Source organism: Vanessa cardui, chromosome 15 (assembly GCF_905220365.1).
Source record: "Vanessa cardui chromosome 15, ilVanCard2.1, whole genome shotgun sequence".
Classification (NCBI taxonomy): Eukaryota; Metazoa; Arthropoda; class Insecta; order Lepidoptera; family Nymphalidae; genus Vanessa; species Vanessa cardui.
In genome coordinates this window covers 157,030-301,208 of record NC_061137.1, presented here as the reverse complement: position 1 = coordinate 301,208, position 144,179 = coordinate 157,030, and the positions used below count along the sequence as shown (strand labels likewise).

General features: G+C 34.1%; 4 protein-coding genes across 7 annotated transcripts; 2 read left to right on the top strand and 2 right to left on the bottom strand.

Annotated features, from left to right (window-relative positions):
* Window positions 1-44: 44 nt before the first annotated feature.
* LOC124535724 lies at window positions 45-5,104 on the bottom strand. Its single transcript, XM_047112037.1, has 3 exons — window positions 4,869-5,104; window positions 1,779-1,931; window positions 45-538 (listed from the first exon to the last, which is right to left on the bottom strand). Exons 1-3 carry the CDS (start codon window positions 4,944-4,946, stop codon window positions 314-316), a joined length of 456 nt encoding a protein of 151 aa, XP_046967993.1. The 5' UTR covers window positions 4,947-5,104; the 3' UTR covers window positions 45-313.
* Window positions 5,105-8,401: 3,297 nt separating this feature from the next.
* On the top strand, window positions 8,402-13,915 carry LOC124535642. Its single transcript, XM_047111916.1, has 4 exons — window positions 8,402-8,684; window positions 11,844-12,011; window positions 12,414-12,573; window positions 13,473-13,915. The coding sequence occupies exons 1-4, from the start codon at window positions 8,604-8,606 to the stop codon at window positions 13,598-13,600; spliced, it is 537 nt and encodes a 178-aa protein (XP_046967872.1). The 5' UTR covers window positions 8,402-8,603; the 3' UTR covers window positions 13,601-13,915.
* Window positions 13,916-17,585: 3,670 nt separating this feature from the next.
* LOC124535658 lies at window positions 17,586-27,059 on the top strand. 2 transcript variants are annotated; one of them, XM_047111944.1, is made up of 5 exons: window positions 17,586-18,118; window positions 22,697-22,802; window positions 24,054-24,239; window positions 25,110-25,260; window positions 26,873-27,058. In XM_047111944.1, the coding sequence occupies exons 2-5, from the start codon at window positions 22,722-22,724 to the stop codon at window positions 26,980-26,982; spliced, it is 528 nt and encodes a 175-aa protein (XP_046967900.1). In that variant the 5' UTR covers window positions 17,586-18,118; window positions 22,697-22,721; the 3' UTR covers window positions 26,983-27,058. The 2 variants fall into 2 exon arrangements, with proteins under 2 accessions (XP_046967900.1, XP_046967899.1); XM_047111943.1 differs by lacking the exon at window positions 17,586-18,118 and adding an exon at window positions 22,224-22,345 and having other exon boundaries at window positions 26,873-27,059.
* A 7,660-nt stretch (window positions 27,060-34,719) lies between these two features.
* Window positions 34,720-133,223, bottom strand: LOC124535814 (visual system homeobox 2-like). 3 transcript variants are annotated; one of them, XM_047112174.1, is made up of 10 exons: window positions 132,400-133,221; window positions 103,504-103,557; window positions 93,201-93,221; window positions 87,206-87,296; window positions 86,686-86,812; window positions 49,669-49,843; window positions 43,145-43,180; window positions 36,791-36,921; window positions 35,269-35,448; window positions 34,720-34,976 (listed from the first exon to the last, which is right to left on the bottom strand). In XM_047112174.1, the coding sequence occupies exons 1-10, from the start codon at window positions 132,698-132,700 to the stop codon at window positions 34,863-34,865; spliced, it is 1,230 nt and encodes a 409-aa protein (XP_046968130.1). In that variant the 5' UTR covers window positions 132,701-133,221; the 3' UTR covers window positions 34,720-34,862. The 3 variants fall into 3 exon arrangements, with proteins under 3 accessions (XP_046968130.1, XP_046968131.1, XP_046968132.1); XM_047112175.1 differs by lacking the exon at window positions 93,201-93,221 and having other exon boundaries at window positions 132,400-133,223; XM_047112176.1 differs by lacking the exon at window positions 43,145-43,180 and having other exon boundaries at window positions 132,400-133,220.
* Window positions 133,224-144,179: the final 10,956 nt, after the last annotated feature.

Below are 144,179 nucleotides of genomic sequence, written 5' to 3'. Positions count from 1 at the left end.
TATAAACACAAATTAAGCACATGAATATTCATTGGTGCTTGCTTGGTAATGCACGCGTTCTAACTTCTGGGCCATCTCGGCTCAATTTACCTAATCGCTAAGTATCTAATAATACGAAGATTATTTCAGTGAAAGTCTATGCAGATTCTTTAAGCCCAATTTTATCGCGTAAATAAATGTTTAGAATATAAATTATAATATGATTACATAAAATAGTATGAAGTAATATATGAGAATAATTTATGTAATTTAGAATTTTAGGAATGTATTTACATGCATTACAAGAAACGTTCACTTTATTTCGTAAACCAGTTTATAAGCTGTTTTTAAACGGCGTTCTGTTAAGACAAATGTTCCGAGTCAACTCACGTGCATAGACACAGTATACAGAGGACATTGTGCTGACTTCGCTTGTCGTCTCCTGGTCTCGTGTGTAGTTCAGAACTATCAGTATCGTTCCGAAGATTGATAGAGCGAGCAGTGATATGCAGAAGACCCAGCTCGTTATCAACCACGGCAGGATTAACCGCGGCTTTTTCTGAAATATAAAATAGAGTCAAAACTCGCTAATCCTGCGCTTTTGCTCGAGCTAAATTTATTAAACGACATGTAGCACCCAAACGTCAAGCCCCTTTTACCTACTCGAGAGGTAAATAAAAATATCCTAGCTTATGTCCTTTACCAGGACTCATAATGTCTCCACCCCCAATTTCGGGTGTGCACTTATTTCATTTATCAGATATCCCTATATATGTATGTATCTCTGATATATAACTATCAGACTGATATAAGGGATGACCAAATTAAGTAAAATATTGATTGAATAATATGAAAAAAACATCGTTTTTGGTTAAGATATTTATACAAAAACAAGCTTCACATATAAATAGCAATTTCTAAATGGGTTGCACTTAATTAAATCTAGTACTAAAGACATATGTATATGAGTGTCGATATACTCATAGATAAAAAAAAAACACGAATGCTTTCCACATATAGACTTTCCACATACACTATCGGAGTTTATTTACTTTGCCGATCATAATATCTACTCTACTTTTCATGAGTCTTTTAACTTCCATGTCTATGTTCCATGACCAAATAACAAACTCGCCGGCTTATCAGCTAATAACGCGAACAGCTTGTACGCGTCGTTACTTTCTGATGTTATCACTCAACGGCTTATAACAATACAGCTACAATTAAACCGGTCAGCTAATTAGAATTGATTTTGAGTAATGTATTCATTGAAAACTTTAATAGGAACTTGGACCCCTCTGTCGATAGACGATCCATAACATCAGTGGTCATATAATTTTTTATTTATTTGTGTGTAATTTTACCGATCCTTAAATTTAAAACGTTTGTTAAATGAATCAAATTGAAATAAACAAAATATTTTGAAGCAGGATAAATTTATATAATTTAATTATATGTAATTGACATAACTTTATATTTCAATTTTTGGAAGAGAGTAATTACTGAGCTTCTTGCTGGTTTCTGAATGTTAGGTACATTCAGAAATTCAATCGAGAGGCGATTGAATTTAGGTACATTCAGAATCAATGGTTGCTTTTTGAGGATTTAAAATAGCTTCTAAAGGCCTACTCGAACAAAGTATATTCTGATTTCAAAGTATTATCTGTTACTTATATACCCTACTTCACTCGGGACTAACGTGGTTGGCAAAGTCACGCTTTTAACTTGTAGTAAAACACTTTTGAAGTCCATGGTTAATTAATTATTGAAAAATAATGGTTACAAATTAGATAACTTACCCCAAAAACTCCATAAATTAAAAGGCTTCCAATAATTATTTCAAACATGGCAACATTTGCCACGATTGCATACACAATCTTTCTTGTTTCAGCCACGTAGGAGGGCAGCATGGCCGCTGTGCCGTACAACATCGCGATGACTACTGAAAATACCTAGAATAAAATATCCCTTATTATTAAATGATTTAATTTATAATTATCCTACAAGTCCGCTGGTTTATGCAACGGTAAGATAATTAAATAAGATTTAAAATACGGAGAGGGAAAACTACATAGAAATGACAAGACGCAACAAAATCTGTATAGAATTCACCCCACATTCTATAATTACAACTTTTGAGTTTATACAGTACTACATATAATAATAATATCATGGAGTTAGGTTCATGCTGATGGGTTAATACCTCTTGTTCCTTTGGGGAAGAGGTTTATTGGAGATGATTATCTAACAATGCAAAACTCAAAATGTTTTCCTTCAGCAATAAATTATAAACTCAAATTAAGCACATTAAAATTAATCGGTGCTTGCCTGGGTTTGAACACGAAATTTTCCATCACGTTTCTCGTGTTTCAGGAAGTCGGCGTTAGTTTCCCTTTTTAACCCCCGACGCAAAAAGAGGGGTGTTATAAGTTTGACGTGTCTGTCTGTCTGTCTGTCTGTCTGTCTGTGGCATCATAGCTCCCGAACGAATGAACCGATTTCAATTTAGTTTTTTTTGTATTATAGGTGTTTTACAGGCGAGTGTTCTTAGATATGTTTGATGAAAATCAGTTTAGCCGTTTAAAAGTTATGGGGGGTTAAAGTGGGGAAGAAAAACCGAATGTCTGCAAATATGCTCAAGTGGGGTATCAAATGAAAAGTTATCACTTGTACATCACAAAAAATAACAACTTTTATAAGTTTAACTTGTCTGTCTGCCTGTGTGTGTGCGTCTGCGGCATCATAGTTCATTTTTTTAAATCTTTTGATTATTATATTTTATTCAATTTTACCTATCCGTCATACACGCGTTACCGAAGTATGTTAAGTATGACGATAATTCACGGTAACGATATGACTTCCACGAATTGGTTAATTTAATATCAAATGATTCACACAAATTACACAAATATCAAACAAATAATTTTAAATATCATGGTGATATTTAAGGTATATATAAATATACTATCGCTTAATATATATTGATATTCGACACTATGAAAGTACACGACTTAAACAAAATAATTATTTTTTTCCCTTATAGAAAGTTATTATCTATCCATAAAAAGTGTCTTAAATAGTCTGCTATTTGTAATGTTATCTATTTTATGTTTCTAGTGTTTGTAATTACACTGCTGCAGCTATGCACTTCATCATAATTAATTAATTCTAATAACTGATTGCGTTATGTTATCCTTTAATTAATTTATACTAGGACTCAAATCTAATAGTAATGTGGGTAAAAGATTAGCCAACTAAATTATGTAATTGTTTTTATTGGATTACATTCGTATGTCACTAATTCTCTTAGAAGGTGGTAGAGATATCCCAGATATCTATTGAGATTTTCTTGAACGAAGAAACATTAAGTACTTTGGAAAAGACGAAATATGCGGATTTATATGTTAAGTACTAGTGATGCCTGTCACTCACTACCAAGACGATAAACTGGTTGCCCGTCTAGACATCGAACGGGTAAAATTGATTAAAATTTATTTACCATTAATTTTAGTCCGCCTATAAAGTTGGTATCTAATAATACTCTTTCAGCGAATATTTACGTTATAAACTAAATCTACAAAAAGTTCGTATTTTAAACTACGTAGGTTTGACTATGGCAACCCACAGCCTGGCAGATTAATCTGTTGAGTTTAAACTTACAAACAAATGTAATATAATACGTGCAGATAGGTTCGAAGGCCCAAAAAATGTGCATTATAAATACAAATTCAACGATTTAAGTGACTAATAAGCTAATTAAAATAACACTGATATAATACGATAATATTAATCGATGCTATTAATTGTGCATCGATATACTCGAATACTTGATTAAAATCATTCAATGTATAATTGTATATTCTATGTATATTCAATGTATTCTTTTATAAGCGAATTCAAATGTATGCAAGCATTCCAGCTATGTTATGTTTTGCTATGTTTTATGTTTATGTTCCTTGTAACTGAAAAAACTAAATTTATTTCACTGAAAATCCTATATTCCCATACCATTACACTTATATCCACCTGCCTTATCCCTATATCTTTAAATAAATGTTAGGTTAATGGCAATTTCTTTAGGATCGGTGGCTTAATCGTTATGAAATTGATAACACGCAGAAAGAACTACTTTCGTGTTAAGTAGGTGAATATGACTTATTGTTTAGTCCTCACATTATTACACAACGTTATAAAATACAAAAAAATATCTACAAGCGATAATGTTTTATGTTTAATTTAATTGTGGAATCTTAAGCTTCAATTTAATAATAATAAAAAAATTGCAACGTAGAAGTATATATTTTTTTATATTGCTTTTAAAAATTCTAAAGTAACTCAGCGGACAAAAGGTGACATGTCTTAAAATGGTCCCACTGTTGGGTTTAAGACTTATCCGAATCTCATTCGACACGTGCAGATTTTCGGATGCTTCCTCCACGCTGAGCCTGAGATTGGTTATTAATAATAGATTAAGCACATGTATATTCAAAGGTTTACTTACCTTATACTAAAAATAACCATACAACAACAACAACAGCCTGTAAATTTCCAACTGCTGGGCTAAGAGGAAACCCTTTGAGGAAAAGATTTGGAGCATGTTCCATCACGCTGTTCCAATGTAGGTTGGTGGATTCACATGTGGAAGAATTTCGTTGCAATTACACACATGCAGGTTTCCTCACGATATTTTCCTTCACCGCTGAGTACGAGATTAATTAAAAACACAAATTAAGCACGTGTATATTCATTTCTTGCCTGGGCTTGAACTCGTAATTATCAGTTAAGATGTAAGCATTCTAACAACCACTGGGCAATCTCGGCTCTTAATAACCCTTCATAGTTTATTAAATATTATACTTATTTTATAATATATCTAGAAGTGTACTTACTAAATTAATAATTGAGATAATCTTCGCACCAACATCTAACTTGACACAACAGCAGCATCTTGTTAATAGAATACACATGTTTAAATTAATAATAATATAAATAATTAATTAATTAATTATAAGAATTGCTAATAAAAAAATAAAATTATTAATTACGTTTCGACTTTTTTTAATAATGTAACATTTAATCAAACAATTAATGTGTGTTGACAGTAATTGTTTGATTGTTACTAATATCATTTCAGTAATTGCTTTTGTTATCAGGTTTAAGACACGATAATCAATATCTACTAGATGATAAAATACCTTCTACAAGGAATACTCAGGTATTGGTTTAATGATTTATAACATTCATTTGTGCCAGTAGTATGACAATAGTCATGAGTTATATAACGATCAGATTATATCGTTAACTACAGGTTTCGTAGCAATTTCTAATTATAATATTATAAATAAAAAAATATATATCTCACATGTTTTCAAAAGAAGTAGTTTTTTAGTATAAGCCTTATATTATCTTTTAACGGCATAATGTATTAATACCTTGTTGTGCAATACATTAAAAAGGTTTGAGTTTACCTACTTTTTGGTGCGAAGTTTAGGGTTCGGCTTTGGGAGCCACAGTTAATATTAATTTAAAGTAATTAACATTACTGTTGGTTGTTATTTTTTATTACTAATTGAGATAGTTATGATTATCCTTTTCAAAAGGTCATTTTATATTTATGCTAATTTCATAATTATTTTCTTGAATGCACTCCAAGAGCTAAATTAAAATATTCAACATAAAAACATTACTATAATATATGTACTGGATGAAGACATTGAAACGAGCCGTTGAAACTAATCGAAAACCTGACTATTTCTTATAGGGCTAGTATCCATGGGTGGATGAAGCATTTACCATCTCGTGATCATGATCTCATAGGTGTAAAACCTTTTTTTATACTTTTGTTGTTTTTATTTACGAAGATAAGTAAATGTCTTATTACTGTAATAATTTTCAGTCACGTCGTTACTCGGAATACAGCGATTTATTTATTTATGATCCTTGAGATATCATAGCATTATTGCGTTGAAGAAATATTTGTACCGGGAATTTTTCTGCTCAATATAGTATCTGCTAAGCTGATAATACAATTTTTTTTTCCAGTTTTATATCAGTTTTAGATAAAATATTACATGGTGTTTAATTCATGTTTTATTGTCTTTTTAAATCAATTTAATTGCTATAACTTTGAAAATGTATATTAAGAATCTTCTTTTGAAAATACACGATTATTAGTTTTATATATCTGTTGAAATAGTCTGTAAAAAAACAGTCAAAAAGATCACTTATTCACCTTTTTGAATTATTAATTGTATCACACTTAACTTTATTATAGCATTTTATAGCAGAAAATTTTTAATCACAAAATAGACACATAGGTACCTATCTATTTTTGTTGTCAAACGATTATGTATCTTGACTTGTTTTTGTTTTCTAGTGAGTGAGTACACCTATTTCACAAACTCGTGCACTGTTATGTCCTGCTTAGCTTAGCTGCCGCGGTCAAAATCGGTCAGCAGGACATCATACATACTCTATATTATAATCATTCGTAAAATAAAGGTCAATGACAAAAATACTCTGAACAGCGCTCGACCAAAAGTGGATAGCTTATCGTCAAGATCTATAATCACACGAATCAATCATCAAATCTTAATCATTGACCCTCAATTGCGATTAAACTACTTACGATTTATTTTTGTGATATTGTTTATATTATTATTGATTTATATTAGTCGAATTTAACCTTTTTATAAATATTATTTTGAAGCTTCGACTTTTTATAAAAGTCCTTCAATGTTTTATATTTTGAAGAACTCCTGTATAAAAAATAATAAAATTATATCTTTGAACAAAATTGCTAAACAGATTAAATCAGGCGTTATGAGAATTAACTAGCTGTTGCCCGCAGCTTCACTCGCCTTTTAGGGGTTGGTTGTCAAGTGTTAGGTAAAAAAGTAGCCTATTTCCATCCTTGGAGTTCAAGTTTTGCTTCATAACAAATTTCATCAGATTCGGTTCATTGGTTTGGTCGTGAAATAGCGACAGACAAACAGACAGACAGAGTTACTTTCACAATTATGATATTAAGGATAGATAATCTTCAGCGATTGAGCTCAAAAAAACAATTTGTATTTAGAATATAAATATTCGAACAAGTGACATTCTTGGAATCGCTGTAAAAAATGTGGCGTATAATAAGAACAAAAGCCATTAAGCAATTTTGCTTGTCCAATTTTTTTTATTTTTATTATGGTCATATTGATATTATGTAATTAAAGCTGTGACAATATAACCTAAAAAGATATTTTTGGTTAAAGTAAAGTTAATTAAAAAGCATTGCATTATATATTACTGAAACGATCCCAGTAAGATAAGTAAAGATACGAGGCGACTGATTAGTGAACATAACTGATTAATTATCATTTACCATTTCTATTGCTTGCTGTGCCAAGAAAAAATATAATGCAATGAATTACGTAGGGCTGCCGTTGAGGATGCAGAATGAAACCGAACGAATTTAACTTATACGTTTATTTAAGTAATTCAATTTAACAATTAATTATTTCTAATTTATAATACGTGACAGTCTGTTCGATGTCAGAACAGAAAGTGAAGTTCTGTAGTCTGAATTACATATTTATAACGAAATCGGTAAATCACTGAATGGTCCCCACGGTATGGTGATTCTTGGTAGCGCTCGATGTTCGGGAGGTCTTGCGAAACAAAGCAGCGACGCTGGCAACAGGTGGTAGCTTCAAGGAATGCATGGTGTGATTATTTCTCACGGTGTGGTAATTCTTGGTAGCGCTCGATGTTCGGGAGGTCTTGCGATTATTTCTTAACAAATGCAATAATATAATACGCGTCTAACAAATTCTCCCCTGTTTTTGAAGTTATTTGTAAAAACTCATTCCCTTGGCGATAGAGCATTAATAATATAAATGATTAATATTTCTTACCGAACTAATGACTAAGAGCAGTGGTATCCGCAGACCATCAAGTGACTTACATCCTAGTCCATCCACCCACATACATGACCAGGGCCGGATTTAGGGAAGGGCAACCGGGGCAACTGCCCTAGGGCCTCCACATAAGTGGGGGCCACAAAAGTTTTCAGTGAGTTACCGAGATATAGTCAAATTATAATAATCTTACTACTTAATATTTAAAAACCGTAAAATAAATTTACCGATACCAGCTAATCCAATAATCCATGATATAATTATTAGGATCTCCACGCTCCTGTTGGTCTTGGGCCTCCACTGCTTTGTGGCCCCAGGGCCTCCAGACCTTTAACTCAACTCCGACTCTGTACATGAATAAAAAAAGCAAAACATACTCAAGATTTCGTCTTTAAATGTAACTAGAACGATATATTTGTTTTGTTCATTGATATCACTTTTTCTTTACTCATTGTACCCACAAGGTCGTTGAATAATATTTTACGCGTTCCTTATCAAAAGATTACTCAGATCAAACCTGACCGTTTTGATAACACAATGGGTTCTGTTGTTGAGTTTGTACGCTCTCGTAGCGCTATCGAGCGAAATCATTGCCAATAAATAATAATAACATCAGTGATAGCGCGGTCTCTGATGTGTTAAGACGTTTTGTGATGAATTTATTTATTCGTGCGGAAACGTTTACTTTAATATAGTCTTTATTACAATTACATAAGAGCCATGGGTGTGCCGATGATGAAAAGCTGTTGCTACTGTGTTAGTTTACACACGGGCACCTTGATCATAGGTTATGTTTACACGGTGAGTCTGTAATTAAATCTTTATCGATTCTTAGTTTTAAATGTCGTCTAATAATTACATGCGTTTTCATTATTTTTTTATCCATACACCTTGTCTTCAAGCGTTTTGATATATTTGCTTATTGTAGTTTTATACCAGTAAACTCAAAATTGCCGCGCATGCTTGTAAACTGTCAGAAACTTTTAGGGATCAAAATAGATCACAATGTAAATAGAAATGTAAATACTCTCAGTAAAGCGTTGCTGGGTACACTTATTTAGATTATGCAGAGAGAAATATAATAACCAACCCATTTGACATTTAAGAAATATGTTAGTTTACCATTTGCAACTTTTATTTGAGTAAAAATAAGAAGGTACCCCTAATAATATACATTCAAATATAACTCTGCCTGTTACATCTTCACGTGTAAACTGTCGCACTGATTTGGATGAATTTGTTATTGAAATATGGAATGGCCTCTATGGTGTGGACTATGGAGATACAGAAAGCCTACAGGCTACTTTTTATTTCCACTCCTTGAGGGGGTAAAATTTGAGCTGACACTTTGTATGCTATAGATTAATTTGGGCCGCATGCCCAGCTTCTTGTTTATATTTTTTTCGTTTGTGTATTCTGTCAACATGCTTATCACAAATAATTTCTAAATAATTAGTTCCAAATGGACGAAATGGATAATTGTTTCTAACTCGTATTTAATACGATATCGCTACAAAGTAACTATTCTGTAGTTTGCTAGTAAATATATTGTTATCGCTTGTTTGTATTTATAAGAATAGCTAATACTTAAAAGTATAACATAGGAACTGTTTTAATAAGAATTACCAAAAATTAGGTCTAGGTACATGGTATAATTACTGGGTTTTTATGTTATGCAGTTTATTTTATTGGCAAAAGTTATCAATTAAATAACATAATTACAAGTGAGTATTATTATTTATACATTGTAACAATATAAATGACGATGGTTTTCGAATAAAAACTGACATAATGGTCGAGACAATCCAAGTAGTAGTAGTTTAGGGCCTCTAACTTTACTAAAGATGACATTTATTATAGCATTGTTGTAACATAATGATAAACATACAAATGCAACACATCTTAGTAAGTACATTGTAACTGCTGTTTTCAAATATTTTTTAATAATATATGTATTTAACCGAATCCTATATTTCAAACAAAAAACGAAACAACTTAATTACTATGAGCCAAAAAACGGAGTCTTAAAAATGTCTTTGGAAAATATTTGGACGTGTTGTATTGTACTGATGTTAAAAGTATAAAGTATATATTTAAATTAATTGATGTCTCATCATAAACACACCGTGTACGTATACACAGTAAATGACATAACCTTCATTGTATTTGTTTTTATATGACATACTTTACTAATATTATGGTAAAGCTGACATCACATCCGAAGCACCGGAGAGCTACTACCACAGGTACTACTACAAGTAGCAAGAAAACCACTTTACTAATATGTATTATAAATGTGAAATTAACTCTGACTGTCTATCTGTCAGTCTGACGCTCTTTCATGACCAAAACAATGAACCGAATTAGGTGAAATTTGTTATGAAGCAAACATAAACTCCATGGAAGGACATAGGCTATTTTTTTGCCTAACATAACCCCTAAAACGTGAGCGAACTCACGGGCAATAGCTTGTGTAAATATAAATTGCAAGTCCTCTTATTTTCTGTTTCTCGATATTTAAAATATATTGCTTAAGCTTTGAGTTACTCTAAGAGATTGATAACTGAGACATACGAGAATTTATATATTATGACAATTCGTATTATCTCTAATATACGAATTAATTTTAATATTGCATGCACTTGAAATGTTTCAGTGTGCTCTGTGACGACACAGCCTTGAATTTGCGTTTGTTTATCTGACGATAGCGTCGCTTACGCAGCGTTGACGAAGAAACTAAAATTGACTTTATTATGAGATCGAGTTACATTACAAACGTAGCTGCATATTACCGGTATTAATATTGTTGGTAAAGTCTCCGTTTTTCGAGCTGGATTGGCTTCTAAATCAGGCCTTTGAAATATTATATGTTATCGAATCAATACAACTACTATACAATGATGTAACAACATTTTTCAATGAATAAATTACGTCGGACTTCCCGAAAACAACACTCATGAATCTGAAATCTTAAAAACTTTTCAAGTGTTTGAGTCACATCTCTCCTGTATTTTAAACGAATCTGCTTAGATAAACTATTTTTTAAAGTACCAGCTAAAGATGCCGTATCGCATTTCGTGCAACATAGTATGACGTAACTGGATCATTGCGTTCGTAGAATAGGATAACGGTTAAAAAGGCAACGCTAATAATTTGATTTGATTATACCTCTTTCTTTAAATGAATATTAAAGGCATATAATAATATATAAGTACGACACAACTTAGATGTGGCATCGGCAAAATTCGTAAAACAGATCTCATTCGAATTAAGTACGCTATCCCAAATTATTTATCAATGTTTACTTCTTACGTAAATATAATCTTACACAAACGTAATAACTTGTAATATCAAATGTTCTTCAATTTGACACGTCGATTTACATACACTTGCTTTTTCGGGTTGAACTGACGCGAGGATCTATAGCGACGAATAGCGTCGAAAGGCGCGATAGGGAGCTATTTCTAATGGTTGTGTAAATCGTCAGTAACCAGTTTTATTCAATTGGCCGATGATACATTTGAGTTTTGTCGTACTATACTTACATAAAATTTAACAAATTACAAAAATGTCAAATTGAAGTTTAGCGATGGGTCTGAGAGGCAAGAGTAGAAAACAATTCATTGCTAAATTTTGAATAAAATAATTCAACAAGTGTCTGTAATGGAAAAAACCTGTATGGATCCGGATCTGTACTACTGAAAGGTCGTACCATATGGATATTTACTTGGGTTCTTGTCTATTTTTGTTTTATATAAAACATCATCTCCCTTTCAGTTAAAAGTATTTGTGATATTGTATTCATTCCTAATGATACTCCATTACTTTTTAAAGTTATATGAAAAAAACCTAATTATGACGATGTAAACAACGCATTACCACTTTTGACTCGATTCACTAAATCGTATTTATGTTCTTGTAGCGTTAATATAATTATGACTGTAATCTTTGCTTCGCCAGGTTTGGTCACTACTAGAGTTGGCAGGCTACTGTCTTCTAGTCACCCTCGCGCCCATCGGTAAAAATGGTACGGTGTCCGGTCACAAGTACATACTGTACATCACCGCGGCGGTTGTCAGTGGGGTCACGCTTCTATGCTCAATACTTCTAATCGTGGCTGCTTATAAGGTAATGATTTCAATAAATAAATTACTCCACTCCACTTGATGGTAGTAATATTTTATTATGTCTGTTTGGTTATTCTTTCGAAATAACATTTCTGAATTAGTTGATGTAATTTTTTGGGGCGGAACTGATGAATTATTAAAAAATGCAGAAAAGATTATATGTATCCAAACCTCATTGAAGATAACAGATTCGGTTTCAGGACTTTAGTTAATACTCTTTGATTTTCATACAATTTGATAATTACTACGAAGGTTCTTGTCAATTATTATCGACTCTAATAAGCATTCAATTTAATTTATTTTGTAACATAAATTAATAACGCTTATATTTTTCAACACTGTTGTATTCTAACTTATCATGTTAAAGAAATGTAAAATAAACGAATTATATTCGTATTTCCAGAAACTCGCCTCTCTGACGTTGCCCTGGACGATCGTGACTGGTATCTTGACTGCGGCGTTCTTCGTGATGTGCCTCACGGGGATCAGTCTCATCCTTCAGGACACGGGAGACATGCTCGAAGTGGAAATTGTATTCATCGTCGTACATCTTACTAGAGCATGTTAGTATTGATTTATAAAGTAGTAAGCAATACTCTGTGGTAGGGTTTTTACGAGTCTGCCTGGGTAGGTACAGCCCCCTTAGTACTTACTCTACCGTAATTTTTTGCTCAATACTCAGTATTTTTGTGATCCGATTTGAAGTATTTTTAAGTGTAATAAAAGTGTTACACACAGGGTAATACTTTGAGAAGATTTTAAACTATATCGTTTGGTAGATATATGCAACGAAGCATCCACTCATTAAATAGTTATAATGTGCCTGTATAAATTACACATTGTTTATACCATCAATTCTTGATATAAAAATATACAGAATCACCTATAAGTTATTATAAGGATTTTTTGAGTCTTGTGCCAATTCTATAAATTACATCATGCCTTGATTAAGAGGCATATCCTAGGCATAGCCTTAATCTCACTGAGGGCATCACTTATCTAGAATTTAGTATTCAATATTAAACTTGATACGAGGCAGTTATAGAATCGGTATAAATAGGTATAGATTTTTGTTTGTTCTTCTACCCATAGCTATGTAAATGTGAGTAAGCGATTTTATCATTGACCGATAAAACAATCTGAAATGAGAACGGGTTGCTTTAGCCGATAACAATGAAACAAAGGAGACTAAGAAATAATCGCTTACGATCAGATGATCCATGTTAACCCAAAATATACACAGAAGGAACATTACAATTTAGGTCTCATTCTAACAGTTTTATACAACGTTAGGGAAATTAATTAAGTTATAAGAACATAAAGAAAAGCGAGCTAGTAGGATTGGCCGTTGGGTGTTGCTCTCAGCCAGTAGGAGGGGTAGAGGGGTTGGGGGGGTTTCATCTTCCTCGAAGAAAAAGAAATAAAATGAAATTAAATATTTTCTTCTAATTTTCTTTTTCAGGTATATCAGTATATTGCATAGTAGTGGTCCACAGTCGCCACAAGCAGATAATGTACGAGGACGACAACGAACGGTTCCACCACTCGGCTATCTACCAACCCATCTGGATGAGAGACCAGGCGTTATGAAACTCCTCATAAGAGACTGGACGTGATAGCTCATGGAATTAAGATTTCATTACTCAAACCAAGTAATAATAAACAAAAGAAGTTTAATATATGAACACAAAAAATGATCGTTGAGAGTTTTTAATTAAAATAATTATTTTAAATAGTAAATAAGGATCATTTATTGGTACACAACGGGTTATTACAGTTGGTGTAAGCTGATGTAGTTTGAGAGACTAAGATAAGTTCCAAAAACAGCTTCGTTGATCCAAATCACAATAGGCTATTTGACAGGTTTTTAAAATTCATTTTATATTATTTAGTAGAAGTTAAGGAACCCAGTAAAAGTTGTTTTTTTTTTATTTCTAGTTTAGGTATGTTTACTGAAATATATCATATTAAAAATTCCATATTTAAATAGCGCGCAAAAACGCTACTTGGACAATATGGCGCTGCAAAGGTGTCGGTGATGTCCCTTTCTTGTATTTTAAGCTGTGGTACATATAGTAGAAAAGCAGGTTAACAAGAAAGTGACTTCATCATAAGCCCGGCCAATCAGGAGCGTTTTGTGTCACGTGACAAGCGTTTGAAAAAATGTATTTTTATTTATGGATTTTTGAATAAATTAAGTGTTATTTTCAACTTTCGTTTGTAAATAACCATTTTTAAACTTATAATATACACTGATTACAATAATTCACAATTTATTTTTCGCATTGTCAAATGGTCTATTTTGGTAAATCCGTGATAACTTTGTTTGTAAAATTTGTTTGTTGTTATTATCGACCAATGATTTCGCCTCATCCATTATGCCAAATGTTTATTTGATTTTAGATACATACATGCATCACACTTATAATTTGAACATTTTAAATTGAATAAATATCCCGACACAAATATATAAATATTCATTATTTTAAATTATATAGCTTTATTTTGATTCATTCCATAATTAAATTATTTTAACTGTGATCAAATATATTTTATAAGTTGTTATTCCAAGGCAGATTAAAGTATGGATTTTTTTAAACTGAATTCATTACGTTCATTGGTTTTTAAATTATATTTACTTATTTTAAATGATCAAAGTTCACGAAGTAAATTTATAGGATGAAGTTAGCGGATGTAAAATCTGCAGGATAAACATTACTGAATTGTCATGCTCTTAATATTTTGTTTTAATTCATATCATCTGCAATCTAGAGAAGGAAAATGTGGTGTAGAAATATGCATGTGTCAAATGAAATGGAAGCAGATTGCATATCCAATTTAGGTAGTGTGGTGAAATAAACTCAAGAGATATCTAAGGCCACAAGATATTTTTCAAAAAGTCCGCTCCCATCAGTTAGTAATTTTGACACATGAAAATTAATATTGGCTTTCATTTTATAAATGAAAGTCGATGTATGATATTTAAATATTATCCATAATAAGCTTATACGTAGCAAGGTAAGCGTGAATGTATTTCTTAAATTAAAAAAATGCGAGTTTTGTTTTCTTAGATGTTATTTATCGCTTCAAAGAAAATGTGGCAAATTGGTAACCAGAGTAGGTTACTGCTAAATCTAAAATTTTATGAATGTTTCGGAAAGTTTTCCGGCTCCGGAAAATCTCATCCAAGCATGAATACGTATTTGTAATATGAAATAAGTAAAATAAATAAGTTTCTTTTTCTTTAACTTTATTATTGTTTCGTTGTAATTTTCTGTTCCTAATTTAATCTTGTCATTTACAAGTAAGTATTTATGTACCTACTTTTTTGTAAATATAATTTTATATAACAAAATCTCTTTTATTCCTACCCAAACGGGTTAGCATAATCCCGACCACTAAGTGATCGTTTAAAATTACAATAATATTTGTGACAATGGAGAATGTTCACTAATTTTGATTATTAGTACTCTATATTGTCTGTCAAGAATAAAAAATAATAGTGAAAGAATTAATTCAATACCTAAATTAGTTTCCGAGTTATGAGTAAAACAAGTTATAACGTATGACGCGGGCTGACGGTGTGACGTCATTGTACAACACGCTCAGTCTGGCTCACTCAAGCCGCTCGCGATTGCGTGCCCGCACCTTCGAAATTCTGCTTAAATACTTTTAAAAATGTCCAATCCAGCAATAGGAAATCATGTGTCGATAAAGGCAAAGTTTCCCTTTGCCGTTTCGTAAATTCAAATCGTTTATAAAAAATACATTGGTAAAAAAGGCATATTATTCGATACAAGATTTTGTAGATGATAAAAAAGCTTGGAATTAATACCTGTTGACTTCTAGGCAGGATACATTACATACATACTGGTTGTATTTAACTAGTATGGTTGTATTTTTTAAATGTTGAAAAAGAGTAACTAGTGAGATTCTTGCCGGTCCTTATCGGTAGAATCTACTTTCCGAACCGGCGGTAGCTTCACTTAATTGTTAAATGACGATTCAAAAGTGCCTGTAAATGCCCTCTATAATTTTAATAAATATAAACTATTTTTTTTCCCAAAATTCGTGTTTATTTTTTTTTATCGAAATCTCGATAACGATCTTCGATACATGAAAAATATATAGGGCCTTAATTGTAAATCGTACAAAAAGCAAAAAAAGTATTCCATAAAAATTTTCGTATCTCTATTCCCTATAGAGATACGAAAATTTTTATGATAAAAAATCGTGACTTGATACTAAGAGGTGCGCTACCCGCGCTACGCGTTGTGAAATGACGTCATAGCACTCACGCTTCTGTTAGCAGGACTCGATATTTTTCAAAACTTTGAATGCCTATAAAATCAAAACTACTAGGTATTTTTGACTAAAACAAAAACTAGTGTATTTGTATCCATACAGGCTTAACTGAGATTCAAGTGATTTGGCATACCTAGTAACATTCTCCATAGGAGGCATAAATCAGCTGACTTTTTAGCCCGACACTTTGAAAACCTATAATATGTGTATAACCTACATATGAATCATATAGAAAGTTTTATCAGTGTGATTGTAATTTTGACAGCGTTCGCCACAAAAGCGCGAAGAGGTCAATTTTCCAAAAATATATGTAACGCATTTAAAGTCAAAAATCTTTGTACAAAATAGAAGTGATTACACTTTCTTAGTGATAGTCAAAAATCTACCAACGGTTCGGAATTTAACACCTCAGACCTGAGAAGAACCTCAGCGAAAGAAACTCAGCGGGATCTATTCTTTTTCCATATCATGTTACATACACAATATATATTTATAAAAATAATTCAAACATGTTTTTGTTATTTGAAACAGCCTGGAGGCGATTATCTCATTCCCAAGGTGTGCAGTCAACTAGAAATTCACAACAACAACAACAGCCTGTAAATTCCCACTGCTGGGCTAAAGGCCTCCTCCTCCCTTTGAGGAGAAGGTTTGGAACATATTCCAACACGCTGTTCCAATGCGGGTTGGTGGAATACACATGTGGCAGAATTTCTATGAAATTTGTCACATGCAGGTTTCCTCACGATGTTTTTCTTCACCGCTGAGGACGGCATGAAGCGGTGCTTGCCTGGGTTTGAACTCGCAATCATCGATTAAGATGCACGCGTTTTTACCACTGGGCCATATCGACTCTAGAAATTCATTAGTGTAAAATTAAAGTATCTATGTTCGGTCTATAGCCGTACTATCTAAAATAACATCTTTAAAAAGCGGAAGTACACTACTTCGCGATATAACGTTTGCCAAAAACATTCAACTCGTTCTCTTTTTCTCTGTAATAAATAAATGTAATGTGTAACACCAACCAACTTGAATTTAGCCATGGAGCTAGATCTAATTTAAAAAGTTAAATACCATAGTTGACTTAAATATGTTTTATCAACACTACATTTAACAGTAGATAAATCATCTATATCTGTACTAAAGAAAACTTTAAAATGTAGGTACGTTTTAAGTTTTCAAAATATCATTCCAAATTAACTTATATTTGAAAAAAAATACACCTTGTTTTAGGACGTAAATACATAATTATTTAATAAATAATCTTGATTGGAATTTAATCATAACAAATTATAGAGTTCTAAGAAACGGTTTATCGTTCATGTCAAGGAAATCATTCACAAGGAAACGTTCTGTCTGCTCTCCAGTTTTACCCAAAGACAAAAATTATTGCTTAGTCCAACTATCACGTGTAAAAACCATTCTGCGCGAACCCGAACGCATTTGCCGAATGACGTCATGACAATCTGAAGTATGACGTCATATGAATATTGCGTTCCTTTTCTTTCTGCGTTAATTCATATGTTGTTTCTCTCTAAACAATTTTATCTCAATAACAACAATTTTGAAATCTACATTTAGAATTTAGGTTTTAGTTTAGCAAAGTCAAGCGGGGTGGCGACTATCATTGTTGCAGTAATTATCAATTAGTCTCGTTGTTATGATATATTGGTATTACGTTAAGTATTAAGAACCGGTCTGGGCTAAATAAAAATACGGTGCCTTATTGTATTGTAAAATTAGAGCAATCATTAAAGTAGGTAGTGTTGTGTTTGGTGCCCATCAATTTTATTTAAAAAGGTAAATATTATACACGTATATAACCATTATATTGTCTATTTAAATTATCTATTTGTGCAGTGTCGCGATTTGGTACACGTTACGACGAAATTTGTGTCTGCAAACTTGGGACTGCGTGCTTAGAATACTTAATTAAATGCATAGTTTTAAGTAAAACCTCATATTTATAAATAAATTATTTTCAATTGTTTATACTTGAATAGGTAAAAAATTCTCGATTTGTACAAAGTAGCACATAATTTATGAAGTATGCAATTTCTTACGAGGCTGGTTATAAATATATTAAAAATAAAATAAATTAAATTCATTATTATATGGAATGTGACAAAATGAAAAAAGCATTATTTAGACTAACTATTGATACATATACAATGATTAAACTGTAGAAATAATAAATACTATTCATATTTGAATTATTAAATAATCATTATGAATATTTAAAATAACTTCAATATAATGATATTAAAAAATATATGAGGTTATGTTTATATATTAAAGAAATAATTAGCATATGCATAATATGCATAGAATGTAAAAAAAAAAACAAAAGATGTTTGACTATTATATATTCATATTTTTAAGCCAAACTGTTTGTGTAAAAATACTAATTAATTATTCTATTGTTTGAAAGGTTTTTAACTACTTAAAATACAAGCAGGATAGACTAAAGCAGTTATAGAAATTAACCAATGTGATAGACAAAATAAAAAGCATGTAAAATTAAAAAAAATATCCAATGTAAGTAAAACTACAGTAACTTCTACACAGCCCTATAACTAAAACAATTTAAACAAAACTAGGTAAGTAGAAGTCATTTAAAAGTTTATTTTTTGTTTCATAACAATTATTTCATATGTATGATTCAATAAGTCAGTAAATCAATGTTTTACATTCATTTGACAAGAAAAAGAATAAACACAAAAATTACTGTATCTGGTTTGAAATGTTAGTGACCTAGTGTAACAGCACGGAGGTTGTTAGTGTCAGTCCATTGGACCGAGGTGACAACTTACTTTTCAGTGGCCTCTTCAAAATGATTTTTCCTAATATATTTATTAATTATCTTGTATCTACAAAGCCAAAGGTTAAATATCACACACATGTTACACATTATATATATATTAAAGGTAAATAAAGATTTTATTCTTTTAAAAACCATAAAAACACAATTTTACATACTTTTACAGACTTAGTGAATCATACATAATAATAAATAATCATATAAAAATATACTTTAACCAAGTAGGTTTTTATAAACAGTGTTATGTATCATAAATATACAGAATTGATTGAAAAGTAAAGGTATATCAATGTTGTTATGTACCAACTGTTTTGATGATTGCCAAATGCAACATGTGTTCTATATAACTGTTGTGAATTTACATATAATATTTTTATATAGTATTTTTTAGATTTAATCATATAGCTTCCAATGCTTGTCAAAATATGTTGTACGGGACTAAATACTCATATAAACACACACTTATGCATTCATACACAGGGCCGGATTTAGGGAAGGGCAACCCGGGCAATTGACCTAGGGCCTCCACATAAGTGGGGGCCACAAAAGTTTTCAGTGAGTTAACAAACACCGAGATATAATCAAATTATAATAATCTTACTACTTAATATTTAAAAAGTTACCGATACCAATCAAGAAATACTTACTGATTGAAATTAATAAAACCTTAAGCTAATCCATTAATCCATGATATTATTATTAGGATCTCCACGCTCCTGTTGGTCTAGGGCCTCCACTGCTTTGTGGCCCCAGGGCCTCCAGACCTTTAAATCTGACTCTGTTCATACAAATATGTGAATGCTGACACTCCTTTAATAACAAGGAGAGACTGTATGAGAAGATCTATTTGTCTAGTCTTATATGACAAGGGGCTGTTGTTTTGAGCTTGATATGTTTTTTTGTTAGAAGTGAAATATATGTACATAATATTATCAGTGGAAAGTCTCACTTGATATTACTGAATAAATTTCTCTATAAATACTGACAATACAAGGTTCTTGATATCTTAAGTCAAAGCTATGACATTGACGTTAATTTAAATATTTAATTAATGTGTTAACTCATTTTGTTGAGTAAAGCATATTAAAACACAATCAAGAAAGAACATTTATATTTGAAGTAGTTAGCTACTCAAGTGCATTACAGATATGATTGTAGGCATCTAATATTAATAAAATTTAAAGCAATATAAAATATAAATAAAATGAAATGTGGAGATTATAAAATAGTTTAAAAAAACGATGACATATTTTAATGTTTAATATATTTTTTTGAGTATACAAACTGCATTAAGATTGAACATTTCTTGTCAGCAAGTGTAACCCAAATTAATAACTTTATGGTGATATCCATGAGAGAGGGGATTATTATTTTTATCTACACCGTAGATGCTGCATCTCTGCTATATAAATAAGGTTAATTATTGGCATAGTTCAGTAATTTTAATCATACCTCCAAATTTATAGTCATTTATTTATTATATGAGAATAATTATAATTTTGTTCCATACATTTGTAACAAATGGTTCCTATATCTATATACGGTGATGATCACTTACTATTGGGGATATCCCCAATAGTATATAAGCATATGCTTTGCCTAGCTATTATATAAAATATAATAAAAGAAATATTTTCTAAGGCAGAGAAACTTGAGAAAGTTTATGTTATTTATTCTTTTTTTTAAGATATAAGTAGGCCGGCAAATAGGACACCTGATGGTGAGTGGTCACTACTGCACATAGACTGATGCCAAAGTGGCAACCTTGGAAACTAAGATGTTATTAGTTACACTGGCTCACTCACCCTTCAAACTGAAACAAAACAACACTGAGTACTGCTGCTGTGCACAAAGGAAAAAAAAAATTTTTTCAAAGTGGAGCTAAGTTAGGAATCTATTAATTATCTTATTTAAATCTTAGTCTTTATCAAGGAACCCTTGAAGTTCCATTATCAACAATAATTATTTGTATCAACTAGTGTTACTAATAATAGATCGAATGATTATATTATTTAATTTAGCAATTGTACTGTAATTATATAATCAGATATGTCTTATTATATAAGGACATATGAAAATATATTTCTAGTGCATGCAATAAACATGTACCTTGCAAGTGTAATTATAATTAATAAGGATAAGTGTTGAGTGTCCTTGAGGAGTCCACTGTCTTTGAAGATACAATACGTACTGTGTTGTGGTACAAGTTACAAGCAACGAAGTGATCTTTCAATTAATCTCCTATTATTGATAAAATCAATACAAGCATTCTTCTCCGTTGGTCTTAGCGTAATGTTATACTACAGCTGCTTTTTCAATGAATGAGCCATAGGAACTGATAAATCAATATTAGAGCGTTTAAATATTCCAACAAATTCTTAAGACTTTTAATATACTGTGTATAGATTAAAGAAAATAAGCTATCTATTGATAAAATGAACTAAAGTAAAAAGTAAAATAGTTCGGACCCTGGCATTAAAAAATGAAGAGATTTGTTTAAGACCTTGGGAAAGGCTTATGTCCAGCAATGGACTGTGCTGACCGAGCAGATACGTGGAATGTTTTGGGGTATAGTTTCAGTTACGGGTATTAGATTAGGTAGAAATTGCAATTAAAATAATTACAAAATATCAATTCGACCTTATTTGTAGGCTATTTATATGAGACAATGAGACAACATCACATACATTACTCTAATCCCAATGTAAGTAGCTGAAGCACTTGTGAAATGGAAATCAGAAGTAACGACGGTACCACAAACACCCAGACCCAAGACAACATAGAAAACTAATGGTAATCTACATCGACTCGGCCAGGAATTGAACCCGGGACCTCAGAGTGGCGTACCCATGAAAATCGGTGTACACACCACTCGACCATGGAGGTCGTCAAATATAGTATTATTTATTAAAACAAATCGCTTTAGTGCAAAAAAATCATATTTTTTTTATCGTTTTCGGTTACGGATAGATTTTAATTTCGCATATCCGTTAGTTTCGGTTATGATAACGGAGCTCGGTAACATCCCTGGTAGATAGAATGTATCACATCGCTATAAGTTCACAATTTAGACATATTACTATTTATATCGCGTAGGTCGTTTGTGCGAAAAAAACTGGGCCTTTATTGTTGCTCCTGACTGGGCTAACTAGAGTATGATACCGTTTATTATCGATCGTGTCCAGGATGAAGGCAGTCGTGGATCAGTAAGTTCTATTCTAGATATACTTTCCTTTTTTTTAATGTTTTTCTCAACCAGCAGTTATTACCGATATTGTTTAATAAAATGATATGAGGAAGGATTACTTGACATATTCAAAGACATATGAAATCTGTTCCAAATTTTATTAGAATCAGTCTAATTGTTTCAGTTGAATTTAGACGGTATTTTTGAGGATGGGCTTATTTAGGGAGGATAGACAAGGAATAAAAAGTGCACTCGTGTTTGCACAAGCACTGCACTTTTTATTTCCACGTGCAAATGACTAGCCCCTGTTAAGGATGGCTGCCGTGATATTATCATCATTAGTAAGATTCTACTTATTTTATATTTACAGAGAGCTTAAAAGCGAGGGTGCGAGGATGGGTCTTCCACACATCACATCGTTCTGTTGGTGCCTTGGACTCGAATCCGGCACAAAGGTCATCGGATACATACACTTGGTAAGTTTTACTGTCTAATTGCCCCGGTGTCCTAGATTCATAACCAGAGTCAGGTCTGTAAATTCTTTTTTTTTTTGTTTATCGCACAAAAACTCAGTAGTAGCGCAGTGAGTAGTACTTAAAATTGATCTTGATGGTCTAATTCAATTAGGACTTAATTTATTTAAGTTTTATGTTCGACGGACTAATTAATTATTCTCAAATAGCATCTTTCACACCGTTCTAGTATTATGTATGTAGGTATTTACCTTCATCTCGCTTTTTTTCTATTTAAAGCTAAGTATACGTTGAAGAAAGAAAAATGAAAGTCAAAAGAGAACAAAGAATAGAATAGACGCTTCCTCTAAAATAGAAACTTGTAAAATCATACAAAAAACTAAATAACAATATACAGTGGAACTAGATCTGCTGCTGACAGCATAAATTATTCAGCTGGTTACTCTCGAGTTAGATGTTAATTGTTTTATTTTTTACGTGTCATTTGTTCGTACCCATCTTGAGCAGGTTTCTTTAGACGCAAGTGGGTTATTATGGCAATCTCGTTTGACGATTTAAAAGTCAATAAATTTATTTTAAAATTATGACTTTTTTAGTACTAAATATACTACAGATTTTTTCTTTTTTTTTTGTGTATCTATATTGTCCATGTATTATATATCAAAACATTCCTATCGAATCACTCTATCTATTAAAAAAACGCATCAAAATCCGTTGTGAAATTTGAAGTATAGCCCTATGTACATAGGGACACACAGCGGTGAGCGACTTTGTTACCAACGATTCGAAATGAGGATTATACCTAGAAAAATCGATGACAAGTAGTTAATTTTTTTTAAATCATGTTTTCAGTGTAATAATTAATTATTCGTTGATTTAGTTTAATTATAACAGTAACTATGTTTTTATTTTTGTTCTTAGTATCAATAATTGCGCTTTCTTTTTTTTCAAATGTCTCTGAAGGTGTTTCGTTATGGTAATAGTTCCTATTTCTGATATTAGACTAACGGGTATAGACAAAGTAAGACTATACACAGTTTGAAACCAGTTTGAACTGAACAGCTGACTACCGAATATAGCGACTTCAATTATAAAAAGTTAAGAAATGTAAATGAAAGATGTTCTTAGGATACGTCCATGTTTCTTCACTGCCAAGTATGGTATGAAATAGCAACGACCATATTAAAGTTTGACTTTGGTTAAGATTGATGTTTTCAATCTTAGCTCCTCAAATATGTAGTTACCGACTTCCAGATCGCGTCGTTCTCTCTGATGATTCTCTGCTCGCTGTATGCGGAGAGCCTGCGCGCTCTGACCGGCACCATCGACGACGCCGGCGACCACATCTACACCACTTGGTACAAGATATCCGTGGGCGTGGCGGTGTTCACCGTCGTCCATGTGTTGCTGGCTGCCACCCTGCTCTTTGCTGTCTTTACGGTAACACTGAAGTCTTTTAATTTTTTTGTCAGATATAGTCCTCAAAAGATATTAATGTTTTTCAGATAAAAGATGCTTCTTAGAAAAACAAAAGTCAAAGAGTTTTTGTCTCTGTGTATGATAGCTGTTTAATATTATAAATGTGAATGTAACTGTCTGTCTTATCGCTCTTTGACGACCAAACCGTTGAACCGAATTCGATGCATTTTGGTGTGAAGCAATCTTGAACTCCAAGAAAGGTTATGCACTACTTTTCTTGGTTAACATGTGACAACTATACGACCTCCGTGGTCGAGTGGCGTGTACACCGGTTTTCATGGGTACCCCACTCCGAGGTCCCGGGTTCGATTCCCGGCCGAGTCGATGTAGATTATCATTAATTTTCTATGTTGTCTTGGGTCTGGGTGTTTGTGGTACCGTCGTTACTTCTGATTTCCATACCACAAGTGCTTCAGCTACATACATTGGGATCAGAGTAATGTATGTGATGTTTTTTTTTTTTTTTTTATGGTTGGCGGACGAGCATATGGGCCACCTGATGGTAAGTGGTCACCATCACCCATAGACAATGACGCTGTGAGAAATATTAACTATTCCTTACATCGTCACTGCGCCACTAACCTTGGGAACTAAGATGTTATGTCCCTTGTGCCTGCAGTTACACTGGCTCACTCACCCTTCAAACCGGAACACAACAATACTGAGTACTGTTATTTGGCGGTAGAATAACTGATGAGTGGGTGGTACCTACCCAGACGGGCTCGCACAAAGCCCTACCACCACCAATGTTGTCTCATATTTATATTTATTTATTTATTTAACTATACGCGAGCGAAGTCGTGGGCGATCACTAGTGGGATACGTTTCCAGCGTCACACGGCGGCGCTGCGCGGCTGGGTGTGGGTCATGTCGGCGCTATTCGTGGTCTCACTGCTCTACGTCGTGGTGTCGATGACCTTCGGGTTCTCCGCAAGCGGTTCGCACATATTCCTGTCTTTCCTCGAGGGAGTCGTGTTCTTTGGTGAGTTACGTCATTAATTTACTTATAATTATTTGTTCGGGAGTCATGATGAGTGGTTGCTGTTTGGGTTTATGTTCGGGGATATGTAAATATGTGTATTTGTACTTAAATATGTTTTACGCACGAAGACTTCAAGTACTTAGTAGTTGTTTTTCCTTAGAATTATCTTGTTCCCTTTTTTATGTAAAATAATTCACTCATGACGACTCGGCACTCCACATTCAAATTAAAAGATCGCAATGTTTTGCTATCTCTACTCTCAGTCGCCTCACGCACAAAGTCAAAATAAACTTTATTCAGGTAGGCTTTTACGAGCACTTTTGAATCGTCATTTAACAGTTGAGTGAAGCTACCACCGGTTCGGAAAGTAGATTCTACCGAGAAGAACCGGCAGGAAACTCAGTAGCTACACTTTTTCAACATTTAAAAGTTACAATCACATTACACACACACAATCTCGCACGCACGCGCCTGCGCGGTTTACCCGCGATTAGATCTCTACAATATTCAAATTCTGATCGTTACAATTGATAAAACAAATTAATCAGAATTTGACAGACGTTCTTATTAATAACCGCTGAAGCAGGAGCGAGCGACTGCGTCAGTAATCTGTTATCACCATCGGTCCGCACGGCACTGTTATATCTAATCTAAGGTGTCAAATCTCGGTGCGAATAAAGACACTATCACGCTCGCCCATCTTTCAGAAACAATGTTTTTTTTTGTTTTTATGGAATAGGTTGGCGGACGAGCATATGGGCCACCTGATGGGAAGTAGTCACCATCACCCATAGACAATGACGTTGTAAGAAATCTTAACTATTCCTTACATCGTCAATGCGCCACCAGCCTTGGGAACTAAGATGTTACGTCCCTTGTGCCTGTAGTTACACTGGCTCACTCACCCTTCAAACCGGAACACAACAATATTGAGTACTGTTATTTGGCGGTAGAATAACAGGTGAGTGGGTGGTACCTACCCAGACGGGCTTGCACAAATCCCTACCGCTAAGAAATAAGACCAGAAGTTTTTTTTTGCATTAAAAATTATTACAACCCACAAAAAAAAAGAAAATAATTTCCAAAACGAGCTAACAAAAATCCTAACGAATAGACTGACGTTGCCGAGATGTTGACCCGTTGGCACTCGAGCAGACTAGCGAGCGCGGGTGTGGGCGCTGCTTTATCTGTTCTCTGCTTATACGATTTCCCCACTCGTCTATCTAATGCTCTACCACCAAATGGTTTCGACATTTGTCAGCTCTTATTTTATTTGTTTAAAAAACGCAATAACGCGGTTTCACCGTCTCATGAAGTGAGGTATGTGGAACTTATCGGTAACCGGAATATTTACTGTAAAAAACCAGCAGTACCGTTTCCATCTCTTTGCCCGGGCCCCGGACTTGAGGGTTTCCCGAGGGACGAGGGTACAAAGTCCCTCGTCGCTGTCACAACACGACGAAGGCTTCCTCCTTCTTGTCTCCAGTGTCCTTCAGTGGGGACCTTATATTGCAGCACTCCTATGATGACGTTGACAGCTCTACCACAGACTATAAACCACTTTCATATGTGTTTTTGCTACGTGTTTTATTTATTTCTTTATATTTTCCAGGTCTTCTTGCCTACTGCATTCTGTGCGTGAACAGCTACTACCTGATGCTGAAGAGCGCCGAGGATATGGAAGGGCCACAAAAATCTGAGTCCTACCACAATCGCGATTAATCGGACTAACCGGCAAATAATCTGATTTCATAATTATCTTACAGCGTAAAACACTCGCGTATAAAAACAACTCGTTTTTAAAGGATATTTTTTACAACAGGTCGTAAAAAATCTGTTCACTCAACATAACTACGCAGATAAGAATCGTAAAGAGAGACAAATGTTTCGGATAATCTGAAAATTTTATTTAATAGTTTACTATATAAGAGTAGTATTTACAAACAAGTAAGTCCCATTTGAGATGTTCAAGGTCAAATGAAATGCTAACTGCAGCGGTAAGAGCCATAGACTTAACTAGAGATGCCAGATGAAATAAAATTTATGATAATGTCATAAGACTAATATATATGTGTACTGCTCTAATGAGTCCGATACATACATAATAAAGAGGCAGCTCTGTCCGTAAGGCGACAGAGGTCGTCACTAGGTTTTTAGGGGGGGGGGGGGCGAATAGGTTCTATACCTCACTCGACTCACGCACAAAGCATCTATTTTATAACAATATTAATTAATATATTTATATACTTACTCGTAGTGGATGTTCGCCTCAAACTTATGAATGTCGTAAGGTCTTATATATATGGTCTGAACAGACGCTATATTGCATTTTAAAATAGGACTAGGATTTCAGCAGCTACTCGTATTAACAGACTATATATTTGTATATGTGATTGTTATATATTATGATGGATATGTGTGGGTGTGTTAATTTATATTGTTGATTCTATTTATAATATTACAGGAAAAGATTTATTGAATCTGTATTCGTCCGTATGCCCTTTGCTTTGTTCCTGTTGTATATTTTAAGTGATGATGTATAAAATATGTTATATGTATGTTAGTGAACGCCTCGATTGCATTTTTTTTTATATAATATTTATAAATAATTATATTTCGAATATCTGTGTTAATTCTCTAAAAACTCAAGGTACAGTCAGAGTAAAAAAGCCTTTGTCAGTTATCAAATCAATTCCTTTATCAAGTCTTAAGATCTTAGTAACTTTTGAATCTAAACATCAAATCATTGCGTCGCAATGTCATTCTCAATCGGTAAAGCAGATTATCGCTCGCACTGAGCACACGAAAATAGACCTTAAGGTGACGAACCTCTTCTTATTCTGACTGTACATTTCTCTCGAGTAACGACTACGACTACTGTATCAATACGTTTTTGTTGGTCAATTATGAACCGATTTCGAAATAATATATTTTTGTTGGTGAGGGTTGAGTATACTTTCCATTTATGTTTGAAAAAAAAAACGGTTAAAGGTTGTTTTTTTAAATTTTATATGGTAATATTGGTATAGTCAGAGGGTTGAATTTAAACAAACTTGTTTTTAAATTATACTTATTTTAATCGATGTGAGTTATTGCAGTGATGGGAAACATAGATAATATCTTTTAAATATTTTACGATTGTGAACGAAAAGCGAAAAGCGGAACCTCTTACAAAATAATTACATCAGCAATCCTTTCCAATATTCTCTACAATTTTATGTTCTCAAATACTATTATTACCCGTAAGTTAATATGGCTGTTGTAACAAATCGCAAAAATATGGTAAATATATTATCGAGAGTATGAATGGATAGGAAATCGGCCCGTGGACTTACTCGTGACAGACGGACGTACTTATATGTTTAATATATATAACGTGCTTGCTATAGTGCCTGGCTTGCAGCTTAACGATATATTATGATTATAATAGTGTATCTTAAATTATAACTTTAACGCGCTTCAAATTATATATTAATTAGTGACTAGTTCCACTGCCAAGATTGACAAAGTTGGTAAATACCCCCCAAGAGTACCATTGTCATGGTAAAAATGTACTTTTATATCGCTCATGGCAACCCATTTGGGTGGAAGTCACGTAAATCTACTCATAAAACATTACAAGCGATATATTCTACCATCGTTGGGTATAATGACGATGTAATTAGTTCATATATATTAGTATTCCTGCTCAGGTGAACCCAAGGGTATCTGTTTTGGTATATCTTTTAAATATAACCCTCGTGCCTATAGCAAAACACAAGAATGACGAAAATTTCTATTTGGTGGTAGAATTGTTGGTAATCGGCGGCACTCACTAATGTTGAAAGTTAATGATTTATCTTTAAATAATATTGAAATAACTTCAACAATTAAAAAAAGTACCGCCGTTGTTGTTTTATGTGAATTAGATATATTGACGTTTTGGGCTATATTTTTATATGTGTTATAACGTGCGTAATGTATGCGCTTGGATATTATTTTATTAAGTTGATTCTGTTCGTACAAAATAAAACAGTCGAAAGTACAACTCAGCAAAGGCTTGAAGTACAAATGCGCTTTATTGTACATAACATAAAAAACAAAACAGACTCACGCTTATATTTAGATCAATGAGATAAAAATGCAGATACGTACTCTTTATTAACGATTGATTACAGTATATGTATACATTTTTAAGTTATATCTTATGTGAAATGAGAGTATTTTAAATGTTTTATATACACAGAATATTTTTTTTATATACATTTAATTTTGTAGAAAATTTTTCGATTAAAATATTTATGCAGAATAATATTAATCGTAACTATAGAGACCAACTCTCGTCATCGTAGCAGAGAAATCGGAGGAAATCATATTTATAAAGTTGGCAAAATTGTTGGAAACCTATTTTAGTAATACCATACCGTAAACACTTTTGTACGTACATAATATATTAAATTAGTAAATTAAAATAACGTCTATCGTGCGTCACAAACTTTTTTAAGCATCTTCAGTCTCGAAGGCACCGCTCTACGATACATTATAATTGGGTAAAGACAGCAAAAAAATATATAAATTAGAATATTTTTTTAAAATTATTTTCATTTTAAAAAAGTATAACAGATCTATTATAAATATAAATTATATTATTTCTGAATATAAATTAATGTCTCTTCGAAATAGGCGGGATATTCTCGATCAATGTTTTTTGCATAAAATTATACACAACAAGGTTAAGTGCTGCGACCATTTACATCGAATATCTCTTACTGTTCCTCGCAAACATCCCCGAAGTTACATAACAAAAATATTCCATACTCCTATCACGAAAACTCGTCTTGGAAAAATGGCTCCGATAGTGCGCATATGTGCTCGACATAATGAATTGACAAAAGTTATACATGGCATTGACATCTTTCATGATAGCTTCATTGCTTTTAAAAAAAAGCTCATGGATTACTTTTTATTAGCTAAATAGTGCGTTACATTCCTGTTATTTTTTTTTCTTTTTTTTTCTGTTATATTATTTAGTTATAGTTATTACGTTTATAAACGACGATAGCATAGGTCATTTTTTTTTTTAATTGTATAATATGTTTTATTTTCAACTTTAAACAAATATGTTGACACGATACACTATGAATGTTATGTACACTTGTAATCGATGTACATATCAGAAGTTGTTTTTCTTTTTTTGGATGTTGTGTAAGCCATCAATTAATATGTATATTGTTAGTGTACTTATTAAATAAATAAATAAATTATAGTTTCGACTCAATAGATAAGTGCAACATAAATACCTGACGTCGTATAAGTGAAACTATATAAACAAGTGAGACTAACGAATCAATTAATGTAAAAATGTCAGCGCCATCTGGTAGAGACTTACACTAACATGGATAGAATAAACAACGCAATGAAAACATTAATATATTTAAATAAAACTATTGTATAAAATATATTATATAGAATAATCAGTCTACCCGTGACCACGAACGCTGTAAAGTGCTCGAAACGTCGGGATGTCCAAAATAATTAATATACGCGATTAAAATCCGTTAAAACTAGTTTTATTTAAATGTGTAATAATCGCGAAAATTTAAGACAACAACATTAATATATGTGCCAACTTTCCTGATGTTCCGACAAGTGTCGAAGTCTACTAATCTCAACAGATACACCAAGCGGTTATATATCTATATATCTGCTAGTATGTAAGTAAGATTTGTTGTGGTGTGCGTGCAGTCGCTCAGTGTCGTGTTCAATGTTGTTTGTGATACATTTTGATGCTTTTACACTAAAACTATATTTTCAAAACAGCTTCACTATGTGACAATAATATGTATACAATTTATACCTACGACTATATTGAAAATTTTGCCTTATATACATATATGTGCTTTATTGGTCAATGATATTATGTTTTTAATGTTTAAAAAAAATGCCAAAAATATTTTGATACATTTTTATGATTAATTTTAAGGATTTCTTATGCTTGATGTATTGTAGTCATCCCATTATCTTGAATCTATAGACGTATGTTTTTAAATTAAATGTGCTTAAAGTAACAATTTTATGGTAAATGTTTTTTATAATAAAGATCGCTTATTTCTTTAAAAATAAGCATAAGTAAATATTTTTTCCTTATACACTATAAAGTATAGTTTAGCTGTACATTGTTATCTGAGTACCCGCCGAATATAAACATAATAAAACAATGTTTTATTAGATAAGCGATACCTCATATTAAAGTAAAAAGTTTTTTTAATGAACATGGTTATTTTTATTATAACAGATTAAATACAGGATATTTTCGAGACTGGCTCGTGAACAAGACCTTCGTAGATAATGTCGAAATATCGAGAAAAAAATAAAAAAACATGGTAAATATCCCATTTCTAATAACTGTAATAATAAACTAAAAAAGTACGTTTTCAAAATTTGTCATTAATTGTAAACCACTATGTTATATGTAGATTCAGTAATATTTACAGAATAGTGTAGTAAATAGATAAAGACATATATATAAAGTTATTTTTAAATATAATGTATTTGTTATGCCTTTGCCTTACACCAAGATAAACGGATGAAACAAAAGTAGTGCCAATATGGCGCCAAAACTGACATGTATTTCGGCAACCATGATGAATAGTGTCATAGTAGAATAGTTTTAAGAATATGTGTTAATTATACATTGCATTGTGATTGTATTTTCGCGGACGTTTGAGCAAAAATGTGCTATTTACATGTTCTCGTTAAAAAACTTGTTTTATTTATATTTCCTTTCATTTACAGACATTAATCACGAAATAATTTACTCAAAAATGAGTATCGATAGTTCTGCTATTGTTATTCTTGCCATTCCACGCTGTCATGATTTGTAAAGAAACTTTTTTTCATATACGATATAAGTAAAGTAATATAAGGCTTTGAAGTAATTAAACTATACTTCATTCCAACCATAAGAGGAGAAAAATCAAATAAACAACATTTGACAGCAAATTGACACAATGGGATATAAAAGTTAATTTAATACATAAAAATAATACACAAGACGTTTTATAAATAAAAATATATGGTGAATAAACTTTAAGTAGTGATGTTATTAGCAATACGTACAATAATACGTATATCTAGTTTTGTTTATCTTTTTTCCTACTTCCATGGGAATAGGCCATACAATTGTATAACAATTACTTATTTTTTTGAACTGTTAACACACAAAGAATGCTTGGTGATGAATGAAATTATTAATATATCCACCATTCATTATCTACATGTGGTGAAAAGTGATCATGACTGCGTTCTTCTATTAGATATTAAAAAAATCTAAGTCGAGTTATGTTATCTTTCATTACTAAGAACATATATATACTTGACTTAAATGATAATATTGATGAATTAACATAATTAAAGTACACCAGCGAGGAACGTTAGACTTCTCTATTGATGGATATGCCACTTGATGTCTCATTTAAAAGAACAGATAACCAAGTTGATACACGTGAATCATATGTGTGAGGGATTTATTTCGGTCTAGCAGCACTACTTTCATGCTGTGCTTAATTCTTGTTGTACTTGGCAAATAAAAAAATCGTGAGGAAACCTGCACGTCAAAGTTTGCCTCATGTGTATGCACCATATAGTAATATATCTTTTAAATATCAAGCAGGCAGTGCGACAAAAGGTATTGAACGCTTCTCGCGGCTTGCCTAGCATATTTTAAGCTCAGGTAGCTTAGGTAATTACATACTAGAGTGCTGATTGCTGATGCTCTTTGAGCACCCACGGAGTCGACGCCCCTGGTAGATGTGCGCCCGAATGATCCCCAGGGTTTCAGTGATGGTCAACGTAAGCGAAAACGCTGGGTATTAAAACACTGGGATAATTTTACACAGTTTGTTTATTCATCGAAATAATCTTATGTATTACGATGCTTCACATTACTTAATATCATTCGTTTCAATTTAATAAATATATTACAATACTATAGATACTGTAAGTACAAGTGAATAAGTTGGTCTTATATCGGAAGCTACGTCATAAACAATAATATGGAGGAATTTACAACGTTATTAAGTACGTTTATTACAAAATTAATGTAAGAGTATCAACGATACTGACGAAATTAAATTCAAACGTGACCTATTGGGTCATTTATTATTATATTGTATACAACAATTTTATAGGCTTTTTTATATATAAAAACGCAGTTTAAAATTTAGCAGCAAATGATTTTAATGACGGCAATTCTGCTTTTCTGTGTCGTTGCTATAATATTTTGTCAGGAGCAATAGTTTATTCAAAATAAGACAAGAAAATAATATATTTTTCATTATTTAAGTATGAATATTTATTTGAACTTTACTATTTAAAATAAGTACCTACTCATTTAACACCTACAACAAAAGAACGTTGTTTAAGTACACTGAATCCCGCAGATTATCTGTAATTTAATATTTTTTGCGTATTTAAGTTAATCAGTTTATTGAACCGAAATATTTCGAATTAAATTACCGATAATATTATACATATATAATTTAATCCGAACTAAGGCAAGAAACTCGTCAAAGGTTGTTATAATTTCGTTGAATAAATTCGTTACTTTATATAATTCAATTAAATACAATTGAGAATCTACTTAAAATCTATATGTCACAAACATAATTATTATACGTAGCATTTACATATTTAGGTCAATTTATAATTGTTCGTTGAAATTTCCAATGAGGCAAACAGTTAGACACAAACAATCAAAAGTCTAGAACATTCGTCAATAATATGCATCTCACTCACACTTACAGACTTACAAAAATGCGAGTGGAACGCAAGCTATTTAGAAACAGCGACAGATAAAAAACGCCTTGTTTATTAAAAAAAAAAACGAATCGGAATGATTTAATCTGATAATTCAATTTAATATAAAAATATGATAAACAAATTTTAAATTATACAGTAAATAATAGCTAAAATATACAATAGATATTTTTTTAACTCGTTTGAAAATAAGTACAATTTTTTCCTTAAAAGTAATAGGCAAAGACTTAAAGTTTTTTTATATTATACATTACAATAATTCGTATTTCGTCGATCGTTAAGTAAACAGTTATAATAAGTGAATTTAGATTCGCTCTTTGAACCGTTAAGACACAATTAATTTTACAGATATTCAACATTTACAATAAATTATTTAGTACCAATTCGATATTATCTACTTCGATTTAAAAGTCTTCGCTTAATTCCTTAAGATTACCAACTAACAGGCTCCTATTAGTACTTTAGATGATTCACAGCTAGTGCCGGGCGAACTTTATACAACGCTAACACAACGGCTAATCGGATAAATACTTAACTAGGGGTATTGCACGAAAAACGGGGGATTTAGTTAAATACGTCTAGATCTACAATGTACATAATTACACTTAAGTACGAACAGTTCCGCGCCGAGAGGCGATCACTGAGCCACCAATCACAGCGCAGCGTCCAACCAGAGACCTCGCACTCGCGCGACTTTCGTCGCGTTCACCGAAATCACCGACAAATGAATTGTTCCAATTTGGTTGTTCCGGGTCGTCGTCGAGCTCGGCCTACGCGAAGGGGTCGCGGCGCGCGGGCGTCGGCGGTCAGTAGAGGCGCGCGGCGTCGAGCGGCGGCGGCTCGGTGCCCACGTCGATGTCGGCGGGGCCCTCGTCCTCCGTCACGCTCGGCGCGCCGCTCGCTCGCTGCAGGCCGCGCACCTGCAAGCGCATACACGTCTGTTTACACGATGCCACAGAGATAACAATCCATTGAAAGTAATGTGGAGGTGTAAAATTTAGGCAAGCCACACTGGGAAGTTCACTTCTCTTGTATAAATTATCATCGGACTCTAAGCCATCGAGTCGGAATAGCTTTCAAGCTCTGCTGATTAATTAACCCTTCGCTAAGAAATGGGACATGCTTAATTTAAGGTTTATTGTAAATGACGATTTCCTATTTTTAATTTTCAATATAATTTCTAATAAAATTATTCTAGTCATTCGTGTATACCTGAAGGAGTAGATTGTTGGAGAGTAGTCTTGCTTGGTGCTCCTGCGCCTTAGCTCGGAGGCAGGCGATGCTGTTGTTGCGGAACGCCTCGGGGTCCTCGTAGAGCTCGCGGCCGTCGGGCGACGCGCGCCCCTTCGCCGACGAGGATGCTGTCGTGCTGCTGCCGGGTGAACTCTGCGCCTGGAACGAACGGAATATGTTTAAACCATCTATTGAATACAAATACTGCTCAACTAGGGCAGCCAGTGTAATTTAAAACGTAAAGAAGATGACATCTGAGATCCTACGGTCAGCCAGGTGTAAGGACTGGTGGACTGGAAATTCCTTGCATTGACACAATCTCTGAGCGAAGTAGGCTTACCTTCAGGTTGTGTTTTCGCTAATCTGCCTTCATTAAATTCAAAACTATCCAAGTAATATTTAAGTAGACGATCCTTAAGTTGCGATCACTAATGAGTGACGCATTATAATGTATTGCATTCTAACGAGACACATTTATCATTGCATATTAATCGCACGCATACTCCGCGCGGGAATGTATGCGCGGACACGCGCGCCTTTCTCCTTCAGGTTTTATTACAAATCTATTACCATAATATGACTATCGGAGCGATAAGTGTTCTACATTCAATTCATGTTTTGTATAATAATCGATAATATTTGTGTGAAAATTTCAAATAATTACTTTAATTCTTTTAGTATTATTAATGTTATTTGTACGGAAATGCTTTTAAAATAATTGTTATCAAAAAAACGTATTACTTATGTACCAATATATTACTTTTGTTCAGTAAAACCATCTACATAGTTAAAAACGTGACAAACGCGTTAGGTTGACGTTTGGGTTTTGTAACTCGAATAACTATTTGCAATTGAAGATACGACACGCATTGACATATTTATCTATGATGAATACTCGGCGGTACTTAATCATTGCATTGTGTTCCGAATCGCTTCTCGCGGAGTTTCAATCGATGCGACGATTACAAGTAGCTTACAATCGGCTTCCTTACACGCTCACTTTGTTAATTACATACGACTGAAGTTAATATAAAGACCTCTAAATTGCTTGAAGATGTGCATACATTAGCAGGTTACAGATTCACATTTCATATTAAGATAAATCATTATAATTGGTACGTGTCCGAGCTGGTGGTATTACTTGATTATTCAAAAAATCAAAAATCAAAATCAAAATAAACTTTATTCAAGTAGGCTTTTATAAGCACTTTTGAATCGTCATTTTACAATTAAGTGAAGCTACCACCGGTTCGGAAAGTAGATTCTACCGAGAAGAACCGGCAAGAAACTCAGAAGTTACTCTTTTTTAACATTTAGAAAATACAACGTCATGTTAATTAAATACAATTATTTCAATTAATGTATCCTGCTTGGAAGTCAACAGGTAGGTTAGGAATGTGTGCAAAATTAATGTTCTCGATTTTGTATAAAAAATCTACAACAGTGTCATTCGATCTGGTCATGTACTACACATATAAAATGTCATGATAGGGGCCGTTACCTGGTTGTCGTGCACGTCGTGTCGGTGTGGCGAGGCGGAGGGCGCGCGCTCCGCCTCCGCCTCGGAGCCTTCGCGCTCCGACCCCGACTCCTTTAGGTGCTGCGCCGCCTCCAACGACTTGCGGTGCATGCCTTAAACAATCAGACGAATGAACTTTATTACACGTTATTCACATAAAAACTACATTACATGACATGTTATAATTATGTTACATAATCGGTTGCAAAGAAATTTTTAATGGTCAAAAATAAATTAAAGAAGTCTGTATAAAAGCAGATTAAAATCATTTTACGTCTCCTTAAACTAGAACTGTCACTGTTATAGAACAATGAGCCTCTCAGATTTCGAGGTGCATAATTATGAATTGATGTTATTATTGATATAATCGGCTTCAAAGTATCTAGTGACCCAGTCTCGTGTCATACCTATCTTCAAAAGAGGTAGATTTTGCGTCAACAATGTCTTAATTTCGAACTTAACGATCTAACGTTTCATAGTACTAAAATCTAACTTAACGTCAAGAAGTATTAAAATATAAATTGCTGTTAAAACATCAAGGAGCAGACAATAGAGAATATAATAATTAGGCACTTGGTAGTCTTCTTCATTTTAGGTGTGATTATATAAAAACGTTACAATTCGTTTCTAAAATTTCGATTGTGAGCGAAGTCCACACAAACAAGTGACAGTCGCCGCACCGTAATGAAGCGCACAGAGGCCGCCTCCATTGTATCGGTAATGAGAATAGATGGAAACAATAACGGCTATATTTTATGAACACATATTTTTCGACCCCTTTGCTTTGAACGATAGAAATTTCATTTTTATAAAAGAAAATGCACTTAAACATTACGATCTTGATCACTTGGAAAACTGATCAATTTTAATTAATTTACTGAGAGGTTACTAAAAACCAGCGATAATTTAAACGCTAACATGACATGGGAATTAAATGATCGTAGATAGATCGTTCGAGAGATAATTACAGGTACTAAAAATCGACAAATAAGCAACAAATTTATGGAAAAAATTGGGATTTTTTCAGGCCTGAGGTATTTCTTTCCAATGTTTTTTTGATTAAACAAAGTCTGCAATCAATGTGCAAGTGTTGTCGTAGTCTTATATGTAAGTTATGTAAGTCGTATACCGGTGGTCATATATTTGTGATCAGTCTCGTTAAAGTTCAAATATGCGTTGAACCCTTTGCCCCCAAGAACGCAGAGGAATAAAGTTTTATCAGCGAGCTCGTCAGCCGTGCCTTAATATCGTTTGACGGGATTTTACGAGATTTTTATAGCGTTGTCGCTCTCCTAGCTGAATGCCTAATCAGGATACGTGTTTATAGCTCAGGGATTAGACGGCGCCTCGGCTGCTTTGCATACAGCGACCTATTACGTGTTTTTGTTTATTAAATTATGCTCAACGAGATATTCCGAATACTATCTTGTGTAATGAAAGCTTGACCGAGAAATCGACATGGAGACGGGAGAGTATTGTTGAAAAGCTCTAGAGAGGGTCGACGCGGCGACGGTGACAGCTATCATGACAACATATTATTAACAAAAACAGTATCGAATATATTATTATATAAAGGCAGTTTAATTTTTTTTTTTTGGTATTATTTTATTCGAAATTTCCAATAAAACATTTTTTCAAAAATAGAGAAACTTGTAAAGTAATGTCAGCATTTACATTCATCATCATTCGTTAATCGTTAACCGCTTGACAAGAAGCCTTCACTGTGAACGATTTTCGGCTCTTTTTCCGTTACTGCCATAAGTTAGTTTAAGTACATATAATTCAGAGGATACATATTATCCATAAGTTGGACCGCTTAAAATAATTTAATAACTACTATATATTTGACTGTGGTCGGTTATTCTTAGAAGAATGTACATTTATAGCTGATCGTAAAATTGAATTAAATTTAATGTTATTAAATAACTATTCAATTGCATTAGTATATTTATTTTTATATTAATGTTCATAGTGAATGATATGTAAAGAAACCAAAAATATTGCGACTATTATTATAAGTAGATCAATCACAGGGACACCAGCGCTTGCTGTGAGTAGCCCCGCAGTGGGCTCCGGTGCGAGTGGAGCGAGGCGGTCATCAGGGTCCTAATCGCCGGGAGGTGGGCATTACGCTCCAACTTTCACCATTACGCGCCGCTGATAATAAATCTCCTTGATTTACTTGCGGTTAGCGCGCACTCATCAGGCGAGATGTTTCACAACCATTTGTTTAGAAAAACCTATTTTAGATGTTCGTTATTTAAATTTCTTGAAAATATTATATTGCTATTAATCGAACCCTCGCATAACATTTGTATGCCCAAAACTTAATAATATAATAAGATGCTTTATTCATAAAAATATTTACAGATAAAAATGAGTTGACTGATTCTTTTGATAAGCAAAAGCCTGTACCACAACGAACCAGTGAAATAAAGTTAAACAGAACACAACTATTACCGAGTTAAAAGACAAAAGAAAAAGAACATTATCTGTAATTAAAATTTAAATATGTGTAGGTATATATTGGTATTTATTATTATTACGCGTATCATTTTTGTTTAAAGAAGTTGACTAGAAGTTGCTGTATATACTTGGAATCATAGACACTCCTTTTATGACAATCCAACTTTTCAGGGGAACTTCGTACCACTAACTAAATTTAATTTATAATTTTAGTAACGTAATAAAATGAGTAAGAACGAAAAGGTGATTAAGTTCAATAGTTAATTAGTAATTGGGTATTGCAACGAGTCATATTAATTGTGTGTTTCATATTTTGGGTAGTTGCCGAATATCACGACGCGTTACATCATAAAACAAGCGCATTTCCAAGTTTTCACGACCGATCAGGATTGGAACTTCATCTATTGTCGGAACGCTAAATCTGCATTTGGTCATTTATTACATTTATATTTGGCGTGCGCTCCAAACCACTAGGATTTGAACAGTCTGGCAGCAGTATGATGTTTATGAAATAGTTGCTGCAGATTTTAAAGAATTGTTCATGCTTTGACGCCAATCCATTTATTACTTCGAATTGTCCATACACTATATTCGTAAGAATTTATTCGGTGTATTTTCAAGAGGTTGTAATGTTCAAATTCGATATAAAATCTTTAAAGTCAAACATGAAATCAGTATTACTGATTTAGGATCATATTTTCGTAGTTCTAGCGTGTTTTATTTATCTTGCTTAGAAACAAATACAGAGACTTAACAAAACCAAAACAAATGGGCTGAATCTCTTTCCTCATGTGTGGGAGAAGCAGTAGTCAGACTAAAGCGAACTCTTTTCGTCCGATTTCTCGTTTTCCTTCAGTGGATTAATAATGTTCCGAAACCTAATTGCGTTATGGCTTTATTGGGAAAGATTAAATTTTCTGGATCGCGACATTGTTAACATAATACTCGCACAATAAGATTTATAAATAATACTCAGAAAAAAAAGGAAATCACACTAAAACTATTCAATTTAACAGACTTTTGTGAAAAATAATCTATATTCTTGTTTATATTTCTATTTTTTTTTAAATCCTCCAGTGAAACTGTGTAAACATTTAATTGTGTTATTTTTCCACAAACTTTCGTTGTATTTATTTTCTATCCTGTCTTTTATGTCACAGATTTTCAGAGGGATGGGAAGAATTCGGATATTCGAGGTAAACTACAAAATCACATATCATTTAAATCAGTCCCACCCTGTGATGTGATTAAACTCCATCTTATTTTATTCAAATATAACAATATTAATGTATGTATTCCGATTGCCATTTTACTTTAATATAACTTAGATATTTATGCGCATAATAAAACACTTTCGCGCGGATTACCCTGTAACTGTACCGTGTTTAATTTATTTCCTGCGGCGTGTCAATCAAAACGGCTTTGGATTACAACGCTCTTGTTTCCACTCTACAACTATGTTTTCCGTTACTGTTTCGTTGCTCTGATGGTGAGTTTGTAAAGGTACTCCATGTTCCTGAATTATGTTTATATCTTGACTCAGACCGTTAAAATAGTTAATGATATTTTAGTTCAATAAATTAACAGCAGCCTCTACCCCTAAGCGATTTCCGTTCGCATCGGATAGCCGTTCCTTCGGACTATAAGAGTGCAACTATGTTTGTGTAGTTATATATTTACTATTCACTATCATAGTAATTGGTTGTGGCCAAAAATTGATCATATTGTCCTCAAAACTTTATCACATCGGTTTGTTTTATCTCAACCTCGTTTAGCAGCGGTAGTTATAAATTTTGTTAAATATTTCGAATTTAAATTATTTAGGATTAAATTATTAATGATTTTTTTATTGAATACCGTTAAATCGTTATCATTTATTGGCTATTTTTCACTGTATTTTAAGAGATAAAGCCGATTACACTTAATCCACCAAAAAAGACGATTTGAGTTGTGCATGACACTTCGTTCAAAACTACTTTAAATTTTATTGCAGGTACGAGCTTTTAGATGCAATTCTAATGTCGCTAGCTTTGAAAAACTTATTAGTTTAAACGACGCATAATATAAATATTGTCTTATTAACAGCATCGCTTACACGAGCTACGAGCGTAGCAAATTTCGTAGCATGAATGTTATTTCAACAAAATGCTTAAACGCAATTCTAATATTTTCTTATGTTTTTGATATTTCATAACGCTTTAAAGAACAGTTTTTCGAGTTCAGATTTTAGTGATCTCAAAAAATATTTTATGATTAGATTCCAACAGGTTTCATGGTTTCAGACATTCGCTTCTCTACTTAAGTACTAATGGAAAATTTACTATCGTAACGTAAATTATTATTTATATAATTATTCAAATATTACGCTGAATAGTTATTTTAATCTTTAATGTTGTATGATTTTTTGTTAATATTGAAGATTTTATTTTTGTATCTATGAAAAATTAAAAATATATATTTTTTTCTGTACTTTAGTTTCTCTGTCATAACGAGTCTGCGTGTCATCACTTCGCGAAACTAAAGCACTAAGACAATTTACCTACTCGAAGTTAAAGCAAGACAGTAATTTTATGCGGTGCCTTCAAACGCCTATCCTTTTAGAGAGAGTGGTGTTTGGAGAAATCTTGAGGACAGGATTCGATTGAGTTTCCACTACTGAGAGCACTCCATAGAACTTTTCATTCCAGTAATGGTTATGCTGCTTCCATACCTGCTAACTTATACTATTTTTATTCATAAAATTTTATTTTCGAAAGCAAGTGAATGAAAGTAGGATATTATTTTAGAGAGTACTGATTTATGAATGTCTAAAAAATTGTTCGCTCAAAATTTATTCTAAATATTTTTGTATCAACAAATAGTCTTATATACTAATATCGATTTTTTATAACGTTTATAAAGAATTAAATTAATATAAATAAGTAAATAATAACTTTTAACCAATCAACTAATAAAGAATATGCGAAAATAAGTTTTGAGTTATAATGTCTCGCGGTCAAAAACTAACGACCTCACCGTGTCGTTCTAAAACTAATGATTAGCTGTAATTTTTATTTTACAAAATTAAATAAAAAATTTGTAAGACACAATCAAATTCGTGAGAACAATCGTCGTGGAGTGTTTTATTCGCGCTAGCTCGCCTCGTGTGCCTGTAGCCTAAGAGTGCTGGTGTCATTTAGTAAGATAAAAGAGTGATGTACAAAGCAAGTGTATAATAGGCAGATAATTCAGTAAGGCGCACTTCGCGTGCATTACAATCCATTTGCCGGCTCTAGCACTTTGATGTCTGCGCGAACAGCCACTCTTGCTATACTAAGTCACAAAGTGAATAGGATGATAGAATTTCATCAGTATTGTTTTCTGATATATTTTTAATTTCACTTTTTTTAATTGTTCGATAGTTGTCGCGCGGACGACTCGTCGTGTGTTATCGTTGAGCGCGGTATGCGTTTGGCTTTAGGGGGACGTGTGTAGCTCACTTTTAATAAAAAACTAAATTCACTCCAATTTTTAAAGATGGATTCTATTGAGGCGGCTTTGTAATTAATTTACGTATTTTTTCAGCATTACTTTCAGCTTGCTATAACAGACACATGTATATATCGATTGGTTTAAATATGAGTTACTTATTCAAATATAAATAATAATCAAACGATTGTTTATATTTTTATATTGCTTAATTAAATTCAATTTGTCCACGACTGTGTGGTACCACCCACTTATCTTTTATTCTACCACCCAACATAAATACTAATTGCCGTGTTCCGATGTGAAGATTGAACAAGTGCAATTATGGTCGGTGGCGCATAGTTCGGTGCTGAATTAATATTTCTTACAGACCGGAGGCTATGAGCAAAAGAGACCACTTACCATCAGGTAGCCGATTAGCGCGTCTGCCATTCAGTTCTAAATACAAAAAATAAATAAATAATTAACTAACTTTCTTCAGTAAATATGTTATCGTTGACATTACAATTACAAGTGACTAAATTAAAACAATTTTAGACCCTTTTTCTGTTAACATTATAAATTTTTAACCCAATCATTATCATAACATTATCTTAATTAATATTATAAATGTGAAAGTAAATCTGTCTGTCTGTTTGTGAGCCGAATTTAATGAAATTTGTTATGAAGCAAACTTGAACCAAGAAAGGATATAAGCTTTTTTTGTCTTACACATGACGACTAACCCCTAAAACGCCGCTAGTGTAATGTACAAGACTAATCAAAACAAGTCACACAAGTGTAACCGAGCGGTTTACTACATCCCATTGAGAGTCATATCATCTCTCGAATCCATCATCAGATCAGTTCAATGATATCAATTTGTTGACTGTTGAATATATACGAATAGATATAAATTTACAGTTGCATTTTTGTTTTGTTATTCAATACACACGTTAAGCTGATATAGTATATAATAGGTAAGAGTGTAAATTTGTGTGGTGGTAAACGGAAAATGAATCAAAATGAGTAAATTGTATTTTTTATTTGGTGTTCGAATCTAATTGATTCAATGATATTATTGAATCTAGAGATCATAATAATCAGTAATAATAAATGAATTAATTGAATTTAATAATCGGAGAGGTGTGACAATATGTGTAAACGTCATTAACTAAGAACATACTTGAATAGTTTAATTATAAAGTGACCGCTATACTCACAGTCGAATTGATTTAGCTAACCTATTCTACTTATAAAATATTATTGTTTACTAAAACAAAAACTATAACGAAATAAAACTCAAAAGGTAAAATGTACTTATATACTCTTTTTTACAAATTGACTTATTTGATAAATCAAGTAATTTTATTATAATAAAAATTTGGACGAGCGCCTTATCTTCAACTGTTTATAAAAATAATGAATTACTTAATCAATTTAAACAAGATATAAGTTTGTTCGTCTTCCGTCTCATCAGCTAAATTAAATTCTTATTAATGCAATCCATATTATTGATATAGGTACCAAACAATCTGCTTGTATTTTTTTAATTGAAATTATAAAAGTTAATGTTTTGTCCAATTCAACAATAATTATTATACACCACAATATTTTCAGCCCAGAAATGATTACGGAAAAATTATATTTTAAAAATTAATGGTTGCAAGAGACACAGATTTTATTTTATTTTTATATATTTAAACATGAACTTGTCAAAATAAGGAGACTCTGTAACTCGAGTCGACGGGTAAAAGCCTAAACTACATTGATAAGAATGATGATATGAATCATAAATTGCGTTTTTGTTTTACAATCAACGCATTTCTATAGATTAGGAAATGTTCCAAATTTATTTCCTTCGTTATCGAAGAAGTCTGGACATGTTTAAGGATGACCATAGTTAAATAACACGGTGAAATCAGAACACAATAAGGCCATTCCGAAATAAGTAAATATATGCACGGTTCATTTAAGTTTTAAATAACATTGATTTTGATTCGTATCGGTTTATAGATTATGAAAAGATCTGTAACTCTACATATATCTACTCGTATTAGAAGAAAAAAAAACTAAGTTAATGTATCGGAGTAATACCAAAAAAACATTTTATAATTATAAAAAATGTAGAAGGTTCTACGGTTACTTATCGTTGGTTAATTTTAAGATCACTAGGTTATTATTTGGAGGCAAATGTTCATCTGAATACAAAAATAATTAAATAATACATTTTAGAAATATAGGCGGGTTCTTTACTAACATAAATAAATAATGTAACATAGCTAAGTATAATGCATAATATATTTGAGTATTTTAGGAAATCGTTAAAATGAACCTACTGAGAGACTCGACACATTGAAACGAGGACTGAAAAATTACGATGAAAATATTGTATTTTTATAGAATTAAATTGTATCAATTGCAATTTTTTTTATTATTACAAAGTAAATAATTTTAATACCCCGCTATAATTATTTAAACCAAAGACTCTACGTCAATTCCTTTGCCCAAAGTTTATCTGGAATAGATAATCATTCGCATTTAAATTAATTTTAATAGTAAACTATTTGTATGTTTTTTTTTTGTTTTTGAAATAAAACTTGTTTTTAAATGTACTGTGCAATAAAGAGTATTTGATTCTCGTTTTGAACTCTCTTCCATTTTTTTCTGACGTTTGGTTCTTATGTATGGTTACTGGTTTTTATACATAATTTTTACATTCGCGTGCGCATTTGTTTTAGTTTATACTCTGGACAATTGTTATTGCGAAGGCTTGTAATATAATAATAGAGGCGAGTGATCATTTCGTAACGGTTTACAAACAACTGAAAGAGGCAACAACTGAATGAGCTAGATAATAATAAAAATGTTTATAAAAATCGGATTAATAATGATATGTAGCTTTTATTAATTTAAAGAGGAATTTTGTTTAATATAGCTATGATTATTAATAGCTCTGAAAAGATTTTCAGGATTAAGTAATGTTTAATAGGCCCTCTAACTTAATGACCATGTAATTTCATTCAATATTCAGTAATTTCGTATAGACAGACAAACGTTTTTATTTCTAATGTACGGGCTAAGTCTCGTCGATAACCTTAGTTCATATATGAAGATTTGATACATAAGCACTCGCAAGCTCCGATGCGCTCCGCTCCTGTCTCGCGATCCGTCAGTCACCTAATTTGGCGGGCGAGTACATAATGTAGTAACGTCACATAAAAAAACCTACTCGAAATCAAAATAAACAAACGTCTAGCTCACACTCAGGTTGAAAACGAGTATCGTTAAGTACATAATTAATATGTAAGCGAGGCAGCCGCCGACCCCCGTAATCAGGGCTTAGACAAAACGACGGCCATCTTGCCCCGCCTCGCCCCCCTCCTCCCCCGCGCGCCCCGCAACCCCCCGGGCGGTGAAGGCTGTATGCAGCCATGATATGATTGCGTTCTGATTTGCTAGATTCGTTTATGTATAGTCTCGGAGACCGGCGGAGTTTTTGGAACGCAGGTAGTTTTATTTTTCATTTAATTACGTTATGTGCTCGTGAATTGGCCTTTGTTTTCACCCGTGAATTTAACCTTTGTATGTAAAGGAAACGTTCTTTGTAGTTGTTTTTAAACTGTGCTCGACGTTTGTTCTGTAAACGTTTACTATTGTTATTATACAAGTTTCGAATTATGTTTAAAACGAAAAAATAACTACAACTTCGTGCATACGTATCAATACAAAAAACTTGAGTTTATTTAACGTAAGCGAGAGACTTCTAGAATTTGTCATCAAATATTTAAAAGTGGAATGTTACAGCTCAGTGCTCGAAACTATGTCTCGACTGGTATCGTTTGATTGCACAAAAAGCCAAGTCGCTTCGAAGTGAACTTGTTTACGTCAACACGTAGCGCGGCCGCACGTAGCCACCGGTACGAACACAACGCCACTCAACAGCCCTTCGCAAATTCTTACCCGCCGCAGAAAACAAATCCTAAATACCGTCGACATCACCCCTATTTCAATCGAATAAGGTCTACATTGCTCTGACGAGACGCCGCACGTCGTTGAGCGGAAAGCTGTGAAAAATGAACATCTCTTGTAGCCGAGATTAAAAATTACACATTGCTTTGTCTCGGCGATGTCTGACGCGAGTGTAGTTTTAAGCAAGATCTCTTTATAAGGGGATACTCTGTTTCATGTCTGCTTAACTCTAAAGGGATTCATGAGATAATCGTATAATTAAAACGAATAAAGTTTTCTTAATCAAAATTGTATATTATGCATTTACGCTCCGAAACTACTTATATAATGTCGCTTGACGTATAAGTCATTGACGTATTAAGTGCACTTATAATAATTTGTTGAAAAACTACTGAACATCGGAAGAGCAAAAAATAAAACAAAATAAAATCGCAAATAAACAAATGACATTGAGAGTTTATAGATCATTTGATTATGAAAATAAACTATTAAACATTTAAAAGGGAACCTTATTAATACCAAATAAAATTGTTTGGTTTGATTGGAGTAAGTAGGTCTGTTTCATAGTTGTACATAGTTATTTCATTATGTGTTAAATGAATTCAAATAGTTACATTGCTGATAAAATCATTGCCCTGCCTAGTAAAAGGTAAAGCACCAAGCAGATGACGGAAACGTTAATGAGCTAGCTACATATTAAAAGCCATGCGGTATTTATTCGAATGATGTGTGTAATTAGCAAAACGATAAAACGTAATCAATACCTAATTGGCCGCTAAATTAATTAATTAATATTTTCTGTCATTGAAGTGTTGATTTTGTTCAAGCTAATTAATGCATAGTCGAGTGTCGTAGTAAGTATGTGAGGACTCACCGGTCGGCGGCGGTCCGGGCCGGCGCTACGGGCGCGCAGCCGATCTCCCACTCGACTCTTGAACAAAATCGACACTTTTAGTAGGAGAATACGTTTGTCTACAGGCAGACCACGCAACGAGCGCTGTCTGCAGACCTAACTAAGGCACTCTATGAGCCGTCATTAATAGGAATCATCTTTAGAAGAATTGAATCGCGGTCAAAGAAGAAAAAAATTAAGATACCTATGAGCTAGACTTCTGCGTACACACTAGATAAGGTATGATTATAATCAAATCGCGTTGACCAAGTTTTTATGGGAGTTAGAATTTTTTCGCGGTCTCTATTTCGATATTGGTTGATTTTCAAACTTAAGAATTAAATTCACTACACATAAACGTTTTACTAAATACACACATACATGCACACAGACATATATTATAGACATATTTGATTGTTCGCATTTATCCGTTTGAGTTGACGAATTACTAATGTAAGAAGCACTAACTGTGTCAAATTTATCTGCGTTTGTTTGAGTTTAAGAGACAGGTTTTTGACGCACAGTATTTCAAATCTACAAATCTAAAATCAGCTTAAGCAATATTACTGTTTGCAACTTTTTATTTCGGGCATGTTCAGCTTAATCGGTCAAACTGTTATTATTTTTTTATTATCTGAATATTTTGTTATTGAATCCAAGAGAATCGCCCCGTTAGCAAACACTTAAGCTAACACTTAAATCAATTATATTTTATTATAAACAAAAATTACATTTTAAATTTGTTTACAAATTACCAATTTTGTATTTTAGTAGTTTGTTAACTTTATTACTAAAACAAATTTGTAACCAACAAAATAAGTAATTTGCAAACAAATTTAAAACGTATTAATCTAAAATGAAGTGCAATGCTGCAGTGTTGAATAAATATTTTAGCTTTGTGAACTATAATGAAATAACAATTACTTATTTAATGGTTTAGGTTACGGACAATCTAAATCACCATTTAATTTATGTTTTCCATCAAGTTTTCATATTTTTAGACGCTAATAGAAAATGCTATTAGATTAATTCGTATCTCTTTAATTGTACAACAAATATTTATACAAAAGGCTTTTGTATATTTACCAGCCGACTTCTTTTTAATTTGAAAGCAGAGTAAATTATTTAAAGTAATTAATAACATGCAATGATTCCTAGTATATCAAGAAAGAATTCTACTCTTATAACTTGTGCGTGACCAATATGAATAACAATAAGCACATGGATGATTTTTTAGTAATGCAAGCATGTAATCTTTCGCAAATGAAGACTACAAGTTAAATTATTCTCTTTCTCTTTAATGTACAGCAGATTTCAAAACAATTATAAACACAAAAATAATAGAAGATGTACAATGTACATGATATTACATTATCGCTAAGTAAGTGATCTATTCCAAATATTTGGGCAAAGATCTTCTGAATACGACTGAAGATGAACATAGATTAATTATTAAATGTAATAATGTACTTACTTTTTAGTAAGATAAACGATAGCTCTGTCACATATAAATTTAATAATGACTTATGTTAATGACGCTATTAATTGGAAATGTATTACAAAGTTCCGCTTAAACCAATCAACGCTAAGCGTGAGTTCTAAATTTGCCACATAATCGGGTTTAATTCCACATTATAACGAAGCAAATAAATAAACATTAAATATCGAAAAGCGTGCGGTGTATATGTGTGCGTGTATATGTCTGCATGTGTGTGTGACTACTCTTTTGATAATTAAGTATACCCAAATCATGAGTATGGTGAGATATAATTTATTTATTTTGTTAAACATTTATTATATTCTAACTTTAGTCACTTTATATTAAAATATACAAGTGTTTTAAAACAAGTCCAAGTGAAACTAGAATTTGAAACGGAAAGGCAAAATATTAATAGTAAATAAGTCAAGGGAATGAGTTGATTGAAACTTATTAAAAGTGAAGGTAAAAATAATGGTAACTAAACAACTTGAATTTCAATGTAAATTCTACACTTTGAGTTTGGTGGGCGCTGTATGCTTTGTTATATATATAAAATATCAATGACTAGAAGTGGTAGAACTACGTAAGGCAAAGTAGTCTTACCGAGTAGCCAGGGCGCCACGTTGTCGTTTTCCTTGGCGCTCTTCAAGATGGTTTCCGGTAGCGGCAGCGAGTGGCGCACCATCGCTCCGTAGAGGCCGTACTCGGCCATGATCGTGGACCGGCCCCAGCACTTCTCAGTCTTGCGCCACTTGGCTCGTCGGTTCTGGAACCACACCTGGAACAAATTGGAACTATTATTATAACAGTCTGTGGATATCCCATTTCAGAGCTAAGACTTCCTTTTGAGGAAAATTTTTCGAGCTTATCCACGCTCCTCAAATAGGGATGGTAGACACTAGCAGATAGCTCTGGAAGATCTCAGTGGAGCTCGTTTGGGTTTGAACCTGAAATTTCCGGTTAAGATTCATGTGCATGCATATTAAACGCTATATGTATGATATGAATGTGATAAAGAGTAAACAGACGGAAGTCTCATATGTTGAAAACTGACTACCAACTCTACGAGGACTCACAGGTGTGTAGCCGATTTTATGTCCTTTACGTTTACATTAATGCGTTCTACTGAAATTGGACATCTTCCACCAGTAAATATCAAATCAAATCAATTTTATTCAGGTAAACTTCATGAAACGTTTTTGAATTCGTCAATTAAACACTACCACCGTTTCGGAAAGCAGTTTCTAGCGAGAAGAAATGGCAAGAAATTCGCATAGTTGCTCTTTTCAAATAAATAGATTTGCAATGCAATGCTGTTGTTTACAGTAATTAGTGTCCTATGTGTCCTATCAAAGGTAAAGGCTTGTGACCAAGTCCGTCACTAGCCACTCATCAGTGTTATTATTCCACCAAATACTTTGAATTGCAATTTTTTCATTTAAAGAATTTAAGTCAGTGATAGATCGATGGTCATCAGGAACCAAAAGTTATGTCCCTTGTGCCTGTTGTTACATTAAAAAAATAAACGCAGTATTCATGATACCTGTATTTTTGTTTAGGCCAATTCATATCAAGTTGGTGATATATGGATACAGAACGTAGATTTCGGTACAGCTGACGCCGTTAATGAAATGAAATCTGCCGTGTTTGATGTTCATTTGTTTTAATGTTTTAATGTTGTGGTACGTAGAAAGCATTGCCAGGAAATTGTCTTAGACGAAATTTCGTTGTATTTCCACCGAGCAGTCACAGCATAGCGGGTTAAATCCTAATTCTTTCTTTCATAGTATTATTTGGGTTGTTACAATCGCCATTTACGTACAAAAAGTAATGACTTTTTCGACTCTTTTACTTTGAATATGTTTTGTTGGCGGTCCATATTAACATTGTTAGACAATGTCTAAATAAATCATTTGTTTAGAAGTGTGTAAAACGAATTCAAACAGACAGTTATTCATAATTATAATATCAGTACGATATAGGTATAGACATATGTGTATATGTCTGTAAAGTTTTAAATTAGTAAGTGCTCTCTGGTGTGACTTGTGGTGTGTCTGTCTGTATTGAATCGATTTTAATAAATAATACGAAGCAAGTTTGAACCCCATGGACGGACATAGACTAGCTTTCTTTCAACCTCAAAGGGCAAGGAAGTATTCTAAGAACGAAGGTTTGTAAGCAAGTTCTAGAATCATTTCTATCGCAAACTCAAAGCCAAGCAATCGTAGCCACGGGTACCACTTGTTTAAATGTAAAGCGTTCCAAAATGTCCACTGCGCTTTACTTATAATAACATTATAGCTTCCAGTTGATGCAATGTTAATGTTTTCATTGACAAAATAGAATTCACAAAATGCAGTGATTGGTCGTAATTGAAAACGAGCCAGTACCGGTACGACAGCAGTGCTCAGTCCGCAGTAACTAAGCATATAAAACAAACCAATTAGCGGCACACAGTGAGGCTAGATTAAATTTTCAAATATAGAACCGTACTGTGTGCTTACCTAGGGCTGCCGCAGAGGAAACATATTTCAAATTAAAATATGTTTTAAAATCATTTTTTTTCAACAGTTATTAAGTATTTTATTATATTAATGTGTGGATTTGATTTAATTATAAAATCTTATTTTTACTTAATTTAAATGAAAGACAAATGTAACGTTTAGATCAGCAATTCAGTTATCGAATTAATTTCAAACAATAATAACAATGAATATTAATGCGTGGTTATATAAACTTATACATTATAAAGGCCCGATGCCTTTAATAATATTCTCGTTTTACTTACTGACTTAAATTTTAATATGATGACCAATGAGTCAAAAAGACGAAATGTTGTTTTTGTAAATCCAACCGTTAGAAGAATATAAACAAAACACCAATTAATGCTGACCTAAAAGGCTTAAATGTAGAACGTTCGGTTGTATGGGCGTTTGTCATTACATGTATACAACAGAGTGCTGGAAAAAACTTAAACGCACACGGTAATTCAGTGGTCTTATAAACATTGTTTCCGATGTGATATTAAAATACCATTATAATAAAAGTTTAAATATAATAAATAAAATCAGCTCTTTTTAAATAACATGGTTTATACGGTTCTAATATGTAAATAATTCAATTCGTATATTACATAATTATGATACGAATTTAAATTCCCACGAGTGTGACAACCCTAACGTCGGGCGCTCGTCTCTGCGAAACAGTTAATTTCTAATTAAATTTGTTAATTAAACTCGATCCACGTTCTCGGCGCAAATTAATACTCCACTCTATTATATTCAGACTACCCGCTACCTACCGGCTCTGTTCTACCTCACTACCTGTGCCCGGGCCACTGTGTATAATGAAGGCATTCATTCGCGATGCCGTGTTGTGGAGGACATTTGTGCTGTTTCAACTGCTATCTAGTCTGAGGCATTTAAAATTGTTTTGCAAAACACACAGGCATACGGTAATATCCTATGGTCAAACTTCACTATAACTTCTATGTCTGAAGAGTTAGTTTGGTTAAAGTCAGTAATCTTAGGAAGTAGGGAATACTTCATTGGCGGGCAGGCTGGGTACGGTAAGCACCAGGATTGGAATAGTATAACGATATTGATTCTTTTGTTGACAATTTTGCAGCTCGAAGTTTGGCTATAATCACATGCTTTTGTCTATAAAAGCACATGAAGCCGTCATGTGCCTGGACTCATTCGGTTGACGATGGAAAGTCGATCTGTATTTATCTTATAAAAATATAGATATTTATTTTATAGCAATATTAGATGGATCAGTAGATCTTATCTTCCTAATAGATTTTAACAAATGTTATAGGTACACTAATACTGTTAATAATAATATACATAAATATATTATTTTAATTTTTCTGACCCTACCTGGTTTTTTCCATTAGACGTCATAAACTGGCGAAAAGGAGTCTGTATTCTTATTTAGTTTTCACACGATATCCATAAATAGTGTAAGGGTTGCTTAATCGACCAATCTAATCCGGTGATCGAATACGATTACCTTTATTGACCAAAAATAATAGCATTACCGAAGGCGTTGAAACAAATGTGGATATACTTCTAGCGTAGCTCTTCTGTGTCTCTTCTGTTCTCTCGTTATCGAACAGTAATCACAAGTTTTTACTATATTTTAGTAACAGTTTTCATATTATTTTTCTTTTGAGACAAAAGTTTCATTTGTGGGATACCTACTAGATAATGTTTTAGACATAAATCTGTTGTAACTGATCTTGAGTAACTTCTTGGACATAATTAAACCTTATTACTTAATCATCATAAATCAACTTAATCATAAATAATTAAGGAACATACGAAACGACAATATCTAGAATACAAATCCTTCAGAAGTTAGGAATGACAGTAGGTACATAGATGTCACACATGCACGCGACGAGCGTACACGTAGTCGTCCGTGTAAGCCGGAGCGCCGGCGGGCGGTCCACGATATTGATTGGACCGCGGTGGCCGGTGACAGTCTAATTGTGGCTCGAGATTAGGCCCGCGCCTAATTGTTCGTCGGCGCTATACTTGCTCGGGGCGCTCCGCACTCGGGAAATCGAATTTCCCGGAACGCTGAGCGTTACTTGATATGGGAACTGGAAATGCGATTAGGCGTCCGCTGCGTTCGATACATCCATATTTTTCACGGTCTTTCTGTTTTTAAAATTCGACGATAGCTTCGGTGTTTAATTTTGTGATTGTGGCACACGGTGTGTGTTCTAATTTAAGACTCATAATGGTATACATTTGATTAATTTAGGCTATCTTATAGATATGTGGCACGATCATATTACAATGTACAAAATCACCAGAGCCCTACATCATATAATATTGGAAAGGTACTTTGTTAAAAATAAGTTTACTTCTAGGTATGATTTAATAAATGACTTTAAATGGTCTTGAGAAATAAATGTCGGAGTAACAAAATAATGTTGTGATGAATAATACAGTACAATCTTGGATTTTTAAACAATGGTTGGTTCAATCAAAAACTGCATTCGACATGTGTATACAATTCTTTGAGCTTATTTCAATATTCTTTGTTTATTTATCACTCATAAATAATCTATTGTCGATAATGATATAAGTCTTCAGTACACAGTCTACAGAATAGTACTGTTGGTCTTCAGTGTGTCGCGTCGAAAGCAATTAACCTTACTATGACGTACCCGTGCGCCGGTGTCAATCTGATTGTGGCGCGGAGCTGGCTGGTCCGCACGTGATTGTTTGCGGATCAGCCCGGCCCGGCACTCATACACGGAAACGCGATTATACGACTGATTACATCAGGAGCGATCGCACGCTAACGTCGATTGTAAGATTTCCCTTCGTAGCAATATTTGTTATCATTTTAAACCATATTCAATATAAAAGGAATTTTAGCTTATAGCCTTTATATTCGAATATTTTTAAAACAGTCAATAGACAAAATTATACAAAAATATTGAAAGGATCGGCTTCAATGTTTTATCTTTGGTTTGGTTTTAAATAATCACGCATTCAGAAGAAACATACCCAAATTAAGATTAGAAGCGGACAGGAGATATTTATTATCTCCTTTTCTTTCATGCATATAGTGAAACAAAAGGGTAATAGAGTGGAAGATTGTCTTCATTAACAACGTGGTTCCATAATATTAAAAATATGAACCATCTAACTATACCTATGTATATCCTCAATAAACATAAATGCGATCTAGAATAAAATTTACCAAATTTTAGAAATTTCTGGAGCATTATTTGTTTTTTTTTTTTTAATATTTCGCTTTATTTTTGGTGCAGTCAGGTGTCATCATTAGTGAAATGCATAATTTGTTATGAAAGAAACCAATAAATATGAGAGTAAAAGTATTTTGTATATTCGATACATCACATAACAGACAATCCTTCACTGTGACGTTACACTCACAAAAGCGTGTAATTGGGGCTTGTATATTCTGTACGGCGCAGCTCGACTCGGCGGCTCTGAATTTCCTAATTAACATAGAGGCACAAAGGTTCGTGTAATTGTTAATTTGGCAGCACATTCGGGCCCGTTAATGATGCGTAGCGCCGTGCGAGGGAATTACTCCAACCCGACAATTTATTACTTGTATGTGACAGAGCCCAGCTCCGGAAGGCCCCCGGTGCGGGCGAAACGACGGTCGAATGGAGGCCATCGCAACTGGCCACATTAGTTTAAGGGTCGTATTTGTAATGCTTGCAAAACAATTTGTTGGGTACCCGTGCGATTCTATAGCTGTTGGATTTAAAGTTAGAAAGCTAACTCCAATAACAGAGGGCAATTTTAAAGCGAACCAAACAAGCTGCGTAATGTCGAAACTCGAACTTTGAAATGGTGATAGTTTCACAAAGAGACCATCTATTTAAATTGTAGGTTAAGTGCTTTATGACCTAAATATTCAATAAAGTCTCAAGTGCCACGTTTTGATAAAGGCTATTTTTATATAAAAATGTATCCAGGCACACAAGCAGTTTTTCGAATTAGAAACTGAACAAACCAGCATCAGAGTACCACTTTTTTGCGACGATGAAAGTTTTGGGTTATAGGAATACTTCCATATATCTTTCGTTGAACTAAATGAAGACTTTGGCTGTACAGCTTCACAAATAGTAACTTAAAAGTAGTTTCTAAGTAGTAAATCCTACTTCTCAGTTGTACTAAACACTGCCTCAGGTATTCCAATATTAAGGGTTGATTTGATTGTTACAATACAATCCAGAGAGGAATATTTACGACTTAGACTCGCGGCGACGTGTCACACACAAGGGTTCGTTCATCCATTACCACGTGACAAGTGCTGAAAGACAGAACCGATACCTTTATACATCATAAATCTCAGTGGTTTAGTTTTTATTGCTGCGGGCGTATGAGTAGACACGCCTAATATTATAATGTTTTAATCAACAATAACACATTAGACAGTATGAACCCCCGCACTAATGTTATTGAGCGTGAATCGCATTCAGCAAACAGGAGCGACAGTGTAGCACTCGGCTACAATATCTAATCTGTGGCACAAAAGGGATAAGCGTACAATCAAGGCGGCAAGTGTCCCTCAGGGCCGGCTCCCTCGGGGCCGCGTCCTGGGCCCGCTACTCTATTATTAGTATCTGTTAAACGTTACCGCTTTGTACGGTCTTAGTATTTTACTCATTGATAAGTCGAAATTGGTTAGGGTAATGGATTTCATTGGATTTTATACAAATTGCTTCAATTTGGGTTTAGAACATGATCTGTGGTGGAAAGTAAATTTTTGTAAACACTAATTTTTTTGAACACAGAGAAAATATTAATTAGTAGTCAATTTTTATATCAAATTTAAAAACTTTCTCTTGTTTTGCAGGCGTCCTGTCACGACGTCACGGTATTTCTTTACTTAAAATTTAAAATTCATGATAAATAGATTAAGTAAAGAATGTTTGAATTTGGTTGTGGGAGAAGAATCTTGATAGAATTAAAGCAAAAGATAATTGTATGTCATTTAGGAATACCGAGTACATGGTAACCTTTAGCTATAGGGTCAAACATAGTATATTCTCTGTGCCTTTAATTACCCTGGCTCTCTTGTCATGCAAAATAGATTTTCGTACTTCTTTGTACTGTTGTTTGACTAAGAGGTTTGTGAGTGATAGATACCACCGAGAAGCGTTTACACAAAGTCCTCTAGCACTGGCAGCTAGAAGCATCAAGATTATTAGCCACATAATCAGTATTGCTTGTGTCCTGGCAATCACTCATAAATGTTCTGATAAGAAATAACAAATGGTAAAACACAAGCAACGTTTAAAGGGAATAAAGTGCAAGTTAAAACAATTAATAGATTAACCCGTTACAAATGAAACGCGCTCGGGGGCGCAGCCTTAATTTATCAGCGCCGGAGCTCGCAATGACGCCGTCAGCCGTCACTCGGAGCGGACACTCAGCAATTTCATTAAGCCAAGGAGCCGTACTGAAACCGGTGACAGTTTAAATAAGGCGAGTGAGTTCACAAAGGCGTTCTTATTTACGGAGTGCATAATTTCATTTCTTCGGTCGGCTTTGAATGGAGTTTTCGAACGGGGAGCGGGGCGTGTCGACCAATCAGGTGCAGGCGCGGGCTAAATGGAGTTGCGATTGCGTCTGTTCTCAATTTGGCGGCAATTTGCGGCACAATGACGCTGCGGACGGTTCCCGCGCCGCCCGCGCTCGGCGCCTCGCCTTAACAGGTTATTATTCAATTTGGGGTGCGTCCGACACATTTTGATTAGTCAATAAGTTAATATGCGGTTAACGGTGACACTTTAACAGCTTTCACTTTCAACTGTAATTGGGAGGTGTGCTGATAATCGAACCACTTATTTAAAGGCGTACGTCTGGCGTAGGACTTTAATGGGAACGAAAGTTAGCAAGTTTTATGGACCGAGGAGATAACAAAAGAAGATACACAACATCGGATTGCACGTCAGCGTTTGTTCTAGATGACTATCTGAGCCAACCACATCACAAATGCATTCCTTTAAAATAACTGAAATATTTAAATTGTAAGAATTTTCTGTCATTACAGTCCAGCGGAAGTCCAGGTGGAAGGCGGCGAGCAGTAAATTAAAAGAAGTAAAACCATCAGTTAGAAATGCATGGTTGTAAAGGCGATGAGGAATGAGAAGCAAATATGATGGAAAACGAGATAATCTCACTATAAATCTGATAAAGGTTTAGGGACTTCCAGTTCGCAAGGGACTTAATACTTTGTTACATCTAAACATTATTAAAGCAACTACATTATGAGAGTTAGCAGGATGAATAATTAGAAAATATATTATATATGCGCAGGAGTTTTACACTTAGTGCGGTTGCATGCGTTATCAGGGCTGAAGTCTCAATATTCAATCAAACGTCTTGGCGTGCTAAAACATTACATGACAAAAAAAAATATTGTTTACTGTGAACAAAAATACATAATAGTGCACATATGAAGTACCTATTAGTTTACGACTAAACCGTGAGTTACGGTTATAATAGCAAGATAAAATAAACTACTTACGCGCAATAACAGACACCCAATAATTACGCGTGATTGGCGGAAGCGGATATGTTAAAAAGGCTCCAATTTATATCATTGATTGCGCAAGTCACACGGTAACAATGACGCGTAGTATGTAATGAAAATATGGAGCTAACGAGACCGTGAGCTGACTTCCGACAGCGGCCGTAAAATAAACAAGACGAGGCATGTCGCGGGCAAATTATATGCTGGTGTGCTGTCTGCGAGGCCGAAGCGACGTGCGTGAGCGTCGACGCTTAGAGCGTTAGAACAGATGCCGAAACATAATCAATTATATATATTAGATTGAGAATTATTGTATCTTTTCGCCTGAATTTAGGTCTTTAAATCGCGAAAAAAAAAAATTGTAATTATTTCGATAAAATCGTAAAATTTGGGCTCAATATCCGAAATTTAACTTTACTTATTGTAAGTATTTTATATAATTGAGTAAAATCTTTTTAAATAATATTTATATATATTTGTCATTGGGTTTACAGCGTATCAGCTCTCGATGAGCAATAAATAAAACGAAGTCGCTGCAGCTCGTGGCTTGCGCCCACCGGGCAGCTGCGCTAACTAGGCAACTAGCGGCCGTGAATAAGCGATTTCGGGCAATCGCTCTGTCAGTTTGCTCGATCAACGCGTAATTGCTACAATATCGATAATAATATCGATAATTTGCCACCGTCGTCCGCCTGACGTCTAATCAATGTATATTTGACGAATCAAAACGAGAGCGTGCCACTGGACTGGTTATTGGAATTAGTGTCGTGTTATTTCTTTCAGTAAAGAGGCGGTTACACGTTTACAAAAAAAGAGATTAATATAATTACGTTTACTACTTTTTTTTAGAACTTGTGTTATTTGAACTTTTTTATTCATTATTTGAAAAAAAAAACCGTGACTTTAAAGATTATGCTGTAAAATTTGTAATAATGTAAATTACTGATAAAATATTCGTGTCTTTAATACAGAATAGTACAAACAATCATTTGAATGACAAAGGATAATCTAATTAAGGCTTACTTAATGATTAACGAATAAGTTGATACGAAAATTTTGTATTGTAACAGAATAACCGACGAGATCGGATATCTCTAAGAAGGTTTAATTAGTTTTAAATATTCAGGTACAAATATCTTAATCTTATTGGTTTATGATTTTGTAAAAAAAATACTTATATATAACTCAAGGATATAGTAATGCAGTCATCGCTCATATACCGCTATTAAAATAAAATATATAAATATTAAAGGTCAAAAATTAGTAACGGAAAATTTATTAAATTTTTTTTCCTTATGATATATATAATAAGTCTGTGGAAACAGAAGTCAGTTTCCTCCAAATTCTAAATACATATTATACATACGTTCACTCGATTAATTTCTGCCACGATAAATACATAGATTACATTTCGATTTAAAACATTTTAATTACATATATTTAATGGATAATAACCGTTAAATAATTCAGCCTTATTATAATGTACATCCGCAGGAGTCCCGTGACTCCAATCGATTTACGATTAACACAATCCGCTTACACGCCGAAGAGGGACTCGGGTCCTTGACAGTCCCAATATTTTTAATTGAAACCAGATTAGATCTTCCACATGCAGCATTCATACGTTCAATCATATCCGGGGGACGTATTGCGAGTATCTACGTTTCGATTTAATACCGGTATTACAGATTATGCCGATCGCTTTGTGATGCAAAATTGAAAATTTATTTGCCCATTTTAAATATTGAGTTCTGAGGAAAATTAATGCGTGAGGGCTCGTCGACGTGAAATTTCAGTTTTGTGTCATTATAATAATATGGGACGGTAATTTTCAGTGTAATTAATAAAGTGTTAATTGAGTTTTAACGATTTAATGCGTCCTTTTGTATTTAAGGTAAGGGTTTTCAGCTCGCGTAATTGTATGTTTAATTAAACATTAACTAAAATTACTTGTAGTTTTATGCTCGCGAATTATTTTTAAATAATTTAATTATGAATGGCTGCCAGTTATACTTCTCCTTACATTTCCCGCTGAAAAGCTTATTACTGTCTGACCCGTAAACTATCTCTATGCAAAATATCAACGTCAACGGAATGCTTCGTTGCTGCTCGTGAGAAAAATTAAAAACATAAATATATCAATTTTGTACGGAATTTCTCTCGTGGATATTTCTTCTTGATAAAAAAGTCCGTGTTATTTTACAGCCTCTAAACTATATTATCTATGTAAATATACGACATGTTTACAACGCTAATAAACAACATTTTATTAATATAAGTACCAGTAATTCTGAAGTCTTTGAATGGATCATAGCAATAGCGACTTATCATCACTAAGAAAACAGTTTCCTCTAGCGAGATTCAATTTCAATTCAATTCTTCCTGCGAGCCAACAGCGTAGACCATGCTATGGTGGACAACTCGTCAATTCGAACAACCTTCAAATATACAATCAAATAATAGTGAATCATAATAAAACGACAAAAACTAACGATAAGTAAATATGTGATTTGACAATACGGCGCGGGCGGAGGCGGGGGCGGAGCGGGAATGCGGCGACCGCGGGCACTTGCGCAAACATAATCAGCTTAGTTATTGTTCATATTAGACCAATTCCGTTGTTTGCTTAACTGTTTCTTAATGGTAATCTTTTCGAAGGAATTTCGTTTACGAAATTTTGTGGCTATAGCTACTTACATTGCTATTGTTTTATTTGTTTAATACGTGCAGGTCGCAGGGCTAATGGACCATCTCAATTGTAGCCGCCGTAAACCGGAACATGGCAAAACAAATCATTAATAAAGAATAATTAATCCGTGGAAGATCATATTGGATTGAACAAAGCAAAACTATCAAGTATGGATATATTGTCTTATATGAAACTTAGGTCAGATATTCAAAATAGAGTTTTGGGATACCCTGTGAAGCCTTCAACTTTTGCAGGTTTACTAACGCGTAAATATGCATTTAAAGGAAAATCTATTTACTTCATGGTAAAATGGTTGGTACTTATGTGTTATTTATGCATAGTAACGGCACTATCGAAGAAGTGATTTCAAGATGTCTCTTTATAGGCAAATATTTGTTTGTTTTAAGTACCATAGCTATACACATAGCCATACCTATAACGAACGAACAGCTTGAAGATTTATTTTGCAAAGACGCTTTAATTATACACAACTTACATTCTAATAATTAATTAAAATTCCTTTAATTTCCACTCGATTTAAAAAAATGAGGTTATACGTTTGCATTTATTTTGTCATCTCATAAATTTTTCATTTATGAACCGATTTGGATTTTTTTTGTATTTTGTGCGGTAGGTATGTATACCTTAGGCTTGGTCCCATTTAAATTTGAAGAAAAATTTGTCAGTCGATTATTTTTTTGTTAAATTTGATATTAGTAGTCTGTTTCGAACGAGTGAGACGGAGGTATTGTAATCATTTAGAGATCGTGGAGTGCCGTGATAATTTTATTACATAGGACTTTAGACATATAATATGCATGTTCTGTCAAGCAGTTAGCGTGCTGATATTAAATTCATAAATGGATAAAGAGTTGAGATCGTCGAGTCACGTCGATTAGTGGGCACGCAGCGAGTCGGTGCCGCCATCTTATTGTGTCCGCCATTTTATTGTCATACATGTCAAATGTAAAATGCAGCGGAAACGGTGCATTAGTGTGTAATAGTTGTTATTCTACCTGCGTTTGTTATTAAAATAATATCGCAGACATGCTGGCCACATGCCCCGGCCACATGGCTCGATGTAATTACTACTCTTTATTATCTCACGTAATTATGTCTATACAAACAAAGATCTGTTATGAAAGTTAAACTAAGAACTAAGAAGTATTAGGTACTTAGCTAACATAGGTGCCTTTATTTGTTTATAGGTAAGTATGTCATTGTGTTTATGTTCAGTTATTTTTAATCAGTTGTACATTTTATGAGGATAATTAATTATTCTGACTCCAAAACAATAGGTAAGTACGAATAATTTAATTTTTAATCGTCTGCTCTGAAAATGTAAACTTGTACTAATTTTGGATAGTAAATCGCTACCATGTATCGCTTCAAACAGCTATATATTAGCAGGTATTCAAAGGACAAAACTCTCGCTAAAACAAACCCCTCCGTGCGAGTGTATTCATCGCAGTCTATCCAAACATTCGTGCCCGTACCTGTCCGCCGCACTCGCGTAAGTACATAATCGAACATCAATAAGCGCCTAATAAAACAACAAGCCCTCCCGCGCTCTTCCCCGAACCTCTCTCCGCCGCACCACTAATAATTACGCATTTATTTTCTCTCCAAACCCCTCTTGACAGCCCGAGATGCATCCCGTGTCAATCCTTTGTATACTCTACAAACTTCTGAGACAACCGATAAACACACCAGTAAGTCTTATTCACAAACGAGTAAGGTTCAATTTTGAATCGAATATGATCTCGGAAATGTAAACGTATGTATGTTGTTGTATAAGGTGCCTACACGCTCATTAGTGTCTTATAAATAATATGGGGTCGCTTATTGTTGGAGTGTTGCAACAATATTAAAATAATAAGGCGATAATAAGGTTCTTTGTGTCGCTTGTGTTGAGAATATAATAATATGGAAAGCTGTCGTTTACGAATGTAGAGATGAGTTTAACACAAAAGTGGTGACGTGCGAGGTTTTAAGATTCCGCAACTGCTCCTTTATACCGTCTAGGTACGATTGGTGCGATTGGAATATGTTTACGTTTTGTTTCTATGATATTATTTCCGTTACAAATATATATATTGTTAGAATCAAGAAGGCGTCCATACTTGTTTTATTTTTTGTAGCAAAACTTATTCTTCGTTAACGGGCTAGTTCAAACATAACGATAAGTAGAGAGTGTTTTTACGATTAATATACATACATGTAGTAGAAATACTATAATATTTCAAAAGACTTGACACACATTCGAAAATGTGACACATTTAGGTATTAAAGCTGTAAACTCTACATATTGTATTTAATTAAGAATAAACATCTTTTGCAATGCAATTAACATTTCTAATACAATATAGCCACCATAATTTATGCAATAATATATAATTTTAAGGAAATTATGATATTAATATGTCATATAACAACGGAATATCATGTTTGTCGCCTACACTTACAATTTTCTGTCCGACCATGTTGTCGGAAACTCTGTTCATAATGAACAGTTTATTAATTCGTTTTAAATTTCAAAGTATAAATTATATTTAACTTGAGCTAGTATTTCGTTTACAGTAGATGTGATCTACATTATAACAATTATATTATGTCTGTACACAAAGATAAGCTTAGTGTATCATTAGAAATATGTCATTCTGTTATTTACATAGTTTTGAGTGGATCTAAACTGATATATAGAAACGCTTTAAGGCGTGTGTTTTTCGAGTAATTTATTTTGAAATCGTAAAATCCAAAGGTCTTTGCTGGCCTTCAACATTTTTCCAAAAGCAAATTTGGTTCAAACATTGAATTTATAAAGATTGCCTTAATCGATGCAACAATTGTTAAATGCGTTATCCTATTGTTTCCTACACCTCAGGTAAAGGCGACAGATTACACGCGTTTAAAAAAATAACATAAGTGCAATGTTTCGTTAATTCTCCATATCGAGTGCTTCCTCAGCGAGCGGCTACACAAATAGTTCGGACGCGCTGGTAATTGGCCGAGGGCTCGCGCCGGGAGATGAACCTAAGCAAACATTTGGGATCTCCTCGCTCACCGACTGCTCTCGAATGTGTTACTCTTTAAATGTTTTGTCAATCATTTGAATGATTTAACATATACCTTTTAGGTTTTTTTTTATTTTTTTCATATATATATAGGATATTACAGGAGAACATAGCGTTCATTGAGGATTTTTATCCTTAACAAAGACCAAGAAAACTGCAAACGCTGAAGAGTATTTGTTTTTCGAGATATCAAAAACGTTTGGTTCATCTTCAAATGAAAGTAAGTATTGAAAAAATTGCACCCGATTTACATTTGCACCCGAAATGTTGTTCACCAAAACTAAAAGAGTGAAAAAAAACAATTGCCTTGTAAGATATTGGAAAACTCCAGTGTTTTCATTACTATAATTATACAATGTGTTTTGTGACCCGAAACAGCAGTGCTTATTCTTGTTATCCTGGATTTTTTCTAAAGTATATGTTTAGAAACAAGATGTTTGAACTCTGACGACGTCAGTCAATACAGTTATTAAGAATGTATCAGCGTTATAAAAACATTAATTGATTGAGCTCTTAATGTTTTATGTATCATTAATATCTTATGTATTTTCATAATATAAGGAAGACGTTTTATAATATGTTGATACGATAAACTTTTTACTCCACGAGTGTATTGAATATCACCACAAATCCTCCAGCGCAGCCATAAATATGAAATTAGATGCGACCGAAGACGCCAGCCATTTTATCCTAGAATTCACTCGAAACGAATGTCCTCAGTTTGAAAGTAAGTTGTTTTCAAGAAAATGCAGACATTAGACGCCAGCGGTTGTACGGAATAAACAAAACGAGGCGAGATACAAATCTCCCAGCGGGAGATTATCGTGTAGAACTAACTCGGTTACCGGCGGCCTCGTTATTTACCGGAGCCGAGCGCAGCGCCCGCCGCTGAGCGGCTGAGCGCTGAGCGCTGAGCGCCTGAGCGCCTGAGCGCTTGTTTGCGGCCGAGTCGATATTTGCACGGTCTATTTGCTCGATATTATCCCGGATATTTATTGAGTGCCGATTTCCGCCAATGCGATTAAATGGCTGACCGTGGCTGTAATTCTTAGGACGTTTACGAATGTGTTCGTAGAAACGAATAAATCGGACCGATTGAATGTATATTGTAGAGGATCGTAAAGTTACTTGCATTCGGAATGAATTAGGGACATGTGTCTGCATTCAAATGGTAATTAATAAGCAGTTCACAAAGTAATTGCCATACAGATATCACAATTATTAGGTTACAAGTACAATTTTTTTTATTGAATAAGTTATTAATTTTATTACAGGATATACATATTTCAAAAATAAAAACCGTGGCTACGAATCGCTATCGCATGTAGCCACTTTTGGTGCATCGCCGTCAATTTTAACGGACTTTTGAGTCAGGCTGTGCCAGTCAAAGCAATGTCTAATATTTCCTAAGAAACTTAATTTACTTTTACGTGTTATTTATTTTTTATTACAGACAAAATTAATTAATAAACGCTAAATTACGAAATAGAATGCGAAATGTCGTCAGCTTACTTCTAATGTCCCAATATATTTAAATTTTTGCGAGTCTGTTGGTTTAGGTAACTAATCTAAGTTATTTAGGCACTTTAATTTGATGATGCGTATAATTTAATGGAATTTTGAAATATATATTTCGGCAACGACTAAATCAAATCAAACAACGATCTATCGACTATCAATTTGTAAGAAATGTAAAATAGAGTTAATTTGCTGGTACAATAAAGATTGTTAGTATATTTATTTATGTAAACAATCCTAATACAACAAAAAATACTGATTTTCTTTCGTCCATATCTAAACCGGTGGTAGTGTTTAATTTGACATCAATACTTAAAGCTTGACGACTCTATGTTTACGGAAGAAATTAGATTTAATTCGATGTCGTGTCATTGAGGAGAAAATTAAACACCACATTTTTTTTAGTTTGTTGATACAATTTAATAATTTCAAATTTTATTACCCTTTCCCATTACTTTCATTTCAAATATTTTCCATCACAATGATTAATTTGTATATAACCTATATAACTTTATAATACAAACTTGACTATATATAACTTTGACTAACAAATTATAACTTAGGTAAAAAAGTCAACGGACTCCAGTGTGCTGGAGTTACTACTTCGACCTATTAAGTGTGTGATGTTAGTTTCTAGTATTAAGTAAATGTATCGCAAGAAATAAAGCCAGCGTCGCGTCTTGAGCAAACACAACCGCAATCAGTCGTTCCTGTGCAAACAGCGAACGCGTAATAATAATTAATTAATATTGTGGATGCGGCTGTTGGCGCAGGTGTGGGCAGTGACATCAATTACATTGTTTTGGAGCTGACACGGAACGGCTGCTCGTGTTTGTCAGGAGTCTGGGTGTCTGTTTGCCCACGGCACACTTCGACACGTCGTGCCCGCGACTCCGTATGTTGTACATATGTATCAGGTAGGAGCCGATTATGATATGAATATGATTTTGTATTGTACTTTGCATGGACCAGCAATTTGGAAAGTTGAGTGGCGTTCAGGAGTTCAACTTAAATTTTAACACTGTTAGGAAAAAAATCTTTCTTCGCATCGAAAATAAATTTTTAAAATTCAATTGATATTTTTAAACAAAGGTCGCTTACAATTTAAAATAATAATGCAATAAAGAGCATGAATAGATAAAATTAACACGAGTAGCAATCGTTAGTTTCACTTAATCCTGTCAGACTTGCTTCGCCACGCGGCTCTACGCCTGTGGCTTTAGAAGTTTAATTTGTTCGACATAAACTTCTCAAGTCAGATCTATTTTATTCGTGTGATACAAAACGAATAACAAGCAACGTACATTATACCAGAACTAAAGTGATCTATGTAAGTAGTATAGATCACCATGAGAGCTTGCATTGAACAAACTGTACAAACAGACAATTGAATCGCGGCAGTATGATCGCGGGTCATTTAAGTCATAAACAAGCAAGTGGTGTGACTGTACATTGTAGCGGATCATTAATTCCGAACGATTGGACGACAACGGCGCGGCGACAGTGGAGGGCTCGCTATTGTGACGAATCAATTTGTTGCGTTCGCCGGCGGCCCCGCGATCGATACCCTTGTAAACATTACGAGATTATATTTCTATTTCACATAAAACTAACACTACCTTTACGATGAATTATCTATTTGAATATTCATATCTATTTGATTATTCATTGCGATTAATATTATTTAACCCTTAAACGTCGGGCGATACAGCACCGTATTTGTTGGTCTCTGTGAGCTTAAAGTGTCCATTAGATACATGAACTGATTAATGGAAAAGAGTAACTGCTGATTTTCTTACTGACTGATTCCTATTGATTTATGTTCTATTTACAATCGAAAATTACACTACAAAAATTAGATTATCTTTGTGTTGAATTGACTAACGCTACATCACATATAATATAAAAGCTTACTGTCCAAGATACACCAAAACCAAATAATTATTATGAATGTTTAAATATCATTTCCAAGAGCTAGTTAGGTGTAAATAAAGGTTGATAAAGACAATTAATACTTTTTATTGAAATTAATATCCCCTTTAAAATTAATATGGCTTACGGTTCCATTATTTCACTATTCCACATTCTACCTATCTACCTGTGCTAGATTGAATTGGAATCAGTCGCTCGAACTGTATTGGGTAGCAAGCGTCCGAGCGCCACACACAACGCCATTTCTATAATCACCATAATTGATATAATAATGTAGCGCGAACTCGCGTGACACGTCGATTATCCGTCACCGCCGGCGTGTTTGTTTAGCTCCGATGTATCGATTTGTAATTAATTTGTTAATGCGTCCATTGTACTCGATGCTACTAATTTAATAGACTCGTTATTGACTTGATGTTTGCCGTGATTTATTATCCTAATGCCTGGAGGGAGGTTTTTTGAATGATTTATGAATTAGAATAATTTAACTGTTAACATTGTGAGATATTGTTTAATTTGGTCATTAAATTATTTCTTGTTATTTATTTCTGTAATTGTATCCGCATTCTTATAACAGTTTACAAAATAGTTATAATGATAACGCTCGCCTGGTACGCGACAATACTTATACATTGTACTTTGGTGTTACGACACAGCAAAAAGTCATTTTAATTTATTTATTGCTGGCAAGTGGTACTGTGAATAACTATGGTCCTTAAGCAATTGTTCTTTGTTTGGTTACTTACCATATAGAAGACCTACAAATCATTTTCTTTTGGCAGCAAAATAAGTATTCAAAGATCAATCTTCGGTGCGACGTTTTAAAATGAAGCGCTTGACTCGATATTTATGTATTAAACTGCTCATGTCGTCGTAGGAAGTAAAGTTATTATAAGTGCTCCCCTTTCAGCAATGTTATAGCTTATCTACAGTATATTCACATCGACATTCAGCAACATTTGTCTAAGACGTGTAGCCAACTGCCGCGGTGCCAAATGCCACTCCCTCTCGGGCGGAGGCGCTGCATTATTCTCTTTTATATCTGCGCTGTAATATATTGAGAGAATGGTTTTATGCTCAGATAGCTTTGGGACAAGGACCAAAGGTCACGAGAACAAATTCGGTCAAAAATATTAAGTTTTTCAAATGTTGTTACTCTGATTACGAATTTAAAAAAATCTCAATAATCTAAATCTTTATTCAAAGTAGGCTTAAACGCACGTAAAGCTAGGTTTCAAGAGCTGTATTTCAAGTTTAAATTGATATTTTATATAATTTAATTATGTCTTAGTAATGCATGAAATTTAATTACACAGCTGTCTTCCATATTAAATACAAAATTCATTGTAATTTTGTTTAATTATATTATTAAATAAATTCACAGAATATATAATACTATATTGTTTTAGTAAAATATATTTTGTTGGTCTGTTCGTTTGTTTGTTTATTAGCCTGATATCTAGTTCAATTTAATTTCAAAAAGCTATCCCAGGGGAGTAGGATATCTGCAGCGCCGAGTGCTTAATCGCAACTCAATCTATTCTCAGATGAACGGAAATTGCAGAATATAGCTCATTTTTAAAGCATTCCTTAAATAAAATGTTAACTAATTCCACAAATAGGTCCCGAAAACTAGCGAACTTCACAGAAGTCGTTCCGATTTAACTAAGTGAACGGAAAATAGACGCAAAGAAAGCGAGCCTGTTAAAAGTTCGACTCGGCTGCCCACTCGGCGCTGAACGCTATCCAAACTGAGAATTCTTGAATTCTTTAAATTGACGACTTCCAAAGACTTTTAGCGTCTCCTCGATTTATCGCTGAGTTGAAATGTTTTGTCGTCGTGGGCGCGGGATTTATGCTCTCGGTGACGCTATTTTTATTTTCCAATCTCTCAATATTATACGATTCGAATAGTATAAATATTATATCTGGAGCCGGTTTAATCTTCAAATTCGAAATTCACTTCATTCAAGTAGAACTTACAAGCACTATTGAACCAATATAGAAGTCATTTACAAGAAAGAATAGACTTATTAAATGTACCATTAGTTCGCGAGCACTTATCTTAATTAAATAATTTCAAGATCAAATTTGTATGAAACGTCATTGTACATTTTTATGATTCTATAGGTATTTCATAAACGAGCAGGAGGTTCCCAGGATGGAATGTGACTACCAATCAACATCTGCAATGCCGGGGACCTCGCCAGCCTTTGAGAAGTTTGTTAGCTCTTTTTTTGAAGGTAAAACAACTAGGGATATTTTATTTTCATAGCAAAGATTAACTTCTGTCACGAGTGATAAGCAATCTTTCGATTATACAATATATTCGTCTATTTGGATGATACATACGAACTGTTGACTCATGTTAGATATCATCCAAAGCCTTTAACACGAGACATTCCTACTAGTTGAATTTTTAATTGCAATCTTGGAGCTTGAATATAATTAGAAGACTTGACACACAACAAGGCAATTATTACATAAGACCATCACGGAACAAAAACACTCTACTGGCTTTGCAGCGAGCAATAAGCTCGTCGTGAGATGAAGTTCTACAATTGCGCATTGTGACCCAAAAACATGCATTCGTGATAATATTCTAGAACGTATAATTTACATTTAATAATTATGAATTTTAGAATATTTAATTTCATAAATCATCGAAATTTATTCAATTTATTTATAAGAAAAGTTAACATGTCCAAATTAATAGTACTAAAAATATCTGTGGAATTTTATTACTGACAAGTTGTATTGCTTAAGGCAACTGTAGATCTTAAAAAAGTTAAGTTCAGTTTGTACTTGATCCGTTGACGATGGTGAGTTAGAAGTATGCTTCAAAATCGAAATGTGCTTTTAGTGAAGCCTGGGACCGATTAAAATAAAAATTATAGTAAACTAGCATTTATAAGATTATAAGCTCTGGTTTATATCTAAGATAGTTAATCGCACGTAATCGCCTTTAACTTTTCTGAAGGTATATTTGTAAGAAGAAACTCAAAAATATTTGATTCTTTCTGGTAATACAAATAAATTGTTATAAAGTATGGATAAATAAGATCACCATCAAAACAACACATACAAGCCAAACGAAGTCTAACTTGTAACCGGAAATGGAATTTTATGAGTATCAATTCCATTAATATACTTTTCCATCAATTGTCCAAAATCAAATGTATCGTCGGACGTCTAAATCGTATTTAGTCCATTCATTGCGACAATCTTATCAATTTAAGTGATCGCTGCCATTACGGGGCCTCAATCAGCGGTGGGCGGGGGCGGTCAGCGGCGTTAGTGGAGCCATAAATTCCCTCGCGAGTTCTCAATCGTTTGCAGCGAATTCGAACGAATGGTCTTTCCTATCACATTAGCGAACAATTGTAGATATTTAACTAAGCCGCAAGGCGTGGCGCAAGTTAAGAGGGTTATGTTGTTAGGAGATATTACATTTTATTATATTTCACTTATTAGAATAACTTTATAATATTTAGACTAACATCTAGAACAAGCTTGAGTTTTTTACGTTTGTCAACATCAGCAACTAACAGAAATGATCAAAAAGTGTACTAGAAATCATACTGCACAAATGTTTACGCAGTCAAAGAGTCTTCAGGGCAACGCCAAACGCTAAGCCAACGGATTTAAGTGCATTACGAGGTATCAGAGTGAAACACTGCCAACTTCTAGCTGTTACTACGAATTCTACCTTTAAATTACAATTGCTATACCAAACAAATGTACCTATTTAATATATGTACAAATATAATATACATTTAATATTAAAACAAGTTTCATCTATAAGTACAAAACAGCATCTACAAGTAACAGCATCTTTGCTCATATTTTCAGATAAGCAAAAAACAGCAATCTTGGGACCAACTATGGTATTATCATAGTTGACAATTGAGGCATACCATAAGCTGATTTGCCTTTATTCTATGCAAACTTTTTTTATTCAATACTTTAATGATTACTAAAACTAATTAACTAAAAACAATTATACTTAAATAATTTATAATTGTCATCCATCAACATAGCACGGTAGTAGATTTAGAATATTCAACGAATCGATTCCTCTAAACGCTATCGACTCAACGTTTGCGCCACAAGCGCAGTCCATCGGAGCGAAGTGTATTTCAGTATCGCCACCAATACGGGTCCATTACGTGCGCTTCCAGTCGTTTAAAATCCGAGTTCTTGTGTGCAGGGCGTTGCTAAGAAAACTAATGTATTAACTAAGTAAGAAGTAAACATTAAAAATATTAATATTGCGACGAAACTTAATTTACCTCGTATCCTTTATTAAATAAATATATATTATATATATACAAAATTACTACAAGATATTTTAAACAATGTAGTGATAAGTAATTTAGTAAATTTTTGGCATCTTTCTTCAGCAGAATCTACGTTCCGATCACGATTTTTAATATAAATAAATACATAATATATAAGATATATTATACAATATGTGCCTATACGTTCATTTTTATAGCATATGTCGCAAGTGAGCAGGAGACCCACCTGGTGAAAAGTACCTTCAGCGTTAATGGACAAATCAATTAATCTATTGGTAAGTGGTCACCGTCGCCCATAGAAGTTGACAATGTAAGAAATCTTAACCATCCCTTAGATTGCTAATGCGCCAACCGGAGCTCAGACGTTACGTACTTCGTTCCTGTAGGACTGGTTCACCCTTCAAGTCGGAACACAACATTACTAAGCACTGATACCTAAAAATTAAGCCGAGTACTCAATTCTTCCCCGAAGCACGGTAACTCAAACATTAATCAAACAATTTTCTACTAATTAATAAACAGATAATAAAATTACGATTCATCTTGTACATCATGCATGAAAGTCAATAAATACTATCAGCATGTTTTTATTAAGTGTGTATTCTGTACCGATTAACATATCGTACATGTAACTTAACTTTTTAAAATTAATTAATTGACTCAAAACATGATTTCGCGACGGAGAATTATAAAGTCTGACTTGTCAAAACGACTTGTCTGAGGCGATTAGTATGCACGTTGGTATACTCGATGTACAATAATTCATTTAATTAGGCGTTTACAATTTGATATTCTGATAATTTTGTTTAAGTATCTTTGAACATGAAAGCGGATGAAGTCGTTAGCATAATATTTTGATAGAGTTACAACTCTCTATATCTTATTACAATGATTCTCAGTAATAAACAATCGTATTTGAATAATATTTTTGCGTTAGATACTCCATCGATTATTTACTTTTTAGATTGTTGGCACTGCAGACTATTAAATAACAAACGTTAATCTTTCATTGATTATAATAAAACTTCCATGATTTTATCTAACATCAGTTGTTTGTTTTATTTCGGCTATAATTGGGCGCTCAATCATTATATTCAATCACAGTTACTTTATTTAATATTATAGTTATCAATTACACAATCAAACAACACACTAACACGCACACAGAGCGCTGTGTTATTACGAGCGACACACTTATCAATTCTCTGTTTTTATATAGATTGTAACAAAGAGCAATAACAGGCTTGATTCCATACACCAGGGGTCTCGCAGCGGGGGCCGGGAACATCACTCGTTACCGACTCGCCGCTCGCCGCTCGCCGCTCGGCACGCGCTCGCGACAATTATTGCAAATGAGAGTTTTTTTTATCTAAACTACTTAAAGTTATAAAACTTGCTGCTTTGGTTTAACGATTAGGAATCGATATATAATATACTAAGATTCGTTTAGTATGTTTATGCTAAATTCATCACACAGAATTCACCCATGCTATGTAATCTCAAAGATGCTTGATGCTTATACAGGTATTTACGTTATATTAGTTATATGCATGTAGTTCGATAAGTCGACCAACTCATTACACTTTGCAAGGCGGACCATGTATCATGCCTCACGTCGGACTGTTTTTATAAAAAAGACTCGGTTTCCGTGTATAGCTTTATTTTTGTGGTAACTTTACATCTAGTTAAAGTGTCAATGATACTGTGTATTCAATTAAGAAAATATTATTTGGATCCTGGAGACCTTACAAAAATAAGATAAAATTGATAAGACGCCCATTTATTATATATTCATATATTATATTATATTAAAAGGATTACAAAATTTTAAAATCGGCTTTGTAAATATAACAGTTTAATAGTTTATCATAATAACATTCGAAACTAAAAAAAAGGAGATAGCCTACTACATAACAAAGGCCATTACTCCACAAACATTTTTTATTGTTACAATATTTTCCCGTAATTACAGCGGCGCGGTCGTGTAAGTCACTGCGGGGTGCGCACGCGCACGCTAATCCCCCACTAATGATCACACTGTAATTATGTTACACCCATCATTATTGTTGTTGTATTTTAAAATAATACGCACGAACTATTGAGACGAGTAGTTGAATAAATTATTATAACAATGTTTTGTAATTTTATTTTTATTTAATACTATAATATCTAAATTTTGTATTAATAATATGAATTTAAAAGGATTATATTCGCGCGGCTTGTAAATTATAACTGAACCCTGGCTACAGTACAGATTATTGTTGTAGTTGTTTAAATATTAATTATTTTAAAATTATGAAAAATATGTATTTCTGTTTTACCTTCAAGTACTAGTTTCCAAACAGGACGCGACTCCTGAATACGCGTTAAGCACAAATTTATAAAAATAACTTTCCTTTCAGGGACTTCTTCGTGAGGATAATAGTAAGAATATAATTCTGCATTATTCTCTGTAGAACATGCTGTGTGTGCTATGCTCTGTTATAGAGTTTCTCGGATTCGCTTATTAATACTTTATTTAGGCTACATTACAAAATGTCTTATTTATAACATAGCTATTGAACTGTTTCCGTTTCTAAACTTTATTTTAAGTAAGTAAGTAAGGTTTTTTCATTGGAATTGGTTAATTTTGTCGGAATTTTAAAGAGCGACCTTTAGTACGAATTTGTTCATGTTAGACTACGAATTTCCACCAGCGTCCTTTCTGGTCATTTTATTTTTGATTGATTTGAAATAATTTCCTTATTTTTATATATTTTTGCAAAGCTAAAAAAACGGTTATGTTTTTAAAATAATAAATAAATAATGGAATATGTTCCAAACCCTTTCCTTAATGGGAAAGGAGTGAATGAGGAATCCCAGCAGTGGGTAATTTACAGGCAGCTACTTGAAGGATAAGAGTTCTATCTTAGTTCCAAAGGATAAGGAAGGTAACGCATTGGCAATGTAAAGAATGGTAAATATTTCTTACAGTGGCAATATCTATGAGCAGTGGTGACCACATGGCCAATTTCTCTGTCGACCTATTTCAAATAAAAATGCCAACAAAAGATCACTCGTTTAGAATTGACGAATTCGAAGAATCTGCGACTTGGTGTTTGGATATGGAGTCTTAAATATACATTGGAAAAGGTGTGTGTTATGTAAATAAATTATATTCGATGTAAAGAGATTTCAGCCTTCTCCTTTAGTCCGGCCATTTAACGAGGAAAAGCAACATGCGCTGAAGACTTATTTTATTGTATTAGTGTATGCGCAAACAGATTTGCCATCACTTTCTCACTCTTGTAATCTAACCGGATTTTTATGCTCTCCGAGAGTGTTAAATTACTAACTTTGAAACTACTGGTTAAGTGATAGTGAAAATGTCTTAACAGAAAATTCAATATTTTATATTAGAACAGCTTTTCGAGTCAGACAAAGAACCAATCAATCACGGGACAAAAATAAACAGAGGAGTAATGTTATTCCGTAATCTTGTTATAACACAACTTCTCATCATAAATCTAAATATTTTTTAATGCGACGTCAACTTTTAAATCTAATTTAAGTATCAAAGTGTTTATAATTTAATTTGCTCGAGCTCTGCTTAGTAGTCCATAGATCTTGCGGGCAAATATACTTCTTACATCATTAGAATAAGGTTCATTTTATCATAAATTCATATTTTCCACGCACACACTCAACTTTGAGTATTATGCGTATTCAAAATGACTCGATTTGTGAGTGTGTGGATAGGGGACAGTTGTGGGGGAATGTTTTTGGTTGCGTTTATTAGATAATAGATAGTTTTATGTTTGTTTTGTTGCCAAACGATTTGTTTTTTGATAAACTTAGTTAATGTTTTATTTGATGTGTTTTATTCTGTGTAGACTTTGTTGATCCCTCACTTGCTATAGATGGCGGGCAAGTCGTGTCGGTCAAATGTTTAGTAAAGGAAATGAAACTAGAAAAACAATGCATGCCAAGTAAGCTTAGTATGTAATATTATTTCATTTGAAAAATATGACATATTTTATAGCTAAATTTTCTATTAATATAATATTAAAACTCTACAGTAAAATTAATTCCCATAATGGATAAACTACTTGTACGAGTACGTACCAAGTATGAGCATTTAAAATTCACAAAAAGTTACTCCTTCTAGTTTTAAGGTTCAGATTTTCCAAAATCCCTTAAGGAGTGACTTTAAGAGTGTACCTAATTATACTCATTTTGTAAATGTAACTTGATTTAATAATATTTCGTTTTAATTTAAATCAACGAGTATTCATATCCAATAAATCGATTTTACCCGAAAATATTGCGGTAGAATAAAAAACACAATTTACGAGATCAACAAAACGATATCAAAAGCACAGCACAGGCCGGGCGCAGCTCGCACGTGAATAATTAATCGAGACGTGTATCATCTCCCATTATAGCGTTTAATATAATTATATTTATTGTTGAGTGCTTATAAATGATGTCGAATAACTTGCGCGAAGGGCCGGAGATATCGGGGGGAGGGAGCGAGATGGGATGCTGTTTGCCCCTGTTTAACTGTTCTCAATTCCGAAAAAAAATTGACAAAAAGTTATAAGTATCCTGGGATAGATAATTTATTGGATTGATTTTTTTTATTAGTAATAAACATTGAAGGCTAAGACATGCTTCATATAAGTTATTGTTATTTTGTATAGTTGCACGAGGGTTTAAACAAAAGTACTTATTTTGTAAAGGTCTTAAATATTTTGTAATAATAGTTTTAAATGACGTATTTAGAGGACTGTTTGATACTGAGTTGTTATAGGTACTCGAAGGATGCATTTAAAAAAAATATATATAAAAACAAAGAAACACTAAGATGACGCAAGTGGTGTCCCTGACCATTCTCAATTTGTAACAAACAGTTTTTAAGTCACAAGACCTGTTCATTACGAGACGCGAGGGTCCGAGTATTTGCTCTCTAAAACGCATCCCTTTCGAGTCACCCGCGACCCTCATTATTAACCTAAGTCCCTTGTAATAAGGGTGGAGGCTCGTAATATTTTATAGTTTATCTCATAAATTGATTATTACACATGGAGTGAGGGATAAATCACTCGAAATCGGATTAGAGGGCCGACACAAGACCGACACAACGCCGACATGCCGACATTGCCGGCACGCGTTGTGGTGCTTATTAAATTGTTTTTGTAAATTCGGTTTAATGTGGCGATTATGACAGCGCGATCGTATATCTTCATAACATTACCATCTCTATGTAAACTGTTCTGTTTTATTGTTTGCGTGATGGATGACGACCGTCTGGTGCGGAGACTGTCAACCGGCTCCTGACACACACACGGTTCGGATCTTATTTGATTCTGCTTGGAGGAATATTCCTTATGATATATTTGTCTAAAGCCTACCTACTCTAATTGAAGATGGAATAAGGATAATTAAATCTTAGATTAACTTATTCTATCTTCAGCATAGCTTCGTTATATAATATCAATATATTCTTTTTTACAAGAAAACACTCTTTTACTTCAAAAATTATATTATATCAACGTTAGTTTGATCTGCAAAGTTTTAATGATAATTACTTCGAAATTTAAATAGCCATTTATTCAAAATCGCAACGAAAGGTAAAGTTTAAAGTCGTTATTCTTCTGAAGGTACTGATGGTTCGTGGTTACCAATCAAAGATATTTCTGTTTCGACTCTTTTATTTAGTGTGTTATTGTTATTTATTAAGTGTTTGGGGTAGATTCCCTAATCACGAGTGACGAGAAGTAGTATACTGGTATGGTCGATGCCTAGATGCGGACAATGCTGCCTCTTCAAGTATGAAGGATAGGTCAATGACAAATAAATGGATTCCGAATAAGAGAACTAAAGCGAGAAAAGAGGAACTATCAAAGTCGAAATCGAAGACCGCGTATAGTGCTACTATACGCGGTAAACTAAATCTGTTCAACAAGAGCATTATAGTATTTTACTAAACTGTATTAGTATTATTTTAGGTCAGCGGGCAGGGGTAATTTGACATTACAGCGTATAAAAAATTAAAATAAACATTCGACTCAACAAAAGCACATATTTTGAGAAGAAGCGCCATACGGCATTTTAATCAAGTCACCCACTTGAGGACGGCTGTCTGTTGTTAGGCTGAGAGGGGATTATAGCTTATAAACTATTTGTATTACGCTAACAGTTTCGAAAGTATTCACTACGAATGAATACAGGATTTTATTAGCACCATGTTTTTAATTAATTTCGCTGATTTGCCGGTTACACATCTGAGTTCTTAACCTTTAAATTGTAGAGAATTCAATACATTTACTACTAATTTATCTGTAAGTGTACATACATTAAGTATCTATTATTATTTAAAATAATTGATATTATATGAAATACCATCTACCTACTCTACTATAAACCTATTAATACCGTAGACTACGGTTAAATGTTTTCCGTATTACAGTATTTATGAAAGTTTAATAACTGACAATTATTAAGAAATAATACATCTAGTACCTACCTACCTACCTAAGTATATTAATATTTCTAAATTTATTTTGTTTGTTACGATTTTTTAAGCGAAATTTAAACATTAAAAACCAAAAAAAATTTAGAAGTATCTTTATTAGGTTCATTAATCACATTGGGACACCATAAGCCTGGAATTCTAACGGAAAGAACACTACACACAGACATACACACGATATTTACAACTCTCTTACTATATGTTAAATATTTACATACTTATATTAATTAGTATTTAATTTAATTTAATTTAATACCGAATCCCGGTATACCCTGTGTTGACTGAATAATTGAAAAGATCTTCCGTCTCATTTCAAAAGCCATGAATGTTAACCTTACGTTATGAAATCATTAAAGTTTCGCTACAATTATAGAGATACTAGTTTCCAAGGGATTGACGTTACGGCTAACTACAGCTCTCTTTTGAAATCTGATCCAATGGGAGGCAGGTAATATAAATCATTAATAATCAAATCCTTGTTTAATTCAACTGATAAAGTTGTAAATACTTTACGCCACGAGGCCGGGCGGCGATGCTATGCGGACGGAATTCACGCACGCTAATTGCTAAATTCGCCTTACTCTCCCCTAAGCTCCCCCCTTCCCGCTTACACCCCCCCCCCACACGCCGTCTGCCGTATTGTCACCGTTCGCTAATGAAATCGTAAGACTAATAGATAAATAGGGATCTAATCATTTGTTTGACTTTTTAGCGTCGGTTAAATTGCTTATCTTAATACTATAAGCAAATTATCACTCTTTTAAAATTTAATGGAATAAATAAAAAATATTGTTTTATATACCTATCTATATTATTTCTGACAGTTGATCATGATATTTCATAGTAACAAAAAAATAACTTTATTTAAATTCGTAGTTCAAAGCATTTTAATACTGTTTTTTTACTATATAAATAAAACTTATTGTGATAGATTTTGATTTGTTTTTTTTTTTTTTTATAATTTTGACTGTTTAACCGATGTTTATATTTTGAAATACTTTGTTAAACTTATATGTGCAAGCTGTTATACGAGTATGTACGCTTTTTTATTTGTTGTCTCTTAGTAAAGAAAATTTTAATAAGTATTTAAAAGTATGATGGGACATGACGTATGCTAGGTATAAGCCTCGAAGTTTAACAGAGAACAGTTTTAGGAGGCTTTATTATTTTATAATCGTTCGCTCAGTAACAGCGGCACCTATTTTTGTGTAACATTTTGCTATTGGTATCAGATTTTGTTCCCTATAAATTGATTCAAATGATTACGAAGAATCAACTGAAATTTCAGCAGGACGGTTGGTTAGTTAACATACCAAAAATCATATTATGTCAACGAATAAAATATCTCTCTCTTTGTACAAAATGTAGGTAATGTCGGCAAATCCCAGAAAATTCTATAAAATGGTGTCAAAGTAAACATTTAATGGTTTTTTAAATTCGTTACACATATAGAGTGTTAATTACTAATTTACATTATGATGTTTAAGACTCTATTATATTTAAAATACAATATTAAGAAATATTAAAAGAAGTCGCAATAAACGCAACCTTCGTATATAAACACAATACTGTGAACTTCAGTTCGTTCAGTTTTTTTGGTATACGGTGCGGATTGTAACCTAATATTAGGTATATACTTAGTAGGTACTTGGTGGTAGGGCTTTGTGCAAGCCCTTCTGGGTAGGTACCATCCTTGCCAAATAACAGTACTCAGTATTGTTCCGGTTTGAAGGGTGAGTAAGCCAGTGTAACTACAGGCACAAGGGACATAATATCTTAGTTCCCAAGGTTGGTGGCCCATTGACGATGTAAGGAATAGTTAATATTTCTTACAGTCATTGTCTATGGGTAAGGGTGACCACTTACCATCAGGTGACCCATATGCTCGTCCGCATATGGGTAATTAACGAGTAAACTAATTGTACTGTCACAGAAATTGAACCTGTAGCGATACAGAGTTTAGAATGTGTCAAATTATAGCTTTGATACTTTAATTAATTAAGTAGCAATTCGTGTGACAACCAATTTAATAATTTTGCGGACGTTCCCGTTATTATTGATAATTTTAACCTTAATTATAAATAATCTGTTTGCACGTGTTCTCAGAATATATAACATTAAATGAAGGCTGTACAGCGCTGTGCTATATCCGGTATCATGTAGGATGCAATACGGAACGGTATCCGGGAGTAATTGGCGAGAAATTCGATCACCTCTCAGCGTTCGTTACTGGTGTGAGAGTACAGTAACTATGAGGTCTCATCCAATTATGAGATGCTATTTTAACATGCACACATGTATTTGTTTATTTGTTATAATAAATTGTTATGGAGTCCTTCAGAGTGTACCTATAGGGTCGCTAAAGCAACACATATAATAAGTGCGCTACCCAGTAACAGTTACTGGAATGACAGAATTAAAAATACTACACTCATATTTTCTAATCTGACCGTTTAAAATGAATACAGTTTTTAGTTTAGTTTTACACGAAAGAAACAATACCACTGGATAGTGTCTATTCATAGCAGGTGTTGTCAATAGATATGTACTTAGACCAGAGTTATGATCAAGTATCGTATATACACAAAGTAATTTTCTTAATTGTGTTTTTAAAAGCCTGTACGACACTAAAATGATTTTAAGATAACTACTGTTTTGCTTTGATATTCTATCACAATAAAAAAAAAGAAATAAAAAACAGTCTTAATAAATTAAAAGCCTAAAAGCATTTAACAAAAAGTCTTAAATAAAAGTACGTACATAAAAAAATATGCTGTCGGTCTGTGTAACATCATAATAAGTATATTGGTATCGAGTGTGGATAGGAGCGTATCCGGCGTGTAATTGGCGAGTAATACGATCACGCCGGTCTCGACTCTCGAGGTCGGCCTTGGTGTCGGCGCTGCGGAGTGCGGAGCCCAGCGCCCGCAAGTCAATTGATTTCATAAATATAAAATCACCGACGGTAAAGTTACGAGTATATGTAGGACCTCGTATCGAATAAAACGAAACACGCAACTGTTTTGATGCCTAGTCGACGTTGATGATATCACGGAAAACAATTTTGGTACTTAATTATGTAGGCAAGTTCAAATCACATAAAGATAATTATTTTATAGGTTCATGGGAAATTAACCTAATGAATTAATGAAATTGTTTTATGTGATAATTGTATTTCATAAAAATGTATAGGTCAAATAAATTATTTTAAATAGTTAGGTAACTACCCAATAGCAGATATACTCTGAAAGAAAGATAAAAAATATAAACAGATCGAACATCAAAACGCAGGCTCTATTCATTAAATCCTTAAGTCCGCCTTAACAGTACAATACAAACGGAGTTTGCATTACGTACATATCATAAATTGTACAGTTCGCAAATAAAAGCGACGCAAAAAGACAAGCCAAGCTAAGACAAAACCAGTCCGCCATGCCACTAAGAAGGGCGGAGCTAATCATACAAACCAGTTAAACAAAAACTTCAAAACTGATTAAAAACTATTAATCAAAAAGGACTTTAAGAGCAGCCAACAAGATTTAAATTTGAGTGGCCTTTTAAGGCGGTTATATCGTTTTGGAGGGAGCTACGAGTGTCGAAGTGGCCAATCAGCGCTCGGTTGCCATAGCTACGTGTAGTGTCCACGAGCGGCCGATAGATGGCGATACTAGTGACTGTTTGGTTACGTAAAAACATTATTGACTGGCCGCGTATTTTTCTTGTTTCGAGTTCGTTTATTGTTTTGTTGACTTGTCAGTTTTGTATGTTACATTTTTGTTTTAAACTAATTCAGTTTAAATTTTATTTTTATTTGTATATTTAGCTATACGTAACTCGAGTAGGTACATATGATGTAGTCACTTAAAGAACAAAGCATCAATGTCGAGGATTTCGTCCTAATGTAGGTAGACAAAGAAATTTGTTGAATATAGGTACTACACCCAGTATTTTTTGTTTTATAAAATAATTAAACATTTATATATTATAAGAAGTATTGAGCATTACGTGTGCTTAAATAAGTGATGTCCATAGTTCCGACACGTTAGACAATCTTAGTTAAGTGCCACAATTACGTGAACCGCAAGATAATAAAGTAAGTATCTAATCCGAGCCCGTACCTACAGTTTGATTGCACGATAATCCATTTATTGCAACGTCTCAAACTGCGCCCCGGTATTGGGGAAACGTAATATCCAGAAAGCCATTATACCGAAATTTCACGAGCATCACTCATAACCGCCTTGCCATAACATCCAACGCACTTTAAACCGTCAGCTATAGATTTCATTTTGCAATGCTATCAAACCGTTTTCCTTGTTCGTGTAATTGAGTGGCTGTGAGTCCTGTGCGGTTATATTAGGGTTTACTTTGCATTGTCGAGCGACTCGACAGTTTGGAAATGAAATTTTCATAAATGTGGCTGCGGGGTGAGTCAGCGGTGCCGCGGGGAGGGCGGGGGCCGCGCGAGGGGCACGGGGGGAGGGTAGTATTTGTGTTTTCCCCGCAGTTTCCGAGGGTAGGCGGCCGCTACTTGAGCTCCCGTTGTGTGTAACCGGCAAACGGAAAAATTATTAATAATAATTACGCCTCTAGTGCTGAGTAATTATAACGTATGTACCTTCCTGAATGCTAAAAACATAAATACAAATATACAAAGCTCCTTTATTTGTTAATGTAGACTTAAATACTCCATCTCAAAATAATTTCGCTCGAGTCAAAACTAATACTCGTCGGAAAGTTTAATCGTTAACGATTACGCCATCTAATTCACTTGTCTGAACATTTGACGCAATAAGTTCATAATTATTTAAGCGCAGCTCAATAAATAGTTGATCAAGATTACCTGAGTAACATTAAACAATCAGGAATAAAATATAAACGTGTAATGTTCGGTCTAGGTTGACTTGTTTTTGTAAATAAGTTCAGTAAATATTTACAATAAGATTGATTTGTTGATTATGACACTTCATATAATTTCACATCATGTTTATTTATTAACTATCCATTAATACCTATACCAAAATTCAACCTACCTACTTTATTGTGGTAGTCTCTATAAACTTGTAACTTGCAATCAATTTACTATTTCCAGTGTAAAAAGTTTATTAAGACTAAATAAGTATATACATTTTATGATTCATTAAAATAGTACTTTATAGAAAAAAACGCCTGCATTTAGGCTCGGGTTCCATCACAGGACACTTATTGTAAATCTGAAAAGAGCAACTATGCGAGTTTCTTGCTGTTTCTTCTCGCTGGACGCTGTTTTCCGAAATTATGGTTTTACTATTGACGTTTGAAAAATGCTTCATTGTGTGGTTTTGTTAAATTAACTCGATTTTTTAAATTTGATTTGATTCTTATAAGACTTTCCATGGTTATATTACTGGCTGATTGGGCTTTGTCCAAATCCATCTGGGGCCACTCATCAAATATTCTAGCAATACTTAGTTGTTGTCTTCCCGTATGAAGAGTGAGTGAGTCAGTGTATCTAAAGGAATTGCGATGTAAGAAATGGGTAATATTTCTCACAAAGTCATTGTCAATGACCAATGATGGTGACCACATACAATCAGGTAGCCCGTTTGCTCCTCCGCCTGTATATATCATAAAAAATAAGAAAACCATTTATCGGCTTTAATATCATATATTTAAGTGTCTTATAATCTTACGGATTTGCTAATTTCCCTAGACCTTTTTAAGAAGCCAGATAGTCAGATCAAAATTTTTATTTGTTTGTTCAAATCAAAAATAAAAAAGAAGAAATACAATTGGGCATCCTGGCAATATTACATGTTCGTGATACATATCGGCATGGCATTATTTTTTACATATAGTTTAGACAGAAATGTAAAAATGGGAGTACCGACACCAAAACACATTTTCAACGAGCCATAAGTGAGTAAAAATTCTTTGGTCTATTTCTGAGGATGAAGATCCACCCAAAATGTTACACATCAGATAACATAAATTTATTATTGTTTTGTTTTTAAATGATATAATGCACCACATCATAAATATAGACATTCCACACAATAAAAAATACATCAACATCAAAGATGGTCTTAGTGAATAGATTATTTGAGAAAATTAAAATTTTAAAAACGCAAAATGAACACGAGATGATTATATTTTTTTTTTATTAATTGATAAAGAAGGCGTTTTTGTTCCAAAATAAACATAAGAACGATAATTACAAATGTCGTTCTCTCGATGAAAATACTGATGGCAATAAAACGTAGGTAGGTAAGAAGGTACCTAGAATTAACGTTAGCTGTGCCCTTTTATAATTGAAACAGATATCCGATCCAATTAATGCCGTCAACATTCGATATAGCGTCGAGCCAGCAGCGCAAGACATTCCCTTTCACTAATTATAAAAAAATCGCATTCTCTTTAATCCCGGGACTGTTGTGATGTGAACAATCGGTCCGAGGAGAAGCTTCCTTCCGCGAAATCTGGCAATTCTTTGCGTAAAATATCACATTGCCGCGATCGGGTGTCGAGTTAACTTCAACAGCGATATTAAACTAGTGCGACTATGGTTTGTTTTTTAAGACATATGAATCAGGATTCATGATTATGCTTAGAATTTGTTGTTAGTATGTAAAAACGTTAGTCACTTTAGTATTTAAAATTTAGAGAACTAAGGGTTTGTTGTTCATTAGCTTCTATTACAAAAGTAAGATATAAATACCATTTTTGATTAAGTAGGTACATTTTATACGGTAAGCCAAAGATTAAATCAGATTATATATTTATTTCGTTTTCATTGATCCAATTTCCTTAATACTTAAGTAAAACAAATTTTGTAATAGATGCCACTTCTTTAATTTGAAAAAATACGTAGCCTGTGTTTAAAAGATAAAATAAGAATACAAATTACAAACTTATCTCAAATTTACCTAATAGCAAATGGTAAGTCAACAAGATATTTATAACAAACGTAACAAAAGAGATTTAATGACTAAATATATAAATAAGGGGAAAGTTACAAATAGAAAAGTAATACCTAAAATTAAAAAGTTTTCTTCATTATGAATAAAGTAATTAATATCGCGAAAATCCAAATATATTAGTCTCGAAATTTGATTACTAATCATAGACCTCCTATCGCCGCTCTACGGCTCTACGCTCACGAAATATCGAGTCTCATGTTACTCGGCAATCGATGGCAATTGACGTCGTAATGGGATAATGGGCGTTTTTGTTGGGCCCCGAATTCGAGACGAGACGTTTTTTTCGTCTTAATCGAATTATACGATTTGTTGTCGATGTTAATTGTGCGCTCACAATGGATGCCACGTATACTGCTCCGCTTTATCGATATTAACGTTTAATTTATTGAACGTAGCTTGCGAAAGAACGTTGGGACGCTTTTGTTGGAAGATTTAGTATAGCATTTGTTTGTTAAAACTGTTCGGTATGGTCATTGAGTCAAAATAATTTGTTCCGGTGTTCTTATTGTTTCTTCAGTTATTAAACGTATGTTCAAATTTTTCTGGTACGGTCACCAGACATCGGGGTCGTAAGATACTTTAACCAGTTATTATCATCGCCAATGCGCCACCACCACTTTGGGAACTAAGATGTTATATCCCCTGTGCCTGTAGTACACTAGCTCACTTACCCTTCCCACCAAAATTCCCAACAAAAAATATTAGGTATTCCTGCTTGGCGGTAAAATATGTGATGAACGGGTGGTAGCTGCCGAGACGAGCTGCACAAAGCTACTACCAAATAATTTGTTAGACATTCTTGGATTTTTGTAAGAGGAAAAGCCATTCAATGTCCTTTGTCTTGTTTAAATATCTTGTAACTTATTTGAGTAAGAGATGAAAATTGAAATAATTAATTATCAACGCAAGGCAATTGGACGCAATGCAGAGTGTTGATGAATCCAATACAAGTCAATCATGACTGACGGTAACAGATGAGTTATAATGCAACATCATCGTCGAGGTAACATTACTATAACTAAAAGTAATTTGTTTCATACAACTACAAATATATGACCTTAATACTATCATGCTCAAACAAACTACATATTTCTAATTTAATACCTATACCTAGGTATAGTATAGTATGTTTTGGTGAATTTAAAGTAACAGTGGACCCTAAGTAAACAATAATTAAATTTAGAATATTGTATGATACAATAATTAGCCTTGTATATTGTATGAATTTAATAAATCGTCACTATGGAAACAGTTGACACATTACAAGGGAAGATATGAACACAATCGCGTATTGTTGTTTTTCAGAAAGAATTCATTATATTTGAGGCTAACATATCGAACCATACATAAAATGCCAGCACACAATATATTCATTTAGCAAACACAGTAGTATAAACATTAACTTAGCATGTCAGCTTGTTCGATTTTGAAGTAGAATAAGGTCGAATATGTCAAAGTAGGTATAACGAGAATTGTTATCGTTTTGTCAATCAGATCTTTTTTCAATTTATATATGACAACAATGAAACATATGGTATTGTGTGTTCGACTCGTATAGTAAAAATGAAAATATGACTCATGCTGAACTAACCTGTATCCTGTCCTCCGGAAGGTCGGTCTTCAACGAGAGCATTTCTCTTGCGTACACGTCAGGGTAGTGCGCGTCTTTAAATGCCTTCTCCAGCTCATCCAGCTGATACGAGGTGAAGATGGTCCTGCCACAGAAACCGAACGCAGATGGGTAGACTTGGATAACATCAAAGATATCGTTAATTTTTTACATTATTAATCGGTAAAGAGATATTGACATAACAAATTACTCAACAACAACAACAGCCTGTAAATTCCCACTGCTGGGCTAAAGGCCTCCTCTCCATTTGAGGAGAAGGAGAACATATTTCATATACAAAATTACTCGCAAAAATAAAAAATCGAAAAACAAATTAAAACACGAACTTTTTTTGTGAGATGTTCTGATTTAATCAATACTAATGTCACACCATCTGCAATATCGCGGGATAGATTATAATCAGTAACAGTATAGCTATTAGATTAGACGATGATATAAAACAGATAGTTAAGTAAGGTCATCTACCATGGAAAATATTTACCTATGTCTGCGTTTTTTCTTCTTTTTCTTGCCGTTGTACCCGGTGAGGCCGTCGACGGTGAAGTCTTTCGCTGCTTCTAGTGAAGATACGCCTGTCGACAAACAAAATTAATTTATTAGCGTTCTCTTCTTCGACTCCAAAGGTTCTCCTTATCATCCTATCCTTTTGACTGCATAGCTTGAAAATTTTAACATTTATAAAGTTATCAAAATAAACTTCTTCAACCACAACATTTTCGACCAAAATGTTCCTATGTTAGATCATCACATTGAACTGATGCTGAGCTCATTTATTTCTACAGAATACTCATCACTGGATTTTATACTAAAGTAACTGTTGATGTACTAAAAACCTTAAGAACTTTTTTTTAAGCCATAGAGGTAGTTGGGCGAGCAAAAGATGGTATTGTCTCCAAGAAATATTAACCATTTCAACCTTGGGTGCTAAGATTTTACGTCCTTTGGACCCGTAGTATACTAGCTAACTAACTCTTCAAACACGAACGCAACACCTAAACACCCGATGAGAGGGTACATGAACTTTTACGAAATACTACTACCTAGTGAAATTAATGATGAGTTAACTTTCCAGCACTTTCCCTACCCACGTCGCTTTTTTCTTTTTTAATTATAATTTTATTCAATATAGGAATCGTCTCTTCGTTGCGAGCCAATTGCACTATTTGTGGTCAAATTATTTTTTTATAACTAGATAGATACTCTTAAACAAACTATTAATATTCGTTTAAAGCCACACATACTAGTGTAACACGTAGAGATACGTGATATAATAATCTAGTCGGGGATACCTAAACAAGCAAATAGTTTAATACGAAGCCGTAATTCAGATAGTTTATCGGCAAACGTGCGGGGATTGTCACATAATTACCGAATGTGATTGCCAAATGAATTAGTAAACAGGCGAGTAGGTAGCAGAATAGATCAGAGAAGGGGCGAAGCTCCCTCCGGGACACCGGGTAATTGAATTTGGCGCCAATGAATACGACAATGAATTATTAAATTTAGAGCGGTTGCCTTACGGACAAAATAAGCGTTGTGGAGCACTTGCAAGCTGTACATTGCTCAATGTCTACGAGGTCCTAATACTCAATGAATCTCACGGAGCGACGTATGCCGGGTTAGTTGGTATGTGCGTGTGGTATGTTTGTCGGTCCGGTTGTGTGACGAATCGCGAATAGTATTGTTTGCGAGGGTGCAAGTGTTAACTGGTTAGTTTCGGGTCAAGTCACGTGGTCGTGTAATTTTATTTGTTTCGTTGAGGGAGATTATCGGATAACAGTAGTTGTTGATCCTATCATCAACAAAAAATATGTTTCATTTTTTATAATACAATTCAATTACAATAACGCATCGTGTGATGATGTAAGCAGCTGGATGTATCATAATGTGATAGTCGTGCTTACCTATACTCGACAAGTTGTATGCAACGCCAAAGTGAATAAATATATTCATTATTTTTTACAAGATAATAAAATGTTATGTAGCTATTTACGTTATAGTCTGTAAACAGCTGTTTCAGTACTTCTAGTGATCGATAATCGGCATCTCGTGATTAGCTAGCACAGTATTGGCGAGCGCTCGTCTTGCGCCAATCAAGACTACCCAGCCAATCGATTGGCCGCCGCGCACGTCACTTGACCACGCTTCCTACTCGTACTATACTTATTTATATTATAACTTTATTAGGTAAAGAAAGTCCACAAAACAGTCTGGTATGTGGGTAAATTATATTGCGACAAAGGAACATCTATCAGCATGGCTCTCAGATGGTGATAATTTGATCCTCGACGACGTCAAATACGTCAAATTTTGATTTAAAGAACAATATATCGCTGGAATTCGATCTTGTCTTTTGTCTTCAGTAATTTAAAATTTAAATTAAAGTCTAATTTACTTGCTAGGCTTTTTAGCTAAATGATTTTGAGAATATCGATACAATATAAACAAAACAAACACAGTCACGATGACTAGATGCTAGCATAGGTACGAGTGGTCATATCGGCGTGTGCCCCTAAACAACGGCCGATGTGTTTAAGCCGGTGCTCAATAGGAACTGGTCACTGCGAACAATTAACGCTGTCCGGGCAATCGATTCGTTACGCTACGCTGCGCCGCGCTGCACTGCCTTGACCGATTGTTATTGTTTAGGCTGGCTTTACGTCCAGTAGCGTTGCCAGAACATGTAGGTACAGGGAAGACTTTTAATTTATTTCGGATGATATAAAAATGTCTTCTAACAGTACCAATCTACAGAAGCTTGAATAGAATGCAACAAAAATTCAATTACAACGTTTTAATTCTTTTTATAAATATATTTTTAAGAAGGGTTATTTCAAAAATAGAACCTACGGTGTATGTATACTTTTAGCTGGGTTTAGATCGGTTGTATGCAGTGTACCGGGCACAGACTAACAAATACAGCTGAATAAAAGCTTGCAGAAAAAGGATTAAAGGATCAACTACATTATATGAAAATATCCGTCCGTCCAGTCGTCCGAGTGTGATTGAATAAGAAGACATTCCAAAGAAATAATTCAGACATAAAATATTCTGTGGATGACGTCAAGCTTTTTAAAATGTATTAATTTCAAAGATGTTGAAGTGGGAAGCAATTTCTTAGTAAGACTGTAATATAGTGCGCGTCCTCGGGGAGCGAGCGGGCAGGGGCGCGCTCGCATGTTGGGTAGAACTTTAAAGTGCAACAAGATAAATGTAAGCGACTAAGACGAAGTACGTATATAACATTTTATTATTAAAACGTGGACGAAAATATTTTTGACCCGATTGAAGACGTTTTCGTGCATTAATTCTAAAGTGAATTAGAAGTTTTATTGGCTTAAGTACTTAAAATATTACAAGTCTTGCATTAATAATAAGAATGATCTGCCCAAATTTCTTGCTTGTGAAAACTAAGACTCCATACTGGAGATATTTCGGAGCACAAGTATGTACAAGCACAGATGGATCTTATATCAGTAGAAAGGCAATTCCAACGAACTGAAAAATGATCGAGCACAGGACTAACACAAGGCTGAGTAAAGATAAATACTGACAAAAAGAAATACTAAATAACCAAATAAAGAATAATAACTAAATAGTTCAAGTACCCGTAAAAATATCTCAACGATAGGGTTATCTTGTATAGAAAACTGAAAATATTTACAATTCAACAAAAGGATCGCGGTACTCAGGCCGAGTGCTTGAAAAACTTTTCAGTAGTTTTAGTTGAGACTAAATCGCTTGGATTTTTTAGTCGAACCGGTAAAGCTGCAGACTAATGCATTGCTTGAAGTATTTTGATGGCTAGGCTGTGACCATGTAGCATTTAAGAGAGACGATTGTGGAACAACGGGCAGACCATTACGTAAAACGTAGCACGAAAACTGATGGGTAATGTATGCGATGCCACGGACCTCGCGCGCAACCTGAAATGCACCGTAGGCCGGCGAGTTAGGGTTCAAAATCCTGCGATGATTATTTAAATACAAGGACCCTCCCTCGGGCCGAGAGAAAATATGACTCTCGGCGAAGGAAAGCTACTCGTGCTGGAGAGTACACTGCCACTTTACCGACATTGTTACAACACATAATAACAAACATGGCTTACGACTAACGAGAGACTTCAGCCATTGTACGCCTAATTCTGAGATCAACTTCTATGATTCCACAATGAAAGGGTAAACTCGAGTGTCACTTTGCTTGTTTTGAGTTTTTCGATGCGAGTCGAGTTTGAAATCACATGGAGTGTCGCTAATGGAGAGGCAAAAGGTTGCGACATAATGGCAGTCGTCTTTTTAATTCATGAACTACGGCGCCCATGCTCATCGGGTCAACACATGCCATGACAAAATACAATTATACAGCTTTTAAAATTACTTTAGCTCTATCTCATGCAGCTGTTGCAAAAACCGGGAGGTGTTGAATAATGATAAATAAGACAAATTGTCTGAAACAGTATAAAAAGATAAAGACAGTTTTCTTACGTCCTTTAACGTCAATAATACTCGAATGATTTAAACTTCTCTTCTCGATCAGTTATCGCATTTGCTGGGTTCAAATGATCGCCGATCGCGTTGCAAGCCGCCCACAATATAATATAAAAGCCCGAAATTGCCACACAAGCAACGTGTAGTGAGCGACAAATATAATAAATATATCGGATAGGCGCACCGAGGCTTCGCTTATCTCATACATTGAGCCAATTCGCAGCCGCCAGCGCCGGCAATTGCCAATTTTCGTGAGATCAGCACGAGATTGCATTTATACGCCCCGACGAAAATCGCGACCACTTCACGAGATTCACTCGCTACTGGATGTTCGGGAATGGCACGAAAAATTGGCTACATGCAGACGCGTCTGCGAATTTATTGGAATCCTCGTCTCCTTCCTGGCATTTCCGTGCCGCCGTGCCGCGCTGCCTACATCTGATGTATGTAGTGAATATATACCAAACGCGCGACTACTTATTAGTCAATGCATTAAGTTCTGTATGCGTGCCCGTGTAAGAGAAGTTGTCATCTCGCACAAGTAACAAATTACGCTCTGAGACCTTTCAAAAGTTTTAATGTATACTTCTTAATTTTTTTAAAGTATGTGCCTACTTAATACTACTTTTCACAACATACGGTGAGTGATCTACATAAGAAAACGATTCTAGCTCAGATGAAGAGTGATCTTAGAATATTAATTTTCTTTAAAAAACCCAATGAGAGAAACTAATTCATTTCGAAACCTAAGTGAGCCAGTGTAACTACACGTACAAGAGATCTAACATGTTAGTTACCAACGTCGAGGATGCATAGACGATATAGAAATAATGGTTAATAATTGTTGCAGGACCAATATATACGGTTGGCACCAATTCAGCCATTGTACCAACTTAAAACCTAATTTAAAAATAGAACATAAACAGATATCATTACGTAAACAAATTCACGGCGGCATATCTACACGCTGTGGGAGTGCGACTACTCTATGGCGAGCGTGTGCGGTGACAGGTAAACAGTGTGATTTAAAATCAATCTTAAGGCGTGGAGAGCCGCGGGGCGCGCAATTAGCAGAGACATTTCACTCGCGACAATTTCTTCGTAAGAAGCCAATTTCAGCATCGCGACCGAGGATATTTGATTTTCGTTGTCATTTGAGACTCGGATTCGAGGCCTATACATGTATTTATATCGGGGCTATGCCAGGGTCAGGGACGTTTGCTACACTATAAGAATAAACATTAGCATACAGGCTAATATAGTGCTTCTTGTTCAGCTTGAACGTTTCTAACCTAATAAAAAAACCGGATGTAGATTCAAATTTCGCTATCCACAACCTTCTCCACTTTCCAGGTAAAACGTTTTCGATACAAACATAAGTGATTGTTACTCGTTGTCGAGCTTTATTACAACTCATCCAGTAGTTTTATTTCGTTACGTAAAGAGGATGCTGTTTGAAATTGCCTTTTACCTCTTTAAAAATAACACTAGTCTATTATAATATTAAAAAAAATATTACGATTTCTACTTCTGGAGGTTCTTTAATTCAGTGTCACTGCCTTAAGCCATCGAATAAAGTTCATCCATACTTTCATACTAATATTATAAATGCGAAAGTAGCTCTGTCTATCTGTCGGGCTTTCACGCCAAAACTACTGGAATGATTTAAATTAAATTTTGTAAACAAATAATCTAAGGTCTGAGAAAGGACGTAGGCCACATTATAATTGAAAAAAAAGTGTAGTAAAGTTGTAAACAAAGGCCTTACTTCAATGTAATATTTTAAGTTAATTTGTAAATATATTCATATTCTACGAGCAAAACCGTGGGTAAGAGCTAGTTTTTAAATTTATTTGATCAACAGTGTATACTAAGCAAGTGCTCGGCATATGCTAAAATACTGTTAGAACCTCCAAGTTGCCCGCGACAACGGTTACCAGCGAATGATCCTCGCCGTGCACCTAAGGAGGATAAAACGTATTTCATTACCTGAATAAAATTGTCGAACAGCTACCGTTACATGAAACAAACAAAATAAATCGAATTAAAATCAATATAAATTATAAAACGACATTATATTTACACAAAATAATGTCATTACATATAAATATATACAAGAATGTTGAATATATTTATAATTAAAAAATATACTGTGTGTAGAACGATGTGATTATCATCCACTCGCTAATGATTCCGCCAAACTTTGATGGAGTTTGGGATTAAAAACATGTCAGACCAGTCCAGCAAAGTATTGACGATATAATAAGTGATAAACGCTTCTTACAGTGCCAGTGTCTATGGGAGAAGTTGACCACTCATACTCAGCTTGCTCATTAGCTAATCCTGCTTTTCTAAAATATATTAAAGTATCGCTTTCTTCTAAAAAGTTAATATATCCACATGTGATATATAGTATCATAAAAAAATCAAAATGGCTCATGAAGTGAAATGGTACCGATCACCTAAATATCTTCTAAGTATTTTTATCTAAATAGTTGTGGAAAATATGGCATTGAATTAGATAGGTAATACTAAAGTTTAGTTGTTGACAAATGTTTGCAGAAATATATTACCTATTTCCTAGATACATGTCTTTTGTCATATAAAATGTCTTCGTGCGTAATGAGGTAATGCAAAAATAAACCATGTTTGAAGATGTCGTTGTTCCTGCTTTGTTAAACTAGCTCAAATTAACTTCTTATAGTTTTCTATATGATTTCCATGTCTTTACGCAGCTTTGCATAAATCAGATTTATTTGCGATCTATAACCTTGAATATTTAAACAATTTTATATATTTTCTTTAAGTTTGAATGAAGCATCATGCAGATATTGATAAGATGGGTCGTTGGTACATACATATAAATTCTAAGCAATCGTAATAAAACTCTTCGTATTAATAGTCTAAATCGAGGCGTCAAGTTAAAAAAACCATCGCAGGGAACATTGATGCTTGCGTCGGATCACATTTCGTTCACACGGCGCAGGCGCGGGCGCAGGGTGTGAGGAAAACAGACCAAAACCACTTCGCACAAAACAATATGGTCTCCTCGCATATTATGATCTCCGGCCGCGGTTGTGACGTGTTTAGCCTTGGCCCGATTCAAACGTGCCCGGTGCCTCTCCGATCCGAACACGCTTTTTTCATTACGATAAATTATAAGTCAGCTTGAATAAATATTTTGAACGAATAACTATAATATAAAAATATACTTGAATCAAAAATATTATTATTCACTTATGTTAACACATTCGTATAGAAACATGCAATGTATTCTACCAAACTTTATAGAGCTTATTTTGCATGTCGTGTTCTCTTAACTATAACATAATAAATTACATAATATAAAATATTAGTTATTATTTTATTTCCACTAAAGGTGAGATATTTTGTTGTTTTATGATTAGATTTTTGTTAATGTGTGGCTCGTTGGAGTTACTGATAATATTAAGTAAGCGAGCGAAGAGCGAAGTAGTGTGAATCTGTATTATTGTCTTAATTTGTTATTGTACGACCGACGTCATAACGGATTTTTAAATAACACACCGCCGATTTACGTAGGTAGGCCACAAACAATAAATTGTTAATAGGATGATTACTGCTGTTAACCTATTATGTACGTATTTGTGTAATCAACTGTATACTTAACAAGATAAATACGTATTCATTGAAACTTATAACAGTTTGTTAATAAGACAATATATCTCAATTAAGCCTACCCGTGCGTTTGCGATAGGCGCTTGCGCAATGTCTCCCTTTGATTGAGGCTATTGTCTCGTTAAGAATATTAGTTTATGTGCTTTATTTAATCATACGTGAAATCGTTTTTATTCGTCAATAATACCTTTGCAAAGCAAATAATTGGTACTGGTTTTATTAAATAGGTATCTTCTTTAGTTCGTAAGTATATTCATGAAAACTGAATATTATTAGATCTATGTACCATTTATTACATAAATTACAATTCCAAAATAAATGTATTGTATATTATACATAACACAAAATATAAAAAATATCTCTTATAAATTAATAAATATGATGTATTATGCTATCATATAAATATACGGCCTTTTTGTAAGTTTCTAAACACAATCACATTATTTTTCGGTATATTAGAAGATTACAATAATACGGTGTACTTATCTAAAGAGCGTGAGGGTTAGTTCGGGGGTGAGGTCGCTGGGGCCTCGTTACGGCGGAGGGCGACGGGTTTTTTGAAAATGATATTGTTGTGAGACGTAATGATGTAAAAACTTGTATCTCTACTTAGTTTTAATGATATTTCGGCGAATGATACACTCTCCGAGAAATATTTACGAAAATGGAGACGAGACTTGAAGATTTCGGTAAGTTGATTTATTACAAGCGTCGCTGGTGTTATTCTTGGAGCTCTTTCTTGACCATTGCCCAGAACACGCCTTATTAGTTTAGCGGTATTCGCACCGCAGGTAATAAATGCACCCCGACAGAGAAAAAGTATATTTACAAACACTGTGATTTTTCATTCAAATTAATTACGTCACGCAGGAAACAAATAAGTAACGTGACTCTGTTATAAGTTTTGTGGTATATATATTATTTAATGGTAGTCTATTCTTAAATATTATTGTTTTATAGTACCTTATAAAAACTTTAAATTTACACTTAATTAACAAGATTTAAAGTAGATAAATTCTGGAACAAAAAGAATCCGCATATGTTAGAATAGATTTGAGAATTACAACTGAATGTAATTCTATTATCTTTACACTAAGAAAAAAGTATAAAATTGTAAGAGTTGATATTTTAAGTCTGTTTATTTATTTTGGTTATACTGCCAATACTTTAAATAAATAAATACACAAAATTGAATTGAATATTTATAGTAAGCATTCAAACAAAAATTACAAAAATAATCAGCATCTAGTAAGATTATGAAAATGCTATGTTACTCTTTGTCTGTTCCTTGCGTAAATATTTTTTGATGAACGTAAAGTCTCTTTCACCAAGACAAAGAGAGTGGACAAATTTTAAAATCAATGTGGAAATTTTTGTGGCTCGGCTCGACAGCGATTTAGGATACGATAAAAGAGTCAATCTTTCGGGTATCTTTAATTTGGAAATAATTAGGGGTGTAGAGGACCAAGCTTATAATAAAAATGCGTTGTCGTCACTAACATTATGTTAAAATACAAGTCCGAAGGCGAAGTAGAACTGTTTTAATTTAGTTTGAAATTTTTTATTTGATGAAATCAATTAAAAACATTGCAAGTAAAATGGTTTTAAGTATTCAGTACATTTTATTAATTTCTCCGTAGCTTGGGCGCTTTAAACTATTTCTGAATATTCTTACTTGTAACTTTTTACTCCCAGAGGTTGGCAATTTTTAATATACTATTTTAGTATTATAAAGTCCCACTATAATTTATCAGTAATCTTTCAAGAAATCTTGATACTATATATTTATAGAATAATATCGAAAAGAAATTTATCAAAATATCCGTTATAAATAAATAAAATAAACACGATTATATTTGTTCCATTACACATGAAGGGAAAAGGAAAACTGCCAAATTAATTATCGCCTTCTGTTAAAATTTTACTAAAAATGTATTATATAATGAAAACTACAAAGAGAGAATGGTTTGCCAATCAAAATGCTAAGACGCCAATTAAATGCGGATTGCGCTCTTGAATTCACATGAATTTTGGCACCTATTACTAATTGAAGGCCCTCGAGTTGTCCCCCACGTGACCTACAAGGAAGCACTAGCTCCCCCTGGCGGAGTCGATACAATTACTGCGACCGCTCGTCGGGAATCATTTAAAAAGAACAGCATATTCCGCAGGATGAGAAACGAATGTTAGAATTTTTCGTTATTCTTTATCGATAGATCATTTTTAAGTTATTATTCTAATGTATATTCACAGTTTTAATTTCAAAAATTATAATTAAATAAAAAAGATCCAAATTTAACAAATGTAACTTTGTTAATGTAGATAAGAATAATTTAAAACATAAAAGGATAATAATAATTCTTAATTCTTAAATTTATTATATAATTTAGTTTAAAATTTGTGATAAGTCGATGGTGTAACCTTTTACAACAAAATAAATAAATAATAATATAGAAAGTACAAACTAAATTTGGTACTAATTTTGGACACTTTATTAGCCAAGCCAAATACCAATATTTTAATTGAAATAAACCCACAAACTCTTAATAATTAATCTGAGTACTTATCTGGTCCGTTACACTCTGTACACTTAAATGAAAAAAAATCTATCAGTTTCATTGTTGATATCATAATTTCAATAAGGATCTTACTATAATTTAACTCTCTTAACTCTCATAATTGTCGTCAATAGAAAATACTGTAAAAGAGAATACTGTAGCTCATATTAAACACTGTTTGCTTTGATTGAGAAAAATGTTTATAGATAAGATGGTTTGTAAAAGAAATTGCAAATATACATTTGTCATAGTCCTATGTTGTCATGTCACTGATTTATAAATTTAGGTTCAGTTAGAAGCGGTCCATTTACTATGTTTGTCTTCAAAATCTCAAAGTTTTATATTTTCTAATTCTATATGTTTTATCGCATAACAATGCAAAATGCTTTCTTTTTACATTTACGAAGCGGCAAATGTAAGTTGTGAGCTATTATAATAACAATTCTATTTATACTTACTTCCTGTTATTTTTTATTACATTTTCTTTAAAGCAAATCATTTTAAGACAATCTGACAATGAAGTTAGCGCTGGGTGCACAAAAAGCGAGGGTACATAACTGGGCATTGTTGGCAGGCATCGAACTGGAAAAATATAATGGCTGGATAATAACATTATAGCTTTCTTCCAGGGGGGTGTTCAGGGGGAGCGGGGAGAAAGGAGAATTGTGGGCGGGGCTCCGTGGACTTAGGTCTCACGCTTCTAGGTCAATACAGTGGAGTCTAGAGGTGAATGTTTCCACTTCATTTGCGCGAGTTACAATCATTTACTTTGAACTTTTCATCTTTTATTGTCTTATTTGTTACACTTTTAGAATTAATCAGTGAATGACCTTCACATGTATTTTTGTGACCAACTCATGTCATAAAGTGACCTAGACCAAAGTAATCGCTGCCAACCTTACTTGACAAAGCCTTTTTGAAACTAGAACTGTAAAGCTAGATTAGCTTCAAGCTCTTTTATCGACGTTTATCACGCAAAACTGCTACTTCAGTTATAAAATAATAGATTATAGTCATCCGATAAATCGAAGTTAGCGAAGACAAAGACAACGCCATCAAAACGATCACACCTCTAAGAAATCTCTGAGGGAAAGTTCTTTTAAGTCTATGTAGTTACTATAGAGAGATAATCTGACGAAGGCGCTAGTAATGAGCTGGCACTTAGGGATGGGACACAACCTATTATCAATGCTAATGGCATCGTCTTCTTGGAGGAAGCCTTCGACACTCAACCGGCACGCACTCTAAGCTCTATTACCAGGCAATAGGGAGTATTATCTCATGCTTCCGTCGTAAAATACGTTGGTTTATCGGCACTTAATTCATTATTCGATCAGTGGCTTGGAGTGGGGGGTGGAGGGGGTATAAACAGGGGGTGTTAATCGTAAAATATTATTGTTGGCTCGTTATCGAGGTGCCGAATTTATTTGCGCGTTTGAGCATTGTTCTCATACAAATTTAATTATTTTCAGTGACGTAGACCACGAAAAATTAATACATAACAATTTAGAAAGCTATCCCATAGCATATTATGCATTTCGAAAGATAAAAATTTAAATTTTAAAATCAAAGCTGTTGAAATCGATAAATAGTATTTAGTATAAATTAATACATTAAGGAGATTTGGAAACGTAGAAAACTTAGTTACAAAATAATATCTGAGTTATATTTGCACGTATACGTGTGAAACCATAGATGTAACATTTAGTATCTTATAATAAAAATGGAGCGCAAACCTGGTTTCGATATTTTAGCAATGGCAGCCCATTTGATACAGTAGCCGACAAGGCGTTCCAGCCACTAGCGCTGTGGTAATAAGGGCTTAAAACGCTCAAACACATCCTAGACTAGGAGCGAGAGTAGTCGCTAATTGAATTTTGTAACACAAGCCGCGCCCGCCGAGTGGTCGAGCGATATTTGCACTCCACTCCTCAGTAATTAGTCATTTGATTATCGCCTACGGTTACATCTCTTTGAATTGTCGAAATAATTGCCATAAATTGTATAAAGCTAAATTTGCCGAAATGCTATCGGGAATTTAATGAGTTACTTTGATTTTTTTTTGCTAATGAAGAGACCGTGTAACGACAAAGAGGTAATCTGGGATTTCCGAACGATCTCTGAAATCGTTAAATATCTTAAATATTGCATTCTATATATATGTTTATATCGTACACTTAAAACACCTATTTCGATCAGATGGCACTTCAGTTGAAGAAAATAAATATATTCACAAATAGTGAAGCTGAATTGATGGTCTCGTATACAAATTCAGGCATATCTTTTAAGCGTGCAGTTGATGTGTTTTATCAATCAACGCTATCGTTTTTCTTTTAGATTTTCTTAGAGACATTTATTTCATTTTGACAACTTTAACACTGATATAGTGTGACCCAGTTTTAGTAAATCGGGATTTTTAATGCTATTGTTATTTGTAATAGACGAGTGAGGCTGGAATTAATGAGATTTCTGCCGACATTTAGACAGTATCGTGACGACGACGAAATCGCTTAATTTTAGTCAAGAAATAAAATGGGATTATTATATGAACTTAATAGAGAAATTGATAAGAGAATATACAAACAATTGTGCAACGGTGACGTGACGATTGACGAATTTTGGGTCAAATATTTAAAACTACATAAAATTTAGATTAAAAAAGTAATTTGCTTTTAAATCATAAATATCAAATTATAATTTTTCATCGAATTGCAGAAGAATCGAGTGCAGTGATCAGATGATTAGAGCGACGTCTACTTCGTTTTCTGTAGTCGTCCGCAGATTCGGAAAGTGTTAGGAGAAAACTTGTTGATGAGTAAGATTTTCGGGGTAGTTTAATCGGCACTTAGGTATTCGTTTGTTTGTTTCGAGTCGATTTCACCGGTGTCAAAGGCCGGCGCGGTGAGAGCACCGAGTGCCACTTACGAATTGTTATGCGAAATAAACTGTTTGAGAACATCTGCGATTGTAATGGAATACACGAGCGATTGTCTCTTGATGTTTGCTCGTTTTCCAGCAGGGGAGCTCTGGGAGTGTTTACACAGTGTTTTGCTTATTACTAGCTTTTTGAGTATTGGCTCTGGGCTCTCAGAAGTCACTCAGGTTCCGCCGCGACGAGGGTTCAGTTCTGCCCTGCGAGAGAAATGTGCTGATGTTGAATTAGTCATTATGGTATTCTGATTAGCATTCGAGAATATATTAAAACTTTCAAGAGCTTTCGAGTACCCAATCTGTAGTCTGCACGCGATCGAAGCTACACGTTTCTCGACTTGTCGCTCATTCTACAATTTCTGATATCTCGTCCGTGATGCAGCATTATATTATATAATTTAAGCTTTTATTATTTTAAAAATTTTGTATATTATTTTTATGTATAGTTTTTTAGGACTGTTTTGTGTCCTTAAGGTTTTTTTAAGGACACGTTCGTAATTAGGTGATTTTTTTTCTAAGCTTTTTAGAGGTTGCTTCTGATATTTTTACGAAGTTTATTTTAGTATCGAAGCATACTTACATAAAGAAAGCGGAGTTAATCAAACAGTCGTACAAAAACAAATGAAGAAGAATCCGATACTTCGAAGTGTCGAGCCGCAAACACTAATACGTTGCTTGTTTTTGTAAGTTGTCGCCACTTAGTCAAGGAAAACAGCGGCTTCTCTGACACCTGACACCGTCTTGTAACAGCTCATCACCCAAGCTAATAGCCACCTTATTATCTCATCTCTAAGATGCATAATCGATTATTTGAAATGTTTACAGTAACAGTCGTTACATTTCGCGCTGTGACAGGAAAAAAATCATTTCCTTACGAATGTTGTGAAAAAGATAACCTTGCGTTGGGCCGCGGTAGTTAATAATTCTGTTGGTGTTCAATAGTTCGTCATCTGTCGTGTTACTTTGACACATTTCGTCTTGTTTAAAAAAAGGTACTTTTGAAGAAACTCTTGCCTACTTGTATAGATTTGCTCAATTAAGATATCTAATTAATTTAATTACGAATTTTATTCTGAATTAAATAAAGATACACACGAGAAAATAACACTATTATTTGGCATTTTTCTGTATATTAAAAATAATAAGAACTGAAAGAAATTATGATAAGAATAAAACCCCCTTGAAGCTATTTTTAGAAGTCACAGCTCATGTTCATGGTGCTCATGGAGTTTGTTGTTACACGGGCGGCAGTGAGGTTTTTAATAGATCGAGTAAAATCATCAAAGACATCAAGATGAATTAGGAATTTCAGAAGCCGAGTTACCTGATCCATATTCATGCGATGTAACTGACTATATTGACGTAACACGTCGCGAACTTTCGAGCCAAGTGCAGAGTCGGATGTGATGCATGAATATGTAACGGTCTGCAGCGCAGCCTCACGCGCGGCGCCGGCTTTGATTGTGAACGTTGCCAGTTACTTGATTTATCTGAAGATATTTTCACTCATCACACGGAAATGGCGAGTTTCGCAGACGACGTGAACTTTTCGCGCTTAATACTATTTACTAGCTGATTTAGGTGTACACGATGGAAATTGGCTGATTTGATCGGCTTTTTCATTTATTTACGTCTACTACATTGTAAATTTAATTTACAACTTTTATTCTGCTAATGCCGGATCACACTTCGTTATCTATCGCCCGTTTTATTGATACATAATGTACACGCGCGTTGTTTCTCCAATGAGCCTTGCGTGCGAAGTGATTTTCGGTTTTGACTGCAAACATTGTATATGTATATAGCCATTGTCTCGTGTACATAGAGCAACGACCCTTGCCCCTAATTTTCATATTAAAAATGGCGGCTTTCTAAACAATGGCACGCAAAACGACCATCGGGTTCTTTGTTTTAAAAACAATAAAACAAGCGCGGCCATGATGGTAAAAATGTCAAATCTACTCGTGAATTCCTCCCTGCGGCGTTCCAAATATGAAATTCCCGCGCAGAAATGGCGGCGAAGGCAATTTTTACAAATGGCTGCCAGGCCCCCGCCGGGCAGGTGGTTTGTTTTCTGTTAGGCGCTTTTCAGACTCAACTAGGGTTGCAGGGCCAGAACCAAAATACACACGACGTGCTACACGCCGCTCGAACGCAGGCGCTCCACACGCATAGCGGGTGCGGGTCGGCGAGCTCGCGGCGGCCGAGCCGAAGCGCGCGTCATTGAGTAATTCGAGATCAACAATCGTGTCTCTATCTCAACCTCTCTAATTTGCATTTAACAGGATATTTTCTAAAACCTCACGTCCTACCTAAGCAAATTCTTTTTGGAATTAGACGAAACGTTACATATATCAAAAGCGTTATCGAGAAAAGTGCTTTAATGCGAAAAGTTCAAAGTTGATTTTCCTTTGGGTCATAGATTGGCATATGATTTATGATATTGGGTAGTCGGAGCCTGCGCGGTGACGTTTGACGTTTGGCGGATTCATTACTGAGACAAAGGCGGGGGGCGAGGGTACAGCGGGGAGGGGTGGTGCGGTGCGGGGCGGAGGGGGCGCACACGAGGGACCCCCCACCCCTCACGTAGTCCCCCCGTAACCACCTCCAGCCACTTTCCTAAATCAGCAGCGTGTATTGTTTAGCATTAGTTTCAAAATAAGTATAGAAATTGCAGCCGGAGGCCCGACAGAATCACAAATACAAACCGCTTCAGGGAAGTTTGTGTCGAATAAAATAATTGATGTTTCTAATTAGCGAAGTAATCGTTCGTAAACTTTCAAAGCACATCCGGTTACACAAAGAAACGAACTATTAATCATCCAATCTTTAAAAGTTGCTAGAACTACAACAGAATAAACATAGAAAGTTGACGATCTTTATGTCATCGCAAGGACGAGAAAGTCGTCGGAAATATTGACTACGTGGAATATCTAATCGAAAAGTTATCGATTCATTTAATTTTATTAAAGTTGCTTAATGTCTACGAGTAGTCAAAATAAGTACAACACGAAACAATTGCTATGATCTTCGTTCGTATGACATTAATACATTACTATAAAATAGTTATTTTTTTATTCAGTGTTTGCACATCTTCGTGTAATTAAAATAGTTAAGTAATATAATAAATATATCGTGAGACTGACCTGTGAGGTGAGGCTGCGCAGAGGGACTGTAGGGCGACTTTATTTGCGGGAAACCTGCGAACAAGCGATACATTAATTAAGCTACAAAACAATTAACTGCACTTCCTACAGGAATTTCAATTTAAAACTCCTTGCCGTGATTTACCTGAGCCAGGGGGCCCGGGGGCAGCGGGGAGCGTCGTTAGGTCGTTTCGGAGACTTTACTGCAGATAAAACGAATTGTTTCTGAGGGCGACACAGACATCAGATACGACGCCGAGGCCCTTGCCGTTCGTGGTGAAATATTCGTAAATATTTACTAAGCAAATCATTCGTACGGCTACAATATACCCCGACGATAAGCGATTGACAAATGTAACGTAATAGTTTATCTCACAGAGAAATTCAGTAGACATTAAGATATCCACCATCACTATATTTAGTTGATGTGAATATATTCTTGCTCTGATATATTATCATTTAAGTACAGGTAAAAAACAAGTGATTCGAAATATAGTAAACAAAGCGAACCTTTCCTGCCTTGATTAACACTAATTAAAACAAAGTACTACATACCTACAGTTGTTTTTTGCAAAGCTGAATAATCGATAATAATCAAAACAGATACCATAATATAGCCACTAATCAAAATCTAAAATCAAAATAAACTTTATTCAAGTGGGCTTTTACAAGCACTTTTGAATCGTCATTTAATAATTAAGTGAAGCTACCACCTTGATAATGATTTAATTATAGGTCTTGATTTTTTAAATTTGTGGAATTTCAATTAGAACTATTTCTCGACTTTGATGAGAGAAGAACGCAAAGATAATCGTTAAATTGCAAAACATGTACAGTAATTACATATGACATAATGTTATGGGTTTGAAACGAGAGAAATGTTAATAAACGCAAACTTATAATTATAACTCTGTGTTAAATGTGTAATTAATATTCCTGAATATTGAACGTTTGCGATTGTCTGATGTCTGCGTGCTCGTCTTTTTAGTGCACGTAAATATTTTTGTCTTATGGCAAAATTTATTAAGTCTATTCTATTTCGAAATTGGTTTATTTGTCGGGATTCCAGCATCAGCCCTTTAAATTGCTTAATTAATACTATATTTACAATAGAATTCATTAAAATGTTCTAAATAAGTTATCAATGATAAATCCTATGTTTCGGAGGGCAATTATTGCGGTACGAACCGTTGATTTGAGTGAGATAAGAAAAAAAACGAATATGAGAATATAGGTTTTTAAACAATAATAACATGGCAATAGCTCAGTACGTAATGATGCGTAATATTGGGAATATTGTTGGGTTTGTTGTTCTGTGGTGCCGGTGTACGATCAAGAGCAATAACATTTTGTACTTTCACATTCTTAAAAAGCCGTTAAAATCGGTGTTAATTTGTTCGTATATCTTCTTTCTATAGTTCAGATATCTAAGCACGTAGCACCAATTATATATTGAGGCAAAGATAAACTTTTCTTGAAAAGTCACCAAGAAAAGAAAAACATAATTAAAATACAAAAAAAATACTCAATATGATGTAGGTACTAATATTTCATCTTCTGGTGTAGAATTCTTAGTGAAAAACAAGTATGTAAAGTGAACCACACAATAAACATGCCATAACGTAAAGTAAAGTAGTTTCAAGTAAGGCTGATGTGATAAATTTTAAAATAAACAACAAAAAAAATCTGCCGTCAGAAATAGTACAACCGCTAAATTAATTTAAAAACGGCCAACAGATTCAATGGAACGAAACGCAGGTAATAGGTGGGCGAGTTTAGTTCCAACTAAGCTCATATCTAGTTCAGCCCGGAGCAACAAAGGCGACTGCAAATCCTATTCTCCCGAGCCACTATCGTGTTCCAAACAGCGGACAAAAAACCTGACAATGCGAACTGTAATGTAATCGCGTATTCAGAAAATCGAAGACGTTTCGCCACGACTATTATTTTTCCCTACATTTAAAGTTATAAGTGCGAAGGGGCATAAAGACTTCCTCAATTACGTGGCGGTGAGTGGGCGTAATGGTGGTATTGTGCTGGCGGCCGGATGCGGAGGTGTTGACCGGACGGTGACGGTCGCGTGGTGTGGTGCCCGTGTCACGTGGCTGTTAGTCGTGTCTACACGATGCTATTTACCGTTTCGTTTTGCGACTGATATTTTTCTAAATTTTAATACTTTGACATTGGTATGACTGTTCCCTAAGAGCTTATAGGTACATATATTATGCACATGTATTAAACTGTATTAGAGCCGTCGATTAATGTTAAATGAAAAACATTGCTTGGGCGTAGCCCCAACTATAATGACAAAATATTTTAAAGATTTTAGTGTATCTGTAATCTGAAGAAGATTCAAGTATTGACTAAATTATTATGATATTTATTTTCTTCCTGGGGATCATAATTAATGAAAATTAAATGGTAAGCTGTAATTCGATAATACTCAAATCTGCATTGGAGCAGTGTGGTAAAGTTGAGATCCTTGTTAGAAGATGTTACCAGTAGTCCAATACACATATATGCACGAGATATTACTAATCATTTAACATGACTGTTGAAGTCAGAGGCGGCGAGCACACCAGTGCTTTGCGAACTTCAGTTGATATCGTACAGGAATACACCTCTGTTAAGTAGTTAATAGCAATTCTCCATGATTTATCCTTAAAGGGCCTTTGTTCAGCAGTGGATTGCTAACGACTTAAATAATGTCTTAAACATATGTATAAAATTAGCTATGAATCGAAATATTACGTGCTATAAACATAAGTATAAAATAAAATGAGTGTTAGTCGGCGTATATAATCGCGTAATAATCGCGCACTATTGGTTCGCTTCTGAGACATAAAATATAATATAAAGGATAAATTGATCCATAAATGATTTAAGTGTTACTAATCTGACTGATTAGGATAATGTTAAACATATAACAAATATTCATACATAACATACAATCATATCTTAAACATTTTGAATTAATACACAAGCTTGTATAGGCTTTTAGAAACTTCTTGCATAAACCAATTTTACATGTTTAAATTAAATGTGTAATAACATTTAATACGCTTTAAGCTACGGAAATCGGAAAGTAGTCTGTTGAGAAAGACCTTATAATATGATATTTTATATGCATTACTAGAGACCAATAAAAATTTTCTCAGTAGTATGAATCAGCTCCTATAGTTAATGAGAGAATAGCAGATGGTACATATCTTGCCTATTTATTCAGCCTATTTACTCGCTTGACAGATTGATCAATAAATCGATCGTTTAATAAACAGTTAATTAAAAACATTCGTCGTTCAATCAGCCCGCCAAGACAATGCGATGTCTCAACAACCGAACGTCGCTGCATCGGCCCTTGTCAAAAGAATTCCTTAATTAACACAAATATAAGGGCAACGGCGCTATTGTTACATACACATTTTTTAAAATTTAAACGTGATGCATGTGCTTATTGTTATTGAGCTACGAAATTCTATTGGATGATAAAACCCCATAAGGATCTTCGGACTAATTCAATTAATTCATCGTCATCATCAAATCTAAAATAGAAATGTTTGTAGTTACATATGTTGTTTAGTGATATAGTTGCACATATTAAATTCAACGGGAAGTCTTGTTATTTGTCTTTGTTATTAACAAACATATTTTCCAACGAAACTGGTGTTATGAAAAATGTTGTTCAATTTCAAATGCTGCTTCCCTCCCACTCTCGAGTAATTTGGGTGTCGAACGGCAAGTGTAGGAGCAACTTTACAATCCCCCACCGAATTACTGGCACCCTATTTAACCGACTTGAGAGAGGGTCAGTGCTAACGAATGCGATGCGTTGCTGCTTGTCAATCATTCCTATATCCCGTTATTAATTATCATTAAATCGTTACTGGCCGATTCTAGAACTTTGTAGATGTCGCTTCATTGGAAATAATCATAACCATAGCCTTTTTTACATTGACTGTATTTATACTTCGGTGTATTTTTCATTCAAATTAAAGGAATTAAATAAATATGTATTTCCTAATAAGATTAAATAATATAAAATTAATAGAGTATGTAACGATGACGATAAGAGTACTTAAATATACCGCGGTTTGAAACAAATGCCTGGAAGTAAAACTATGTGTACCTTTACACAAATATATAGTTGTATATACAGTAATTATACGTAGGTATATTTATCGCTCCCATAATCATCTGTCTACTTATCAAATTTGCACAACATTGTAATTATTCAAATTGGTCGCTTAATAAGCGCGGTAGAGGGCGCTCGTGGGAGGCTATCAAAGCGTAATAGCACACTCGCGTGAACCGCGCACGGAGCGGGCACGGAGCGCGCACGGCGCGGGCACGGCGAGCGCACGGCCGCCATCTTGCGGACCACATTGACATTCATCTCACGTCGCGAGGCTTGTACGCACTGCTTGTAAAATGCATACGATAAACACTCGTTTTACGTGCATTTTAAACTTGAGACAGTTATTTTAAAAGACTGGAAAACGATGGAGTTTCGATTGCGTGGATTGAGTTATTCGCGAATTTACTTTGGATAGGAATTTAACTGTATATCCAGTTGGAAATACATTTGAATGTGTTTCATATGTGGTGTTTTCTAACTAGAATCTCATTACTTACACGCGTAAACTCTTATTACATTATTACTTGCGATATTTCGAAACTGTTGATACAGTTTATAAAGAATTAGTAGAAAGTTGACAACGCGACCGACAGTTACACCGTTGACATGTATAATTAGTGAAATTGCGAAAATCATATTCGAAAGATTCCAATCTCTAATCCTCACCGCAGCGTGCCTCCGATGCGATCCGAAAGCAATAAATTAATATCTAATCGACTTTAGGGTCGGTTAATTGAAAATGGCTCTGTCACACTAAACTTGTAATCCTACAAGAATGCGTTACAATGGTGTCGCTCGTCCAGAGCGGGTGACCTCTGGCAAACTTGCCAATTAACCCTTGTAGTGCCGGGCCAGGGGCGGCCCGGGGAGGGCCGGGGGTCAGGGCCGGCTGGCGGTGGTGAGCCGTCTAATGCTCGCAGCTATTTCAATTACCGCGGCCCGCTCGCCGGCTAATCCGCGAACAAAAGACCTTTTATAATTCGAGATGCACGCTAAGTCGCCGGTCGGAGGTAATTGAAATTTTATTGCCAACGTTTCGGATGCTCTAATAAATTCCGCAAACGTCTCGTCGAATAAACGGAGCGCAGTCGCCTTGACCAGGGCACCTCATCTCGTCTGTGGTCGCTGGTGGCGGGCGGTTGAAAGCGACTACTGGGGCTGGCGATTGATACACATATGCTAAGGTGGTCATTCAATTAAGCTTAATTATGGTCTATTATTTTGTTATAATTAGGTAAAGAAGTAAAATAAAATAACAACTGCGGTGCGAAATTAACTCGACTTTCATTAAAAACAACAACAATGTAGTGCGAACCTCGTGTAATTCTGCGAACACACCGACACACTCGAGGAGGCGCGTAACGCCAGTGGCCTGAACAAACAGAATTAATATTTCCGCGAAGTTATTACACAAAAACTTGTCAAAATAACGGATGGCGCCTCGGCTCACCGGCTCACCGCGCTACCCTGTAATTATGATCCTGTCTAAACTTTTGTGGGTAAACACGTGATATTTAAAAAAATATATAATATTATTGTTTAACGGTATGACTTCCTTACACAGAAATATATTTAAGTTATTGTATCTATATGTTGTCAGTTGCATTAAATGTAGTCCGAGTAGAAACTGCATAAAATAGATAAATAGAATATTACTAAGTATATTCTATTTATACAGCGTGGCGGATATTTTAAGACTCAAACAGAATAAAATACGATATTAGATGTAGGTATTCTACCTCGCTGTACAAATATTATATGAGTCATTCAACAGTTATTATAATTACACAGTTTAAAATAATATCAGTAACATTGACAGATAGGTACTGATTGGGATTGAGATAATATCGGGTGTAAATACTCTTTATATTCCTGGTTGATCCATGTCTTTTTATAATAATCATATGTAATTTACATTAAAAAAACGTATTTATAATTTCAACTATATATTTGCTTTTTAGTTTACTCAGAATCATCATTATTTATCGTCACCAGATTCCGTGCGTTCACAGCTTCTCCCAAAGCACGTAACCTTTGTGTTAAACACGAGGCTATTAATCACGACGTTACTTTAATATTTAAAGTAACGTCGTGAGTCTATATAATTCAATGGTAACTGAATTCCAGTAGCTAACTTTTTCATCGTCATAACATAGTTTTACATCGATATATTTTATAAGGATGCCATAAATGTTATTAAAATTGTTCGTTAGAAAATAAATAAGCGTTCAACTGTAATTTTTCAACAGTTAAATGAGTACAGAGGTGAGCGAATGAATAAGTCAAACGTCTCATCTCAAACGCGTCCGGGTGATCGAGCAGTCGGATCTATTCAACGAATAAAATGTGTAACAAAAACCACAATTGTTAACACTCGAGCTAGGAGCCGGTCCTTTGTGCGCGAGGAAGTAACACTTTCCCTAACACCGGATTACTGCACAATACAATACCGGGCGACTGCGGCGCTGTCAAAATATTTACGAATAAAATTAACAAATTGAATTACTACAATGGCGGAGCAAGGGTTAACAGTAATCATGTTGCGGCACGCCTCCTTCCCTTGTGCCATTCTCATACATTAATATGTTATTACAATCATTTATGCGAGAATATGTATTATATTACAGAGCTTTGCCCGTGACTTCACTCTCAGCGGGAGAAGTCTAATCTATTCCATTTTATATATTATTTACATGTACCCAGGAACCTATAGGTACCTACTACTTTAAGTGGACAAAAATATTTTATAAAATTACTCTATTTGTGTACTTAACTTTCTTAATTAATGGCGCATAGACTCTTATAATTAGACTCTTATAATTGATGAAAATATTGAAACTATTTGTATTATTATGTAATCCTTATTTTTTTTAATCTAAATTATTTATTCCTTAATTTTATTTTATTATTTTATTTTAATGTGATTGAATTTATGGTAGTCTTGCTTTTGTTAATGTTATATAAATTATTATTTATGGCATGTTTAATACTTTGCACACCGATAAATCGGTAGAATATGAGAATTTATATTAATGAACACCTGTATTGTGTACCATATTCTTGCAAATAAATAAATGAATTATGAATTATGAATTATGAATTATGAATTATATTATATTCCAACGATTAAAAAACTAAAAAAAAAAAACATTTCTAAAATGGAATTCTGAATAATACATATATTTTTTACATACCATTGTGTCTAGGTCTACTTTTTTACATACCGGCCTTCTGACGGTAAATGTTCATTACTGCCCAGAAACATTAGTACCCTCTGACAATTTATATTGTCAGAGGGTACTAATGTTTCTAAGGTTTATACCTTGGCTTGCGCCATCGATGCGCCACCAACCATGGTAACCAAAATATTGTGCCTCTAGTTACACCGACTCACTTAAGAATACATTGGGTTTCGGCATTAACCTACTCAGCAGGGCTCCCACAAAGCTATAACACCAAGTAATTAAGATTTGATTGACATAAAATTTGCCATTTGTATCATGACATTAAAAACCGTTATATCAACCGAAAACATAATTGACATACTAATGTAATAAAACAGATACTAAAATCATTTACGTACACGTTTCAACAGTTTTACCCGGCCTCACTTGATTGTGGAGAGTAGAGTAGCTTGGGAATTGAATATTGTATTAAATTTAAAATACCTAATTGCGTCCATATGTGTGGTCGTAGGTACACTAAAACCAAAGTAGAGTATGACGTAATAACTAAGAGTAAATAAACCCGCATCTTCAAGCTAAACTAAAACAACACTTAGAAATCTGCAGTTTTCATATTAACCTTTTGAGTTAAGTTGTTTAGTTATTAGGTCAGGTATTTTTATACAATATTTTATTTCAGATTATTAACATCTTAACTATATTGTATGATTGATTTACTTAAACATAAATCTCTCGATCATCCGTTATTAACACTTGTCACATATATTAAACTGTATATAGTTTATAGAATGTAATGAAATGAATTTTCGTTATTATGTATGTAAATTTTAAGAATAATATTGTAATCATTTAATATTGTGTTTTATTAAAAATATGTACTGGTTAGAACGGGGAGGACCTAGAGGGTGGTTCCTCTTTGTTTAAGAATCTAATCAGACCAACAAGTTTTTACATGTTTATGTTTTTATGTCTTCCCAATATTGAAATAGCTTGGTAATAATACATCGAATCCCTCAATTGAGAAGCAACACATCGGTGAGAACGTATATAATTCTCATAGGTTTTTTATACACAACTTAAATGTAAACTGAAATGTTAAGTAGAGTGTCGTTTGACACCAGCCATTGATTTACTTGATAAATAAATCATACTTAATCCACATTAAACTCAACTGCATAAAGTCTCATAAATATATACGCCTATTGTGAGTAGTGTTCAATAGCGACCTAGTTCCTTGTGACTATACTTCACTTTATGGAAAAAAATATATATGTCTAGATATAATAACCTACGTTATTTTTAAAACAAAAAAGAAATACTTAGCAGGCGTTAAAGTTCAACCTGCATAGTTATATATAGAGATATCGGGTATTGTTAGGTATATGTTGTGCATGAAAATTATATTTCGCTAAACACACACGCCACTGAGCTGCTTTAGAATTAAGCTTAAGTGAAAGCTAATAACTATACGTCGTGCGCTGTTATTTACTTATTTAATCTGAATAGAGGCGAGGCAAGCTACTAAACTCAAAGAAGCGGGAAAAATAAGCGCCATACTATAATTACTTTGAAATTAAACTGAAATATACGTACATATACACACATGAATGCTAACTCTAAGCAGGCCGTGACTTGAGATGCAATATCCTTTATATAGCTGAATCGTAAACGAAAATATTATCGCAGCATATATACTAGACCGATTATATAAATAATCGATTGTATACTACAAAAACTAAACTAAGTTCGTTACAAAAGTCATCACCACATTTCCATGGCTGACTTTCGATATACGATTAATTTCAAGAAATAAATAGAGCACAGGGGTAAAGAGAAGGCTGAATCTAGGTATAATTCGGCGGCCAGGCGGAGGAAGCAGAAACCATGCAGGCAGACCCTTCCCCGCGCGGCGCTGCCATATTGTTGTTACTACCTGATTACTATCTGGTGCTTCTGAACAAATAAACTGTCGTTTTATATCGTCATATTGCGACTGCTTTGAGTTCTTCTCGGCTTGTTCTATCGAAATCATTGTCGAATATATTACAAACTAATTTACGTCTTAAGCTTGCCGGACTAGGATGAAATTCCTGTAAACGGTTTCACAGAATGGTAAATTGAAGGCTTAAGCAATTTTAAATCTTATCATGAATGTTTTTGGGTTTTAATTCAAATAATTAGCACTGTTAAAGGGCCGCAGGCAGCGGGCGTCTAGTGATGGAGAGACGCAATTATTAAAATATTTATATTTTTCGTATTTTTTTGCATTCGTTACACTGACGGACAGAACACTACATTCACTGTTTACAGTTAAAATGTTGTCATTTAATGCAATTTGTACATAACGAAACTTCTAACTGACGCCTATTAACTAGCATATTATATTAAACAATACTCTTTAACACTTATTATCAAACTCCTACCAGGTATGATCATTTACTTGATATATCTTAACAAGTACAGGATGATTATTAAACAGCAAATCTAATTAAAACTTTATATGACGTTTATTTCCAAAATACAGACGGACTGGCGTATATTCATTAGGTGTTTACATCACTAACCCAACACAGGGGGGTGAGCAGTGTTAATAGCAGGCAGTTAGGGCCCTTTGTCGAACGTGTGAAGTGAGCACTGGGGATACGAGCCCTGTACTCCAGACCAACCAAACTTGACGTACTCCCCTCCCCCCGGCTCGTGAAAATCCCGACCCGAAAACAGAAAGTGATGTGACTGCGAGGGATCAAGATATTTTGGGTTGATGAAGTATGAAACCTGTTTATTGCGACCTACCACGCTTCCTGCCCCGGTGAACGGAGAACGCGCTACCTGTCGTTATTTCTGCACGCGAATTCAATCTCTATACGTTATCTAATAGTGGTGTTATTTGCTTAAAAAAAATTGAGGCGTAATTCTCGATTTATGGTCACCTCCGTGCAGTTATTGCATATCTGCGGCGAGGCCGTGCCCTGTACCAGTGCCGGCAGCGTTGTTGCCGGTATGTATTGTTGAACCGATTTCTTGGGTTTTATGTTATTCCACAGAAGGCTCGGTCTACTTCGAGTGGTAGTGGTACTCACACACAAATATTTATCAACACACAAGCACTTTGTTTAAAATTGGTGAAGATTAAACGCGAAGAGAATTTTTCGCACGTATAAATTGGAAAAACTTATAAGAACATAAAAAATGTAATCACTTAACTTTTGAGCGTTTTAGGAGTGACGATGTTTTAAATGTAATGACGCGGTCAGCGCGGAAATTAAATTTAGAACGTGTTCGTTTTTGTGCGGGACGTTACATTACGCGTTGATTAAAAACCGAAAATTCTATTAAAAAATCGGTAAAACGTAATCAAGTATAGTTTGTTCATTACACACGGCGGAGGGCGCGGACGAGGGCTCGTCTAGAGAAAACGATAAAAACAACCGATTGGCATTCCGCCTTTGATGTGTCTCGACGATATCTACTACGAGGGGCCACGTTTGAACTTGAGCTTTATTCTCTACTCATTAGGGTCGACATTAGATGGTCTTCGAAGACAAAAGATAAACAATTAACATGTCTTTGCTTTGTATTGCTTGACACAGCGAGCACGCTCAGGGCGGGGGACAGCCTCGTTCGTATGGAATCAATATTTGAATTTTCACTAAGGCTTCTGATGTGGAAAATTAGTTATAACACTCAAGAAAACTATTAACATATGAAATTTTATATTATATTAAACGTGAATAAAGGAAGCAACGTATGTACACATATACTTAATGGATTATGGGGTCTGCGATGCATTACACTCAGAGCACTTACAGATATGACAGTATTTTAAGTATTAAGTTTTATATCGTAAATATTATTTATTAAATAAATGCAAATTAGATACTTATGGTCGAAATATTTTACTTTATATTCCACGTGTAACTATTGCTATCAATATTTATTTAGACTGAATCCAAAGTAAAAAGTGTTTTATCCTGTTTTTTTTTTTAATATAACTTCAAACCTAATACAGTGTATATCACCACTACCTTGAGTTATTACCAAGACTATACTAAGTATGAAATTGTTGTACAAAAAAAGGTTCGAAATAGTGACAATATTGAACAACAAAACGTGCTATAGAAGCGAGGTCTCGAACGAACTCCTAAGACCTTGACCGGGTCGCTGAGCTAATGCATTAGTGCTTAATTACTCAGAGCTGCGACTGAACGCTAAACACTGAACAATCCACCTCCCTCCGCCGCATCCGAAAATGATGCTTAGGACGACGAGCCAGTGACAGGGCCGAGCTATGCTATAAACACTTCCAAAAATACCAAAACTAAAAATGCATATAGTTTTACATTATTGATGAATTCATATCGACATTAATCATATGAGATTTAGATATCTTGGACTCTCTGTCTAGTAAAAGTACAAGAATACAAATTATTATAAACCGCAAAGTCTAAAACAAATAATCAGTACAATCCATAAACAATAAGCCGTATATGACTGTGTATCAAAAACTGACAGTGGACATTCTTAAAACAACTAACAAAACTAAGAAACATTCCATTAGGTTTAAAGATATTTTTGGTTAAGATATTCTGTAATACCTGTGCAATACATATTTAGACTATAACCTGACTAATTTACTGGCTCTTACGCCACTAGATGGCAGCTCACACGACAAACACGTTTACAGCACAATGCCACGCGATTATCGCCCGTATTGCTGCGAAATGATTCCATCAGTGGATGAGCAAGGCACGGGCGTAGCTTTGTATCTCGGGAAGCGCTCATTAAGTCCGGGATTGCCTCGGTTTCGCGCTTAATAAGAAAATAGCGACTCCATACGGAGACGGAACGCCACGAATGATTTTATAAAGGCTCGGGGCACACGCAGAGATAAATATTCATATTAAGGGAACGTGTTACCGCGATCGTCTTCATTTCAAAATAAGATACTACTCGTGAAATATATGTATATATAATAATCAGCGAAGAAAAAAGTAACACTAGTATAAAAGTAAGTTTCGCCGATAAACAAAGCCTCCTCTCCTATTGAGGAAAGAGTAAGGTGTTTTTCAGCTCGTGGTTAAAATATGAAATACATATTTAACATATGATATTTACCTCACTTTCTTACATTTTTTTCACATGTTTAATCTGGAGTTTGAATTACAAATGAACGTCATTTAGTTTCGTGCTTGCCTGGATTGGAGGTTCTTATAAACATTTTGGAGTAAGTGTTTGTAAATTTCGTATTGATGAATAAAGGCTTCTTTTTAAGGTTTAGAGCGCAATCCGCCGCGGTATTCCAGTCATAACAAGATAGAGAAAGGATCACATAATGTAGCTTTTAAACAACATAAGAAGGTATCTCTTAAATTTCGAGATGTTTTAGTTCATATTAAGGAATGACTACAATCTATATTCCACTGGTATCTCAGTTTCTATTGCGAAATATTCATTTAAAAGTGCTCATCAGAGCATACTAGAATGAAATATGATATGATTTCAATGTTGTTCTATTGAATACGGTCACCTTTTTTCAAGAATCCGTACCATAGACATTGCGTACCATAGACAACTCTTAGATATTACTGCTATTTTGTTTGAAGTGTTTTAATTTATTTTCATTGCACGAACGTAAAAGATCAACTATGTAACGAACTGTTTATCGTAATCACGATAAACAGTTCGTTGTAGTATGTAGCACGAGACAAATGCAATTTCTAAGAAATCTTAGCATTTATATTAATGGTGTTTAAAAGATGAATCATACATGAGAATTAAATATATAACAACTTTACATGGGCGAGCGGTCCGTGGTATATTTAACTTGTAATTGTCAGCGCAGTTTCGAGGCAGGTTAATTGACAATGACGACGCCAGCGGCCGTTCCGCGCCCACGAACTAACCCAATTGAAGTTTTACACTAAGCTTTAAAAATCTCTGTCCTTTTGAAAATACTTGCAATTCACGAAATAAATGACGCAAACAAAATATAAACAGTGGATGTACGTCTCAAGCGTTGTTTACTTTTAAAGTGTACGTTAAAATTACATGTTTTTCACGTGACGTATGTTTTACATACATTGACCAAATTTTGCCGCAATCATGCGTTTTTATTGTCAGACAGCTCGCGACCGCAGTCGGTGCTCTATCGAAATGTCGAAATAAATATAAAAAACGAAAATAAAATGCGCGGTACTAAAACTTATTTTGAAAACGTATAAAAATGGAATAAAATTTTCGAGCCTCCGGTTTCGCCAGCTAGTATACATGTGTAGGTACTCAAGCGCGTACATAATTAACTTTAGTCGAACACAATCCAGTAACGAATCCAGACACCGAATTCGCAAACATTAAACGAGTCGTTAGAAATTAAAATCGCAATAAAACATAGAAGCAATTAAGAACTTGAAATTCGGCACGTAATTAAGTACTTGCAACAGTAAGCACTCTAAACAAACCTCTAAAGAATTCCCCTCCGCGAAAAAATAAAAAAATACGCGTATAGAAATCGGCCATCTCAAATGCTAATCCAGCGTGAACCGGCCCCGGTGGCGACCCGGACGCGATACTAATGGAGTTTTTAAGAAATAACGCCGGCTGAAGAAAATTAAGCCATCTTGGCTTAAAAAGTCCAAAACGGGCGAGGGAGGGCGAGGGTGGCGGGCGGCGTATGGATTTTTCGGGGTGCGTTCCGCTTGGAAGTGAGTGCTCAGAGTGATACTGCTCTGGTGACAAACAAACGCTACAGGGCGAGGTGGTCATACAGCTGGTGCCACCGACCACGGGCAGGCTTACCATATGTGTGTCAATGTATGTATATTCTCTCATGATGGATAGAGACTGTTGCGCGTACAGTGCTTACAAAATCGATATACGTTTAATATTAATACATTATATAACGTTTAATATATTTAGTAAGCGCCCGTCACCGCGGGTAATTGAACAAAGGGTGCGCACCTCCATGGAATAAAACGAAATGGTAGAAATTAATATAAAAGGAGAAATTTAATTCCGGGTCCTGTTAAAATAGTCATAAAATAGTGATTGCGTTACGAGTGAGTCATTAAGTGCTCAAATGATCGCGAAACGCTGAAATAACTACATAATAATCCATAAACGTTAATAAAATTTCCATAATAAGATCATACAGCGCTCGAATTAAATAACTCATTGTAAATAAGCGCCCAATTTATATTCAGCCCGGGGGAGCATTATCATAATCGTCGCTTCCGACTTTTCCGAGACCGACCGAGAGGCAGGATACGAGAGTCACGCGCGTCGGACAGGGATGGAGCACCTTTGTATGCTGACTCTCCAAAATGCTTGCCAAAAGTTGAGTTTTATTGGAACCCTCGTTATATAATAAGGCTGCTATGATTCGGGAAATATAGAATCGATACATTTTTTTGGTGATTTTTTTATATAAAAAGTAACGACACAAGTCTCTCAAGGATCTGTGTTACAACGAATGCCCCACTGTTGATGAGCTCTGGTTTTATAGGTTCAGTGCTAACTCCGCCACGCTGATTTAATACTTGGTTGGCGTTTGCAGATATTAGCACAAATTTTGAATATTATTTCAAGATTCGTCTTATTAGGAATATAATAATATTTAAATAAGCTGAGAACTTAACGTATTGTAGATAGTTTCGAACCGTTGACAGTTTCAATATCTCCATCTAGTTTGCTATCGCGGTCGACTTGACGACTTCTACAAAAACAATCTAATTAGACACATTGAGATGGAAGCAACATACGAGGAGCAACCCCGCTTAGTTCACACTTAATTATACAAAAGTAAATAAAAAGCATTACATCAGCACTGGTAGTATCAAATAATACAAAAGTGTTATAAAATAAAATCATTTTATAACAAAGATCATATATAATGCTTGTTTATACTCGTATAACTTGCGGTGTTGTATTGTATATATACTCCGTAGTGACATACAAACATATATGTAATTCTACTAAATACCGAACAGCCTTAAAATTGAGTTACATTTTGGCCTGGATTCTACGCACCGATACTTCAAGTTAAAGTGTTAGACACTTCACTGGAGGAAGTATAGTTTGGGCGCCTTTTAAGTCTTGGTGAGTATACAAACAGATCCCATAGTAGCACTTCGAGGAAAAAAGTAAAATCCGCGGGAAATCTCGCGACGCCGAGAGGTCGAGTGTCCTCTATTATTGTTAGTTAAACGACGTTCGAAACTAAATCTAAACACTAACAAAATAAAGTGTAATTTCAAGTGTAGGTGAGATAGTTTCGTTTTCAGGCTAATTAGAGACGAGGGAGGCGTTCGGTTTTTGTAAATGAATTTCAGCTCTATATCTGTGGCGATAGAACTTAATTTGAAAGAATACGTCGTCAAGTGTCAGTTTGTTGACATCTAAAGACTTCGAATTGGTTTGTTTGTACTTATTTTTAATTTAAAAAATATTTGTAAACAGTATTATAACTTGTATTCGTAGTCGCGTCCAAATTCAATTAGAGCTGCCGGCTTCTATTCAAACTTCCAAAAAATTCTTGCTTCGAAGACATCGCTTTCTATTTTTACAATTTTTTAAAACAATGTGTAATATATAATCGTTTGTAACCTTGTACAAATTATCTAATAAATATTAGTTATGTCAAAATAGCCGCAAGTTAAATGTAAAGCCATTCAATTACATGAACGAAAAGAAAAGTAAGCAGACACGACCGCGCGCCGAGCTTGTAGTGTGAAACTAGCTATTAGCGGGCGGCGGCTTTGTGCGGAGGTGTCGAGGCGCGCTCGGGCCCTCGTATTATTACTCCTACCACCTACCACCTGCCACCTAACACCTCAGTCCTCACGCACCACATCGCATGAGCAACTGAGAAATTGCACAACAAATATTAACGTTTGCACCCGAAATAACTGTGATATAAACATAAGTGCGCGCGTACGTACTACGGGATCGAGTGATGATTTTTCTGCCGAGTTTTTAATTAAAATTTGTGGTTTTGGGATATAAAGGTTGATTGACATCTGTATGGAAGAATAAAGCGGTTCGAGAGGCGCTCTCGACTGTTGTTTGATTAGATATCGGTTGAGATATACCGACGTAACTATTACATAGACACGATAAGTTAATTATATGTTTACTTATAGATATTGGTACAACATTGACGGTCCTTTATTGTCATTTTTTTTTTGTTTTTTTAGATATCGATAGCAAAAATAATATTAAGTGTGTTCAGTTTTCATCAATAAATTTATTATTATTAATTTTAAAACTATATGAAATAAAATCTAAATTGATTGGATTATTAATAATTATTTATTGATAAACATAGTCGAATATTTTTATATTTCATATATCGTGGATGATTTCCAGTAAGTTTGAAACACAAGAGCCATTTCATAATAGATTAGAATATTAAGATTCAGAAAACAGCTAAATAGGAATTAATTTACGGTCGAGGGCCGCAGCGGCCGATATTCAGATGGCGGTTACTCGATATTCAAGATTGTGTCGAGAGAGTCATTACAGCTCTAGCATTGTCTAATAGACGTATCATACGCTCGAGATACATCGCAGAACTTTATTGAAAACGTTCACTATTTTGTTCTATTTGTATTGAAATATCATCAAACAAAAAAAAAGTTTAACAGTCTGTTGCTAATACATTACAAAGGAGTATTTTTTTATATTCGAATAAAATGGTTTTCTATGAAATTATATTGACCTATTTTCGCATGATGCTAATCATTACTCATGTGAAAATCCTTCTATATAGAAAAACGTTCACAATTATAATCAGTAGGACTTCATCAGCGGTGTTACCCAAGTGGTGTGTTGCCGTAACACGCGGCACACAGCTGAGGGAACAGTGATTAGTGGAAGGTGACGTTACATAGAACGATTTGCATAATTATGAGGTACGAGGGCACATATGGCTTAATAAGTTCCACGCTTTTAGCGATGGGCCCCATAACTGGTCCGACAATGCCTAAACTGTATATTCATACGCCTAGAAAAACTTCTGTTGGTAGGAAGAGATGCCTCCTTCCCTTCGTCGTACCGTCAGCAGCTACATGCTTTGAATAATAATTTCCTTTCAATTTTTTTTGCGGAACAAATTTAAATCGGCCTCATTACCTTTTATCTCTTTAATGCATGACATCAGCAAATGTTTCAAATCACTAAAGAAATATTAATTGTTTCAAATCAAAACATGTTCTGTCTTAGGAAGAAATTGTTCGTAATGTAGACTTTACAGAAACTTAGCTTAGCTAAGACACACAGCAGTTAAACTTTTACTCAAACGAAGCTCTATCAGTCAACTATACACCATTACAATGAGTGTCCTCGATAGATGTCAACGAATACTAACTCCATGTCTTTAGTCTCTATAATAACGATAAAATAAATGATCACCTTATGACAATTGCCACTTTAAGAGCTGTGTATTTATGCTGGCTCACTCTCCTATCAAACTGGAATATTACGACCAAGTAAAAATAATTAATTCTAATGTATACGTCTTCTTATTCTATCTTTATATATCATTATAATACAGCATCTTAGTAATATACCGATTCTAGTAATAAACCTTGCCGTTTTTTCTCGCTAGAAGCTGCTTTCTGAAACGGTGGTAGTATTTAATTATTGACGATTCAAAAACGCTTCATTGTGAAGTTTACTTGAATAAAATTGATTTGATTTGAGGTTAGTGGTGTATTGTAGGACGTGTCGAGCAATGTAAGGGAAAACATTCCAACAGCCCCGTAGCCTGTGCACGTTGGTGACCAATTGCTACCCGATGTTTCAAGTAACGATATCTTACAAAAAAACTGCTTATGGAATAGCTTAAGTGAAGTAAATAAAAAATTTTATACATGCGGCCAAATTCTGATTTGACAATTGGTATCATATTAACTTCCACAGACACCAAAGTCAAGCAGTGATGTTATTTTGTTATCCACGTTTTATTTTGTTAAGTTTTAGTTTAGTTTATTGTTTTTAATAAAAAAAAAATGGTAGGAACGATTAAAGTAGTTAAGTAAAAACCAACTTAGACGAGCTCGTAAGAAAAATAACTATTTCATCCCATGTATTTAAAAAAACTATTAGCGGTGCATTTATTTACCTTTTTTATCTTATAATAGAAACAGCTGTAACTTTATTAATTAAGTTTAATTTGCTATCAACAAACGTTATACAACATACAATTTGGCCTTATATGCTCCTTACTCCTTGAAACATGAGTAGTAAATAAATAAACACATTGTGCATATTTTTTGGTTAATTTGTTTCATAAAAGAAACAATGCATGCTAAGTAAGATGAAAAGTATTGTGTTATTTAAGATTCATTGACAAAAAAAAATACAGCTTTGTGGTGTTACCAGCTACAATTAATAAATAAGTTAGATGAAAGAATGAAATCTTGCGACCGTTTTGGTAGGCTACTACTCGTTATATATTAACATATACATTGTTATTTATTAACATATACACAACAACAAAACTTGGTATTGTTTTGGTCAAATTTGAAGAATGACCAGCCAGATGATGAGAAAGAATGATGAGCCAGTCAGCTTAAAGAAAATCATCTTAATTCCCGGAGTTGGTGAAGCATTCCTGCTATGAGGAAAAATTAACATTCCTTACAGCACCAGTGTCCAAGGGCCGCAGTGACCAACAAGTGTTCTATGTGCCTACATAAATGACCTAAAAAAATATCAATTAAATTTATTTAAAAATTTAACCAATTTTGTAAATCTAAGCCTACAAAATATTTACATGCAAAACATACACAATATATCTGAGTTTAACCACTCCTGATAAAATGTTAGTAGTAGTACTTACTAGTAATATAAAAATATATTAAATGCGACGTGTTCGGCGAGTGGCGTGCTGTCGGTACCGGGCGCGGGCGCGCGGCTAATATCCGCGAATAGCTCTCGTTTCACACCTCCGCGCGAATCTCTCCCGCGAGTACTTCGCCTGGCGCGTGCCACGAGCTGACGCGATCGCGCAACTCACGTCTCAATACTAAACAGTTTTTATTGTTCGCCTTTCATTCTAACCTAACTTCATGTATCTAAAATTAATTTATTTCTAAAGGATACATGTTATTTATACATAACAAACATATGACTAACCTCTAATATTTATCACGTTTGTTTTATAAACTATGTTCTGCTATAAGTATGTATTAAAATACGCATATACCATAGCTAGAGTAACACATAAAAAAATCTTGTATCCGATGGATTTCCTATATACGGTATCTCCTAACTGTAAACAAATGGTGAAGGATCTTATAAATTGGACCATAACCAAACAAACTGGTTGTACAACGAAGGGTTAACTGCACACACGAGCTCATTACACGTGCACACGAGCACAGGCCGCGTGTATGTACGCGCGCGTGTCTGTGTGCAGAGCCGACCCTTGTGAGCAAAGTCGCGCGTCGACTCAAGATGTTTGCACTGTTATTCTAATATTTGTAATTATCAATGACGCTGGAATGCCGGATTCCTCTGATCTTTCTACTTCATAATGAATAAGCAATTTTTATATTTAGACCTTGCTGTTTCCCGCGGATTCGTTCGCATTTAGTCCGTTTGTTTACAGTGAGATAAAACACTTTTATCCGATTGAATACTACTACAACTATAATACTAAGCCAGTCGGTTTTTTCTACCGGTCTCAGCTATAATCAAATGTGGCTTATGGATGAGTACTAAAACAATGCCGTCTTCTTCTGTCTAATATCAAACCACTGAGGACAGATGGAGAAAGGTATATAGGCCCACTTATAGTTTAGTAACATTCACAACTGCCCATAGATATTGGCGCCGTAATAATAAATTTTATCCATTTCCTTACGTTGCCAATGTACCCCAACCATGGGAACTAAAATGTTGACCTTTAGTTACACTAGCTCACTCACCCGTCAAACTGGAATACAAAACTGGATACTAAATATAGCTGCTTGGCGATATAATATACGAAGCAATAGGATATACCCAGACAACAACTCACAAAGCCCTACCACCAAGTAATTACCACCAAGTGTTCAATCTGCTAAACAACCAGTGAGGCTGCAATTAAATCATATTTTAATTAAAGAAGTTTTTTTATCGTATAGATTGGCGGACGAGCAAATGGGCCACCTGTTGGTAAGTGGTCATCATCACCCATAGACAATGAGGCTGTAAGAAATATTAACTATTCCTTACACCGTCAATGCGCCAGCCACCTTGGGAACTAAGATGCTATGTCTCTTGTCCCTGTAGTTACACTGGCTCACTCACCCTTCAAACCGGAACACAACAATACTACGTACTGTTGTTTAGCGGTAGAATATCTGATGAGTGGGTGGTACCTACCCAGGCGGGCTTGCACAAAGCCCTACCACCAAGAAAAATGTGATATGCTAATGTACTTACTATAAGAAACGAAGACTCAGAGAAGTGTCGACATCCGTTTGTGGATGAAACGTTGTGTTCGCATTCTATCTTGCTCTATGTATAGTGAAGAGAAGCTCAAAGTTAAATTTTGGTGTAAAATTATCAAATACACAATTATAGTTAAATTAGGAGGAACGTAATGTGATATTAGAATAAAAATAATTATATTATTTTGTTATCAGGATATTACAAAACATTTACGTTAAATTGATCAGTCATTAATTACACATATATCAACATATACTGAATTAGTTTAGTTAGAGGTCAATTCTATGTTTCTGCGTCGATATTGTAAAGCCATTGAAAAGTATGAGTGAGCCAGTGTTATCAAACAGGAATGCAATGTCACAGAATAGTGACAGTTATAAATTTCAACAAAAATAATACAACAACACCTTGATATCTGTTTTCATTCTTAAATTTGAGAAAATTATACTCGTGACCTTTTTAATAATAAATGATCGTGATTACCATAAAGCCCTGATAACCCATTGATCGTTCATGTGGATTAACGGTTGATTTTGAGTTCTAGGCTTTTCTGAATTGTATGTGCCTAATTTATGTAAAGGAAAATACCTAGAGGAATGGGTCAGATGAAAATTGGCCATGTAAGCTTTTCAAACCTTTTAAAAAAGGAGAAATTGTCTTTGTCTCTGAGCTGTGGAATATTAAAGACTGTTATAGTTTTAACTGTACTGTACTATAACTGTTGTTTTTACAGTACTTATAGTACATACAAATAAATAAAAGAAAATTCTTAACGACTTATGACGTTAGTTTGAAAAGTTAGAATACCTACAATACATTTAAAATATTACTAAATGGCAACCAACCATAGCTATAAAATGCTTTAACTTTAAGCACTACAGAATACAGTATATCTTTATATGTAATTTCAAAGTGTGCAAGCACCAGTTAAACCGATATTTATCTTCCTTTACACTACTTTATTAATTCAATCAACGTCTAAAGCCCGCTCCACACAATGCCTAATTGACGAAATAAACTAAGCACACATAAACAGGCGCGTGGGTTACGGCAAGATATGTGCGTGTGTGTCAGAACAGGGTTCCGTATGTTAATAAACTGCTAATGTGTTTGTCTAATTCGTTCCGGGCCCGCGCCGATCGATACGGAACCAGAAATTTGGTGCCTGCCGACGTTTCAACCATCCATCCGAATTAGCACGTTTGTACATTCATATATTTATCGCGGGCTATTTGTTTGTCTGTGTTTCTAATAACTAGTCTTTCAAGTTTCAAATTCATAAAGGCTCGATCCCATCCCATATGATATGGCTCTGCCAAGCATAGGAACTACTTTCTATCTTATATGACCCCTAAAACCGAAATTAAAATATTTTTAAAATGCTGGTTTGGTTATACGCCAATCCATCACACTTGTTTGTATAAAATATGATTAGAATTGGAGAATAAATACAAAAGTCAACAGTAAATGAATAAGCTAGCAAAAACGATGATGCAGAAGATGGTACCATCTTGGTGGACGGCCTCGTCTAAGCTTGTTATATATTGCATAAATCATTTGTTGATTACTTCATTAAGTTAATTTAATTAGATATTATCTACGTACTTGTAAAAACTGTACTTTGAATAATATTTAAATTATAATTTTCAAATACACGATAAAGGTAAATTGAAAATATGTAATTACATTATTGCCGAGAGCGGGTTATTTATTTTTGGCTTATTATAAATGGAAACATGCTATTCGGTGGATTTGTCATGATATATCTAATTATATAGACAAATGGATATAAAGTTGATTAATATTGTAATAACATAATTAACAATTATATATTTATTTACAGATATAGACTCTACAAATTGACTAAATACTACGAAAACAGTGCACTACTTCAGCTGGTATTAATCTCATATTCTTATCAGATATTTTTGTCTGGATTATTAATAATGATTTGCGTCATCCCGTGATATGAGTTATCGTTCTATTTGTCAACAGTAAACTTAGATTCCAGTCTTCTTTTTACAAGAGCGTTATTACTGAGACATTGTCCAAGTTCAAATATCTTTCAACTTTCAGATACTGTCTACAATCATAGCTTATAAATGTCCTTCTGATAACGAGCCTCAAATTTAGGGTAAGGCTTGGAGTTTGTTTCACCATGCTGCTCTTTGGTAGGTAGCTTGGTAGCATTTATTTCAACACACATTTAAGTAAAACAAGGTTTTATTTAACCGAATTATATAATAATTAACCAAGTTAAACGCAATTTCATGATTTGAATTTATTGTCTTCGTTTAAGGCCATTGGGTCGGTTTTTCCATAATCTGAGCCAGCGTAGTGGTAAGTATAATATGTTCGATATTTAGAATTACGTAGTCCTTATCTCTTAAGCTATAATATAATTGTACCACAACTCTGTTGCTGCTAATATGCTTAATATTCGTTAATCTAAAGGCAGAGCAGACAACAATCTATTAATAACCCATCGCGCGGGACGAGAAGCCTCCGAGTAATAATACCGTAGATGTACTTAGTCAACACAAACCGCATCACCTCTTAAAGTGGGGCAAAAACTCGCTTTGAACTGGAATAAAGACAAGACATGGAGGGCTCACACCTCCGAGGACAGTCTTTGTGCTCCACAATGGGTTCCGTATAAAGGATTCAACAGATTTGTCAGTTTGATAAAGGGTTAGTTGATATCCTACAACACGCCTCAATAAATTAGTGGTCAGCCGTTTAGAGGCTTTGTGAGTTCGGCGCGCTGTTGATTTGTGTTCCTTTATAATATTTTTTATTGATGGAGGATATTTTAATAGGTCTTGTTGTTGGACTAGACGGCGGAGTGCACGAACCATTCTTAGATCGCTTTGCGCTAGAAGATGTTCGAGCAGCCGAGATCAAGCTGTCCATAGAGTCTTATTTGAATATGGAAATATACAATGGAGTGTCACTTGCTTTAACTATTTATTATTCAAGTGCTCAGTATTAAAAAGATCAGCTGTCGGTATATCAGTATGTCTGATGGTATTTTGCATATATTGTATCGTGGTACCCAGCGTGATGTAGCGTGTGGATGCCACTCCAAACCTTGAAGACCTTGGTTCGGGTGTGGGATAAGTTTAATAAAGATGTTTTTTTTGTTTCTATAGTCTTTATATAAGTCGGTTATAAATAAAGCTATTGTCTTAGAATTTATTTAAAAAGTCATTAACTTTATACAATTGACTTTTACTAGTAGGTAGTACCTATTATAAAATAGTTTTTAATATTATAGATAGGTATTAGAATTCTTAAAATTAAACTTTCATTACATTTAATATTATGCAAGTTAGATTGATTACCTAAACGGACTAAAATATTTTCTAATGGACTCTTAATTTTGTAAAATTTTGAAGTTAATTTATAACATGTGTTGGAGTGAAATACTTAGTATAAAATTGTGTGTGCAAATATGTTAATTGATACTATCAATTGAATCAACTAATTGATTTTTTTATCATACTTAATTAAAATTCATTAATTTGTAGTTTAAGCAACAAATATTGGTCAAGTGAAATCGTCTCGTGTGAACTGACTGCATCCGCAAACGCTCGCATTCAGTTCGATTAAGGCTTACGGGCGATGTAATTAAATATAAGATTATTAGTAGACTTGCTGAGATGAGCCGTAAGATTAGTGTATCACAACGTACGAGTAAATACACGATATAATGCCGATATACACGTCGAAATAATCGTTTTGTGATGATTTTATCATTGGTATTATTATTTTTTATTTCTAATGTTATGACATTGTACAAGCCTGAGTACCAAGCTCTGATTACATATTCTTGTAGAAAACAATTACTATTGTTAGTTTAATTACAGGCAGAAAATGAAGTGTTAACATTTGAATTTCCAAGGTTTGTAGCGCAGCGTAATAACGAAATTATCAATATTTCTGCATCTGTCAAGTGACCACTTAATTAACCTGATAGACAGTATATCAGTGTGAATACTTATTTTGTATATCAAACAATTATAATAATGAATTTGTAATTATCTTTAGTTAGCTTTATAAATTCACGGTGTTACACTATATAAAGCCTCTCAAACTTTACTACCAGCTCGCTGTAGTGGTAGCCGTTTCAACGCATATTGTATGTACCTCAGCACACAATACACAACGAGAGACTGTAAAATTAAAGCACCAACTTTCCTTCGTCTGTGCAAAGACTTCCTAGTCTTATAAGATAACTGTTTGAAGTATATTTCACCACACAGTTCCATTGTGAATTGGTCTGTTAATCTTTTGTTCTTCTACCTAATATAACATTATGAAAATAAGTGCAACACATTTAAAGTAAATCCTGCTTGCCAGGGTTTGAGTTTTGGTCTTTCGTTTGGAAGAACGTGTTCTAATCACTGGGCCATCTTGAATTCTCAATGAATCCTCATTCTGATGGTGATATTTTATGTTATCAAATAATAATATGAATAAAACATTAAATATCGCAAGCTTACGTTTGTAACGCAAGCTCTTCTTTAAATATAACCTACTCATTATGTTTACATATGTTCTCCAATTGGATAAATTAACCCGTTCATACAATTTGAATATTAGTAAATAATTTAATTTATACCTCGACATATAATAACATCTAACCAACATACAACCAATAGTAAAACAAAGACAATAACGACATCACGAGGAATCCACAATCATTACAAACTATGGGTGAGAGTGAGGTGGAATTTAAAACCTTCGTTATTACGTGTGAAACATAAAAAATACCTACATAATTTTACACCTGATATGTTAACATAAATACATTATTCAAAGATTTCTTACAAGAATGTTTGTAACTCAGTAGTGACTGTTTTGTACAAATGGTATTTTAATTAATCATTGATACTATTTAAAATATACATTTCAATATATCAGTCAACGGCTCCTGGCGCGCTCTAATGTAGAGACTCGTGTAAATCAACGATCATAATAATACTTATTCAAATGCATTATATAAAATAGATACATTTGACTCGCTTATTGTTAGGCAAAAATTTACCACCTTTTGGAAGACCTGAGAAGATTTGATTACATCTGAAGTTTATGTTTACATATTGTAAACTTTATTCATTTTAGTAGCGGTTCGAAGTCGAACGTTTTAAACCCGAGGTGAGATGTCGACCATAAAGTCGTTAGTTTCTTATTAAACTTTTACAAACACACGTTTCTCCGTGTATTGACTGGCAAAGCAAGTCCAGAGTTCACAACGCAAATAATTTATTTTAGCGTGTACGCTGGAATAATGAGGTTATCGAGGCGCGGGCAGACGTTGCCTGCGCGCACGGCGAGGGTCGCTTTGTGTCGCCGGCGCTGCGCTGGGTACCCGCTACCGCGCTGGTTAACAAAGCACTTATACATTTCGTGTATTGATTAGCTCAGCACAGAATGCCATTTGTTTTTTGAGGCTTTACGCGCTGTGCCTGTAGCTTAACCGCAACGCCGTAGCTTGAAAATAAAATCGTCGAATTAAGACGATTACTTTAAATTATGTTAGCCGCTATATCATTGAACATAAATAATACCAATTAAGAATATCATTGATGTACCTCTATTGTATAAGGAAGCAAGGTAATATGGGAGACAAAATGTCTTCAAAAGTCAGGCTTTAGGTAGTCCTGTATCAGAGTCATCAGTACTCCATAGTTTTATGTAATGATTTCTAATTATAATGTGTAAATAAATTCACAATTTAATGTATCAATTAATTGAATGACTTATTATGAAGTCAATTTGATAATTCTACTTATTGCTTACAAATACTATTTAAATTAATTCAAATTAAAGAAAATGTCTACGCGTTTACGGTACCTACTTATTAATTATTAATATATAATTAACGGATATCAAACACGAGTTTGCAAATTAATGTTGATAAAATAAACATGACACTTAAAAAACTTATCCGCGCATTTGCACTTTTGCAAAAACAAACGAATATTAACATTTTATGAAATATTCAAAGAAATATATATACCTACTAAATTAAATAAATCTGTACAGACATGATATACGAAATATAAAAAAGACACAGGGGTTTTCGAGTGGCGTTGTAGCAATTGTACATTGTAATCGTAAGATGTAAGAATTTATATATTAGATATATATTTTTCTCTGACTGAATTCTTGTGATTTGATACGTTAGGAATATTACTAATTTATATTAGGAATAGATTATATTATAAGTAGTTTTAAATGTAATTACCGCTATGAAAAATAATAACTTATTTTTTTTATTATTAGTTAGTTTAAACATTTAACACATTTAAAAATAATTTTATCAATTGAATACGATTAATGTAATAAACTAAAACACAATAATACAGCCTGAATTTATTCGAGCAAAGATAAAAATAAATTGTTTTTTATAAAGATAATTGATTATAGTTATTATTTACGGGATATTTATCTTATAATTGATTATAACCCAAAAATTTACATGTAGTTACCTAACAAAATATTATAATAAAATATACAATATACATCTCTTATATAATTATAAATATTTAACCGGGTGTGTTCCTGTTAATAAGTTCACTCCGGGGACTCTTCTTTGACACATTGGAACCTTTATAGTGATTATAAATCTAAATCCTATCATCCTGTTCTCTACCGCAGAAGTAAACAAATCGCATACATCGATGTAATAATAAAAGTAATCACTTATCACGTTAGTCAGTAATGTTTAAATTTAAACATAATCCTCATGATATAGAGCACGTATAAATAGGAACCTTCTCATCTTTAAACTTATACCGAAGTCAAACTTATTACATAGCGTCAATAATAAATTATATTGATTATAAAATGAAATAAACATGTGTTTATTAATATTAACTTTGAATAAACATTTAAAGAATATATTAAACTATTAATGCAATGTTTTTTAAACAAATTGTAGAGTTGAGATCTCTGGCACCGCTGCGTTCGGTTACCGGCGGCGCGCGGGCCCGTCTTAAAACCTTTATAACTTCCAATGTAACGGACAAATCTTATGTTATTTATATAATTACGATTGATTAAATATTATTATTAAGTTATGAATATATATAGTGGTATATTTATAGCATTAAAATGTTAAAAAAGTGTGTTGTTTAAGACTTATTAATTAGTAGTTATCTTTCTTCTTTAATTATGGACATAATTATTATATTGTTATAACTTATCGAACAGGTTTTTATACGATAACATGTCAACTAATGTGTTTTGTTTTTTATACCTGTCTGCTAGAAACTCCTAAATGTAATGTTATTGTAATCTTTCGTTTAAGATATCTTAACGACACAATGTCTGTGATGCCTTAACGTATTGGTATTTTATTAAGTAACATATTTAAATACAATTTATAAGTTACAGGAAAGAATTATTGCATGGTATTTTTTAACTTTTGATTTTTACATTTTCTTGAATTTTATTTTGTTTGCAGAATATATTTGACTGCAGTGTTTCCTGATCCAATGAACTTTTCTTTCTTTCTATAGTAAGAAAATTAAACTAAAAACATTACAAACAGTAATTACAAGATAACGCTCTGCAGCAATAACACTGATTTTAATTTCAATAATCTGTAGGAAGATAGTTTTAATGCAAATCATTTATAATTACCCGCAAATCACATATTCGGTGTTATAAATAGTTATCAGGACAGGCAGATCTCAGCGCTACTGATCATTCATCAGCGATTAATTCGCTGAGATTTCGTCTATTTAATACGTCAAATATCAATCAGCGTCAGAGATGTCTTTGTTATAGTAGTCAATAATGAAGGCTAAGTGTACACTGCCGCCACTCCCGCGCCGAAACCCGATCCGCGGCCGCCGACACACGCACAAAGCGCATTGTCTCGAACTAAAGAGCTAATTATAATAAAGAAAAAACGCTAATTAAACACGCCAGCCGCCGCGCCCGCGACCGCTTCAGTGTTCAGCCTTTGTTTGAATAACGAGATACGTGTGATTTAATACGCGTTCAACGCGGACAGAGGTTCCGTGAACCGAAATTAGACTAAGAATTGTCCCTAGTAGTATTTCGCTATCGATTACGTCTCTATTTGAAGGCTCTTTTAATTTACCAGGGAAGTTGGTGACTTACCAGGTGGTGGATGTAGAAGCGGCGGTCCCGGGAGGAAGGCGGCAGCTACGGCCGCTTGTGCGTTAAAGGCGGCAGCGTACGCCACTCGACTCGCCACCGAGGCCGGCAGCGGGAACTGCGGCGTGTAAGCGGACCTGGGCTCTCTGCTCTCCGACAGGTTCAGCACTCGGTCTCCGTCGCGGCCCTCGAAGTACCGCTCTCGGCTGTCGCGGTTGTCTGACAGCCCGAGGAGCTCTTGTATCGCAAACGGCGACCGCTGCGGCGCTCTGGGCGCGCTTGCGTTTGCGCTCATCGCTTGCATCTTGGATATTTACTCAACTCTTGATTCAAATATTTCGCATTATCTATGTATCTTTGCTCCTTTTCATGTTCGTTATTTATTTTTCTTACAATATATCACAATTTCGATTATATGCCTTGATTTTTCTAATTTATTATATCTTCAAAACACACTTTGTTTAAAAGTTCCAAACTACACTAATCGGACAAGTCTACTTTTGAACGCTCGTAATGTTTAGGGTTCGCAATTTTTTTTGTAATTAAATCGAATTCGAAACAAGTAATTTTTCCGAAATGGCGGAAAATCGCGAAAATAATGTAGTTCGCGTATTTTCCACGAAGCACGACACGAGCGCTCACCGCGGCGTCCGGAGCGCTTCTGCCCGCGGCGCCGCCCGTCGCTTTGTAAAAACGAGAAAACCCCCCTTGAAACACCGGCTCCGACCGCTCGCTATCGAAAAATCTTAATTCACAACCCTCGCGATACAGCGCACAGCCTTTTGGAACTGAGAAGTGAACCGCAACGCTATGCTAAAAACGGCGCAAAAACTTGCGACGAGTGAGGGCTATACGCCGTTTCGGAATCGACATTGTAACCCCCCAGTGCGGGCGGGCGGAGCCTACTAATAGCCAATACGGATATTTTGTTACCGCACTCTATTGGCCAGATTTCTTCGCGGGAGACACGCCTACTCAACGTTTTGCCATAGAAATCTGAACTCTGATTCTCGGCGATAGACTTCAGTATCGGCCATCAGAGATGGGTTTGATTTAATTTTGATTAATTGTAGAAATGAATAGAGCGAGTGTGGGTAGCGCGGCGCGGGCGGGGGGGGGAGAGGCGAGTCGGCTCGTCGCGGCGCGTATTATCAGCGGCAGGTGGATAGGCGCGTAATTTCCCAGCCGGTGTGTCCTCCGCCTTATTTCGTTAGTCTCAATGGCCTAGAGGGAGTATTAATTTACGCTCGTCCGTCGTTTCACACGAGTGTATAATGTCCCATTATCGAGCATTACCTACGGCCGGTGGCTCATGTAGTCGAAGCCGAAACAAAGCGTGTGTAGGTGTACTCACACGCCCGCAGCGGACCGGCTCCGACCCAGATCGTCCTTTGACGAGGTCTGCTCGGTGAGCTTGTGTGGCTTTGACGGCGTCTTCGTATTTTTCTTGTTGCACAAAAACACTCGGGACTGATGAGGTGGAATCACACATAATACCGACTACATTATCTGAGCTACATTACATAGTTTTTGCCTAGATATAATAAAGTTAATTGAAACGTTTTATACATCATAGATTCACACATCGGTATAATGATAAAAATCTAGAAAATCCACTTTAACTAACTTCTGCTGCAAGATTTGAAACTTTGCGAGTTACCTTACCTATTTAATTCGAGTTAGGGTTCCACTGATCGTCGTCACCATCTGATCTGACGCTGAAGCTGGGACGTGAAGTAGATTACCTTAGTAAGCCTTTAACTTTCGCTAATTTGGTTTGATTTTAAAGTATTTATAATATACTCATAATAGGTATATTTGGTTAAATTTTACAATGACAAATGGTTATCGTTTTGGAATATCTACCTATAATACTTTTACTATTAATATCTTAGTTTTATTATTTAAATACAATTTTATACCTACCTACAGCTCTAAGTTAGATATGTATAATTTATGTACATATATTAAAAATATATCTTTTGAAACTAAATACCTAAAACCACTTTAATTTATAAGGAACACTTCGTACAATTAAATTCAATTATTAGTTAAATCAGTTCTTACTAATTTTAAAACACATTCCGATATCAATAACCTTTAATTGTCTTGTTAATTAGTCTCAATTACAAGGAAAAATAACCGCACCTGTGTTTTACCGGCGGGTATAACATTGCTTTGTTTCAACACTATTGTATGATATCATGAAGATTTTTTCTAGACAGTGATCTTTACTATTATTATAATAATTTTTATTGGACACCCATTATTTATTTAGTTGACAGCTGAATCACATTGGAAAAATATACCTAAATAATAATTGCGTTTTTTTAATATACCTATTTAAAAACTTTTGGTAGTGCCTAAATAAATTAATAAAATTAGATAAGGCACTTATTTTTCATTATAAAAAATAAACGATACATATATTATTAAAATTTAATTATTATTTAAATAAGGAAACTATTCATAATACTGTTTCACTATCAAATAATTATTAACATGACTTGTTTTCATTACGTTTTAGAATTATTTAAAAAGTAAAAATTTTTTAAACAGTTTTAAAACTAGATGGCGCTGCCAAAATGTAGCGCCACTATAGGTCATCTATTAATTATTTAGATAGGACTAAGAATAGAAGTTGACTTTGTTTAATAAATATTTTATGTAAAACGTTTTAAACTTCTAGCTCTACAATTACGAAAGTTCCATAAAAAGTTTTACCGTTTAACTTAGAATTTAAATACGTAGGTACGAGTATAATTTAAATAAACATTTACTGGCTGCTATTAAATATTAATTTTAGACAGCTCATACTGTTATGTTATTTAAATATTAGATACTTGCATTTTTACACGAGGTGTTATGACACAAACTCCTCGTGTATAAAATATAGAAATGGTTAAAAATTAATTAGTAGAGACGCAAGCTGTGGGGAGCGCCGTCCGCCAGCCCGACCTTTGATCGTAACGACGGCCGCGGCACGCCAATCAATCTTCAAGTGGACACTCCAGGCTCCGAGATAATGAAGATAATATGCGATTATGTAAATCTATAGATGTAACGAGTCCGGAAGAGTTGGAAACGACGTGATATTTTATAAGCGAGGGGAATATAGAAAGTTATTCCGAAGCGGAAAATCATTCGTAATATTATATTTGTATGAACGAGTTGTGAATGTGCACGCTCATTTTGGAAAGACGGTACATTACTAAGATTACTATCTGATGGTCAAGGGTTACCATCTCCTAAGGTTCTTATATTGTAGACCCTGAGTTCGCGCGTCCAAACCTCACGTCAGTCCTAAATCGGTCAGACGACATCATAACTTCTTTTAAACGCTCCTACTCAAACAAAATAAATTAAAATGCAAAGATATTTATGTTAATATATATTTCACAGCAATACATTATTATTATTTATTGCAACGATTTTCGCTCTCTTTCTTTCTAAAGAAATAACAGTGTATGTACTTACAGGGACAAAGGTTCAAAATTTAAAGTCACGCTAGATAATTTTGTTAAATAAGATTATGTGTTCTATTACATAGTAAAAATATATACAAGGTACTAATGAATGATACCTAAGGCGACGATAAACGTATCCTTCCAAAGCAAGTTGAGCATATCTCAGCAAACAGCGTGACATCGGAAAAATTAATAATAATATTTTTAACAAAATAAATGTCAGATTATTTAGTGCTCTTATATAATATTCGAAGTATTATTTATTATCTGTGTTGATGTTTAATTCAGAGCAGTATACACTTGGCGCAGGTACGAGCAGCACAACTGATCGCGAGTCCGCAAAAAAAGCATCGTGTGAACTCCAGTCGGTCCAACATTCACGCCACAATGGTGGAGCGGCCATTGTGGTGGTAACCCGAGCCGCTCTGTTTGTGTGCAGCTACCATCGCGGACCGTCAATATTATGATAACCATACAAACTTGTGATTTTTTTTTTATCGCAAAAACCGCCAAAATAGATGTCGTAGAGTTTTTTTTAATAGAAATAGTATATATTTTGATATTTAAAATTTTATAATATTATTTCAACTGCTGATCGTGGTTACTAAAACGAGATATTATAATGTCTGAATTTTTATGGTCCTTTCGCTCATTCGATTTCCTGATATAAAATAAGTAAATCGTATGTACCTACGTTTCGGCATCCAGCAGTACCTACTTTCTCTGTTGTAACCGTAGCAAATGACATTACATTGCACTGCAATACTCACATAATTCACACTAATCTGTATAAACTGTTACATGAAGCTAATCGATTCTTCTCCGTTGACTGAACTTTGTTTAAGTATGTCTACCTGCTTTAAGGATGATACTTTAATGAACAAATATGGCACCGCAATGAGAGGTGCTCGTGAGTGTTGTAAGTAGTGTGCGCGCCGTGTCAGCCGTTTGAGACAATGTTTTGTTAAGCGTCAGCCAGACTCCAGCAGACAAGGCTCAAGACGCAAAATGGAACAAAACACGGTGATGAGAGAGGAGACTTTACAGTGAGAGCGCTTTTAGTGGCGCTTATTGTCTCACGCGGGAGACAACCTCTGAGAACTACTTTGTCGTGAATTCAAGCTTCACCAACTGTTATGTGGCGCCCGCGACGCGAGGCTGCCGTGCTCCTGGTTTTAATCATTCGTTATTATTACAAATGTTATTTCTTATAATATGATTACGTTGTACACTTTGGCTTTAACTGTAATTACACGATAAACCTAAACACCTTGATAACATTATCATTTCGTCGTATACAAACGATCGTATCAAATCGATTGATTTTTCAGTCTTCTGACTAACAATTTAACTGGAATTTTACTACAACTGGGTCGGCATGTAGAGTCTACCAAGAATAGCCTACAAGAAACACAGAACTTACAATTGCCTTTTATTATATGTCGATCGAAGCGATCATGATTAAAGAAAGAATAATCAGCAAAGCTTTTTTTAATTAAGACATGAAAATATCATACATACAAGTACTAGCTAACTACTGGCCAACGTGTGCTTATTCACCTCACGCGAAACAGATGGTAACAAGTCTGAAATAAACTGAGAACTTATCAGGTGAACGATAGAAACACAAAATATTGGCGAAGAGTAACTGTAGAAGAAGAAAGTAAAGTAATTATTTGTTTTTAAGCTTAAATGAGGTAATATTTTCTTATAGGTTTACATATTATAGTGGAACTTTAGAATATGTAATTTAAATTTTGGAAGATTTGTTAAGAGCAATAACGCAAATACTGATAGAATTTAAAAATATTAATAATTTACAAAAACTGTAATCTTTTTTTATATAAAAAACTAAATATTAATTAAACACAAATTAACTCAATTATGTAATACACAGTATGTTATATAAATAATAATTACATGATATTATCATTTCAAAAAAACGATTTAAATTTACGTAATTTAGGTACCTACATTATAAATAAAAATAATTTCATATAATTACTAAAACAATTTAAATAATAAAACATAATTCATTTAAGTAAATCCGCTCTGAATCACATATAACTTATCATTATAAGTAAAATCAAATGAAATTAATTTATTAAATTTAATGGTATTCGGAACACTTAATTTTTGATTGTCAAATTAAACATTACCACACATTACTGGCTCGGAAGATAATAAACTCTGTTCTGAGAATAACCGATGAAATAAACTCAGCGGGGTTGTTACATAAATGATCTTTCTTAAAAATAATTTTCCGCAAAATCATACGTTCGGATACACTCAGAATGAATATCATATTTATATGTCTCGTTTGGTAGAGATCATCTTTGATGGCCGACATATTTCTTATATATTATGTTAGCCAAGTTGCAACTTATAATAACGTATCTCATTGAGTAGTATAGTATCTTAATAAATCAATAATATTTCAAGCGTTATGTAATTTTGAAGTTTTAAAATATTCTATATTGAAACTATTATGTAACCTCACAGTTCAATATTTTTAATTCGTGTTTCTAAGCTGCCGATCATGAAGCGAAATTGGCACAAAATCTACTTCGAAAGTAGTGGACTTATATAAGTTTATTAATCTAGTCAGCGAAGATATAATAAATGCATACGAGTATATATCGAAAGTAAAAGTGCATAAGATCACATATTAGATCTACTCTGATGTAAAGAAGCGTCTCTCTGCAGTGGAACATCTGAAGGCTAATCACTCATTATTAAACTTACTATTAATACAATAAAGTATTATAAACAGAACTAAGTAAATATATAATTGAAGCCTCAAAACAAAGAAAGTCAAGAAGTTACAATAATCTTGATAAGTATGTATAATTATTTAGAACCCCTGTAATGATCGTTTACAATTTACTAAAACACATAAACGTGTTGTCGAGTTGTTTGTTTGTTAGATTCGATCAGCGCTCTTATTATAATGACGGGTCCGGCCATTGTTAGCCTGACGGACGGACGGACGGCGCGTCAAATTAATCATTTCCCTCACCCAACAATACGTTGAATTAAATACAATAGACATCTGCTATATTAGTAATCGTTGACGTCAAAATTGACAATTAACGAAGAAGAGAATTATTTAATTCAACGTAACAACCCAATAAGCGCAGTGTCACTATTTCTGATTTGTATTACATTGGTCCCAAGTTTGAGCCCAAATGTTTGGTTATGTCGTACACATTTTTGGCTTGTGTACTTTTGAAGCTTTAAGACAATATTTTTATTAGGTTTAATTATATTATGTACGCTAGTTGAAGTATTATGTATTATAAGTTTAAAGTCGATTAAGAGATTAGGTGGCAGAATAATCAAATGGTTATTTTGGTGCGTTTGGATTACGAACGAATATTTGATTGATTTGAATTAAAATCAGTTTTCGTTTACGTGATTCAACTTAACAACCTTTTAGACTGTATTTTCTAAGAGCACTTAAACTATATTCTCAGCAAGTAGGCTCAAACGCGTTATCAGAGGAACTATCAGTTTAATTCGAAAACATCTTATATGGTAGCATTACATGCCCGAGAATTGAGAAAGATTGTATGGGAACCTAAAACCTAACCTAAAAGTGAGCATTATTTACAGGTTATTTTAAACTAAATCGAACGTGGGGGAAATAGAGGAAACACGGGTGATATACATTGCATAAATAAAATAAATAGAAAAACATATGTCAAAAGGGAACAACATATAAAATATATTTATTAAATAGGATAAGAAATAACATACTTTCGTTCTGACTGAAGTAGTAGTATAAGTATTCGTGGATGTGTAAGTACAGTGCATACGATAATAGTCAAAGAGACTGGCGCCGAAGTTATGAGTCTATGATTATCTATCTACTCTACTGCATCACTCAACTCCTATACGTCTAGTCTAAACTTGTAGAATATAAATATATCTTATATATTTTTAAAAATGTTTTAAAATATTATGTATAACTTTTTTTATATCATTAACGTTTTTTAGTGTTGATTAGAAATATTACTTGGTGGTAAACCTATGTCACAGATCATTTATCTTATCAAATATACATTGTAATTTTGTTAGCGCTACTATTGAGCTATTGCTGCTACATGGAGCTAAACATTATTTTTAATAAAAGTCTAGCTTAGTATTTATTTTAGTGACAGTGTCAATGATGGGCGAATGAAATGATCACACCAAAGAAATACATAGCTTCGATTAATAAAAAATAAATGAAAAATAAACCACGAATATCAATCACTCAATATGCTTACAATTAAATAATACCTGCCGGTGTGCCTATTGGAAGAATATTAGATCTAATTAACAATTAACTATCCAACAATTTTTAAAACTAGTTATTATTATTGTGTTGAAAACAAGCAGTTAAGATATCATTAATCCGCGAATTAATTTTCGACGGTCATGGAGAAAATAAATATCACAGTTACAATAAAACGCGACGCGACTACATTTGATAGGTTTTATGTTTGTTGTGATGTAACAAAAGATCGACTGAGTGTTATTCACTTGACCTTTTAGTGTCGCCACACTGAAGCACCTTTGGGTTCATTTTCATTCTTTGTCCGTAATCAATATCTGTTTCAGTGGTCGCTGTCCTCAAGGTCCGCGGACAGCCGGCAAGTTATTGTAATTAAAAAAACTAAGTAGCAAACATATAATTAAAAAACACTATGTTCTCAAAATGTATTTTACTACAACACACCACTTTCTTTCTACATCCCATGAGTTCAGCTATAGGTTTGTTACGTATGTTTTCCTATTTTAACCACTACGATATTCGACATCAGTATAATCAGTTTATGTAAAGCACATTTCGATATATTTATATGTATATATCGTATTATAAAACCGTCCCGTTAAATGTCTTATAGAAGTAAAGTAATTGTAATTTAGTAAAAACATACCATATATTGTACATTTTAGATCAGTATCCGAAAAACGTTCAACGACCACGGGTTTAGGAAATTACAGATGGTTCTTTCAATTTAAACCATTTTTATATGAGTACATAATAATACTAGAAAACAGGGAGTAACTACTACCCTGTGTGCTTTAGTATCATTACATAAACAATAATATTTATATTTATAATTTTACTAATGATATTAAATTTATATGAAAGTTTCGATGGGAGACAATTTTAGTAAATATATTTATTAACATAGCATTTTAGTTGGTTTTGCAACAATAACCCGACCTCCTCCGAAAATGTTATAATAGGTTTTGTATTAAGGTTTATTAAAAATGAGCTACCAATATACAACTACCGGTTAAATATTTGTACATATAATAGGCTAACCTCAGCCCCAAATTGTATTGATATTCATCAAAAAGGCGTATTAATTCATACCGGATTCTTCAAACGATAAATAAGCATACAGTTAGTATTCCATTAGATTAATGCAGGATAATTTATATTTAAATACTTAGTGGAAATAATTGAAGTGCTGAGTTTCTTTTCAGAAGAGGTTATAGCTCTAGTCATGTATATAATGCTTGTAAAATAAGTTGGTCAGTTAGAATAGAGTGAGAATGAAAGAGGTCGCATGGCTCTCGTGTCGCTCCGCAGTCGAGTGGCGTCCGGTTAATCAAATAGCGAGTTCGTATCTTCCGATATTCGTAACATTAATCTCAGTTAGTCGTCTTACTTACTGCTCGGCTTTTATCCACAAATCGAGTTAGTGACCGCCGATACAGAAGTAATCCTCTTAGTCGCCGATTGTGAGAAGTTACGAGTGTATGAATCAACTTGATGTATCTTTATTGATGTTGTAATTGAGATGGACTCTTTGTTCAGCTTTTAGTGAATCGCTATCGAATTATATAAATACTATATACAAACATGACTGGCAAAAGGTATACTTTTTTTATTTCGCTATGATTAATTTTAAATATTAATTTAAAAAATATTTTTTAAATAATCATTTAATTAAATGAGTCTATTCTTTAATTTACACGACATATTTGTTGTTTATGGATTTATACAACCATGCATCATATGAACAATATGTATAAAAGTAAATACTCTTAAACTCTGTTTCCTATAGTAACACAGCTTGACCGAAAGAGATATATGTGCGGGAATCTTTTCATATAACCTTCATCACGTTCATCATCGGATTAAAATGTTATGTAAACAATGATAAAAGAATAATTTTAATAATTTGTCCTAGTTACCGACTGGGATTGCTAGGATTTAAAGTAAAAGTATAAGAGATATCTATGTATTATAATCATTTTAAAAATTATAAAATCGACCTTTATGAGGCGGGGTTTATCAATCACATTTGTTCACTTCTTAATGCTAGAAAAATTACAAAATGGGTACGTAATATTTATAAAAAATATCTGCTTAAATATTATAGTATCTTCACTAGACGTCAGTTAATTGAGACCGTTCGATGTGATGGCACAACCCTAGCGAGTCATGGCCACAACACATTTTTACGAGGCCCCTCCCCCGAGGGTGCATAATTGCGATCCCCGTTCTAGGCATTTTGCCTTTTGCCTCCGACCAGCGTGACTGTTAGCTAGTTTTTTTAAAAGACTAGTGTACTCTGTAGCGGCGCGCATTGCGTGGCGATAGGATTATGGTAACAAGTTTGTCCATGACTCGCGTGTTGTATGGTTTGTTATGAAAGGAAAATATGTTCTCTATGAGAAGCAAAAATGGACGTTATTTATAATTGTTTAAAGATTATTTTGACTTGACCTATGTGATATTGATTATAATCAAATATCTTATTCCAAATTTAAACGAGTATATTTTCTAATACACAAACGTTATATTGTCTCACTCTCTATTCTCTTACTGCTGCTAATTAGTATTTAAAAAACGTCCTAATATCATTCGTTGGCTTGAACCCCGCTTCGAAGATGGTGCTTAGGTATCTACTAAGTCAGCGAGGATGCTGTAGCCAAATTAAAGATAAATTGCCAAATACACTTACATTCCCACATTCTAACAAACAGGTCATATGCTCATGATAGCTCTTTTAAATCCACATTTTACAAGATTAATTGAATTCATTACATACAGTTTAGTATAAAACAAAGTCGCTTACCGCTGTCTGTCCCTATGTATGCTTATCGTTAAAATTCCGCAACAAATTTGAATGCGGTTTTTTTAATAGAAAGCGTGAATCGAGAAGAAGTTTTTTTGTTTATAATACATAGACAATATAATAAAGAAACACTGATAATTTTAGAAGTTTCTAATGTAATCGTGCAAAGCCGGTCGCTATTTAATAATAATCTAAACCAAATTTAATTTACAAATAAATTAAGTTTAGCGATAAGAATCTGCAAGAAACGTTAAAGTCGATGTTATCCATACTTGTTGTACATGTTTTTATTTCTGCCTAAAAATCAACAAACTCTATATTTCTAAGTCAACGCATGTGTAATCCGGATTCATTTATTGTGATTGCTTTAATCTACTAGAGGACTTGTAATGTATTACTTGGCAAAATTATTGTGCAGAAGTTGTCGTTGAGACTTCCTCACTCACTTCACTAGCATTTAGTGATTAACTACTATGATATTAAAATAATATAAATAGATCAGATCAGATTAATTCCCATGCCACATACCACAATATATATTTATCTGTGTTTTAAGAACTATATTAAATAAATATATTTCATATGGCTTTGGTAGGATGACTTGCAAATGGGCCAGCTGTGTTGTGTTGCTTATAATCAATAGTAACGTAAGAAATTTTTAATATTCCTAACATGGCTTTGTATGATTGAGATTTTACATCTCTTCTGCATGTAGTTCTGAATTACAAACACTGAATCATTTATCCTTTAAACCAGATCATAGCAATATTAAGTATTACAGCTTGGTGCCAGAATATATGTATGATATAGGATCCACTCAGAGGGGTTTGTGCAAAGCTACCATGTAAAATACTATAGCAATAATATCTAGCCGTGCTATGCGTGATTCGGTATTAACACAGCATACTGCTAATAGCTTTAAAAAATAGTTTAATACGATCGTTACTCACAAGGATTCGTTTGTGCCATTTAAATTTTATTAGTACTAAGTGGTACAGGTCGTGCTTTCTCAGGTAGTGTGATATTGCCATAGAAACACGCCCTATTTAAAAATACATTAATAATGTTACAAATCAACATTACAATATGGAGTTGGCGATCAACTTAAAATTATTTTATTTTTATAAGAAACATTTAGGAAGGACCAAACTTATCTCACGGTAGCGGTTGGAACGGTATATCTTATCAGCCTTTCAAACTTTTTCAAAATGGTTTATAAATTGATCAGGAT

Bases quoted from the DNA above. Each gene is read 5' to 3' on its own strand.
- LOC124535724 (XM_047112037.1), bottom strand. From the start codon at position 4,946: ATGTGTATTCTATTAACAAGATGCTGCTGTTGTGTCAAGTTAGATGTT. The intron at 1,932-4,868 runs GTAAGTACACTT...ATTTTATTCTAG, and splicing joins TTATCTCAATTATTAATTTA to GTATTTTCAGTAGTCATCGC. The intron at 539-1,778 runs GTAAGTTATCTA...TTTATATTTCAG, and splicing joins TAATTTATGGAGTTTTTGGG to AAAAAGCCGCGGTTAATCCT.
- LOC124535642 (XM_047111916.1), top strand. From the start codon at position 8,604: ATGGGTGTGCCGATGATGAAAAGCTGTTGCTACTGTGTTAGTTTACAC. The intron at 8,685-11,843 runs GTGAGTCTGTAA...TTGCTTCGCCAG, and splicing joins TCATAGGTTATGTTTACACG to GTTTGGTCACTACTAGAGTT. The intron at 12,574-13,472 runs GTTAGTATTGAT...TTTCTTTTTCAG, and splicing joins CGTACATCTTACTAGAGCAT to GTATATCAGTATATTGCATA.
- LOC124535814 (XM_047112174.1), bottom strand. From the start codon at position 132,700: ATGCAAGCGATGAGCGCAAACGCAAGCGCGCCCAGAGCGCCGCAGCGG. The intron at 49,844-86,685 runs GTTAGTTCAGCA...AATTTGTTCCAG, and splicing joins TTCCGGAGGACAGGATACAG to GTGTGGTTCCAGAACCGACG. The intron at 36,922-43,144 runs GTAAGTGGTCTC...TGATTGTTTAAG, and splicing joins CGCTAATCGGCTACCTGATG to GCATGCACCGCAAGTCGTTG.
- LOC124535658 (XM_047111943.1), top strand. From the start codon at position 22,326: ATGAAGGCAGTCGTGGATCA. The intron at 22,346-22,696 runs GTAAGTTCTATT...TTATATTTACAG, and splicing joins ATGAAGGCAGTCGTGGATCA to AGAGCTTAAAAGCGAGGGTG. The intron at 25,261-26,872 runs GTGAGTTACGTC...TATATTTTCCAG, and splicing joins CGAGGGAGTCGTGTTCTTTG to GTCTTCTTGCCTACTGCATT.